This window comes from Syngnathoides biaculeatus, chromosome 14, assembly GCF_019802595.1.
Source record: "Syngnathoides biaculeatus isolate LvHL_M chromosome 14, ASM1980259v1, whole genome shotgun sequence".
Lineage (NCBI taxonomy): Eukaryota > Metazoa > Chordata > Actinopteri > Syngnathiformes > Syngnathidae > Syngnathoides > Syngnathoides biaculeatus.
In genome coordinates, this window is record NC_084653.1 from 8,911,734 (window position 1) to 9,055,912 (window position 144,179).

Here is a 144,179-nt window from a genome sequence, read left to right on the forward strand (position 1 = left end):
ACAGATGAGTAGCCAATATAGTCTATTCCTCTCTGCTTCTTGTCTGATCTATAGGGTTTAATAGTGTTTAATAAGGCTGACATTACATTGGTATAATCCCACTCTGTCATGCACTGCCACGCAACCAATTCCATTTCCATTGGCTCAGCTGTTTTGTCTGCGCTCCAAAAAGCTAATTTCAATGAACAAAACGAAGCTTCAAATATCAATTACAAATGATCTCAGAGAGGAGAGAATGCCGATGAATGTGCCATTCCCTTAAATCCTCTGGTATTTTATCCATTTTTGTTCAATATGATTTTTATTACATATCAATGGAAACCTATGGAGAGGAAAACAATCACAGTGGCTATAAAACTGAATTTTAAACACTGGTTCCTAACCAGTGTGCCATGGTATGTTAGTGTACAATTATCACTCTTCAGGTATGCCTTGGGAAATTTTGAAATTGTACATCTATATGAAATAATGCATCTTTGGTCATCTATTTATGCCTCGCCGGCATAAATAGATGGCATGAAGTACATACTGTAATTAATGTAAACACCTTTTGTGCCATATTTGTTTTTTTGTTGTGCTGTGAGATTTTTACAGTTGTAAAATATGCGCCTAGGCTTCATAAAGATCGGAAATCACTGGTTTCAGTAATATCATCTGTGGCACCGGTTGTGGAACATTTCTTTTCTGTCTCATATTTGCTGGATAAAGCTACACTATCTTCAAGCGGGTGCTGTAATGTACCAAATGAAAACATTTAACAGAGAATAATGAAAACAACACTCAAACAAGCTTTGCTGCTATCAAGGTACAACAGCAAGCCCACTGTACTATGTTCCTGTTTGCATGTGGCCATGTCTGTTACCGCTGGATAAATAAAACAGATAAACAGTGGAAGGGACATGAATATATGCCCAGGTTAAGACCCACTTTTGAAATAATAATAACTTTTGAAATAATAATAATAATAATGTACATCACTGTATAATACAGACTGATTAATTTATTAGATGTATTCCTGCCTGAGGGAGGCACTTTTCAATCATCTACAGTTAGTCAAAGGTAAAATTTAGCATCCTGTATTTATTAGAAGATTAGTTATATTTAGGGGGACATCATTAATTTAATAAATGAATGTACAACTTTACACATTTTTTTCTGCTGTAGAATATTTATATCTTCCCCCAATATTAATAATGCAGGATAGTGTTTAAGTTTTGGTATCAATTTCAACTGATGTGTGCCCAAATTATTTTGGTTTAGGACACTTTAAAAGTCTGGCTTTATTTTGTCCTGTTGGTTGCTGACTGGAGCCCAATGGTGTCTAATTTACAGTGACATCATTCCGCCATCATCCATCTACCAGAAGGTTCCATATTGCAAGTTGTGACTTAAGTAAGACTGACCCCTGTTGTATACATATAATGTTGTAACTATTGTTAATACGTTGGGGGCCACTCCCCTGGTAGTTGTAGGGGACTCCTCCAATCAAAGACCTGTCAGATTATTTACATACAACCCAAGGATTTGGTTCAATTATCATTAAAAGGGATGCAATTCTGTACAGTTGCTGACTATTGATGTGTCTCAATACAATTTGAATCATCCATCCATGTTCTATGCCACCTACACTCACCAGGTAATTTAGGCAATTTAGAATCTTCATTTCACCTTTGAAACATGTTTTTAAAATGCGGGCGGACACTGGAGTCCCCAGGGAAAAGGAACACAAGCACATGGAGAACATACAAACTCTAAACAAACATAGAACGATGAGGCTAACTACTTGGAAAATAGACAATGAACAGGGTTTGAAGGAATTGTTTAACAGCAGGACAACAGTGCTATGAAGTCATCATCACTAGAAACTTTGCTGCAGCTCCTCTGCTCTGTTGTGGCTGGAGTGTTTGTTGTGTTTGTTATGATTTGAGGATTTTGATGTGAATTTGTTAACCTCCAACGACTCCCTTGTCCTTAGCGTCAGCACAGAATGATGTGTTGATGAGTCACTCGAACATGAGGAAAGATAAAGAGTAGCCATGATGTTGGCTATTACTGCAGTGTAGTGTAGCCACAGCCACATCTGCATTGTGGTTGATCATTTTCTTGTCCTGTATGAATTAATGAAAAAATGTGCTGTGCAGTACTAGGTTACGCCAAATAATGTCTGGGTGTTAGTCGACAACCAGCTGTGGCTTTTACAAATCACACTATCGTCCCCAGTTTGTATAATTAGTTTAGTGTTATTGCATTCACGTGGAACGGAGGGTGTAAAACGACTTATTGCATTTTAACTGAACACAGTGGGGAGACAAATGTACGCAACATGATCAATAAATCATATCTGAATACATCAGCATCCCGCCAACTGGAAAATGAACTAGTGACTGGTCCTCTGCTCATAATTGGAATTAAGAATGTATTCATATGTGCAATGTAATTTGCATTCCATAACATGTAATAGAATGTCATATTACATGCAACATTTTATGGAAACAAAAAAACCAAGAATATTTCTAAGAGCAGTTCCTTGAGTGAGCAAAGTAACCATAAATATGAGAGATACAATGATACTGATACCAATACTGGTATTGGTGTCAATACAGTTTGTCTGTAGTTGTACTCAGACTTGTAAAAATACTCCAATAGTACTACACTAATACCATTTACCACTGACATAGACCTCCCGGGGAGGAGCCATGTCAGCCATGTGGAGATACTTGAAGGTGAACACAGATGACAACACTTTTATCCAAATGTAAATTGTGCTTTGCAAAATAGATGATAAACTCCATACAGAAGACAACCCGGTGTGACGGTCTGAGCGCTCCCCCGTGCTGAAAAGTCTCCTTGTGATTAATGCGCTGCGTTACTAACAGGGGAACTCTGGGTGCATAGCAGAGGCTTACTGGGAAATCCCCTGGTCTCATAGTTCCCCTATAACCTAACCCTAACCTAACTTAAAGCAAAAGTTGATAAAAAAAAGATATCCACACATTGTCATGGTCCTGCCGGTCCCAGCCCTGGCAGTGCAGGTCCCCTGCACGCCTGCGTCTGATCAGTGATATGAACCCCAGTATATTGTATATAGGATCCAGCGGACGGTTTGGCTTTGCCAGATCTTTGCCATCCATGCCTCGTTCCCGCACTTCCTCGTTCCTGATCTTGAACCCTTGTGTACCGACCTCTGCCTGTCCTCCGACCAACCCCGTAAGCTTGACACTCTTGATCCTGCTGCTCTCTCTGACTGACTCTCCGGCATACGACATTGTGCATTTGGGTCCGCCCAAGTGTTCTGGTTATGACAAAAATATGTATTTTGGTTTATTATTTTACACCCTGAACTGGTTGCCAGCCAATCGCAGGGCACAATGAGACAAACGGCTGCACTCACACTCACACTCACACCCAGGGGAAATTTAGAGTGTCCAATTATTGTTGCATGTTTTTGGAATGTGGGAGGAAACCGGAGTGCGCAGAGGAAACCCGCGCAGGCACGGGGAGAACATGAAAACTCCACACAGGCGGGTCTGGGATTGAACCGGGGACCTTAGAACTGTGAGGCCAACGCTTTACCAGCTGATCCACCGTGCCCCCCATGACTGAATAAAAAAAAATAAAACTGCAATGGAGTCCAGAGTGAAGAGAACTTTTTTCACAATAATGTAGCACTTCAATTATCCTGCCAATTTTATTTTAAAATTAAAATTCCTTGTGTTACAGGTGTAAAATGTGTGGCAAGACAAAACAAGCAGTTGGAGTTCTGTTTAAATTGTCAGGAGTGACATACTAAAATGTTATATATGAATGGTTGATTTTTTTCTTTTTTAAAATATGATTCAAATCACATTTGTCAGTATTGCAACACCTACAGTATGGGCATCATCACTTGTCAGTACTTTAATGTGTACTCAAATGCAAAGCTTGTATTCCTTTTTGTATTAGTGCATGGATTAAAAAAAACATGGTATCCCTCCCAGTTAAACTGTCCTCTTGTTTAATTGTTCATCTGTTAGTCCTCATCTTCCAAGGCAGTTGATCCACTTAAAAGGCTCCTGCAGTTCTCTAATCATATTGACCACCAGCATTCAAATTAAAGCTGTCACTGCCACGGCTGGATACCAGAGGTCTGAACAGTGGGGCTTTGAGCACGTCGACGTAAGATAACACACATGGAGCTGCATCTGTCTCAGAAAGTAGTCCTATCAAAGAAAGAATTATCAAATGTGAAAAAAGAACAAAAAATGTGACTTCGTCTGAGTGGACAGATCATCTTAATGAATTGTCATGTTCTGTCTGTTATAAAAATGTTAAATGGGACAATACAAATACAACTCGCTGTCAGATGACTGTCATCAAGTTTCTTTTTTTTTTTCTTTTTTGATGCAACAATCCCAAAACATCTCAACGTGTCAGAGGGAAGTGTGTAGAAAGAATAGTACTTGTAAAAAGGAACCATATAGTGCAAATAAATCTAACTATATTCACTCTTCACTCTGCTTTAGATATTTTAGTTTTTCAGGCTAGCTTTGCGCTCACTTTGTAAATTTGTAACAATAATGAGAATAACAATGAGTATAACAAACCACGAGCCTCTTGGCTAAATTCCTCTCAGTTTCTGACAGCTGATAGCAAGATAAAACTATGTTGCCACAAAGCGCATTCAAGTCGCTTATCCTCACAAGGGTCACAGGAAAGATGGAGCCTATCCCAGCTAGCTTCAGACGAAAGGAAGGGTACAGTTGTGACTAGTTGCCGGTCAGTCAGAGGGAAGATATCAACACCATCACTGAGTGGGAATTGATCCCATGCTGCCTTTAACAAAGTCAGGTATGTGTACCACTACACCATCAGCGACTATTCACCGCAAAATGTTACATTATATATCCAATGTTACAACCACTTTATTGAAGAGTGGCAAGAATCTCTTGATTTCACAAGTTTATTAGGCTTTCTAATGGCTAAGGCATTCAGAAGACTTGACAAGTCAAGCTTGAAATCAATCTAAGTGCACAACAAAGACATGGTGTCTTAAATCACACCTCCAATACACTTTTGGATAAGATGGCAAAAACAAAGTCTTGGTACTGGCATGGAATACATTCCGTAGTGTTTTCTGTTGTGAATCTGTGTATGTGTGTCATTGTTTTGACAACGTCGTCATCTGTGCGTGGAACTTTTCCCACCAAAAATAACAAAAAAAGTTCTCTTTTATGACAACCAACCATAAATTCCTACACACCGGAGGGCTGTACGTTTTATTTGAGTTGAGCGCATTTGTCATAATGCAGCTATGATGTTGTTCAAAGCCTGCATAACACATTCGCAAGACTCCCGAGGGTCCACCACTCACACGCAGAGACTATATCAACAAAAAATATATTGAAATCAGTTTAACTTGTTCAGTGTGCTGCTCTCAAATAATTTCACTGAGCCAAAAGCTCCCTTGAGCCATAATGTTTTTTCTATATATAAACATAGGAGAGGAAAAAATATATATAACGTTTTCTGATTCAGAACAGAAGAGTTGTTCTGTAAATCACAGCATCATTAACTGTGTTGCTCCACCTCTAAATAAAATGCAAATAAACCCCAGCAAAGGGATTTAATTAAGTACATATCTTCGTGTTTCCCTTGCAATTAAACCCCAGTGGAGTCCTCCAGCAGTTCAAACATATTAAAAAAATGCCTGATGTGAGTGGATGATGATGCTAAACCCAGTAGCCTATCCACATGCGTTTATGAACAGTGCAGTGCGGAGCCCACATGCTGTTTCAAATAGCATTTAGGCGCCAGTTGTTGTTATGCATGTTTTTGTCATCACACTTAAATAAACGGGAATACATATTTTGCCTCGAGATTTGATTCATGATAATAACATTTAGGCGGCGCGATGAATGACTGTTTAGGACATCTGCTTCACAGTTCAGAGGACCAGGATTTGAATCTCGGCCTTGCTTATGTGGAGTTTGCATGTTCTCCCCGTGCCTCCATGGGTTTTCTCCTGGCACTCCGGGTTCATCCCATATCCCTGTCATGATCCTGCCGCTCCAGCCCGGGCTGTGCGGGTGCCCGCGCGCTCGCGCTAATTGGGAGGCACACACCTCCGCCTCATGCGAGCTGATTATCCCGTGTATATATCGGACCCCGATGACGACTGGTGCTCCGCCAGATCGTTGAGGTTAATGTCCCGTTCCAGCACTTTCGTATCCCTGATCGTCAACCCATGTCTACCGACCTCCGCCTATTCTCCGACCAACCCCGTAAGCCTGACTCCCTTGACACTTCTGCCTTCCTTGATCGAGCTCCCGTGTACCGACTCCTGCCTGACCGCTCACCTGCTCTCTTCGCCCGACGTCCCAACTACCTCTGCTCCACCTGACTGCCTGCCCGATCCCCGACCTTGCATCTGGCGAGTCCTGCATTTGGGTCCTACCTCCGTTCCGATGGGTTGTGACAATCCCCAAAACATGCATTAATTGAAGACTCTAAATTGCTCGTAGGTGTTATTGTGAGTCCAAATGGTTGTTTGTTTCCATGTGCCAAGATTGGGTGGCGACCAATTGAGGGTGTACTCGGCCTTTCGTCTGTTGATAGTTGGGATAGGCCCCATCACGCCCGCGTTCCTAGTGAGGATAAGTGAAAAGGAAGATGAAGGTAGATAAACGTAAAGCATACATTTGCGAATGCATAACTATTTTGATGGAGCTAAAAATATGGTAAGAAGTGCTGAAATCTTTCAACAAAGGAACATAAATGCCAATATTTTTGCAATACATAAAGTGAAACAGACAGAAACGAGTAATGTATGGATGTAGACACACCGAGTGTTCTGATATTGTTTATACTACCGTACAGTTTAATATGTACCATAGGAGTTCAAGTTTCCATGGTGAAACGTGTTTGAATAAATGAAAATAAAAGCCATAATATAAAGGACGATATAGAATTGTTCTACTCATAAATAAACTTGGACTTACAGTCTAATTTTCTAGCTTCCTCTTACAATTTATTGGATAACACACAGACAGTCAGCAAACTGAGCTTCATTAAATGTCTGCAGGGTTTGCTTTGCCCTTTCAGGGGGGATACCGGGACCAAAGCACCAGTGCAATAATGTTAAGTGGGATTACTCAAGCACTAAAAATCATAACTCCACGTATTTTGGTAAAGCTTTTGCAACCTGATCTGAAATGCTTGTTAATGCAACGCTAAGACATATTGTATGTGGAAAGTGCATCATACGCTAAATGATGTCAAGACAGTTTAGTCATTTAACTTTTGCAGTCTTTTAGAAACCTTTACTTTTGTGTTCACAGTTTCAATTTCTCTAGAAAAGCTCTCTGAGAATCATCAGAGTTGATTATCAAGTCCTGTTAAAGGAAAAAAGTTTAAAGTTTAATTTGGGAGATTGCGATAAAGGTGTGTTGGAAGCCAACATAATGCCTCCAATTATAGGAGGAATAATCTGACTGTAATGGTAACTTTAAGCATCTGTCTTAAAGTTTGTTTATTGACAGTATTTTCAAAGAAAGATATCATTCCCAAAAAGAGCAGCTCAATCAAGTATCATGTGAGACAGTGAGGAAAATCCAATATTACGTTGTGGAAAGAAATGTCATCAAATATGGTAAACACGCAGAAGGATGAATTTCCTTCTCATGGTAATCCATTGATATTGCGCAGAAGCCTTACCCAAAGATTTTAACCCACGTGCCTCCTTCAAGACTTTCTGACAGACCTGCCACAGCACACACCACATCTGCAACTGAGAAAAACAACCCAAAATAAGAGCAAAAAGAATGCCTTTCCCAGCTAATTGCATGGCCAGATGGATCGGCTAACAGATTCATTCTCTCGAGCATCTTGTGACACTGACAGCACTCTCAGACAGACACATTTGAACACTGTCTGTGTATTTGTGTGTGTTTCGGTGTTTAGATACACTCTTTTGTGGGCTGCTGAGCATTCAACATGGCACATTCTGAATACTGAGATGTCAATGTGATCGCTTGGAATGAGAAAAGAGGTTTAATATTTTTGGGGAATTACACATTCCAGTTCCTACTTGTTTCTTGGTGGTGTCCTGTTCCAAAAAGAAAAAGAAAATATTTGCCCCTTTCTCAAATTCTCAGATTTTTGCACAACTTCCCCACTTTCTTTTAAACCATCAAACAGATGTAAATACCAGATAAGTCATTAATACATTAATTCCTTTTTTAAATGGAGATTTCATTTTATAAAAAACAAACAAAAAAAAAAAACAGTTACCTGGTCTTGTGTGAAAAAGTACTGACCTCCTGATTGTAACTGGTTGGGCCATCCTCAAAAACATACTGAAATGAAGTGTTTTCTCTCACTGGCAATAAATCTTTCACATTTCTCCAGACTTTCCTAGGCCATGCCAAAACCTTCATACTGTTTTTTATGAGCCATTCAGAAGCTGACTTCTTGGTGTGTTTTGTATCACTTGGCTACTGCAGAACCCACATCGGCTTCAGCTTGAGGTCACACATTGATGGTTGAACCTTCTCAGGATTCTTCAGGTTTTCTGTTTAAAACTAGATTTCATGGATCCATCAATTACAGCAACTTGTCTAGGTCTTGAAGCAGAAAAGCAGCCCAAGACCGTCACACTACCACCGTCATGTTTCACTGTTGGTATGATGCTCTTTTTCTGATATGTATTACTAAGTATACACCAGATAGAAATAGACACACAAAACACACAAAGAATATGTTTCATCTTGTCAGTCATTATAATAGTCTTCCAAACGTCTTGGGACTCATTCAGATGATTTTTTGCAATCGAAAGATGGAGTTTATCTTCTTATTGATCAGCAGTGGTTTGTGCCTAGGAACTCTAACATGGATGCCATTTTTGCCCCGTCTTTTCCTTATTGTTTTGTCATGAACACTAACCTGAGGCAAGGGAGACCTGAAGTTCTTCATAAGTTGTCCCAAGTTCCTTTGCACATTTCTTGAAGCGTCATTACGCTTCCCTTGGGGTATATTGCATAGGCACCCCTCTCCTGGGAAGATTAATCCCTGTTCCATAATTTTTCCATTTGAAGTTAATGGATCACCCAATGGTTTGCTCGAACCCTAAAACTTTAGAAATACATTTTAAACTCTTTCCAGACAGGTAAATGTCAGTTACTTTGTTTCTTGATGGTTCATGAATTCGTTTGGGTTTGGTTATTTTGTTGTAGGCCTTTTTAGATATTTTGGCCTTTCAGGCATGTTCTGTTTAAGTGATTTCTTGATTGAACAGTTCTGGAGGTAAATAAGTTTGAGTATTATGAGTGAAAATTCACCAAAAGTAGTGATGTGTATCCTAAATTGTATAAAATTTATATACTATATTATTTTCATGTATCATTTTCAACATTTTGGGTAGTTTATTCTTTTTTATTTGTACGTGTTCTCTCATAGGTATTTTATTTTGGAGTACAAATGTATTGTACCCCTGCTACAGGATTTGACAAATTATGAGAAAAAAAAATGACAAAAAGAACTTGAAACAGAGTATTGGCACAAACCCTTTATGAAGGTGGTGCATGTGATTTGCTTGTCACTTGCAAGGTCTATACCAGGGGTGACTAACTCGCGGCTCTCCAGCTACATGCACCTCTTTACCTGTTTTCATGTAGCTCTCCTGAAGGCACAGAAGCATGTCGAAGTTCTGTTTTCTCAATGTGCGTGTGCGTGCTATTTGCTTGAATTCATTACGTAGTTGCGACTGCACTTTGCTTGAGTTTATCACGGTTGTTACGGGTATTGTGATTGTAATAACAAGCTCTGTGTGTGTGGGCATGTGCGTCTTTTGAGTGAGATGGGACTGAGCAGGCATGTGCAGTGGGAGGGTGAGAAGGATAAAAAGAGCGTGGGGCAAGTGTGAGTGAAAAGCTTAAAATCTTCACTTTAGCTGCACATCTTTGTTCCCTCCAAGCTGTGCGTGTGCAATTGCATCAGCTGTGCTGATGCGTTCTCCGCGCAGTCATTCTGCGTTGCCCATTAAAAAAAAAGAAATTCAACACGAAATGAAAGTATAACATTCAGTTTGTGGCATTTTGCAATGTGATTCAATGAGTGAGGGGTGGCTGGCTGTGACTTCCGATGGCATAATTCGCATATGTCCTTACGCAGCCCTTCAATGTTGCTCACAATGACAGTGTCCTTCTGCACTGCTAACCACCGGTGTTTAGTTAGCAAAGTAGTCAAGGTCAACGCTCACTGTGTGATAAGACCAAATCAGCAACCAAACCAGTTACCTCCCTGAAAAATAGATTGATATAGGTGATTTTTCTTCCTTGTTCCAATATGACGGATTCATCGGGATTAAAATCACAAATGAGTAATTTAGGAAGTAGGAGACACACTTTCAAAGATGGCTTGGTGAGCTGTCTAACTGCCAACAATGCAACATCTAGATGAAAAAAATAATTAAGCTCTGGGTAAAAATAAATGTTGTTCCATTGCTTACGCTTACTGAACGGACACCCCGGATAAAGCTGTGACTCAATCTGTCGCTGAATGGCAATCAGTGGATCCACAGGTTCATTGTGAATTCTACCATCTAATGGAAGTGCATCCAGTTGTTCTGCCTATTGCCATACATCGCTTGCATGGATAGATGAAGAAGTCAAATTTGGAATGATGTATGATAATTCTTCAACAAATTCAGTAAAATTGGATAATGTTTTGCAGTACCCCATGAAGTTTGGGAATCACTGGTGTGAAGGAAGGAATGCTTGTTTTGTAATATAACAACCTTTTTTTTCATTTCTGTAAAATGTTCCTTTTTAATCCACATAGTAAATAATGTACCACTGCATCTGTGAGACTGAGGCTGTGAATGTTCCATCTGGTGTCAAGCACACTGAAAAGTACAGCAGTAGCACATCATTTCACTCACAGTGCCATTTTTGTTAACACCGGCAAACTGAAAGGAGGCAAAAGAAAAACTCATATTGACCCACAGTGGTCAGTTAAGTGTTCTTTCCATTGAGTCTGTGACTGTGTGTGCGACATGTGTATCAGACACATCAAACAGACAGTGCTCGGCTACAGAGATTTTGGTCTGACACCCTGGGGTCTTCTGCTGACCTGTAGCTCACATAATGTTAATCGTTACCCATGATCCTGTTCTGCTGCTGTTAACACTCAGAAGGAAGGGGCAATGTGACAAGCGTGTTTGAAGCTATGCAGTCATGCAGAACAGTCTGAAGGACTGACACATAAATTTGTGGGGTGGACAGCCTACACTGGGCATGCTAAATGTCATGGGTGTTTTGCATGCGATAAAATGAATGCATTGTGGTAGAGAAGGATAACAAAAAGGGAAGGTGGAATAATATGCTTTAAGTAAAAGCTGATTCAAAATCCTCATAGCCTTAGATTAATATGAGCGAGTAAGAATTAAAAAGTGTGTCCCAACCCCTCATTATTTCATTTAGAAAAATTACCTAGTCTCAATACTATTGACCTTGGAGTTCATGGACATGAAAGAAGGTTATCGATATATCCATTCATCCATTTATGAGCTTCTTATCCTCACAAAGGGTGTGGAAGCACTGGAGTCTATCCCAGCTTTCTTCGAGCAGGAGTACAGCCTGATCTAGTTGCCAGCCAATTGCAGGGCACATAGAGACACACAACAATTCATACTCACATTCACACCTACGGGACAATTTATAGTCTTCAATTAACCTATCCTGTGAATTTTTGGGATGAAGGAGGAAACCATAGTGCCCGGAAAAACCCCACACAGGCACAGAGAGAACATGCAACCTGCTGACAGGGGGCGCCAGGATTTGAAACCCGGTCCTCAAAACTGTGAGGCAGATGCTCTAAGCCAGTGTTTTTCAACTTTTTTGAGCCACGGCACATTTTTTACATTGGAAAAATTTTGTGGCACACCACCAACCAAAAATGTTACAAAAAGACACTCTGTATAGTATATTTAATTACAATATAATTTCTCAATTTATTTATACTCAGTCGGTGTGAAACCTGAGCCTGTTTAGATGAACACAAAGCCGATATCCTGGCAGGAATAGAAGAAAGACACACACGAAGCTCTTCTTCAACAGCTCTGAGTCTCTCTTTAGACTTTAGCTATGTCTTTAACCGCATCAGGGCCGAGCATCTCGTTGACAATGGCTTTACAGGCAGGTAGTATTAATGTCTGCCACAGTGTGCGGCTTTTTTGATTTAGCAACAAGTTCGGCGACTAGGTAACTAGCTTTGAGCGCTTTCTCATTTACCTTTGTGGTTTTTCTCATAAACGTTGCCTGTTTTTCTGTGTTTACACGCAGGCGAACAAAATAGTCTATCGGCTTGTTTTGAAGCGATGGGTGTGTCGTTTGGAGATGGCGTTTAAGCTTGCTTGGCACCATGGCGCTGTTGGATAGCTTCTCGCCACACACCAGGCGTAACGGAATAGGTGTCGTCTCATCCCCGGTGAAAGTAAATCCAAACGAAAGATAGCTTTCACTATATTGCCTTGAGCTCACCGTCTTTGTTTTCTTTTTCCCACCACTCATACTAGGGCCTTCATCCGGGTCAGAATTTTGTCCAGGGCCCAGTTCGGAGTTTGCAGTTGTCCTTTTTAAAAACTTCTCCATGACTGTCACCGCGGCCTCTCAGGTGCATCACTAATTCTCTTGGAGGAACGAGGCAATCAGCTACGTGTTGCCACACGGACAAATATTACATTACTCTGGCAGCCTTTACAGCACGGACACTGGACAATGACATAATATTTGCATAAAATTATTAATAAATGTTAATTTAAAAAAAAAGTGATATTGGCTAATTTCTCACGCCACACCTGACGATCTCTCACGGCACACTAGTGTGCTGCGGCACAGTGGTTGAAAATCACTGCTCTAACCAGTCGCTCACTGTGATGCTGATTGTACATATATGCATAATTCATAATAAATATATTGTTTTAACTTCTCCATTTTATTGTATGTTGTCGCTCTGAATAAAAGAGAGAATGTTGCTGTGATGTAGGCAGAGTCAGATCAATCCCCCATAAAACAAGCTGTATTGCTATATAAATCAGATCTCCAGTCTCTGGCTCTGGCTGCTCAATAAGAATACATCAGCTTTAATCCAAGAAGTGGCAAGAAATACCCAGCAAGCTGCCGATAGTGATAGATAAGGATGCATAAACACGTATCAAGTCTCATATGTGGTTTGCTTCACTTCTACTTTGACACATATTGTAACATATATATGAGTGTTATTTTTGTAGTGACTATTTGTTGATCTGGTGGTAGACTGGTTAGCATGTCTGCCTCACAGTTCTGTGGATTGGGGTTCAAATCCTGGCCTCGCCTGTGTGGAGTTTGCATGTTCTCCGTGTACCTGCGTGGGTTTTCTCCGGGTACTGCAATTTACTCCCACATCCCAAAAACATCCAGGGTAGGTTGGTCCAAGACTCTAAATTGCCCATAAATGTCCCCTTGATTGACTGCCGACCAGTTCAGAGTGTAGTCCGTCTCTCGTCCGAATATAGCTGGGATAGGCTCCAGCACACCTGCGAACCACGTGAGGATAAAGCTGGATGGATGGATGGACTATTGGTAGTTATCTTGTCAAAAAAACGCCACTTGAGCTTTGAAATATTTCCGCTTATTTGACTAAGTTGCTGTGGCATTACAAAGAGTGATGACAGATCTAAATGGCCACCCATTCATGTTCACCCATTTAGCTGATTTGTGACAAACCACCACTTCCTAAAACTTCGTAAAAGCTCTTATAGTGATAACCGAAGGAATTCACATGAATAATTTCACGAGTATTAAGAACATAAACGTACTGTAAATACACTAGCACTGAAAATGTATTTACTGGCTCATGTTTTTAATTACTATGCTGTTCCCTGCTGAACGACTGAACACAATCTGAATCCAGAAGTAGATAGAATTGTTTGTACCAGTGAGATTAGTTCTATCTATATGGCACCATTATTCAACTGCATTGGCAAGAAATACATCCACACAAATGATAAATATTGCTTTGTGTCTTCCTAAATTCAAGACTGAAAGAAAGATGGAATGCATTTGCTTAATGTGTACATGGCTGCAGCCTGATACTTCTTTGCTACAAAGGAGCAGTGAAGCTCTTTATACTTTGGAACCTCAACTCCTAAATGTCTTGAAGCTCAGAACATATTGGGCTGTATTTTGATAGCTGTGTTATAGTGTAAAAACTGATGATAGATGGAAGTGCAAGACTTGTTGTGCGTGTTTGCCAATTTCGCAGAGCACAAGTACGCGCCAAACCGGTACTTCAGCGCATTGAGGGTGTGGCTTTGATGATGCGCTTGGTGGAGTGAGTGTTTAGTGTCAGAAAGGCTGTCCAAGATTATCCCCACTGGGACCATGTTTAATTTTTTGACGCAGGTGATGTAAGATGATTTTGGTGAATTTGATCGGGGCACATGCAGGCAGACAGACACACGAGGTCCTCGGACACATGTGGTGGATGACAGACTTATTTCAACGATGGGCATCCAAATCTCTTAATCATCAAAGAAATAACTTCATCGAACACATTACTATTATTATTATTATCTTTATGATAATATATATATTAATCATCCCGCACAATGGCCAGTATGCACCTACTGTGCAGCTGTCAGGGTGAAAATGAATGATCGTGAAAGGAAGTGTGTGGATATATTAAAGCTGTCAGCGGTTTTCGCCAGCTCAATCTCTATATAAGGGTACCCGTTAAAGTTCAGTCACTCCCGAATCTCTTCGTCCTCTTCTGCATATGGAGATGTCTCCATCCGAGACTATTCTAGAATGAAAGGAACTGCTTTGATTGGATGGGAATGAAGTCGGTTGTGATAACACCCACAACAGCACAGATGTTCCACTTGTAAATGTGCTGCAAGAACGGTGGTCCAGGAAATTACCAATACGCGGTTGAGTTTTGAGAGTTATGCCGAGCACAGTACTGGATGACACCAAAATAGAACCCATGGAGTTCAGGCAACATTTTGGGGCAAATATACAGTAAGCCATAAATAAACGATCAGACGATCGACTGTCACAAATGCACGACATCAGTACAACATACTAAAGGTCAGGACACCTCACTAGACATCATTTCAGGCACCAGCAACATAATAACTACCCGTTTTGTTGTTTCAGTTGGGTCTTTCAGTTTTTCTGACACGACAGAGGTAAGCGTTACGTAAACATTTTTCAATTTTGAAAGCAGTAAACGGACATCAGAACTTGACTATCATCATCTCATTTCCATTAGTAAGTCGAATGTGATCCATGCAGTCACTCAATGTTTTCCAGCTTGTCTTTTAACACCCCTATCTTTTTCTTATGTCTTACACCAACACCGTTACATGATCAAGAAATCTGCCAGCATTAATTCAAACAGATATCATCGCGTAAATTCTGAGCTTCTTTGTGTGTTTCTACTTGTCGGGGTTCAGCCAAAGTTCAGGCCTCAATCCAATCCAAGGGGAACGGATTGCCACCACAGTCTTCTCTAAACCTGACCCACTTTTGCTATCGCTGTTTGCTGCTTTCAATAGCTGGATTAAGTCTATCCACAGTGTGTATGTATGTGTGCATCCGTCTATGTGTGAGTGGGCACCAGCAATTCTACCAGTGTGACTAACAAGCTTGGCAGTTTCATTTCGACAGACTGAGACACCTACTGCTAGTTAAAGCCTTTTGTGCCCTGGGGTCATTTTCTCCATCCCTTCACTGCGGCTGCATATATGGAAGGATAGGGTGAGGACGAGTCCAGTAGCTTCAACTTGTATGTACACCCAAATCCCATTTTCGTTTGCTCAGCTCTTAACAAATGGAATGCATTTAAATAGACTTATTAATATTAAAATAAAACATGGCAAGAAATATTTGCTATGATGTGTTGTGACCTCAACCAACCATCACGTCAGCAATCAAAATTTGCCCGAGCAACACTACTGCCAAATTTCAATTTGCTATTTATTTTATGACGAGACTGGGACATATTGTTCAGCTTTGGGGCATAAAGTAAAAAAGCTTTATTATAGATTATATATGTACAGTAAATGCCACAGTTTTGTAGTCTGCTGGACTGTTGAGGGGGTAGTCAGTCAGCTGACTTTTAACCGTGACTATTTTAAGTGTCTTAAGGCATTAGTCAAAATCTAACAAATTAAGTTGTTTTTTCATGTAACGACAAACCTTTTGGAGTCTTGTCTTGGTTAGTATTTAAACTCATAACTCTCTTCTTGCTTTGCGATGACTAAATAATCCCTGAAAGTGAAATATCTTGTTGAGAGTTGCAATTAATTGTGTTCAAGTGCTGGGTGTAAATGTAACAGAATGGTTATATGTATGGTAAAGTGTTATGGTAGGACAATGTAATTAAACAAGTATGTAGTTTACCTGATATCTAGGCCATGTTATCAATGAAAATGTGTGCTTACAGGTCATTAGCATACATTAGTGGCATTTGGCTAGAATGACAACACTGTCTAATACACAATCGTTAACCTCTTACTAATGAAAGATCCTCATAAATCATTCGTCTCTACATGACAGAGCAAACTTGTTTTTGAACATTTCCATTGCTGAACACAAGTTTACGTTATTTCTGCAAGCTAAGCAAACTACCATGGAGACAAATCCCTGTCATCGGTGATGCTGACCCCCCAATAACCCCTGTTTTTCTCTGTTTTTAATCAGTCTAGCAGCTGTCTCAGCTCCCAAAGCGGGCTTTCATATATGACAACTCTTCTCCTCATTTCAGGCCCATGATATTCTATCTGGGCCACGATGAGATACACATACTTTAATGACTAATTCAGTCGTTTGGCTGATGTTCTGAAATAGAACACACGCACATGCAACAGAGAAGATGGAAATCAGTTGAAATGTTGCAGCATCTGACAGGACTATCCTTGAGGAGAGGGGAAAAAAATGCAAAACATCAGAAGGTGTCACATGCTTTTGTTTCGAGAGTGAGAGAGTATGCCATGTCGAGACAGGCAGAAACTGTATAAATGTATGTATGCAGGGTGCCGCTACGTTGGGGAATATTTTTCCCACTGTCTTTGATCACTTTTGAGCTTTGAAGTAACTCTCACTGAAGGCAAAAATAAGCCAAGCAGAAGTCACGGAAAGTTCACGCCGCAACTAGGCCTCTCAAAATCGGCAATTTACATAATTTATTCTTTAAACAATTAAAATGCAAAAAGATGAAGAGATCTCTAGGTGCCTAACAAACCCGCCTCTCTGCTCGACAAGCCCAATTAAATACTCTTCACATTTGTTCTCAATTACAGCTTGAAGAGCGACAACATGAGAGCTTCTAATGCTTATGAAGTGACTGCTTTAAAGATAAACTGGATGGTAAAGCGCCACAAAGCAGAATTTATGTTCACTAGTCACATTATTTGGTACAATATGCCTTCATGGTGTAAAGATATTGTAGACAATGCTTGCATATATTATAATTCTTAGCATTGATTGACACTGTCAGATATTAATTTAATAGTATAGTATCTACTGGTACATTGTTCTAAGGAAGTAATAAAAAAATCTAGATGTCATTACATTCAGAAAAATGCCAGAAACTACGACTACTCATGATACATACAATTTGTTTAAAATCCTAATTAAAAATCCATGCTCTCATTGAAATGAATTATTTTCTCTCACAAAATATTATAGAATTTTCCTGACCTCAGTTTGAACTTGATGCTGATTAGTTCAAATCTCACATTAGTTCTTCATTTTCTTTTATGCTTTTTGAACTGTGAAACCGCCAGTGGCGCAACACAACATCACAGAAATCCTGCCATTTTACACCTTGAAAAAAACAGGATTGACGGCCACTGGATTTCAGTAAAACAAAATATTTTCTTCCCTCGTATCAAACTTAAACGCCGCTTACAAGAATAAATGCTACTTATGCGGCATGACGGCAACTAGCTAATTTGCATAGGCTTTTAAAGCAGAACAAAGAATACAGGACAGCTGCCCAGGAGAAGATATTTTTTGTGCAGTGGTGTTATAGACTGATGCTTCTTTTGAACATCTTCTACAAATAATGTCTTACCAGAAATTCTTGCAGTGTTTTTTTTTTCACAGTTTAGTGCTTCGATGTCATGGGTACATCACGCTCCATTATACACAATTCATGCATTTATGCGCTTGGTGTCCTGTGAACTCTTTTTACTGGTACATTTGAATTCAAACTTTTTTTCTGAGGCAAAGGTGGTCTTATTTTGCCCTCTTACTTCATTGGTGAATGTTTCATTGATCCAAATGTGGGGTGAAAAAGACCACGACCTTAAAAAATAGCATCTGACTAGGATTTTAATTCCACAGGCTTGTCATAGCCGCAATTGGCATGTATTACTTGATTGTCCTGTGACACGCATTTCTTTTGAGTTTCCACCTACTTGAACAATTTTATCTACAAACTTCATGGCATCAATCCACGATCCGTATAATTGCATGGCCACTCGTTTACATTTATCGTCACACAAATATTGCATTTCAGCATTATCAGTACTCAGCGTACTCTTCAGAACGCTGGGGCTCAGGTGACATAACGATGTCATCTTTTAATGGCAGTGCTCTCTCCTGTCTTTCACAGAGATGCTCCCAACTATTTACATGGGCCATGACTGAAGCCGCATCAGAGCACCCGAGTTGGTACACTGAGCTGAATGACAAGTCAGGGGAAATACAGCATACACAATCAAAGAGCTCTCAATTACGTTCTTTGTCATCACTGCAGAAGCAAATGCTAATGCAGGCACTGCAAAGACAACAAACAAAAACCTTGCATTCAAATTCTGTTGTACTTTATGATTTGCATTCATGAAAGCACGAGGATTATTTCTAAACCTCCACTAAACGACTGGTAATTTACAAATATGCTCATGTGTGATGACAAATATTCTCATTTAATAATGATTGGAAAGCAGTGAATAGACAGGCAGAGAATATCTGAGAGGAAAAAAAATGCATCAGAATAAGGAAAATGTAAAATTGTGAGTGTTGACGCAGCATGAAGAGGGTGGTTTGTCTGCTACCTGATAATATACAATTATCATCTCCTCTCTCTTCCTACCAGCTAATTAAGTCTGAAGAGCAACGGTTGTTCAACTAAAGATGTTCCTTTGGAAAATGTCACAGAGTGTGTGTGTGTGTGTGTGTGTCCCTGCAGTGTGACCTGCAAGTAAACATCTCTTTTGCGCCGCACCACACCCACAAACGTTTTTTTGTTTGCTGGAAAATCCATTATAATACCTAAAAGGTAGTTCTTATTTTATTTACAAGTTTTATGCTCATGTATGTTTGACTCTTTTTGCGTTGATGTTCATTTTGCTGTAGGTTGCTTTCCGACACTCTTTACCTGACTGTGTTCGCGAGTGTACATGTGCACATGCATTTATGATACTTCTTATCAGGAGGTTTGATATGTATATTGGTCCATGTTAGATGTGATTACCTGACTGTCTGCATGCAGCAAATTGAGGGAGGAGAATGGGGGTCCAAAGAGTTTAAACGTTTTGACATATTTTTATACAGGTCGTACGACTGAGAATGTACAGTATGTCCAATCCTTTAAAGGCCACTGTACATACTGATACGGTGGTAACAGTCCTGTTATCTTTTTGCTTGACAAAGCTAATTCTTGAGCATACAATTTAGATCACAGGGCAGGTTTTTTTTTAATGTAAAAATACCTTTTTTAAAACAAACTAGCTAGTTGTAGCCTTCGACTTTTGGACTGTACTTCAGTTGAACAAAGATTGAGTCAATTGGTATTGACATTTCCCAGGATAATTATTTTCACACCAGTGAAAACTTGCTGTGACATCTTCCTTAAGGACCTTTGAAACATCAGTCCAAACGCGGCAATATCAATCACACACACATTACAGTGCTGGGTAGAAATCAATGAACAAAGGTCTAACAGAGGGGAGTAATGGGTCATAATAAATTGCATTATGGTAAATAAAATGTTATCCTTGGCGCTCATTACACGTGTGCAAGTCTAACACTGACATCACTTATTGTAACCTCGATTAGATGAGTGGAGATGAGCTGATAATGACTAAGCTCTTAAGAAGAAAATAATCATCAGACCTTGTCAACCAATTTACTTGCTCCAATAGCATTATACTACATCAAATGGAAACACATTTTGACAAATCTCTGCAAAGATACAACTATGAGAAATATGGTTTTAATAGTCTGTGTAATTGTAAGTATGATACTTACAGTATAATTAAATTTTTGCCTGCTCACAAATAGGAAATACATTAGCAGTTTACCAGAGTAGATCATGCATCTTCATAAACTTCTTTTCCTTTCGGGTTGTCCCGTTAGGGGTCGCCACAGCGTGTCATCTTTTTCCATCCAAGCCCATTTCATCATGCATATCATTATTAATATTAGTTCTTTACTGCCTACTTTTAATTCAGAAACCTGTAATTTTACTTCTGAAGAAGAAATATCACTTAAAGAAGGTTCCATACACAATTTTAAAATATTGACAAATATGGTTTTCTTAGGCGGCACGGTGGAGCAGCTGTAGAGCATTGGCCTCACAGTTCTGAGGACCGGGGTTCAAATACCGTCTCCCCCTGTGTGGAGTTCATATGTTCTCCCCGGACCTGGGTGATTTTTCTCTGGGCACCCCGGTTTCTTCCCACATCCCCAAAACATGCATTAATTGGAGACTCTAAATAGCCCCTGGATATGATTGTGAATGCGACTGTTGTCTGTCTCAATGTGCCCTGCAATTGGCTGGTAACCAGTTCAGGGGGTACCCTGCCTCCTGCCCCATGAGGGCTGGGATAGGCTCCAGACCTCCTGCGAACCTCGTGAGGATGAGCTATTCTGACAAATGATGGATGGATGGTTTTCTTGCTTCTGTCCTGTCAACAATGAACATAGCTTTAAATGGACCTTCTGAGCTTGTGGAAAAAATACCATCAGCTAATTTAGCTTCCCAAATGTGTTGGTCATTGATGCACAGAAGATAGATGGAAGTCATAGTAAATACAGTATATTGTAGTATAGTATAGTATACACCAATTAATGCATTCGCATTGGCTATCTAATCACGTTGCTATTACTCATTTATGTAGTTGTCACAGCATGATGCTTTATTTTTTTCTGCAAACATCCAATTAAAAAAAAGGTATTTGATTTTATTGTACAATGTTGTGTTTACATTTAAAAAAAACAATCCACGCATAGGAATGCATCCGCTTGGGAATAATAATGACCAGATGGTGGAGATACACCACATTATTATCATCTGTAGAATAAACAACATTCTTAAAAAGACAACTCAAACACAAACAGAAGACCATCTGCTTTTTGCTGAATAGAGTCTTCATTTACCAGGATTTAACATTTTTGGACACTTAACTATTGATGTAGGTGCACATTTTCAGATCTAACAGCTTTTTTTTAACCTACAATGTGTTGATTGCAAAGCTGATTTGTAAAAACTGCTACCAGTGCCACATGATTAATTATTAAGAACTGTAGAAGCACATCTGGTTAAACACATTTTACCAATGAGCACAAAGGAGATCTCTATAGGTATTGGCTCGTTATTTATTCTAAATTCAACCCAAGAAATTTGATACTCCTTAATGGCACTTGTAACAATGTAAACAATGGACTGTATAATACAAGCCAGGGTATGGCAAAATTAGTTGCTTTGGCCCAGTCCTAGGATCCATTGATTATCTTGTTGTAGTTATTTGCAATGATATGCAGCTACACAGCATCATAACGTCAGGTCAGGAAATAATAAATTTTGGCAACTGATGAAAAACTCTCAGTAGACCATGATGAATGTGTTTCTTTTGTGCCACTGCATTGTGCCATGGATAATCCAAATATCATAACAGACAACTGGGGATCAAACTGTTACCAAGTCAGTGTGGATAATTTGCAAGCAGCAAAGTAGCCCCTAGTGCAGCAGGTGGCATGCACAGTACCGATGCCTGATCACGCGCAAACATAAAAACAATTAATCTCAAGAGAAAACAAATACATTGCCTATCTGGACATTCCAGAAATCCAGACTCAGATTTTACAGACATCATTTAAAATCCAAGTACACCGGTAATTGACTAGAATACATGGACACAATAAATGGCTCGATCAATAGCTCCAATGATAGATAGATAGATAGATAGACAGACAGACAGACAGACAGACAGACAGACAGACAGATAGATAGATAGATAGATAGATAGATAGATAGATAGATAGATAGATAGATAGATAGATAGATAGATATAGATAGATAGATAGATAGATAGATAGATAGATAGATAGATAGATAGATAGATAGATAGATAGATAGATAGATAGATAGATAGATAGATGGGAAATTTCTGTAGCCCTTACTATCAACCCTGCGCATGGAAAATTACTTTGGATCTCATCTTAATCTTCAGAGGGTAAGCAGCAAGCAATAAGGGGGAGGCGAAGAAATTAAGAAAGGCAAGAGAGAATGTGACAAGAGCTGAAACACAAACAAAATAAATCTGGAGGTAAGGAAAAATTATTGAGCCATATACGAAAATTCGCAAATATCCTATGACGATAACTTTCTTTAAAATGTATTATGTGGATTGATATACATTATAGCGTTTGGTGAGATCATTCATCCAAACTAATTCCTCATATAATAAATTGAGTGCCTGGCCAGGTTATGATACTTTACTGCTTAAATCACCACATCATTCATCCATTTTCTGTACCTTCTTCTTTCTTCTTCTTCATTTCCTTTCAGCTTGTCCCGTTAGGGGTCGCCACAGCGTGTCATCTTTTGCCATCTTAGCCTATCTCCTGCATCTTCCTCTTTAACCCCAACTGCCTCATGTCTTTTCCCTCACCACATCCCCTCACCACATTCCATAAACCTCTCTTTGGTCTTCCTCTCGCTATTTTGCCTGGGAGCTCCATCCTCAGCATCCTTCTACCAATATACTCACTCTCTCGCCTCTGGACATGTCCAAACCATCGAAGTCTGCTCTCTCGAATCTTGTCTCCAAAACATCCAAATTTGGCTGTCCCTCTAATGAGCTCATTTCTAATCCTATCCAACCTGGTCACTCCGAGCGAGAACCTCAACCGGCCTCACCACTGTTTTGTAAACTTTGCCCTTCGTCCTAGCAGAGACTCTTCTGTCACATAACACACCAGACACCTTTCGCCAGCTGTTCCAACCTGCTTGGACCCGTTTCTTCACTTCCTTACCACACTCACCATTGCTCTGAATTGTTGACCCTAAATATTTGAAGTCGTCCACCCTCGCTATCTCTTCTCCCTGGAGCTTCACTCCTCCTCCTCCGCCCCTCTCATTCATGCACATCTATTCTGTTTTACTTCGGCTAATCTTCATTCCTCTCCTTTCCAGTGCATGTCTCCACCTTTCTAATTGTTCCTCTGCATGCTCCCTGCTTTCACTGCATATCACAATATCATCTGCGAACATCATGATCCAAGGGGATTCCAGTCTACCTCATCTGTCAGCATATCCTTACCACTGCAAACAGGAAGGGGCTCAGAGCTGATCCCTGATGCAGTCCCACCTCCACCTTAAATTCCTCTGTCACACCTATGGCACACCTCACCATTGTTCTGCTGCCATCATACATGTCCTGTACTATTTTAACATACTTCTCTGCCACACCAGACCTATGCATGCAGTACCACAGTTCCTCTCTTGGTACTCTGTCATAGGCTTTCTCTAGATCCACAAAGACACAATGTAGCTCTCTGACCTTCTCTGTACTTTCCACTAGCATCCTCAAGGCAATAATGCATCTGTGGTACTCTTTCTAGGCATGAAACCATACTGTTGCTCGCAGATACTTCTGTCCTGAGTCTAGCCTCCACTACTCTTTCCCATAACTTCATTGTGTGGCTCATCAACTTTATTCCTCTATAGTTCCCACAGCTCTGAACATGCCCTTTGTTCTTAAAAATGGGAACTAGAACACTTTTCCTCCATTCTTCAGGCATCTTTTCGCCCGCTAGTATTCTGTTGAATAAGTTGGTCAAAAACTCCACAGCCATCTCTCCAAATTGCTTCCATACCTCTACCGGTATGTCATCAGGACCAACTGCCTTTCCATTTTTCATCCTTTGTAGTGCCTTTCTGACTTCCCCCTTAGTAATCATTTCCACTTCCTGGTCCATCACTCTTGCCTCTTCAACTCTTCCTTCTCTCTCATTTTCTTCATTCATCAACTTCTCAAAGTATTCTTTCCATCTATTTACAACACTACCGGCACCAGTCAACACATTTCCATCTCTATCCTTAATCACCCTAACCTTCTGCACATCCTTCCCATCTCTATCCCTCTGTCTGCCCAACCTGTAGAGATCCTTTTCTCCTTCTTTCGTGTCCAACCTGGTGTACATGTCTTCATATGCCTCTTGTTTAGCCTTTGCCACCTCTACCTTTGCCCTACGTCGCATCTCGATGTACTCCTTTCGCCTCTCCTCAGTCCTCTCAGTATCCCACTTCTTCTTCGCTAATCTCTTTCCTTGTATGACTCCCTGTATTATGGGGTTCCACCACAAAGTCTCCTTCTCCCCTTTCCTACCAGATGACACACCAAGTACTCTCCTGCCTGTCTCTCTGATCACCTTGGCTGTCGTCGTCCAGTCTTCCGGGAGCTTTGGTTGTCCATCGATAGCCTGTCTCACCTCTTTCCGGAAGGCCGCACAACATTCTTCCTTTCTCAGCTTCCACCACATGGTTCTCTGCTCTACCTTTGTCTTCTTAATCTTCCTACCCACCACCAGAGTCATCCTACATACTACCATCCTATGCTGTCGAGCTACACCCCCCCTACCACTACTTTACAGTCAGTAACCTCCTTCAGATTACATCGTCTGCGCAAAATATAATCTACCTGGTTCTACCTCCGCTCTTGTAGGTCACTATATGTTCCTCCCTCTTCTGGAAATAAGTGTTCACTACAGCCATCTCCATCCTTTTTGCAAAGTCCACCACCATCAGCCCTTCAAACTTCCTTTCCTGGATGCCGTACTTACCCATCACTTCTTCATTGCCCCTGTTTCCTTTTCCAATATTTCCATTACAATCTGCACCAATCACAACTCTCTCGCTGTCTGGGATGCTCAGAACTACTTCATCTAGTTCCTTCCAGAATTTCTCTTTCAACTCTAGGTCACATTCTACCTGTGGGGCATAGCCGCTAACCACATTATACATAACACCCTCAATTTCAAATTTTAGTCTCATCACTCGATCTGATACTCTTTTCACCTCCAAGACATTCTTAGCCAGCTCTTCCTTTAAAATAACCCCTACTCCATTTCTCTTCCCATCTACTCCGTGGTAGAATAATTTAAACCCTGCTCCCAAACTTCTAGCCTTACTACCTTTCCACCTGCTCTCTTGGATGCACAGAATATCAACCTTTCTCCTAATCTTCATATCAACCAACTCCTGAGCTTTTCCTGTCATAGTCCCAACATTCAAAGTCCCTACACTCGGTTGTAGGCTCTGTGCATTCCTCTTTTTCTTCTGACGCTGGATCCGGTTTCCTCCTCTTCTTTGTCTTTGACCCACAGTAGCTGAATTTCCACCGACGCCCTGCAGGTTAGCAGTGCCGGGGGCGGGCGTTGTTAACCCGGGCCACGACCGATCCGGTATGGGATTCTTTAGATGAACGCTCATATTTGTTTGGCACAGTTTTTACGCCGGATGCCCTTCCTGACGCAACCCTCTGCATTTATCCGCGCTTGGGACCGGCCTACAGATTGCACTGGTTTGTGCCCCCATAGGGCTGCATTCATCCATTTTCTGTACCGCTAATCCTTATTAGGATCATGGCTCTGTAGCCTATCCCATGAGCCAAAGATATTTACATAAATACTGCCAGGTTTCTTAACCAAATTTTTTTCTTTTTTTTGTACAAAGAAGGTACAAAGAACTTACCAATGCAGGAGCCGTCGACCTCCTCATAACCGACACTGCAGACACATCTTCCCAGGGGGACTAACCAATCACCGTCAGCTCCACAGAAGAGCTTGGGCGTGTCCCTTTCTTCTGCGTGGTCTATACACGCCCCCCTCACCTCCACCAATGAGGATGAGTCCACCCGAGGCACTGTGTCTGGAAATGAGGCCAGGTTCCTCAGAGTGAATGGGCATTTCTTGTAGTAGACTCTCACTGAGACCAGAGCAATGCAGGCCCCAATGTCTTGGAATGCAAGATAGAACCCATTCTTGGTCATGGGGCCCACCTCGCGCAACTCAGTGTTGAGCTTCAGAATCCGGTCTCCGAGATCCATTTGAGTGAAGCTCTCATCTGCGGCGATGGTGTCAACCTTGGTGTACTGAACAGGTTTGAATTTTATACTGTGTGCCTCATCAGTCTCATGATAGAAGAGGTTGAAGGTCTCCTTGCACGTGCCAGATACCCAAGGGATGGAGTTGCAGTCGCGTAAGGTGAAGCGAAGCTCCACATAGATTTTTCGGGCTGCTTGTCGAGAAATCCAGTTGGATCGAAGCCAGTTGTTCTGGTTGGGCTCCATCACGTTGCACACCTGAAAAGTATGAATGGGCCGATTGTGCTCGTCCATCTCCGTGATGGCATCCCACTATGTTGAGGATATGAAAGGGTTGGGGATTGAAGAAAAAAAACACAAGAAAGAAAACAAAAGAAATTTAAATCACTTGAGCTTAAATGAAAACATCCTAATATGGGGATAAAATGTTGCACTATGAGCTGGTGATTTTCGCTGAAGTGTGGAATGGACTAATTTAGATCATTCGGTAATACAATGCCAATGCCACAAAAAACATGCCGTATCTTCAGATTTTGGAATTGTGTGAATTCCAAAAAATGGCGCTGATGTTCAAAATCCCTACGTCAATCATTGAACAAAATGGTAAGCTCAGCTGGCGTTTCCAAAAATTTCCCATGGAATTTCTTATTTGCCAAGTATAGCAAAAATACACAAGGAGTTCGTCTCTTGTTGGAGCCGCCCTAGTACAACAAAAGAATACAACTTAGATTTTGATACAAAATAATTTTGTGACATAAAAGCTAATGAGAGTCAATTAGCAATAAAAGGTTGGTGCCACAATAACAATTACAGTGCAAACGATGCAGAGAAACTGTTGTAACATCTGCATGTTTTAGTTGCACTGATTGATAACGCCTACCTGAAGGAAGGAGCTGGAAGCGGTGGTGACCATGACACAATTTGTCATGAGCAGTCAGTTAATTTGTAAATACATGCTATTGTATGCACTATTAAGTAAAAAATATGTGCAGACAATAAACTGTAGTTTTGTGTCAAGTAGACAAAGGTGGTGCTGTGCAGTTAGGGAACTAAAGTCAAAAGCCTCAACAAACAAAGTTGCCTGCAACAATCTAGTTTGAAATATAGTATGTAGCAAATAAAACACATTTGATAAAGTTATTCCCTTAACATGCTTAGAACAGACATTAAAAAACACAAGGAAGTTGACATGATATATACAGTAAAATACATGGAAGAACGTTCAATGCATGGCAACTTTTACGATTAAAACATGATATCACCATAACGTCGATGGCCTTTAGTGATCCTTTTTCAGTTGTCTTTATGCTTTGTTCAGTCCCTCACCAATTATTCAATTAAAAAAAGAATAAAAGCGTGTCACAAGACAAAATACAAGGCAGATGATCCTCTCGCTCACCTGTGCAACAGTTCACGCCCTCACTTTGTCAAATCTGTTCAAATCAATGCAGGTCCTTGACATGACAATAACAACTATGCTAAGTGTTGACATAAAACTTTATGTTCTCCAGCGGTTGCTGAAGGACAACCGAGGCACCCAGTGACACCCCCCCCCCAAAAAAACCCCAAACAAAATAACCAAAAAGCAATGCAACAATGTCAGACATAGCCCTCAGTGACTTTCTCTTAGAAAAGTTTATTATCGTGCGTCATAGCTGTGTCAGATTGGGATTGAAGATATCATCTACTTTCTTATAAAACTCAAGTCATGCCTATTTTTAGACAGCAGTCTTTAATAAAAAAAGTAATTTGTTAGGCAGTGTGATTTTCTTTCCCCTTCACCCTCTTTTCATCCGACAGTTATTGAACATAAAAGTTCTGGTAAAAAGACAGCTAATGGTTAGGTGCTTGAAAGTGTCACATCATGAATTCACATTCACATACAGTGCAGTATATAGTGAAGTCTAATCATAAGCATGTGTGAAAAAGATTAAAATGTGACTTTCTTATTCCTTGTTAAAGCACTTTCTCGACCAACTATGCTTTGGTTGCTGTGATGCAAGGACTTCGAAATGGTGAGGTGAATGTTAAGCTCTCCTCATATATTTCACACTAAATGCTATAAACTCTGTTGCCAGTGTTCACACAAATGTATGACCTTGAAAAAATATATAACCTTGGATTTCGACAACATTCCACACAAAGGTTTAATGGCATTCCAAGGATATGAGTTAATATACCAATGTTATTTCATTATAGAAGTAAACTTAGCTCGAGTAGCTTTTTTTCCAATCCGTTTTACAATGTGCGACTTGAAGGTCAAGCTCTCTCTTGATTTTTGAATCCATCCTCAGACTGAGCTTGTATATAGTATGAGTACAATCAATTGGGATGATAATAAAATGGAGGGCGCCCTGTATTTTCACCTTGCCATATGGGGAAGGGCGTCCTCGGCTTTTGTTATTGAACCAAATGTAATTTGGGTTTTGTGGGGGTAAGTTTATCCCTGAGTTATGCAAATTTGGTTATACAAGTACAGAATGATATCAGATCAAAGATATATACCTAGCCATATTAAAGTTACCTAATCATACAAAATTAATATAGTAGATATTAGTTACTATAGTATGTAATATAGCTGAAGATCCCCACAGTTCTCTGAAATGCGTTAGTTAACAAATTAGATTATAATCCGAAGGGTCCATGAATGACAGAGGCCCAGGAAAACAGTGCAATATATTCAATTTGTGGCTTTTGCATGGAGGTGGCCCAACGTGAGATTTTTGTCACAGGGTTGCAAATCCCCGCTGCCACTCATGAGTCTGAATAGCGATTGGTTTCTATTTGGTGGATTGATTATCTGTTCTGGGCATATTCGCCTCTCATCAATGTCTGTGGGGACAAGACAGAATCGTTTCCCTGTGACCTTGTACATGACAGGCGGGATACATGAAAACCATTAAAATGTTAAAAAGATGATCCACAATATTTCCTCGTGATAGTCACTATGGATAGTTGGATAGGTGTTCATTTGTGACATTAGGAAGGAAATATTTACTGTCACTTTTTAATTGTAGTTTAGAAATAGTAATATGTTTATATATATATAAAATTAGGCATTTTATTCGTGATAGTAGAATTAAAAATGAGTCATTAACAAATGTTTTTTTTTTTTTCAAAATGTGAAACAGGCGGCACGGTGGATCGGCTGGAAACCATTGGCCTCACAGTTTTGAGGACCAGGGTTAAAATCCCTGGCCCCCCGTGTGGAACTTGCATGTTCTTGCGTGGGTTTTCTCTGGGCACTCCGGTTTCCTCCCACATACCAAAAACATGCAACTTTAATTGGACACTGTGCATTTGTTTGTCTTGATGTGCCTTGCGATTGGCTGGCAACCAGTTCACAGTGCACCTTGCCTCCTGCCCGTTGATATCTGGAATAGGCTCCAGCACTCCCGTGACCGCCGTGAGGATAAGGGGCTAAGAAAATGGATGAATGGATGTCAACACTTCGAGCAAACCTAAATGTTAGCTATTTTAATCTTGTCAATTAGATACAGAACTGTAGATGACTGAAAATTATGTATACTTGCTCTGAGCACAATAACAAGCTTTAATCAACCATATCATAATGCAGCCCTATGGGGGCACAAACCCGTGCAATCTTAGGCCGGTCCCAAGCCTGGATAAATGCAGAGGGTTGCGTCAGGAAGGGCATCCGGCGTAAAAACTGTGCCAAACAAATATGAGCGTTCATCTAAAGAATCCCATACCGGATCGGTCGTGGCACGGGTTAACAACGCCCGCCCCCGGCACTGCTAACCTGCAGGGCGTCGGTGGAAATTCAGCTACTGTGGGTCGAAGACAAAGAAGAGGAGGAAACCGGATCCAGCGTCAGAAGAAAAAGAGGAATGCACAGAGCCTACAACTGAGTGTAGGGACTTTGAATGTTGGGACTATGACAGGAAAAGCTCAGGAGTTGGTTGACATGATGATTAGGAGAAAGGTTGATATTCTGTGCATCCAAGAGAGCAGGTGGAAAGGTAGTAAGGCTAGAAGTTTGGGAGCAGGGTTTAAATTATTCTACCACGGAGTAGATGGGAAGAGAAATGGAGTAGGGGTTATTTTAAAGGAAGAGCTGGCTAAGAATGTCTTGGAGGTGAAAAGAGTATCAGATCGAGTGATGAGACTAAAATTTGAAATTGAGGGTGTTATGTATAATGTGGTTAGCGGCTATGCACCACAGGTAGGATGTGACCTAGAGTTGAAAGAGAAATTCTGGAAGGAACTAGATGAAGTAGTTCTGAGCATCCCAGACAGCGAGAGAGTTGTGATTGGTGCAGATTGTAATGGACATATTGGTAAAGGAAACAGGGGCGATGAAGAAGTGATGGGTAAGTACGGCATCCAGGAAAGGAGCTTTGAAGGGCAGATGGTGGTGGACTTTGCAAAAAGGATGGAGATGGCTGTAGTGAACACTTATTTCCAGAAGAGGGAGGAACATATAGTGACCTACAAGAGCGGAGGTAGAACCACGCAGGTAGATTATATTTTGTGCAGACGATGTAATCTGAAGGAGGTTACTGACTGTAAAGTAGTGGTAGGGGAGAGTGTAGCTCGACAGCATAGGATGGTAGTATGTAGGATGATTCTGGTGGTGGGTAGGAAGATTAAGAAGACAAAGGTAGAGCAGAGAACCATGTGGTGGAAGCTGAGAAAGGAAGAATGTTGTGCGGCCTTCCGGAAAGAGGTGAGACAGGCTATCGATGGACAACCAAAGCTCCCGGAAGACTGGACGACGACAGCCAAGGTGATCAGAGAGACAGGCCGGAGAGTACTTGGTGTGTCATCTGGTAGGAAAGGGGAGAAGGAGACTTTGTGGTGGAACCCCATAATACAGGGAGTCATACAAGGAAAGAGATTAGCGAAGAAGAAGTGGGATACTGAGAGGACTGAGGAGAGGCGAAAGGAGTACATCGAGATGCGACGTAGGGCAAAGGTAGAGGTGGCAAACGCTAAACAAGAGGCATATGAAGACATGTACACCAGGTTGGACACGAAAGAAGGAGAAAAGGATCTCTACAGGTTGGGCAGACAGAGGGATAGAGATGGGAAGGATGTGCAGAAGGTTAGGGTGATTAAGGATAGAGATGGAAATGTGTTGACTGGTGCCAGTAGTGTTCTAAATAGATGGAAAGAATACTTTGAAAAGTTGATGAATGAAGAAAATGAGAGAGAAGGAAGAGTTTTAAGAGGCAAGAGTGATGGACCAGGAAGTGGAAATGATTACTAAGGGGGAAGTCAGAAAGGCACTACAAAGGATGAAAAATGGAAAGGCAGTTGGTCCTGATGACATACCGGTAGAGGTATGGAAGCAATTTGGAGAGATGGCTGTGGAGTTTTTGACCAACTTATTCAACAGAATACTAGCGGGCGAAAAGATGCCTGAAGAATGGAGGAAAAGTGTTCTAGTTCCCATTTTTAAGAACAAAGGGGATGTTCAGAGCTGTGGGAACTATAGAGGAATAAAGTTGATGAGCCACACAATGAAGTTATGGGAAAGAGTAGTGGAGGCTAGACTCAGGACAGAAGTAAGTATCTGCAAGCAACAGTATGGTTTCATGCCTAGAAAGAGTACCACAGATGCATTATTTGCCTTGAGGATGCTCGTGGAAAAGTACAGAGAAGGTCAGAAGGAGCTACATTGTGTCTTTGTGGATCTAGAGAAAGCCTATGACAGAGTACCAAGAGAGGAACTGTGGTACTGCATGCGTAAGTCTGGTGTGGTAGAGAAGTATGTTAAAATAGTACAGGACATGTATGATGGCAGCAGAAAAATGGTGAGGTGTGCCTTAGGTGTGACAGAGGAATTTAAGGTGGACGTGGGACTGCATCAGGGATCAGCTCTGAGCCCCTTCCTGATTGCAGTGGTAATGGTTAGGATGACAGATGAGGTTAGACTGGAATCCCCTTGGACCATGATGTTCACAGATGTTATTGTGATATGCAGTGAAAGCAGGGAGCATGCAGAGGAACAGTTAGAAAGATGGAGACATCCACTGGAAAGGAGAGGAATGAAGATTAGCCGAAGTAAAACAGAATATATGTGCGTGAATGAGAAAAGTGGAGGGGGAAGAGTGAGGCTACAGGGAGAAGAGATAGCGAGGGTGGACGACTTCAAATATTTAGGGTCAACAATCCAGAGCAATGATGAGTGTGGTAAGGAAGTGAAGAAACGGGTCCAAGCAGGTTGGAACAGCTGGCGAAAGGTGTCTGGTGTGTTATGTGACAGAAGAGTCTCTGCTCGGCTGAAGGGCAAAGTTTACAAAACAGTGGTGAGGCCGGCCATGATGTACGGATTAGAGACGGTGGCACTGAAGAAACAACAGGAAGCTGAACTGGAGGTGGCAGAAATGAAGATGTTGAGGTTCTCGCTCGGAGTGACCAGGTTGGATAGGATTAGAAATGAGCTCATTAGAGGGACAGCCAAAGCTGGATGTTTTGGAGACAAGATTCGAGAGAGCAGACTTCGATGGTTTGGACATGTTCAGAGGCGAGATAGTGAGTATATTGGTAGAAGGATGCTGAGGATGGAGCTCCCAGCCAAAAGAGCGAGAGGAAGACCAAAGAGAAGGTTTATGGATGTGGTGAGGGAAGACATGAGGGCAGTTGGTGTTAGAGAGGAAGGTGCAGGAGATAGGCTAAGATGGCAAAAGATGACACGCTGTGGCGACCCCTAACGGGACAAGCCGAAAGGAAAAGAAGAAGAAGAAGAATCAACCATATCATAGTTGAGATTTTTGACGTCCATCCAGCCATTATCTGAGCCACTTATTCTCACAAGGGTCGTGGGAGTGCTGCAGCCAATCCCAGCTGTCATCGGGCAGGAGGCAGGGTACACCCGGAACTGGTTGCCAACCAATCGCAGGGCACATGGAGACAGACATTGTCGAACTCATGATCACACCTAGGAGCAATTTAGAGTGTCCAATTAATGTTGCATGTTTTGGGATGTGGGAGGAAACCGGCGTGCCTTGAGAAAAATGTTTTCAGCATTCTGTGTAACATTTTAAATACCTATGCATCCAATAATAATTGCTGTAAGCTCTTGTATTTAAAAAGAAAATCATTTTTTATTTGGCTGTGGTCAGGTCTTGTGTAAAATCTACCAGGCTTTCTCAAAAAACATGTCAACATGTCTAATCCCTGTAAAATTAAATGCACTACACAAAGAGATAAGAATACAGGTGCACATTAGTCTCTGGTACCATCAAAATGTTATCGAAATACCATCATCACAACATATGACAAACCAAAGAGTCTATCATCTGGGATTCCATAAACTTCTTTGTTTCCTGCATGGTCTGTGACGAAGAAAGAAGTCTCTAATTCACAATTCCAGGAAATTCAACTGATTAGTTAAAATGCTAAAGCTGAGGTTCATTCTCATTTTTTTTTAATGGATTTTATAAAAGCATTGGCCTCACAGTTCTCTTCAGTTTGCATGTTCTCCCCATCCCTCCGTGGGTTTTTTCCTGGCGCTGCAGTTTCCTTCCACATCTCAAAAATATGCATTAATTGGAGACTCTAAATTGTCCCAAGGTATGATAATGAGTGCGAATGTTTTCTGCCTCCATGTGCCCTGCGATTGGCTGGCAACCAATTCAGGGTGTACCACCCCTACTGCTCAAAGATAGCTGGGATAGGCTGCGGCACTTCCACGACCCTTGAAATCGGAGTGCCCGGAAAAACCCATACAGGCATGGGGAGAACATGCAAGTTCCACACAGGGACCCCGGGATTTTAACCCTGGGCCTGAGAACTGTGAGGCCATCGCTCCAACCAGTTGCTCCACCCGTGCCGTCTGAACGGTATTATGCTTTGGACATAAAAAAGGAATAATAGGGGAGTGTACTAGAACTATGTACTGTCTTTTGAACTGACTCCTAAGACATGAACGATTGGGGGTGGCATTCTGCGTGCCCACTTCACGGTGTGAGCTACTACGAAGCCAACTTTACATCATCAGTCTGTGGCAGTCCGCTTGTTTGAGCAAATCAGTGGTTGCTCAAATTTGGTTGCATTTTATGATTTTCAGTTCACAATGGGTACACCAGATTTAAAGGGAATGAGAAGAGCTGCTTTGATAGGCAGCAAATGATTTTAGCTGGAAACACACGCAGCAGTGCAGAAACTAAATATCCACAATGGCAATAGAATGATTGTCTGTTGCAATAAAGGTAATGATGATATGGTACTTAGGGATACTGCTTATCAGTACATCATTTTCTCCGAACAACGCATAAACATACACACAAACACACACATGCATACACAGGTTCCCACATGCAAACACACGCACACACAGGTTCCCACATGCACACACACGCAAGCGGTGTCCTGCTACCTATTACCAGTACACCTCTAAATCAATAATGGCAAGTGAACAGCGGCAAGCAAATGAAATCCAAAGGACCCTGTGCTCCTCTCATTCCTACATCCATCACTGTAAATGGCTAGCCAGCAGGGTGGAGCCAGAGCAGCCATCAGTCATTGCCATGGTAATCTTGAGAGTGTTCCCACAAAAGTGACACCTGGTTGGTCAAGGCCTCAGCCATCCTCTAAAGGCCACTGAAGATAGTGTTCAGCTCATACTGTCTGACCCTTTAATGGTCACTAAGCTCGAGCTTATATTTTGAGCTGATATTAAGTGGTTCTTTTTCGGCGTGCACCAACTATATTCCACACACACATACACACATTTGACAAAGTGATTATTTTTATTTCTATTTTGATCTCGGTGCTAAATCTAAGGAAATGATTTGCAATGGGAACACGAGCATTACATTTATGTCAAGTATTATAGGTGTGAAAAATACATTAGATTAATGACGTAATAAATCGTCCCTCCAAAAGGAAACATTTTAGATGCAGCTCATTTATCATTTTACTTATGTTTTGTAGTTCATGAAGCATTTGCGGTCCCTTGGGTTTATTGATATGTAGTAAAGATAAGCTTATTCTCCTGATACTAAATCAGTGTTTCTGTTCCTCATTCAAAATGGTAATGGGAAATGGAATGCATTTACAGTATATGTTGCTTTATCTACACCATCACGATGCCCTAAGCACTTTACAGAGGCTCTCATTCATCCATTCACACGTACATTCATGCACTAATGGGCGGCTGGTGGACTGCAAGGCCCTGGAAACCTCACTGAGAGCAATTTAGTGTGTGTTGACCCAGGACGCTTCTGCAGTGCATTGTTGGAGGTAGGATTCAAACCACTGACACTTTGTTCATTACCTCTACCAAATGAGTCACATCTGCCCCTAAAGCTCAACTTCGGTTGTAGTAATGCAAATATACAACGGCAAATTGGTTAAAAAAAGATTTAAGAATTCCTTCCCCAAGCAAATAGGCATAGTGCTCAGATAAAAAGATGTCTTTTGAGCTCCAACTGCGATTCTTTTGCCATTTTGGGAGGGGTGAGGATGTTGGGGGTGCGAATTTCTTTTCTCTCACTTTGTTTTGGGTTGGTTCACCCAACAGCCCTCCTGTGCATGACTCTTGAGTAAAGACTGTTATTATTTGAACTGTGTCCCACGGGTGTCTCTTTGTCTGAATCTTGGTTTCATGCAGAGACAATACAGACAAGAAAAGTAACCAGAAGGCCGGACGGTGCTGAGTAAGTGTCACCAGCTGAGGGCAATGAGCAAGACCACCTATCAAGATGTTATTGACTCCTACATCGCAAAACTATTCCACTCAATATTAATTGGCCTTGAAGCTTCACAATAAGTAGTTAAAAGGCGTTGTCGTATGACAGCAAAAGAAGCCACCAAGGTCCCCTTTTAAACTTAACAGTGGCGTAGAGACTTTGCAAGACAGGGAAATGATTTAATTGAGACCTTCTGTCTTTGTTGTGTACTTGATTAGCACACGTTATCACATTAAATAATTATCCCATTTACTGCTATGTTCACAACTACATTATCATCTAGAAAGGATAAAAATATATTTTAGCTCTGGGGTACTGTAGTATGGTTTTAAAACAAGTGATTCTTTCAATCCTGGGCATTTGAACTTTTTTCAAGGGTGGCATGTTGGGTGTCTGGGGCACCCCCAAATAGTAACAGTCTGACTGCATTTTTATTGATTTAAATTTTTTTTAATCTCACTTATGCCACTAAATATTCATTCATTCATTCATTCATTCATTCATTCATTCATTCATTCATTCATTCATCTGTTTGTTTATTTATTTATCTTTGACTTGTGTGTGGATTTTGAGTGGTCCAAGTGGTTTGGTTACCTTATCATTCAGCAAAAATTATTCACGTAGAATCACACAACCGTTTTGCGTGGCTTAATAGCCAGTAAACAGTCCTAGGATAAAGAAAAAAAAATCTCACCCGTAACATTCATTCAACTCATTTCATTTTCCCAGCAAAGTCATAACGATTTAAAATTAGATTTTTGTCACCTTTTTTTTTCTTGAATCTCGTCTGACTCCAACTGAGTGACTCCTCATCCGAACGGATCCAGATCCTCTCCCCCTGCCCACTGTCCGCCCACTTCCATCTTTTAGAAAATATGCGTGGGAAAATGGGAAGGAATAGCTCGTTGTTTTGCATATCTATTTTTGCCAGAGATGCAGAGGCAAGAATGTCAATGTGTGCTCAGAAACCTCTGAGTGAGGTGAGATCAAAGTAATGGCTGCACACAGTGGTGCAACACACACACAGTTTAGGAACGGGTGCAACTATACAGTTTAGATAAGACCGGGCTTCCCAGGTAGAGGAAAGTATGCTGCACAAACACACAGTCAATACAGAACATTAATTAAAAGTTGAGTTGTCCTTTTTTGTGTATTTTCCAAACAAAATGTTATGCATTTATCTTATTTAAAAAAGTCTTTGGGGGCTTTTGTGAATGTTAATGGTGTTGGCATTTGAAAAAAATAAAGAAAAACTGAGATGAGACTACTTTCCGTAGCAACAGTACCCTGCAGCAGACATTTAAAAAAGCATTTATGTACAGTAGATGTTCAAATCAGCACTTCTAGCTCACAAGTGAAGTCAAACAGTAGATTCTATGATGAAGATAACTTCAAGCGCTTCCTCAAGTGTGGAAAAGGTCATTGCTTTCTCATTCGCTCTCATTTCCTCCAAAACCTAAATCATTTCAATTTAATTGGACAAAAAATATTTTTGGTCAAAATTATTCTTTTGATTGTGGCACACGTAAGACCTCTACAACCCAAACGAACACTTGCCGAGCCTGTTAAAATTTTTCTAATAACATCTTTCCCTCTTTCAAATCACACCATATCAGAATTTACCTTTTGATTCGACATCTTTTTCCATCTTTCAAGACACAGTGGGTCGTCTGTATAATTGTTTATGGGCCAGCTCATTATATAGCTGCATTGCACACCTGAATTCAGGAAGCTTTGAAAGGACAACACAAACAAATTCACAGGCTTTGTGTTAGCAGTACTTGCCACTCACTGTTGAGAAGAGACTGTCAGAGAGAAGGCAAGAGATGGGTTGAAAAAGAAAAAAAAGATGACGTGGATGTGGCAGACAAACAAGGACAGAGAGTCAAATATAAATGGGCAACGAAGGAAACCAAACACTCCACTGTCAGTGCATGAAAAGCCCAAGGGGAAAGAATTGCACAAGTAAAAACAAACCCATTTGGAAAATGATTTAATTGTAAAAAACATTGAAAAGCTCTAAGAATGATACAGTTGAAAAACAATGGATACATTCAATAGTACTTCTTGAATTCAATTTATATCGAGCTTAAAAATTGAAACTGAAGCTAAACAAAACCACACGTCAACTAAATTATATAATATTTTATTCTAAAATAGCAAGCAATTTCACATATCTTCTGAGTATTATCTTATTATATTTAGCAGCAGAGGAGTTATGCAGAAGACAAATTGCTTGTTCTCATCATTTCTTTAAAGCTTTTTTGGAAATAACTCCTGGCGGTGCTTTAGTTAGTCAATTAAAACAAGTTGTATGAGATACTTTGACAAATTTTTACCACTGCAGACATTGCTTAAAGCAAATGAGAGTGAATGGGGGAAATTTATTAAAATGAATAACAATACTCTTGGTTGTAGTGACTCAAACTCTTCTTAAATGGCAATAAAACTATAACCGTGTGATATTATCCCACCTGGTGAAAATCCACACGGCGAGTAACCTCTTCCTGAAGTTATTTTCCAGCCTGACTGGATGAAAGTTTAGCCTAAAACTATTATTCTCTTTGGGCCAAAGTCCCAATATAATGCATAGTTTTGTATTAAGATGTCGGACAGATTTGGAATCTGTTGTAACAAATGTTTTCTTCTAACAGAACAGGGTGCTCTGAAGTGGATAAAAGTATCTTCTCGTGGTACCTAAAGTAGCGATGCATCTGCCAATTCAAAGTCTACAATGCACCTGGCTGTCTGTCTTTCTAGTCAAATTATGAAAGAGGTCTCTTCTGTCCAAAGCCACCCGACTCCAGTTTGCGGTGCCTGAACTAGACTGACTGGAAGTGAGTGCAGACAATATGAGATTGTCTGGTCTGTACGATCAATTTGGACAGAGGCAGGAGTGTACACATAGCCAAAGACAAAGTGGTAAAGCATTGCTTCCAGCATATTCCAACTATATAATATGTTAAGTGCGTTTTAGAAAGCTTGCCAGACAAATTGCTCGACCCCAGTGAAATCTTATCGCTCTAATAGGCACCACGCTCTGACCCCAAATACCCAGCCCACTTTTCTTGTGTGGGGCAGGAGCCACAATAACTGTGAAGAAAACGAGATGTTTCTCCATCCCCATCGCTGCACATAAATGATGTGGAAGAACCGAAAATTGAATTCGCTAACAAACTCTAAGAATGATTTTAAAAGTGCACAAATAAGTTTTGATTTTGAAAATAGTATCTGTAAATTATATTCACAGGGTTTTTACACTTCTGTGATTATTTGGAATAAAATAATGCACTGACAATAAATGAACAGAACAATAGTGACTGCAAGTGATGATGAATCTTCCATGTCCCCACAAGCTTGATTTTTATTGATCCCATTGATCAGTAGGTATAAGATGTCAGCATCATATTGTTAAATCTTGCTTTGAAGTATTTCCATTTTTCCTCTCCCATTTAAAAGTGTCAGGTGGGATTTTCATCAAAATTTGTTTTGCTGGGGGCTTGATGTGTGCGTTGAAACAATACAACAGGTGAAGATTGAGCATTTTGTTCTCTTAAGAAATCAAAATACAATAAAAGTCGTGGTGTGCCAATATCTTCTTTTGATTTTCTCTCAGACCACAAGGAGTGAGACAAATAGATGTGTCAGAACTTGATGGAGCACTGCGATTGCTCTACTAGGTCCACGGCTATTACTTGACAATATAGACAGTGGCAGAGGCAAATCCTGTTTGAATGAACCGCACTTAATCTGTGAAACATGACAAGGTGTTTGACGTATCAAAGACAGCAACTGCAAGAAGACTGCGACCTCATTGAGAATTGGGAAATTCGAAAATATACAGTGTTTGATTTCAAATAACTCATTTCTTTGACCTACAGTATATAAGAGGGAAACTTGTTTGTAGGGCTGTCACTATCAAATCTTTCTAGAATCGATTAACCTACAGATATTTTGTCAAGCACTTGAGTAATCCACCCCACTTTTTTTAAAAACTACGTTTAATTTCCCAGTGATAACATGCATTTTATTGCTCATCATGAGGCCTGTACTTTTATTCTTGAGCTTGATATAATCGTACTGAGAGTATGTTATAAACTCTGTACATTTTTTGTGGATTGACAAACAATGCCATCTTGAGTTCATGTGCCTCTGCAATCGTTAGTTAGTTAGTTAGTTAGTTAGTTAAACAAACTTTCATTCAACTCAAGATTGTCATGCCCCTGGCATCCTGCCCAGGCTGGGCGTGGCCAGCCAATTAGTCTGGACACACCTGCACCCTGTTTCGGCTGATTGCACCCAGTACTTATAGGACACGGATGACAACTAGTCCTCCGCCAGATCATTGATTCTCATGCCTCGTTCCCGCACTCCCGTATACCTGACCTACCGTGTACCGACCCTCGCCTGTTTCATGACCATCCGAGTAAGCCGGCCTCTTCTGATACTGCTGCTTTTCCTGACTGACTCGCTGATCATTGACCACGGACCGAATAAAGGCTTTCTGTAAACTACCTGCTTGCCTCTGGAGTCGTGCATTTGACTCCACCCTCGAGCCTCGGCCGTGACAGAACGATCTGGCCAGAACATGGACCCAGCCAACTCCGAAGCCATCCGCCGCTCGTTACACGTCCAAAGCAGACGCCTGACTGAGCAGGAGGCTGCCCTTCCGGTAGGAAATCAACATCTCCATGAGATCTGTGCCCGGCTGGAGCTGTGGCTAGCATCCCAAGCTAGCGCGGCTTCTACGCCGATGATGGTCACTCCGCCTGTTGCTCCGGGTCCACCCGTTCCGCCTGTTACAGAGCCCTCCCGTGCCAGCAAAGCTCCGCTCTCCCGACTGGAACGTTTCTCAGGCGACTCAGGCAACGTCAAGGCCTTCCTTGCGCAGTGCGACCTCCATTTTGAACTGCAGGCGTCTGCTTTCCCCATGGACCGCTCCCGGATCGCCTTCATCATTTCCCACATGACGGGAAGGGCAGAGGCGTGGGGCACAGCAGAATGGAGTTGCAACTCGGAGATCTGCCGTTCATGGACGACGTTCGTCTGTGCGCTCACCCATGTATTCCATACGCGGCTCCGGAATGCAAGGCGGCGGCCTCACTCATGACAATTCGCCAAGGCCGTCGCCGCGTGTCAGACTACGCTATCGAATTCTGGATCCGGGCCGCCGAGAACCGGTGGAACGAGGAGGCTCTCCATGACGCCTTCTACCAGGGACTTTCCCCACAGATCCTTGGTCACCTCATTGCCATGGATCTTCCTCCTTCGCTGGACGCCCTCATCGCACTGGCCCTCAAGGTGGATCAGCGCTTGGCCGTGCAGGGGCAGATGGACGGCATGACCGAGGAGGAGATGGAGAGGCTCAGCCCGGTCACTTCCGCTGTTTACTACGTCGGAACCCATGCAAGTGGAGGGCCTCAGCAGCTCAGTGGAGGAGCGCTTACGCCGGTGACAAGAAGGGCGTTATTTCTACTGTGGTCGTCTTGGACACTTATTCGCCCGCTGCCCGGTTCGACCGAAGCGCTCCGACCTTAGGATCTCTACGCCGGTGAGTTTGCGGTATACTGTCACTGAGTCAGGGCGGTCGCTTTTGGACCTCACTGTAGGAACGGACTCTCACTCATGCGAGTGACTACGTTCATTGACTCCGGTTCAGATGCTAACCTAATTAATCCCCGTGTGGTCGAAGCCTTGCGTGCGGCGACCTTCCCCACACAGCATCTTCGTATTGCTTACGCCGCCAATGGCAAGTTCCTTTGGCAGGTTACACACCGCACACAAACCTTACGTATGGACTTTCCGGACATGCACACGGAGCGCATTAGTTTCCACGTTTTTAACTCAAGCAGCAGTGACATAATCCTGGGGAGCCCGTGACTCAAGAGACACAACCCCCACATTGACTGGGTCACGGGTCGGATAATGGCATGGGGTGATGACTGTCACAAGCAGTGTCTCGCCGCTCGAGAGGATGGAGGGATTCAAGTTGCTGAACTGAGTACCGCTTCTGAATTAGCCACAGTGCCCTCTTGCTACCATGATTTAAAGGAGTTTTTAAAGGAGTCCAAGGCAAAATCTCTTCCGCCGCCTCGGCCTTATGACTGTGCTATCGAACTTCGCCCAGGCACCTCACCTCCCAGAGGGAAACTGTTCTCTTTGACAAGACCGGACCACCAGGCAATGAGGGAGTACATCGAGGAGTCGCGAGCAACCGGACTCATTCACCCGTCGTACTCACCAGCCGGTGCAGGTTTTTTTTTCGTTAAGAAGAAGGTTTCCACTTTACGACCCTGCATCGACTACCGAGGATTGAATGACATCACGGTCAAAAACAGGTACCCCTTGCCCTTAATTGCTACGACATTTGAACTCTTCCAAGTAGCCCGGATCTTCACCAAGCTGGACTTGCGCAGCAGATCCGGGAGGGCGACGAATGGAAGACGGCTTTCAACACTCCCACGGGGCATTACGAGTATCTTGTGATGCCCTTCGGACTGACCAACACCCCGGCCATCTTCCAAAACTTCATTAATGACGTGCTTCGGGAGTTCCTGAACAAAAACATATTTGTATACCTTGACGACATTCTTATCTTTTCAGCAGACCTGACCTCCCATATCCGACACGTCAGAGAGGTGCTCCAGCGTCTCTTGCAGCACCAGCTGTTCGTGAAATGGGAGAAGTGCGAGTTCCACCGAGCATCTGTGTCCTTTCTGGGCTTCATCCTGGCAGAAGGGGAGATAAGGATGGATCCCGGGAAGATGGACGCGGTGCTTCGGTGGCCCATGCCCGCCAGCAGGAGGGACGTGCAGAGGTTCATTGGCTTACAAATTTCTACAGAAAGTTCATTCGGAACATCAGCGCCTTGGCCGCTCTTCTTCATGTCCTCACCTCTACGCACAACGTTTTTGAATGGTCCAGGACCTGCCAGGAGGCCTTCAATAAACTTAAGGCAAGTTTCACCACTGCACCCCTCCTCATTATCCCGGATCCAGATCGCAAGTTCGTGGTGGAGGTGGACAGGTCGGACTCGGAAATCGGAGCCATTTTGTCGCAGAGGAGTCCCAAAGATGGAAGGATCCACCCGTGTGCGTTCCTGTCTACGAAGCTAACCCCGGCAGAGAGAAACTACTACGTGGGGGATCGGGAAATGCTGGCGGTCAAGATGGCTATGGAGGAGTGGCAGCACTGGCTGGAGGGCTCACAAGTACCGTTCGTGGTCCTCACCGACCACAAAAACATAGAGTACCTGAGGACCGCGAAGCGGCTGAACGCCCGCCAGGCTGGGTGGGCTCTCTTCTTCACCCGCTTCCACTTCACTCTGTCCTTCCGCCCAGGTTGTAAGAATGGCAAGACGGACGCCCTCTCATGGTTCCACCAGGGGGAGCGCCCAGAGTTAGTAGCGTCTCCTATCCTGCCAGAGGCGTCCTTTATGTCCGGCTTCACCTGGGCGATCGAGTCGCAGGTGAAGGAGGCCCTGGGAGAGACGACGGCGCCCGCAGATTGTCCGTCTGATCGCCTGTTTGTCGTTCCATCACTTCGGGGAGACGTCGTCAATTGGGCCCATTCGAACAAGACGGTCTGCCACCCGGGTATGGCGAAAACTCGTTTTGTGGTCGACCAGAGATTCTGGTGGCCCAACCTCAGCAAAGACATGAAGGAATTCGTCAATGCCTGCCCGGTGTGTGCGGCCAATAAGACGTCCTGTTTATGACGGGTGGGAGAATTGCGGCCTCTGTCCATCCCTTTCCACCCGTGGTCACACATCGCTTTGGACTTCGTCACCGGCCTACCGCCCTCTCAGGGAAATACAGTTGTGCTGTCTGTTGTGGACCGATTCTCCAAGATGGTTCACTTCGTGCCACTTCAGAAGATCCCGTTGGACAAGCAGACAGCCCGGCTGGTGTTGGACGAGGTCGTTCACTACCACGGGTTCCCCCGGGACATCGTCTCGGACAGAGGCCAGCAATTCAGCGCCCGCTTCTGGAAGGAATTCTGCACCCTCATCGGCGCTGCGGCTAGTCTAACTTCGGGCCATCATCCGGAGTCTAACGGCCAAACAGAGAGAGTAAATCAGGAATTAGAGACCGGACTTCGATGCTTAGCATCTAGGGACCAGAGCACGTGGAGCCAGCATCTCAAATGAGTTGAGTACGCTCACAACTCCCTACCCTCTGCCTCAACAGGTATGGCTTCACTCCACATTATGCACGGCTATCCTCCCTCTCTGTTTCCCTCATTGGCCACAGACTCCGCAGTGCCGTCGGCCCTGGCAGTGGTATGGCGCTGCAAACAGACCTGGGAGGCAGCCCAGAGGACGCTGCTGCGCATGGGCAACATCTACAAGTCCGCAGCGGACCGCAAGAGGAGAGCCGCATCAGAACTCAGGGTGCGGCAGCGATTGTGGCTCTCCAACCAAGGATCTCTCGCTGGGGATGGAATCCCGCAAACTTTCTCCCAGGTTTGCTGGTCCGTTCCCGATCACCAAAATCATTAACCCGGTCGCCGTATCACTTAGACTACCCAGGTCGATGAGGGTGCACCCTACGTTCCACGTCGGCAGACTACGTCCGGATCGTACTTTGCCACTGGCGATGTTGCCCAGCTATAAAAAACAGTATTACACCATTACGATTCTTTTCATTAATCTAGGACAAGCCTCCAAAGTTCTGAGATCAGTTTAGTATTGACAGTTTTGTAGAATTTACAACCCTGCCCTCCCAAAAGGAAAAACAAACAGTCATTTAGTCCTTCCTGTACCTCCTGGACCTCCCAAATGGCGAGGGTTAGCCCAAAAAGCTGTCCGAGTATGTTCTGCTGTCAGTGAGATGCCGAGTGGGAGGACATTAGCTATCGGCCCCAGTGTGTCCCTGGAAAGAAACAAGCCAATTAGGAAATCCCCTGCTATTGCTGAAGTCCAGTTTTGGCAGAGGTCACTGGGATGAATCCTGCCGTGCTAAATCATCATACCTTTCCTAAAGCCTCCCCTGGTGGAACATGAGTGTTTCCAGATTATTCAATGTTTTCCCGTTGATTCCCATCACTCAATATGGTGAAGGAAAACCATGTCAATGTCCTTCTAAGAATTTCACTTTAGCATAGAGGATGCTCTATGCTGTTATTTTCTCTCATGGCTAATCATATAAAGTGTCCAGAAAGAGCTTTGAGATACCACGTACTAGGTTGATTTAACATTGGGGTAAAAAGACTTTCTTGAGAAATGACATTTGCAGAAATAACATACCTACAAACAATTTTTTTACCCTGTTCTTGCTCCAATGAACCTCTTTCACCGCCACTTGTTTGCCTTGCATGCACCAGCTTGCAAAAAATTTCTGAATTAATGTTACTTTCTCACAAAATTGGATAACAAATCTAAGGTAAAGAGGTGCCAGATATTTTCTTAAATGGCATACTAATTTGTCATTAATATGTCTATGCTTGCAAAAAGACCAATTTGTTTTATTAATGGTGACATTTCCAAAATAAAGTGCTCTGGACTTTGTTCCACTCTGGCCTGACCCCTCCCTCCTCCCAATTCAAGCACAGAGCACAGTGGAATTGGGAAATGACTCATGCATATTCCAGCAGAATGTTTGCCTATTTGGACTGGGAGTTAATGTGACTCCATGCATATGCCAGATCAGATTTCTTTACTTTAATTCCTTCATTCACCCTGAGCCTCTTCATTATCCAGCATAGCTCTGAACATAGATAGGAAGTACACGAATTGAGTTTCGTACCCCATTTCCCATAATGTATAAAATTCTACACAAAATTACAAATTTAACAAAAACAACACAAAAAAAAATTACTGGTAACCAGTTCAGGGTGTAGTCTGCCTTTCTCCCGAAGTTAGACGGGATAGGCTTCAGCACTCCTATGACCCTTGTGAGGATAAGCGGCTTAGTAAATGGAAGGATGATTTTAGTGTATAATTTCTTGAAAGACCTGCTGTGGTAGAAAGAACCTAATTGACACTGTGATTTTTGATTGACAGTCTGGCATTCATCTGCATACAGAGAGTAAAATCCATCCATCCCTCCATCCAGCAATCCATCCATCCATTTTCTGAGCCGCTTATCCTCACGATATAAAAAAAATATATGTACAGTATTAATATCCGTTCTGATATTTCCCTATGTGAAATAGACACAGACAATGATGTAGTGAACAAGTTTGACTTTTGAATATTTTCACTAAAAAGAGGTTCTTTCATTTCCTTCTTGATTAAAATTGCTAACTATTTCAGCAGTGATACAAAAATTATCATGTTGGCATGAACACTGCGGGATTTCAAAACAGAATCAATTTTATTGAAGGGTATTTTTGTAGTTTTGTAAAGATACAGTTGGTGGAATTCATATTTACGCCACGACACTTAAGTCACCTACTTCTTTTCCCGTCTGGAAGCAGTAGGGCATGTCCTGCCGGGATACACCAGCCAACCATGTTGCAGCGGCAAGTGTCCTGTTGCCAATCATATTGGAGTAGGGCTTCTCCTGCCGAGAACACGACTGGGATTCCTAAAAACGCATCACTGGCACAGCAGGGATACACCTTCAGCCGTGTGCTGACCTGTTAGCTTGGCTTTTAGGAGGTTGGATGAAAACTATGGCAGAATAACCACCTCTGAACCCAAAAAACAAAAAACCCAAAAAATAGAAATTCCCATCTCACATTTGCCAACAACTGGGCATAAGACAAGCAAACAGAAGTGTCCCAAATGCATCTCAAGCAACTGGGAAAAATCAGACACAATGTGGAATTAATGCTATCTTAGTATTGCTCGTACTGCTATGATGTTGATGCTGAATAGTGTACTCTGTAACTATTCATAACAACTACGCACTTTCACTTTCACTTGTGACTTTGTTGTTCTTTGTTGGGCTGGGTTGGGTGCTGAAGTGAGGCTACATTCAAATCTCCAAACCAGTTTTAAAACCGCAAACACTGAAAAGTTTGCAAAAAAACAACAAAGAGGTTTTAGATATCAGACCTGTAAAAACTGCAAATGTATATATCTTTTTCAACATGCTGGACAAAGATTATAAGAAAACATGTATATAACTTCCGGTCCCAATTTCCACTTTTTTAGAGCTGTGGAAGAATTTTAACCCCCTCGGAATACCCACATTCTTGTTTACTGCTGTCTTAAATAGTTGACACATTTTCAAAAATATAAACTCTAATCCGATGCAAATTTATCAACACATACATTATGTGCTTTGCATGGTTTGGAATATAGATGTAGTGTTAAGCAAATATCAATTTTACTTGACAGGACAATTTAATATACATGCGCAATCATGGCATAAAATAATCACCCAGGACAGTGCATTGCTGGCAGGAGTCCAGTTTAGTGTGTAAACGTGATACAACTTTCCAAAGTTCTGGAGATAAATGTGTCATGATATATGGACCCATGAGAAGTGCACTGATATGAGAAAGACTGAAATTGAAGTTTAGAAAAGTAGTTTATTTCTGCAACTTGGCTGTTTTGTCACTACCTCTAATAAAATTTAGTAAGTTTTAAAATATTATATTGATATAATTTCTTTCCAACATATGAGGAGTAGCGACAGTTTTTGACCTTGCAATGTTGCAGAGGTCTTAATTGTTTAAGACCTTGTGACACATTTTTTTTCCATTATCAATATTATGGACGTCCATCCATTCCAAATTGCCAGTCGCAGCTATATGTCAAGCTCCAACTGGTACACCCCCTGCAGGCAGCTACAAGGTGGCTTACTCAACTGGCCTGATACCAGGCTGTATCTAATGTGGTGGGGATTGACTTACTCTTGCTGGGTCCCAGGAAGAGAAGGGGATTTAAACTATTTTACCTCCCAAGATCTTCCCACCTTCCCACAGGCCCTCTCACCTTGATGCCTTAAATATTAATGCTAAATCCGTGGATAGTGGATGAGTGAGGAGGAGAGAGGGCTGACAGCTTAATCATGGAGGCAGTGGCCTCCCCTTGCCTTTTTTCTTCAATACTCTGGCTAGCTGTCACCACGACCTACATGATGTAATCACCCCTATAACCCTGATATGGGTTGCTGTGGACCTTGCATGAAGAGAGACACAGCACAGAGGAAAAGTGGGGGTGGGGGGAGACCTCAGGGATTCTGCTGAAGAGTATCATTTAAGTAGATACTCAAAATAAAAGAGTGGCTAGTCTTACAGATATGAGAGAAGTGCCCACATGCAGCATTGTGCTCCAAATAAATATATTAATCCATCCATCCATTTTTTGAGCCGCTTATCCTCACGAGGGTCGCGGGAGTGCTGGACCCAATTCAAGCTGTGATTGGGCAGGAGGCGCGGTACGCCCTGAACTGGTTGCTAGCCAATCACAGGGCACATGGAGACAGACAACAGTCGCACTCACAATCACACCTTGTGGCAATTTGGACTCTCCGATTAATGCCTGTTTTTGGGATGTGGGAGAAACCCGGACACAACCCATGCAGGCACGGTTAGAACATACAAACTCCACACAGGTGAGGCAAGGGATTGAACCACCGTACCTCCATGCCACCACAAATAATTATATAGTATTTCAAAACATTGTGTAGCAATTGCTCTCACTGTAGAAACTCTAGGAACGTGTTTAGCATTTTGAAACATCCATTTTTTTTAATGTTGTCAGCACTCATACAGTATATTGTCTTTCCTTTCACGACTTCAAATACACCATTTTTTAGATAATAAATTGTTCTTTTGAGATGACAGTTTACCAAATCAAACGTTCTCACCAAGGTAAGTAGTTGTTTGAAATTTGTTCATATTGGTTAATGAACAAAAAAAAGAAAAAAAATCAGTAGACCTTTTTCAAGGTTTCATGGCAGGATGAAAATTAAATGACAGAATGATCAAAATAAGTAATTTAGGAAGACCTATTGAAAAATCTGGTGGATATATTCTGTATTGTACTTTACTAAGTGCCACTTAACAGTCACATTATTTCCAGACTCGGGGACTGCGCCAGACAGATTTATGCAATATGGAAGTGGAATTAGGACACACAAAGGTAATAAATTGAGTTAGGTCATAATAGTAAATTGTAAACTTGTCAGCAAATGTGAGAGACCGAGCCTGTCATGTACTGTAAAAGGGCTGTTGAACTTATTTCGGCAAGCTTAGCTGAAAAGTAGACCTGAGCATCATCAGAACAAAAGTTAAAATGAATACATTCTTACAATGGCTCAGAGGGTTGGATGCCCGCCGTTCACATTGTTCTAATTTCTGAATGAAATATGTCCAACATCAACCACTCACCCATGGATTTTAGAATCTGGCTGCCTGTCCCGAGATCAAATTTCGTGCACTAGATTTAGACGTCGATCTAGCAGACGTAGGTTTAGACCAACATTTTGCCACCAGATTGTAACTGTACCCTGGCACATGTCAAAGGACGGCAAGCCCAACATGTCACAGACCAGTCTCCGAAACTGGCAAACACAGGCAGTGAGCCTTCCAAAAATAAAAATATGCCAGTTTTTGCATTCCTTCTTGGATCTGCTGTCAGTGAAAATAGAGCCCATAGACTAGGTTATTGTAGGCCCATACAAAAGGAAATATAGCAACACAAACATGACTCCCAAAGTTCAGAAATTTCAAAGAGGAGAGATGATGTGGATGCATTTTAAATGACCACTGAATTAAATGTAAATGCCGTAATAGAGCTTTTCAGAAATGATACATAAACCTGTTATTAAATGATTTATGTCAAATCCATAAAATGTCCAACTCATAGTTATCTTTAGTTGATTCTTTCAGTGGTCAATAGGCATTGCACTCGTGTTCACATTTTCAGTCAGGTAGGAAGGATACTGGTGTTGTGCTGTAGGCACCTTGCCTGAGCAAATTGGAAATATCCTTTTTGAGTAGTAGACTGTCGTAAATACAGTGTTAGCCACAGTTTATGCAATCATTTTTCCCTTGTATTGGAGCACTGGCAACCAAAGGTGAAATGAGGTCCAAATGCACGGTGAAATTTTATTCACTCAGTGTTGCTGTACTCTCCTGTAGATACTGAATGTATTTATAGTGTATTATCTATTTATTTTCAAAATGTGACATTATTATAGCAACTGCTGGAAATTTGGACTGATTGCCATCCCATTTTATTTCCATTGATTCCCATTTAAGGGATAGAAATATTTATGTGGCTCGGTTGTGACGAGAACAGAAAGGAATTGACAAGGAAATATTGAATCACATGATAAAAGCCTCCTAAGAGATCCTATCTCATTATTTGTTTCCAAGTTACCTTATTTCCCATGAGGCCAGAGGCGTCTGACGGAAAACAAAGATGTACAAGTAACCGTCACAATAATCAATCTACTCAGTGCTCAAAGACCACACAAACACAAGGTGGAGAGTAAATACAGAAGCTGTTATAGTTCGGCACAGAGTCCTTACCCCATTTATAGGATACGCCTTCCATCCAAGCTCTCCAAGCACAGACGTCGTATCCAGCAGCACAACTGAAATGAAAAAGAGGAAATCCACCCATTATCCATCTGTCGGCACACAAAAGTTCCATTTTCACACTGGAAATTGAAATATCAGTCATAAACATGTTCATTTAGGCATTTTATCATAACAAAAATGAGTTTTCTTGGATGAATATTTATCAGCATGGCAACACAAACACTAGGAACAACAGTGGCGCCACTTGCCACACAATTTTGGGACTGATAGATTGCCCTCAAATTGCTGTCAACAGTTCATTCCTTTGCCTGCCATCCACCGTTTTTAGTCATTTTCAACCACAATCTGCTTCCCTTAGTGTGCCACTGAGATATGAACACAAATCCAGCTGGAGTCGAACCTTGCAATGGAAATACTGTACGTTTGAAGAAATGAACAAATTTCACAATTTAAAACGGTTCTCATGTGTTGTAATAACGTGACAGTATCTCATCATAATACCCCAAGGATCAAAAATTACAATGCATTTTTCCTTCCTCTTTAGAGAACCAGACCATTTTCACGTTGTTGTTCTGTCTCATGCTGCTCGTCCCACCCCCTTTTACTGTGGGGTGTGCTAGCTCATAACATGACAAGTAGGGAAATTGTTTGGTGTTGGAAAATTGTCATATTTTTGTGAATATTCACCTCTTCTAGCTATCACAAAAAAATATGACAAGCAACAATTCCTGGTGTTGTTGGAAGAGATTTGAAGAATCTTAGAGCGTTAAAACACAAAACTTTCACCCCCTCCATGTCAAAATGAAAGAGAATCACACTTCTGCATATCTCTGCATATCAGAGAGTAAAATCTAGCAATAATATTTTCCCTGCGGGAGGCAGTACTTCATGACGTTAGTCAATTAATGTGCTGATCTGTGTGGCGCCTGCAGCAGACACAAACCCAAATCATAAAGTGAACTGCATTTTAAGGATCCACATCTTTACTAAATCACTACAATTGATTTGTTAATGTTTAGGAGAGATTAAGAAATAGCAGAAATAATGCTTCCCAGTAGACTTGAAGTGTTATTAATCATTTATTTTCATGCTAAAGGCGTATGAGACATCAGTGTTAACTCTAACTAAAGGCAGCAGACCACCTACTTAATAAATCTGTTCTTGAATGACCATTGAGCAAGAATATTACATAGTGAATACCACACTTGGACCTCTAGTCAATCAGAGTATTTTCAGTGTTTTCGAACAATGCCCATTGTCCGCTTAGAGCTGTGAAAGTAGCCCTCAGAGGGGCGGAAGCATATGAATTGATAATACTGACACAAGATTCTGTCAGTGACAATATGTCCTGGATAAATTACCACTAGCGGCATGGTGGAAAAAAAAATTGGTTAGAGCAACTGCCTCACAGTACTGAGGACTAGGGTTCAAATCCTGTCCTCAACTGTGTGGAGTTTGGATGTTTCCTCCATCCCTGCGTGAGTTTCTTTGAGTACTGTACTTTCCTCCCACATACCAAAAACATGCATGATAGGTTAATTGAAGACTCTAAATTGCGTGTAGGTGTGAATGTGAGTGGTTATTTGTTTCTGTGCTCTGTGATTGGCTGGTGACCATTTTGGTGAGTACCCTGCCTCTCATCCGGTCAGCTGGGATAGGCTCCACTATCCATGTAATCATTACACTTAGAGAGTTATAGTGTTACAATTGACGGCACTTCAAATAACGATGAATGCTGAATACGTTATTATAATGTATAAACTGCGGTGTTCCAATAAAGGAAAAGTGGCCTTCCCATCTCTGTGAAAATTTTCTGGTGAGTAACGAGTAAGATGGGGGATTATCTTGTGACAGTTATGAGCTGATCCATCTCGATCGAGCTGGTATGACTTTGTGGTTCTCCCTCTGTTCAGCAAGACTTTCATCGGGTTTGTTTACTCATTGATGTATGCTAACCTTGTCGAGAACTGATACTGTATAAGAAACACTGATATAACACAACGTAGTACCATGTGTATCATTGTACTTGTTACTTTCTAAGCTATTAGTAACCATCTTGATGACATCCTCCCCCAAGTGGAGGAGTTTGAGTATCTTGGGGTCTTGGGGTGCAGTGTCTGCAATGATGCAGTCTTTGGATTGGCTGGGGAAAGGGAAAAGTATCCCTGCTAAAACTCCTGCCCCCGCAAAAAGTGATAGAAGATGGATGGATGGATACTGTATTTACCAATGTTGTACTTTTGCCTTTTGCAAATACGTTTTTTTTCCCTGCCTTTTGGTTTTTGTTTAACCACTTTTTTTGTTTTACAAGAGCGTTTCCTTTGATGTTGGGATAAAGTTAAGACAGTTTCTGGTCCAACTCTAATTCGAAAAGTAATTTTGGAATCAGGCTGATTTCAATTCTGGATTTGTTAGCAAGGCAGTGTAAAGGTGGGGCAGGGGGCAGAGGAGATAGATGAGGGACAACCCGGAGGTCCCGACTGGCCGTAGAATTGTCGGATGAATTTCTGCCAAGTCAGTGTGTTCTAAAATTTCCACTCCACAGGGAGAATGCCTTGTTGATTTTTTTTTACAGTTAGAAGCAGTTTCGAAAGTATGCTTACCAGACTTAAATGGAACAGCAACATTCCAAACATACAGAGTGGCTCCTGGTACTGTGAGCAGTCATTAGCTTTCACTTTGTGTTGCATGGAATTAGTCTATGTAGTGAGGATTTAAAATGTATTCTTTCCAATAATTCAGGTATCCAAAGGTTTTGTCTACCATCATACAGGATGGCTGTTCAGACTCTAAGTTTTGTGCAACCTCAGAGGCATATTTTTCCCCACCCAATGAAGTTGAGTTCAGCAATTTATAACATTGTAAAGCATTCACTTTTAGAGGTTCCACTGAATGGAGAGTTAAATCTCCCACTTCACAGCTTTTTACTGTGCAACGAGAAGACTAGCTGTCAAATCACAACATTTCAATACACCACTTTGAAATTATTTATTTCCTCAGAAGATGTGTTACAGTTGGGGCTTTGACAATGACAGAAAAGGTAACAGGCTTCCAAACAGCAAGCACTGAGCAGTTTTTTTTAAACTTGTCCCATAAATGGCCATTGCTTCATATGAAAACGCAATACACTATAAGATTACAATTTACAATTTAGTAATGTAATGTTAAATTCATTGTACTTTTGTCCTCTCTGTTCTTTGAGACTGGTTGAGTATTTGCTTCATAATGACTGGGTTTGAAGCGGTCCCCATTCTCTGTCTTTCTGTGCCCGCAGACGTCACATCAGGGCCACTGCCAGGCTGAACAGACTAGCTGGCAAAAGCCGCTGGTTTAATTGGGCATCATTAGGCCATTTTGTGCTGCTTACCTGCCCAGTACCTTTCTCCAGGGGATGGCCTGATTACTGAAGGTTGGCCCAGTTGCTTGCACACTGCAGTGGGCACTTCCACACTTTCAATAAAAATCACAAGATGAATATGAGGGGCAGTACTAACGGTTCCAGGGGAGAGCACTTTCACTCATTTGTAAATGTTGAAACCATTGTCTTGGAGAGAATTTATGACATTTTTTTAACTAAAATAATTGGGTTGTGGGCCACTTGAACAGCAGTATTATTATTAAGAATCTCAATCTTTAATAGGTTCAGATTTACATTGATAGAGGTATGTACAGTATTTTATTTTGTGTCCAAATTTGATAATAAACTTGTAGTTCTAAAAAAGTACATTGCTTCAACACCGTGCACTAGATCCCTCCCCAATATACAATACATATCCATCAATCCTTTGCCCTATCCTCTGTAGAGTTATCTTTCACGAGGGCACCCACAGACCCTGCCTGGAGCAGGCTGTCCCCTGGGACTTCAACTGGTTTGATATAAATAGAACATGAGCTGGCCAACTCACAAATAAATGGAGCTCCAGCGGAATGATGACATCGCCTGTCTGTCCTAGAGCCCTCGCATGGCTCACAAACACCCTAAAAATAGAAGCATAACTGTCGGCAGTTTCTTTTAGCTTTTATTTTATTTAAATGTGTCTTATTCAAATAAATGATACTGGCTATGAGTCTGTCTAATGTCCACTAACATTGGTGACCCTACTTTTTGAGTAATGGGTATACAGTGTGTACAGGTTTGTCCTAGATGCTAATAAATGACCAACTTTCATGCACTATTTCTGTCCCTCGTGAACTTTTATTTTAACTTTATAAATATTCCCTCAAGTCCCCAATCCCAAATTGATATAAGACACATTTTCAAAACATTTCACACTGCCTGAGGAGGTTACTGCTCTTAGCGAATAATCACATTTCATGATGTATGGATATTGTAGTTAAGGTCTGATTAGTTTTGATTTATTATCGTTATCATTTGTTTGCAATGCTCATCTAGAAATTCGGTGAATTCTCCCACATAGAAAAGTACTGTTCGTATTGAATCACTTTGCATTTGCATGTTGTGTGTAATATTCATTGCTATCAGATTTTGTTTTGTCTCTCTTGTTTTGATGCTTCACCGATAACCATGGGGAGCTTCAAACCTAACAAGCAACCGGTTGGCACCCCCTCAGCCAAGAATGTATCCTGGAAAAGATATGGAGAGCGATGAGAGCTAGTGACAAAAGCCACAATGGGAGAGGAGATCCAGAGGTTCGTTAAATGGAATGTGAGGTTACTCACCAACAGAGGAACTGACGGCTGTTAGAAAACATTCAGTTGCTGGTGCTGCAGTCTGCGTGTGTGAAGTCACACATGCTGTGCTCGCAAGATTATAATTTCAGCATCCTGCCGTTATTATACTGGTCAGTGGAGACTTTAAACATGTCCGCCTCTCTCGTCTACTGACAACTTAACACAACATCTTGAACTGTGAAACAAGAGGGATAAAAATCTGGACCCGTGTATGCAAAATGCCAATGTGAAGGGAGGCTGACCACAGCGTTATATACTTAGAGAGCACAAACAGGCCACTGGCGGAACAGTAGGTGGACAAAATAACTACGGGTACTGACAGTTTGATCCAAGACACAGAGGAAGTGTGGTGGTGGTGGTTTGTTTTGTAGTTAAACATTAACAATTGGAATTTAACATTGATATATTACAATACAATTACGAGAGAGTCTCATCTATTATGAATCTGTTCTTATTATTCATTGTGTTTTATGTTTGATATTTATTATGTTTCGCAGTGTTATAGTGACAGCATGGTGGTTCAGCATTGGCCTCACCGTTCTGGGGGTTAGGGTTCAAATCCCGGGCCTGCCTCATTGGAGACAGACAATTCTGCCTAGGTTTGATTGTGAGAGGGACTGTTGTTTGTCTCCATGTGCCATGTGATTGGCTGGCAACCAGTTCAGGGCATACCCCGCCTCCTGCCCCATGACATCTGGGATTGGCTACTGCACTCCCGCCCCCTTGAACTTTTCAAGCTTTCACCACATTTCAGGCTTTAAACAAAAATATACAATTACAATTTTTTTGTCAAGAATCAACAACAAGTCAGACACGATCATAAAGTGGAACCCAATTTTTTGAATATTTTATACTTTTTTAACAAATAAAAAACTGAAAAGTGGGGTGTGCAATTTTATTTAGCCCCTTCAGTTTCCGTGCAGAAAAGTCCCTCCAGAAGTTTAGAGGGGATATCTGAATGATCCAATGTTGACTGATGATGATAAATAGAATCCAGCTGTGTGTAATCAAGTCTCCATATAAATGCACCTGCTCTGTGATAGTCTCAGGGTTCTGTTTAAAGTGCAGAGAGCATCATAAAGACCAAAAAACACAACAGGCAGGTCCGAGATACTGTTGTGGAGAAGTTTAAAGCTGGATTTGGATACAAAAAGATTTCCCAAGCTTTAAACATCTCAGGGAGCACTGTGCAAGCAACCATATTGAAATGGAACGAGTATCAGACCACTGCAAATATACCAAGACCTGGCCATCCCTCTCTGATCAGAGATGCAGCCAAGAGGCCCACGATCACTCTGGATCAACTGCAGGGATCTACAGCTGAGGTGGGAGAGTCTGTCCATAGGACAACAATCAGTCGTACACTGCACAAATCTGGCCTTTATGGAAAAGTGGCAAGAAGAAGTCAAAGTCCAGACCTGCATCCAATCGAGAATCTGTGCATGGGCTAAGGTGAAGACTGCTTTTCACAAACACTCTCCATCCAACCTCACTGAGCTCGAGCTGTTTTGTGAGGAAGAATGGGCAAGAATTTCAGTCTCTTGATTTGCAAAACTGATAGAGACAAATGGCAAGCGACTTGCAGCTGTAATTGCAGCAAAAGGTAGCGCTACTAAGTATTAACACAAGGGGGCCGAATAATATTGCACGCCTGCTTCTCAGATTTTTATTTGTTAAAAAAGTATGAAATATCCAATAAATTTTGTTTGTTTGTTTGTTGTAAAAAATGTCACAAGTGAATGATTATGAATCACTTCGGAAAAAGTTTTTTTTAAGTATAATAAACTTTGGAGCAAATTAGGGCCACTGTCAAGCAATGCATTTGTCATTGAATGGTTGAAAGCAAGTTGCCATTCAACATCGGAGAGCATTGTGTGCTTTGAAATAGAAATGTATGCGGCGAATGATTAAATAGAATATTGAATTACTTAATTATATAAATTTATTAGTGACAGCGTAAAGGGAAATCATAAAATCACTAATGGTAATATCTAATGTAGGCTAAAACAGGAGTCACAAAACTTGTGTCCATGGGCACTAGGTCACCCCAAGGTCCATGAGTCACGTGTGGGCTTGTTCTAAAACTAGGTCAACAGCGATATTATTATTTTCTCCAAATTCCGGAGACATGATTAATTGAAAATGTTAACCCTTGCATAGAAAAGTTTTGCATACGGATATTTTTTGTCTGTATTCTACAATTTCAAATCATAGTTGATAATGTAAGAAATGATCAACATGATCGGTCAACTTGTCAGTGTCTTGCATAGTTACAGTATATATCATTATTTATTAATAATAGCATGTTTGTGGGTGGCATGGCTCCATTGGTCGATTTGTCATCGAACCCAAATGTTGTGTGTTCCATTTTGAACACCTGTGATTTTATTGAAGTGTCCTTGAGCAAGGAACTGAATCTCCATTTAGTCCTCGCGGTGGTTCATCATCATACAATTAATGTGCTTTTATTTCCTTGAAGATGGAAAAAAAACTATCTTTGTGAAAATTACCATTTACATAAAGGTAATAAAAAAAAGTTATTTCACAAGTGTGTATCAAACTGGAAGCTCTTCAGATTAATCAGTAGTGAAGAAGTAGCTCTCAGTTTTCAATGGATGATTAAAGACTGGTTCCCAAGATTTTACCTATATACAACAAGGTCAAGGACATATGTAAATGAGAGGAGCAACACGTAAGGAACGGTCTGTACGTATTTTCAGTTCCATAAGCATGGGAGATCATTTCAAAGGCATAAGGCTGCATTGGTGATGTCACAACCTTTTAGTGTTGCATACTATCACTAATAATGGTTGCATACATTTTAAATTACATTTTATCTTGAAATGCATAGGTTTAAAAAAAACAAAGCAAAGCAAGGTCATTCTCCCTCTGTTAAGAATTCAAATACACCCACGAGTGCTGATGGCATGCAAGTCAACATTTTGATACCTTTATTGGCGAATTGATTTTTTCTTACAGGGAAGCTCTGAGTCAAATAGGTGTTGATCTTCTCTGCATATGGCACCACTGAGAGCAAGAGGAATTCTAATAATAGCCACATACATGCACACTTTATGACAAACAGGCTTTTTATTGGTGTTGTATTCATATGGGCCATAGATACAGAATTGCAGAATGTATTCCCAACATGTATTTGTGACTGCCTTTAGACTTTTCTCACCGAGTCTGTTAGACTTTCCCTGTGACTCATATATCGTCTGAAGATGGATTACGTTCCTGATTCGTAATTCCTGAAATTCTGCCTCCCGAAGGGCAATCACAATCTCAGCAATGTCGGAAATGGGGAACAAAGACATCATCTTCAGATTACCTTTTCCCGCGTCTAAAAGGGTCTCAAAGAATTAGGTTAGTGAATTAGATTCATGAATTTTCATGACAGAGACCATTGCTGCTATCGTTTTTGGACAGGGAAAAAAAATGGAGACAAATTAATGACAGACTATACGTGAAGGTGAGGCGATCCAGTTCGGACTTTCAGATAACGTCCACACTCCCACTCGAGTAAATGCGCCGGGGTAAAAAGGTTTTTGTTATGATTGTTCTCTGAACAGCCAGGAATGGGTCCTACATTTTCTTTGAAATCCCATGGCTTTGGAGTTCTTTGTGCCTGATTTCAAAAGCATCAATTTGCACTCGACTGTCCGAGTCGAATAGCGTTAGCCTCTGTTTCCTGCAAGCATATAGGCACTCAAAGTAAAAGTAAACAATGGAAGGAAAACGTCATTTTAGGAAATATTCATTTTCATGATCAAAGGGGAATTGGAGACTATATGGGCTCCGAATGTGGTGTACTACAGCAACTGTGCAACTTCATCATTTTGTGTTGTATGCATTAGTCATCTGCCATTTGTCATCTGTTACATTGCCAAGTGAACTACAATCATCTAAAATGTTAGCAACCTAACCGCAAGGATCAAACTGAATGGATTTCATTTTTCTTTTTTTTTTTACAATGATTATTTAATTTGTAGTGAACTAAGGCTGTCTTGATTTATTAACTGTGTGTTGTCAATGTATTTTTTTGCTTTAATACAATTTTAGAGAACAAGATAATCCCACTTTTGATGTCAGTGTCATAATGAACCAAATAATGCTGGGGAAGTTATTAATTATATAGATCATCAAGAGTGCCATATAAAACTATCCAATTTCTCTGAATGTCTAAAAATCTTTATTTCTTGATTACATCTATACCGTATATTTCTCCAGCTACGCTAGTAACATCTTGTGATACCTTTCCGTGAAATGGCAGAAGGTGCAATAAACCCGTGTATCCATTCACCTGTTTCAATTCATACAACAGAATAAGTTGTGACTTCCCACAAGTACATCAACTGTTTGTTTAATTAAAGAAGCTTTTATCATTTCTGTATTTATACTTTGATTTTGATATTTTTGTTTTCATAATGTAAAATGGTTGCCTTTGCCCAGTAATAGTTGGGAAAACAGTGCCTCATCTCATGTCATGCTGACTAATTGAGACTGAATCAACAGTGCTGACAGTGCACAAAAGCAGTGCACTTGTCACTTTTGCCTCAGAATGCAATTAATCACCAGTTATTTTCATGCAATCAGCAGTATTATTAATGATCAAGTCAACAATTATCAAGCTCCTTGAAAGAAAACCCTATCCATCCAAATATTTTACATATTATTAAATTTAACTCACCAAGAAATCCAGGACAATAAAAAAACACACATCACTGGTAGAGATATTAAGGGATTATTTTCCAACTAGCATGACATTACATAGCATAACCACAGTTTGAATTAAATTGGGCAAAGTAATCACAAAATCGATACTTGGACGAAGTGACCTGCGGTGAGAAATATTTAAACCCGAGGACATAATGAGACTTTTAACAAATCTTCACGCTGAGCCGCACCATTTGGTGGGAGATGACAGCAATTGTAACTGGAGGTCCCGGTGTATGCGGTCAATATGGAAGAGTGAAGGACAGAGAAGCTAGCAGACACTATTCAAATATTCAGTGTGTGTGGAGGTAAAAATAATGAAAAAAAAAAGGCTATTCTGTTGACGCTAGATAGAAATTCAGATCTGAAAGGACAATAGATAAATACTTTAGTTCATGTTGACCCTCACTGATTGATTGTTTGTGTCCATATGAAGACCAAGAAAGAAACAAGCAAGTGACAGTACTTGAAGACATTCTTAAAAAGACAAGCACAGAGGAAACGTGCGTGAGTGTAAACACAATCACAGACACTCACTCTCATTCACACCGTACGTGTGCATCCTCACACTCATACACACTCAAATGTTCCCACAGCCCGAAAAGCATTTAAACATCATGTGCACATCACAGAAAAATAGTCTTAACACAAATGTTGAACGTATTTACCTGTTGATAGCCCTGAACCACTTATTCTGTTTTCACATTTGTAAGGTGAGATACACGCACGCACACACATTCTCACTCTGTCACTCACTTATTCAATCTGCTTGTTTTACTGTTGTGTACTGACATGTAATTAAATCACCGTTCAGCTTGTCACGGTGCAAATGATTTCCATATAGCTTTTATCATGTCATCAAATCAAATCATCTTGGGAGTTATTTGATTGATTTCCAATCAGCACTGCACTGTCATATTTTTGTTCGTTTGCATTTTTTTTTTTACCAACAAAAAGTAAAGCAATTCCAAACACAGTTGGTACTTGATAGCGGTCTGCACTACTAGTTATTTTACATTGCATCTCCTTATTTGAATATAGACTTTGAGCTGCATTGATATTTATGCAAAGTAACACAAGTAAATTGTTATTTCATTGCAGGTGTACCTTATACCAGCTAATGGGCATACACACAGTATATACTTTTAAGTCAGAGTATATACCTTTAAGTCAGTCCTTTCAAATTAATTAATTGTATTTATTGTCTTGTTTACGTCGTAGTTTACAAAATAGGTGTTGCATTTATATCAGGCTTAAAAAGATAGCAGTACTCTCATGGAGTATGCAAACCACAGACACAACCCTAAGCATACAATAACGTGTGATGTTCTTTTGACTCATGTATGTGAGTTATGGATTATGACAGAGAGTTATAATGGAATATTGTGGCTCCAATGAAGATGCACTTTTTGCTGCATGTGTTAAAGTGTCTCACCTTGGTTGCAGTGGCCACAGCGAGCGAGAACAATTCCAAGAAAAAGTGCAACAGGGACAAATCTTGGTCCAACACTCATATCTGCTGAAACATCGGCCCCCGGCTGCAGCGGAGCCGATGGCGGACGTGGCCGGTGAGAAAAGCGCAGCAGGGACGTCCAAGAAGAACCGATCCGCTGGATCGGTTCCTGATTATATTAGGTCCCGTTTGTTGAGCACCACGAGATCCATTCCTTCCCGGCACAGCAGCAATAAAGGTGCTGAGGGGCAAGTAAAAATAAAATGAAATAAAATAAAATAAAAATCACTCTAGGAACACTAAGCTGCCACAAACTTCGCACATTTCCTGTTGTCCCTAAGTTATTGCATCACTTCAAACAACCGCGCAAAAAGATCTTTGCTCTGCGAGGCGACATCGCGCAAGCCATGCTGTCCCTATAGTCGTGTTCCGACGAGTCCAAGCTTTCTGCCACCCGTCCGGACCGCTGCAGCAGCGCGCGGGGTTCTGAAATGAAGAGATGACGATGAAGGAGGAGGGCAGGGGGAGGCGATGAAGCACTCTGTGCGCATCTGTACAGGATGCTTGGCACTAGAGGGGGTTAGCTGACAAGGTAATGTGTGTGCGTGACAATGTGTGGGCGCGTGTCAGTCCAGAGCCCATCACCAAGACACATCTATCCCGTGTATTTCGTTAGGATTACAGTAGCATCGCATACTGTACCTGGGGAACTCAGATAAATATAATGACATACCATGTCATGACTTACCGAGGCAGCACGCTGGACGAATAGTAATTTAGCAAATACACTTCACAATTCTGAGGATGGGGTTCGAGTCCTCTGTGTGTGTGTGTAGGGGAGGGGGGGGGTGGGTGGGTTGTATTTCCCAACCTGTATTTGCATGTACTTGTTTGCTACATTTACTCCTGCTTCTTCAACATACTGAAAACATGCATCGGTTGTTCGAAGGTTTGGGGATCACTTTGAAAGGCAAGTGTTTAATTTGATCCCAGTTCTTTTACACATTATCATGTCTGGACTGTATTTCTGATTAATCAATGTTTTATTAATTACAAACACTGTTTTAGTGCTTCACTGTCAGAAAAAAAGTTAATTTCTATGGGGGGGGGGGGGCACAAAAACAGTGCCTGATGTTCAACAGATACAAGATTTAAGTTTTTTTTTAATATTCTTTTACACTTAGTAGCTCACCATACATGATATCATACAATTTCGTGTGGTGGGTTGCATTATAGAGACTCAAAGTACAACACTCTGGTTTCTCTGCAAATACTGCTGAAATATTGCTGAGTGCTTCCCAACCTTTATTGAGCCAAGGCACCCGTTTCCCATATATAAAAAAAATAATAATCTCACAGCACACTTCCAAAAATGCCACTAAAGGTATGAATACTAAAATGATCTCATCTCAGTTTACTCACCCTGTGAAATCTGGGCTATTTGATTTTGATGGAACACAAAATTGATATAGACTCAGACGAAACCACGACTTATTCTGTTTTATGAATGCGAACAGGCTTACTGTCCTTTCTGCGATCTAATGGAACCGTTTAAATGTTCTGGTTGTCATCACATGTCACTTGCAGAACTACGTACACGAACAAAGATATTGTTAATGAATTAATACATAGTCTCCTCCATGTTTTGCAGTGAGTAGAATGTTCTTTTCTTTGTACAGTATGCTTCATTGTATGTCAATATGCTGCAATTCTTTCTCCCACAAAAAGCTTTGTCTTGTCAATGCGTAATTTGGAAAATTACTGCATTGTCACTTTCAATTAATGTAACCATTCTGTGTTTTTTTTCTCGTTGTTTATCTCTATGTAAGGTTTCCCTGAAGCATTTTCAGACGAAATGCCGACATTTAAAAAATATATATTATTAAATTTGTGTATGATTGTATATATAAAACATATAAGATGCCAAGTCCAATCAATAATACCGAAGCTGAATAGCTTCGGAATTTACAAATCTCGTCTCTGAAGAACTATCTCCATCCAACTGCAGTGCACCAGCGATCTGCTTCAAGTGCCAAACCAACAATGTCAGCCAAGATCAAAGGTCCTCCCCTCATCTTCATGGACGGTTCATGAATGAGTAAGCGAACCATCCGCCATCCACCCGGTTAAACAAAGCTACGCTGGCTGCTGTGACGAGGCTGAGTCAATCAAGGCATATAGGAACAGCTTGCTGTCAGCACACTCAAAGTAAATACATCAACATCGCAATCCCTCTCCCATGCTTAGCTGCTAGTCGCTCACCACACACTGGTCGGAGAATGCCATTTTCTATGCCGCACTTGGAACCACAAAGGAAGACGGTATGATACAATTTATGGAACAGCGGTGAGTTTCTTTGTCATGTTGGAGGAAGGATGCAAGTACACAAATCTACACATTTGTGTTGCTGCATATTTCACAGTATTAAGTAGGGAATAGAGTAAAAACATGTTACATTCATGTGTAAATCCCTATGCTCTAAAACAGTGATTCCCAACCTTTGTTGAGCCAAGGCACATATCTTGTTTTTGGAAACTCTCACGGCACACCAACAAACAAAAATGACACAAAATGTGGATACACGAGTCAATTATATACTTTCTGCCATCAAATAGAAGTACTTACTGGTTCTGTCTGCCATAGATAAGATGAATCTTTTGACAAAATATGTGATATTAGATAATGTATCTCATGGCACACACGTGTCACAGGAGAGTGGTTGGGAATCACTGTCAGAAATATGGCATGCATATTTCAACATTCTGTCAGATAAACCCTTATGTTGTCCTTTTCTCCTCATCGCACTGTCTTCCTAAAGTCAATATTATTTCCTATTGCAGTCTTTCAGGTAGTAAGATCAGACAATGAACTTTTATGTTGTAGTCCACCATTTTTGTTATTCCTCTGCTACTGTAACCACATTTCCCTCACCTAATTCCTCATTGTGTGGTTAAAAAAAAAAAAAAAGAAAACCTGTCAATAAAAGCAAATTATGTCCCTCTGGAAGGGTGAAACTGGTGACAAGACTCCAGTCTCACAAGAATGATGATTGAGGGAGATAACCCACTTACAAGAGGTCCTCTCTTACTGCCCGCTGCAATGATTTGGTTTCCGTCGCTGTAATGGTTTCCAGTGAGGTGTGACTGTTGTGTATAGAGCCTAACTGTGAGCTATTATTCCCCCTGTGCCCAGAGAACAAGCTCCGTCCATTTGTGCTCATCACTGGCAAAAAGATGGAACAAAACCACATCAGCAAAACAGCTACTATGAAACTTTATAACGCTAACAAGTTCACTAATATCCTCTTTATGTCAAGGAACCAGCCTGGACAGATTTTTTTTTTCATTGATTTCATGTTATGAGTTGACTTACTAAAATGCTTTTGATAATTTTAGCCCCTATCCTTAAACCCCAATATAAGAAGAGAGAACTAACCTTGGACCATGGGCGTTCCACATGTGCTGGGTTTGTGGCTACCCACCTCTCCAGCTGTCTAATGGGCAGTAGGCTTTAATCTGGATGGCTGTGGTATTTAGGTGAATGAGCAGAGCAAAGAGTGAGAGGAGCTCATCAGAGATGTAAACTGGAATGAAAGCAACCCCAAATAGTAAAACAATGTCCGGTCATCATTCAGAAACACAGTACTGTGTAATACCCAAGGACTGACAGCATTTAGGTGATCCTAAACCTTTTACAAAACTCCTTTATATTGCGTTGTTTCTCGTTCTTGACTTACCTCCCTCTAGAAGTACAGTACTTTTGGCATCAGGGTTGCTGACCAGAGTTTACAAATTTATTGTTTAATGAATGGGAAAAAATGGTAAAACAGCTTAGCATTGAAATACTTATGTGTCACTAATTTACTCTCCAAAGACTCAATTAAAAAGAAATCAACATCTACAAAATTGCACTTTTATTGGTGGAATCCCCCATAATGTCTAGCCATTCTTTTTATTATGAATTTAAAACTTGCCTGGGAACAAATCCATCTCTATTATCTTTCAACTCTAATGTTCCATGTCATCAACAAAGAACTTGTTAAGAATTGGATGCCCATTAAACAAAATAATGTATGGCACACAGCCCCACCCCTCAAAAAAACAATATAAATCTCCAAGGGAAATGACAATATTGATGATAAGCATGAAGGGTAATAAACATCATTATCAGCCATGGCACTTTTTCTGGAACATTTCAGTTACCTTTCAGACACACTATCATTATAGTCAGCAGCGGTGCAAGGTGGCATACAGCCACCTGACAGCTCCTGAATCCTGCCCTACCATCCTTACCTCCCAAATTTCCATTAGTAATTGACAAATGGATGGATTAATGGTGTATAAAATGAGCCATCTATCATCGAAGCTAAATTTAGCGAGTTAGCACAGTTGAGGCTGACAACCCTTTTTTACCACTTGGCTCTTCTTGGATTTCTTTGCTCTCCTTCTCCTGAATCTCTTTTCAAGTTGATAGTTGACCTCAATGACTCATGGCATACATACAAAAATCAACAAGTTCCCCCACTTAAAAAGCAGACTTGAATGGTGCAGTTATTATGACCAGAGTGTTGGAGGTGATGAAGCCTTGAAGCAATTGTCAATGTTCCAATTTTTGTTCTAAGTAATGTAAAGACCGTACTTAACGCAACACCGTTATTCACTTAAAACACACATAGGCTCACACAGATTCAGCACGATGAGACGGAAAACTTGAAATATGTACAGTAAATATTCAAACACCCGGCGAGCGAACTATGATGAGACAGTCGGAAGTGACGTTGGGATGAAGCGTCCCTCACTGGTTTTATCTATTGCATTCAAAAGAAGCATTTAATGAGGGCCAATGGATAAAACTTTGTGCACCCCCGGAAATATGGCACAAAATTAGACATTGAAGAAATGAATGAAACATCATTACTCTTTTTTTAACGATATATTATTCATCCTCCACAACTAAAACAAGACATGCATATGTTTAAAATATTTGTATTTTATTGATGCATGCCCTGTGATTGGCTGGCGACCAGTTTAGGGTGTACCTTACCTCCTGCCAGTAGCTAACTGGGATAGGGTCCTGTATACAGCGTGCATGTTTATTTACAGGATTGTGTGACACAAGGACGGCACCATAAATCAAGATATTAACCTGAAATATGAATGGCAATTGTTATTTGTTGGTAATTGTTTTCAACTTGTGATTATTGATAGCATAATTATGGAGCTCACTTTAACAAAAGAGCATTTGTGCCATGAAGAAATAATCTGACAATGAATGTGTGATCCATCTAAATGCTTGGAGTTTAAAAATGATACCCTGCCATTTTGTATTTGTGCGACATGAAACCACCAGGATAAAGGAGAGCATTGTGAAATGACAAGCTAGATTGTGAGAGAGTTTTTGTCTTCACAATAATCATGTCCATTCCCATTTTTGGTGCACTACATTCAAATAACCCTGAGGATTAAGGGAACCCGTCCAATTCAATTAAAATCAGTAATATCCTTTTGAAAAACAATACAGAATGACATGGCAATATTGCAATCAGTTGCAGACAGGTGGCCCTGTGTGTTTATGTTGTGTGTGTGTGTTTCTGTAGGTGTGTGTTTATGTTTGTACGTGTGCGTGTCTGTGTTTGTCTGTGTGCCTCCATGCATGTGTGTCTGCGTGTTTCGAACATTAATCTTAAGAAGGACCACTCATGCCGATACACACACTTGTATGCTTGACAATTTATGTGTACATGAAGTTAAAGAAGCCACTTGTGGTGCAGCTATAATAAATAATGTACTTGAAGTTGTGTCTGAATTTAGTCCCACTGCTTGATATCAGGAACCCTAACATCACACTGCGGTTGGGAAACCAATATAATATTGATAATATTGGTTAAATAGTCAAAGATAAAGTAAAAACAGCTTAGTTCAATGTAAAACAATAATGCTTGAGTGGCAAAGTACTTCTTGCAATCTTTTTATCAGTAGTATTTTCATTGTAATTGCATGTATAAATGGAAATATTGTAGAATGCATTGTGATTTATTATACAGTGTGGGCCAAAAGTGGGTTTATTGTTTCTTCAAGTTTAGTTCTATGCATTATGTTTATGCTATAGTTGCGCAACATGCATTGTAATTGGGAGGGTTGGCAGTGAATGAGTTAAAACTACTATTATTATTTCTTAATTGAATTACGATCAGCTTTTGGGAGAAACAACAGCTAACCAGAGAGAGATACATTTTTAAATGTTTTTTTTTTAATGTAAAATCTGTCTAGAAGTGAAATGACTATTAGGTGGAATGTAAAAAAAAGTTTTATTTCAAGTCTTCATGGAAATAACACCTTGACAAACTGAATCCATGTGCTAATTCTGTTTTTCAAAACATTTACACTTCAAAAAGTTTTTCGAGGATTTTTTTCGGCAACAAACAAACAAACAAAGGGAACTCTGAAATTATCAACGGAAAAAACACACCCACTTTCAACACTGCTTTTTGCGGTTGGGGTCAGGGGGTGATAGAGCCTAGCTCAAGCCAGACGACACCCAGAATTGGTCGTCGGTCAGTCGCAGGGAACACATAAACACAGACAACCATTTGCACTCATTATCACCATCGCTGAGTGGAAACTGCATCAAAGTAAGGCGAGTGAACCACTACATCAGCAGTGACACAATAACATGATTATACTTTAAGATCGGATACGTCGATATGACAATGCAGTAATCTGTTCTGTATGTACTTTGAAGCAGATATGCTTTTCTGTTCGGTTTCACATCATGATAGTCAATGAATCGTGTCGTCATAGATGTCAGGCTCAAATGCACATATCTTGCCTTCTTATATTAGCATTATAGAACACTGCAATGGGGAGGTTAAGAGACTGCAGTAGAGCGTCCCATGCAGACTAAAAATAGACATATTTTGATTCACGGTTGATGCCAAAGCACCTGGACCGGTGAGGTGGCCATTCGTTATTATGTCTGTTGTTGGGTCAGGTTCACTCGGTGAGTTGCAGATTTTTGTCTCCCGAGCACACCTCTGAGAACTGAGCATTATCCTAACACTAAGTAGAACTACACAACAATGCAGACTGTGCCAATAATCATCCCCTCATCCATTTTCCAAAACCACTCATCCTCACTCGCGTTGTTCAACAATTCTTAATTTTCATAGAGTCGTATTTTATACTTTATCAAGCAATGCGACTGGCCAACAACCAATATATTTGGCAACATAGAATTTAAACAATCCATCACAGGGTATGCATGTTTGTATTGCTCAAAGCAATATAAGATTCAATGCCGTATTGCATGATAATAACACATTCATATTTGCAGCCGGAATTAATCGAATAATAATGACCACCGATAGCAGTGTTTTTGTCAAGCATCATTATCCCTTTTTGTTAATTTCACAATTTCCTCATCCTTTAGACTGACGGAACAGGTGAGTGAATAATTAGCTTGGTTTGTTTCCTCCAAGTTAGCTTTATAGCAGCTGGCATAGTAATTGCAGCTTTTCACAAGAAAAGAATGTGTGTACGCCGGCCTGGAGTACTCCTGCCATATTTATGACCGCTTTGCGCGCCTTGAGTTGGGCTCACTGTCAGCAGCTGTCACCTCATTATTAGCCTCACACGGTCTCGCACACACACACAGAAACACTTGCACACACGCCACACAACACATGGATGTACGTGCAATTAAATAATTGGGATGGACACATTTTGCTTGACTTCTCTTATGCATCCATGTACAGTAAGCTTAAGTATCTTATTACGCGTCTTTCAGCTACGTCCGTTATCCTTGGCCACAATTTTGACATACACTCCTAACTTGGAAGTTTGTATGCAATTACCAAAGATTTATCAACGTTTGAGGCTACATGGGAATTACTGAGTGCAGGGCTTTCCTGAAAACTGCTGGATCCAAATCCATTTGGAAAATACAGCACTCACACTTTAAATTTGAAAACACCGTTCATCGCAGTAAGATGTGCCCACCACGAAGAGGAAAAAGACCTCACACACGTAAGGTTTGCTGATGCCGATATTTTTCGACAGTTAATATGATATAATTTTGTTAATGTTCGCCCGTCAGAGTAATATCGTAGGGGGCCATTACTGCTGTCGGTCAGTCAGTGAGCGTCGACGAGCGCCATGGGCCAGGCGTGTCAGCCTCGGCCGGCCTATCAGCAGACAGGTTAACTTAATCAAACGCGGATTATGATGTTTTACCTTCACGGGGTGCTGGACTTACTACAGACTCTGTCGTAAAATGCTAAAATCCATGGGAGAATGAGCACAGCATGCACCCAGGGTCAGATTTGACAGGGACAGCCAAATTTTAGGCTTGTTGCAGGCGGAATACGTACCTGGCACGGGGAACCAAAAATGTCAGATTGGGGAAGACTCGTGAATGCACGCCAGAAAAGCACACGGCTGTGCACATAGGAGCATGTGGCCCGTGGTCATTCTTCCCCCTAATGCAAATATGCAAAGTTTTGTATTCCATTTTGATTGACGTAGTCTGGTAAATTTAACAACGGAGATTTTCTTTCCCTTGTTTTTTTTTTACATCTTTTTTCTTTTCTTTTTTTCTTTTTTTTTAGGTTTTTCATCATAAAGGTTAATTGTATTTGGAAAGTGCCTGTAGTAAAGTGACATTCATCTACGGAATGATTTGGAGGTCTACAATGAGGTCGCTCTATTTTTACGGGAAAGAGCGGCATATAAAAGTGATTTGTTCCACAGGGGCATGCTTTTCTTCACAACTACAATTTGAGATTAAACTGTAAGGATGACCTCTTTTATATATACCATCTACATAAATATACATACCTGACCTTTTCTCATAACAATACAGATTAATTTTAGGTATGCATGGCTAGGTCTGATGGTCACAGTGAAATCATTGGATAGACGACAGCGACCGAAACAAAACACACTGAATGGAACTCAAAAACTCCATGAAGGTCCTTATTTGAAAAATCCCTAAAACCCCTCACCAGTTAATGTATATGACATTAATTTTTCACGTATGGTGCATATAAAAAGTCTACACACCGATTGGAATGTCAGGTTTTTTGTACAGTATTTAAAAAAATGACAAGATGAATAAATTCAAAACTTTCCAACCTTTTATAACCATTTATAGCCTATACCACTTCACTGAGAAATAGCTATTTTTGAGAGGGGGAATATAATTAGACAACTGACTACTGAAAACTTTCACAAGTGAGCTCACCCTCCTACAAATGAGGAATGCATCTGTTACACCTTGGTTTTTAAAATTTAGCAAAGCGCTCTTCTTCTCCCAAATGCATGTGGGAAAATGTGTTGTACTCTGATGAAACTCAGATTGAAATCGTAATTAACATGAGTTTCAACATAAATGTACTGGAAATTGAAAAAGTTTTCAAATGGTTTGTCTTGGTCTTGTTTTTTTTAACATCACACAAACTGGAGTTTTTAAACTGGAATGTATGTACTTTTTATAGCCACAATTTGAACTTGAAAAAAAAAAAAAAACGTCATTAGCCTCTGGCAGTTCCTGACTAGAAGAGTCAGGTAAACATTCACGGCAAATAAGTGATGCTGGAACCAAAGAAAATACATCTGTAATTTTCCAAATATGTTTTAATGCTGACTTCAATGTACTGTTGTTGTCTTGGTCAAAGCAAAACTTCCAGACTGAGCTGACATACAGCTAAGAGGGGCCACTAATAAAAAACACATTCACTATTAGCATAGCATAATTATGTTGTTGCATTTTATTTAAAAGGGAGCTATTTTAGTCATGCTATTTGTTGTTTGCGTGTGCACAGTCAATACTCTTACTAACCCACCCACACACACACACACACACACACACCACACACACACACACACACACGGACATAAACGCACTCAGTTCTTGGATCAATGATTTCTTTTTAAGTGGCACCCACATAAAAGTTTTGTGATGAGCCTCCATCCAGCCTGGTTAAGTTGAATTATCTCTCACTCGTCCTCTGCATTAAATGTGCGTGAACTTCAGTGGAATTGTGTGAATCCAAAGGCCAAAATGACAACGTTGGACTCAGCTGACGATCATGCGGCACACTGAAGCAAAGGCGGAAGTTGAGAATGGCCTCGGCCGTCCAAGTGTTAGCAGATCCAATACGAGAGGCAGAGATACCCCGCGTTGCTTTTCAATGCACTCAATGGTAAACTTGGCCTTCTTGGAGAACACAATATATTAATATTGATCCAATTTGCAAACATCATACAAAACAAGATACGTTGTTTCTCACATGAGGACATTTTATCAATTAATTTTTTGGGTTGTTGTTAAAAATGAAAAATGCAGGGCATTAAGCAGAAATATTTATGGTCATAAAATTAATTGACTTAATTATTTTTTCCCCATTAAAATACATAAATGATTAAGGGTTATGGTCAAATCATTATTTGAATTAGTAAGTGCTTTGGCAATATTTTCTACATTGTTGTAGTAAACAATTTGAAGCACAGCAGTTGTCTTGCCACTTTATTCCTCGTTTTAGTATGAATGGAATGTTGTAATTTTAAATACATGTTTGAAAAGTACAAAGGCATATTTGGGACCAACTATCATCTTATATGTGTATTTCAATTGAACATTCTGTTTTTATAGTTCAATTAGCATATTTAGAAAAAAAATTGTAATATTACTCTTAAATTGTATAATTCCCTTTTTTCTCTTAGAAACTTACAAGTTTAAATTCAATTCCAAATTCAAGGACTTTTGTTTGAGGTTCTCTCGGGCTGGACATTCAATTAACACACTTCCCTGTCATGATCACAAGTATAAATGTGAGTGTGAAGAGGTTTTGTCCCTAGGTCCTCTGCGAGGGTGTGGCGACAACTTTCGAGGGACCCTGCCAGTCGGCTAAATAGGCTTCGGTTCCCCCCAACCCAAATGAGGACACACACCTTTTCTCAAAGTTTATGGTATGAGAAAGAGAGCAGAATCACTTTGAATATTACAACCGTACAACGCACAACTATCACAATATTGAGTCGACCAAATTGCATTTTTGCTTTGTAGACTTGACATCACCCAAAAAAAAAGTTATTGGTTGGTAATCCTCATTGGATTGATAACTAAATAAATAAACGTCTCCTCTCTCTTTGTAAAAATTGGATATCAACATTTTAATTTGAGATGTTTTTATATATGGTGTTTAGTCATTGCAAGGTGCCTAAAAGATATCTGGTTCTGCTTCACGGCCATCACATAAAATGGATCCCATTTTATACGGAGCATTTTATCATCACACGGTGAAAACACAAGATTGTTAACTTCCTTGAACACAGCCTGGGTGTGATAGCATGACTGATTTTACCATTAGAGCCCCCCTAATGATGGTTTTATGCTTATAAGACCATGACTATCTGAGGCACCAGCGTTAAATACTTCATTACATCTTAGGTGCTTTCTCGCCTCTCATCCTCTGCTACTCACACTGCCTTCTGAATTCGTGTACGTAATCTTTCCAAAGACATTTCAACTTGTCCTATGTTTCCAAACAAATCCGAACCAAATTGCACTGACCGACAAAGTCTTCTTTAAGTGAACAAAGCAGATTTTTTCTATTGCATAAACTTAGTCAAGTTTAAAAACACAAAGGTTTTCCTTTAAAGTAAATAGGCATGTCCTGATCCAATTTTCACTTTCAATCTGATATCGATATTGTACCCTTGAGTTTCCCCTTGAGATAATCATACATAGTTTACTTATTTTGTAATTTGGATGTTCAAAAAGGCTTGATGAAGTGTTATCAGTCAAAAAGAGAACGGTAATCAGCAACAGTAGAAATGAGAAAAACTGACCCATGTAATTTGAACAAATGCGTTAGATAAAGTAACTTCAAAAATGTATTATAATTGAATAAAATTTAAAAATGCATAAGATAATTCTGAAAAATAACTTCAATAAAATCAATAGAAAATATTTAAATTGTTACATAGCTGCTGTTTAACATAAGCATATTTTGCCTTTGCTTGGATTGAATAAAAAATAAATTAGAAAACTATGAAAAATACAATCAGTAATAATACATACAAATTGTACTTTTAAAGAGACAAATAAGTTTTTTTCAGTTGTTTTTTTTTTATGGTTAGGAACAGTATTTGGTTTCTCCACACGTGTGGTGATAGAGCAGTGGTTTATTTTTGTTCCTTCTTCCTGCTGTGCACGTCTTGGCCTCTCATTCGTGATGTGATGCACGAAATAGGGTTCACATTTGCAGTGACAAAGAAAGTAGAAGAAGCAACAAGGAAAATATATTTATTGTAACTTGTTTTTCACATTTTGAAGAATACATGACAGAGTATTGTTATATTGCTCTTTTGTACGCATTTACACAGCACTTGTGTAGCAATATGTTCTGTTAAGTGGTATACATAAGTGCCGCAAGTTTGACGCTCATTTCTGTTGCTCATCAATGGTGTTTTTCTTTCATAGGGTGTGAGAAAGCGATTTTCCTCAACAAAAATGAAGAAAGTTTGTGGTGTTATTTGAGCATTCAATATGTTTTATTATTTTGTTAAATGTGTTGTTTTACAGTGAACTTCAACTGGAGTGTCAATAAACGACTTAAAGCTAGTAACACTCGTTTATTCATATACTATGTTAGAACTTTAGAAACCAGTTATCGTGGCGATGGCTAAGCATGCTTGACAGAAGTGGTGGCGCGGAGTGGAGCATTGAATGAAGTTTTTGTATGAAGTCTGAGATTTTAGATCGAGTCGAATCTGATGCTATTTTTTTTTTCAGACCAGTATCCATTCTCAAAAATTGGACTGGGTCACTGTTATAAAGGAATAGTATACAAGCTGTAGTTCAGTGAGGTGAATTATCTGGTGTAGGGACAAAAAAAATGTCTTCATAAATGTGTCTATTGCCAATAGTCTTTCAAAAATCTGGAATGGGACAATATTTTGTACTTCAATAACAAGCGTTTACTACAATCTGCAATTATATACTCCTAATTAATAAAGAGCTGTTTCTTTAAGGGGGCATGGTGCATGATGGTTAGCACATCTGGCTCACAGTTCTGAGGACTAGGGTTCAATTCCCAGCCCCGCCTGTGTGGAGTTTGCATGTTCTCCCCATGCCTGCGTGGGCTTTTCTCCACCCACTCTGGTTTCTTCCCACATCTCAAAGACATGAATGGTACGTTAATTGAAGACTCTAAATTGCGCATTGGTGTGAATGTGAGTGCAAATTGTCATTTGTTTGGATGTGCCCTGCGATTGGCTGGTGACCAGTTAAGGGTGTACCCAGCCTCCCTCATGAGTGTGGCCAGGACGGGCTCGGGCACACCCGCAACCCTAATGTAAAGGAAGATGAATGAGTGAATGTTTCGATAATAAGCAACAGGACAGCATCACACTGTGGCATCGCACAGTTACATGAACACATTAAAGTGCATCTTGTTTGCTTTCAATGAAATCATTATTTTGTTGAGACCCGGGGAAGAGAACCGCCTTCTCCTCCTTCACTCTGGTTTCCGTGACTATCACAAGGATTCAAAGCTGACTCTAATTCAACAGGACTGTCATAGCTCATGAAAAAATCATGGCGTATAATCAAATCGGAGTAAAAACCCTGCGCCGGGCCTCACGGGAGACTCCATGCGTCCTGAATATTTCATGTAATGGAGGCTCTCACCACCATGGAAACTCTCAACAGTTGAGGATTGCGTGCAAATATTGACTGTAGTGTGCAGGGCCGAGGGCTGGGTGAAGCCAACAATGCCAGCGAGCCTGAGAGAGTTTTATAAATAATGGTAATAGCACGCGACACTACTCGCAGTGGGGGGGCTCGTGGTCACTCACATCCTCCTACTGGATTCATGTTACTGGGCGCAGTGGCAGGGATAAAACTAGGGGAAGACACAGTCAGGGGCCCAGAAAGCGGGAGTGGGTGTGAGGGAGAGGCAAACTGTGCTCTGATGCATATGAATTGACAAATGTCTGTTTTGGCTGCTTTGAAAAGGACTCAATTGTAGGTCTCTGGAAACATCAAAACACAATTCAAGGCTGGCGTCTGGTGGGTGTATGAAAAGAGAGGGGAGGGGGCTCAAGGAGGGCCCAGCCTACGAGCACTGCACGGGGCAAAGCTCCTGGCTTGGGAAGGCCCGCTACTCAGTAATGAGTGCTTGTGGATGTCCTTGGAAAGCAAAGACAAAGATTTCCAAAGGGGGAGTGGGCAAAAGTCATGTATTCTTAATTTAGATATTTTACATTTAATGTAAGTACAAGTCAAAGATTGTGAAGATATCAGCCCCACATTCGAGTGAATGCATATTTTAATAATTTGTTACCACTTTTGTAAACTTTGCTGTATTTTGCTGCATACGTAATGTACTGGCTCAATAATTGTCCACTTTTCAAGCAATTTCATTTCAGTTTTCAGCTCCTCGTTTTCCCTGTAACTAATTCATCATCACTGTTGCAAATCCATCTTAAAGTTTTCAGATTGGTGGTTAAAATTCAGGCTGTTTGCCATTTTCTGTGGAGCTTGCATTTGCATTACATTTTCTTTTCAGGCACTTCCACATTCCAAAAACAAACATGCTAGGTTTATTAATTACTCCAAAATGTGCTTAGGTGTGAATGTGAGTGTGAATGATTGCTTGTCCAGCCATGCTATTTGGCTGATGACCAGTTCAAATTGTACCTGTGCCTCTCACCCTAAATCAGTTGGGACTGGCTTCAGCTCACCCTCAATACAGCGAGCATAAGTGGGATGGAAAATGGACGGATGATTAATGCTAATACATTCATTTGCTGCATAAGCGGAAGGAAATGTGCCTTGATTGCCATATAATAATGTGATTCTTTAAAAAAGAGTGATTTCCTGTGCTTTACATGAGTTTAATTCAGAAAGAAGATGTAGGAATAATTGTGATCATAATTATCATACATTTGCTTCCAATAAAGAAATGCTTTGCTCTGCCCTAGATAACGTGGCAGCCTCCTAGCAGGAGATAGCAAGAACAAAAACATCTAATCATCAGAACTGTTAGAACTGCTGCCTGTTAAAGAAATGATGACCACACGTGTATTCAGCAATCTTCCACACATCCACACGCACATGAACAAACATGTACACTTTGTTTCAAACTGTTTTGCTTGTCGTCTCCTTTTTGTAACATCCATGTAAATAAGGGGCTTCTTAAAACTAACTAAATAGAGGTGCTGAGGAGAGGATAATCAGAGAGTGCAGTGGTGAATTGTACGAGACAGTTCCTCTCCTCTCTCCTCGCAAGACTTGAAGTGGTGTCTTTGCTTCCTTTTTTGTCCTGTTTAATGAATGTCTGATTGGTGAACCTGACAGAACCCCTGCAGTTTTGTCATACAAATAAAAGCAAGCATTCTGAAGTTCCATGGTGAGATCAAGTGTGTGTCTGTGTGTATGTTACAAAAAAAAAGAAGAAAAAGAAAAGTGCAGCAGCTTTCGACAGACACTGGCCAGAAGGCAATGGCTGAGAGTGGTACCGATTGCTCGTATTATCTACACCTCTCAGACATGGTAATTGAGGTTCGGCGCTGTTATGAGCCTGGCTGAGCGGAGGAGAAATGCATCTCCTCACCGCTAATGTCGAAATCTGATCCTGTCTGCACATATTTACTGTGGGCTGCATGCTGTCTGTGCCAGTAAGCCTGTGCATTACGGCAGATTCATCAATCGCTTGTTCATCACACAAGTGAGCAACGGGATGGGCGGTCTAGAGGTCCTGCACTAAATTCCCATTAACAGCGTTTTAGTTCTAGGAGAGCAATGTGGAAACGTGAAAAACAGTACAGTGACAACAAAGCAGCAGACTGCGGGAGTGTACGTGCACACACGTGCATGCTTGTATGTGTGTACGTTGTTTCACATAATTAGTGGCATCTGTCAGGGATGATGTTTTACACTTTGGCCATAGTCGATTCATTCACGCATGCTGAAGGGTTGAACGATGGCGTGTGTTGAAAACTTTAAGCTAAGTTACAACAAATTGAGTTTTATTAAAGTCCGTGTCTAAGTGAAAATAAATGTCTTCTAAATGTGATGCCACACTTGTGAAATTTGAATGATTAAAAAAAATTAATAAAAAACTGAGGCTTCAAAATTGTAAAATTAGAATTGTATGAATGAGGCCTCCCCACCCCCATATAGTCATTGGTGTCTGAAATATCACAGTGGATTGTTGAGGGATTTTCCACGGCCTGCCAGCGCGAAACACCCTTTCCACATACTAGCTATCAAATCTTATTTTTTTTCAAAATATTTTACGTCACTCTTTCATCCTCTCCCTATGATGTGCACGCACTGATGGCCAACAATGAGGTGCTCTAATATGGCCATGCCCGTACTAATTCCCAGTCCAATCCAGTATCAGTGCTCAGTGGAGACATTTGCCATTGCCTAATCCACATCAAATACTTGGATTTCACGAAAACTATAAATGACTACTGCGCGCTATGTTGTGAACCCTTTCTAGCTGCTGTAAAATGCAATTTCCTTCAAATAATGAAAAAATCATTTGTTTTATATCCATATCACAAAAATGAGTATGGAATGTAAAGATGACAACAAACTAATAATATTAATTTCATAATCCTCCTGGATGAGTCGATGATTTTAAATGAAGTTGAGCCAGAGCAGATGAAGACTCCAGAGGCTGGTTTAAAGCTTGGCGGGGTGATTTCTAATATCTGTGCAGAGTTGTGAAGAAACAAACATTCGGTATTTGCAATCTCTTGTGGGAGTTTGCGGGATAAACGTCTCTCAGCCTCAACGCAGACCCTATACCCAGCAGAGGCCTGAGTTGCTTGCTGTTCCTCTCTAGATTCCCTTCTGTTTTCCTCCAGGGATGCTGCATCTACTATGTGTACTTTAGAATTTCTGTCTTGACAGAATTCTTCACCCCTAAATCTTGCTGGGATATAATGATATTAAGAGGGATTGAATGATGAAAGAGAGTTTAATGGGCAGGACCAATGCTTTGACTTCAAAATGATTTTTTGTTGTTGTTGCAGCACTGGAATGTTTGGGGAAGCCGATGTAATTGAATTTAAAGTTACACAATCTCCTGGCATTTAAAGGCTGTCCCAAGAGATTTCGCTCTCTCTTCCTTGTCGCGCTCCTTTCACTGTCTGTCTCATTCTCTCTATCCTCAGAGTGCCACACAGTGCTTCTGTGGCACTACTTGCTTTCCCCTGATGTCACGTTTGACCTCTTTCGGCTGCCTCTTCTAAAAGGAGGCAAGCACGCGATCCTGCAGGGGCCGGGATGCATCCCGTTATGTCATTTATAATACATGCATTATTGTCTTGAAGTTCAAGAGGTCTGGTGTAATTCAAAAGCATAGTATTAACTCCCAGTGATATTAAAAGATCACACCAAGAAGTTCATGGATTAAAGGGGTGAATATACAAAACCAGATTTGCTCGAAATTACTTTCAAATTAATACTTACTAAATGAACTTGTATTTCACACATTTTTAACATTGTTTACTTTACCTTTTTTCAAAATAGCAGTCTATATTTGTGTGTATATAAAATGAGGTCTGGGAGAGATGCTGTTTAGACAAGGAAAACACACAAACAGCTTCGCTGACACAATTGTGATTGTAATTACTTTTAGAGGTTGCACAAATAACAGATGGAAGGTGACCTTTTCACAATATTTATTTATGCTTGAAATTTAATCTGGCCTTTCTGCAAAAGAATAAGCGGAAATGCTCAAATATCAAAAATAGGCCCGTTTTCCTGCGCGGGGTCTCTTGTCTAAAGATTGGAAAATATATGAAAAAGTCTTCAGTAAGTCCTCAACATGCAAGCAATTGGAAATTTTTACCGGTGACACTAAAACACAGCAATTTGTCACACAACGTCCCCATAGAACTTTGTCGCCGTTGTATCTTTCCCACTGTGAGCGAGGTCTAATTCCGACACACTCATCAGCTTATCTCTCCTCCGCCTTCGACTCCTGTCTCCTCCCATCTCCTCAAGAGCTAAAGCAAAGCTAATTTGCAATTCTCACAGGCAACGTAATGCTTGTCTCATCTTGGTGCAAGGTAACTAAATTATGGGATAAATGGGAAGTAGAACTGGGTAAAAAAGAAGCAGAAAGAATTTCAAGAAACCTACGATCAGTCACCCTTGACTTTATGTGTAAACTTTAGCCTGTATAGTGATTCACATGGCTTATTTTAGATCTGCACTGCTCGGTGTGGAAGAGTGGATGAGTGGTTGTGTGTATTTTATTTTTTAATTTTTTGACATGCATGTTGCCATGAAATAAAATTGGTCCCATCCTATGGGTGTAAAAACAAATGAAGCTAGTTGGATGTGATCCAGGACATCTCCACATGTGTAATTCTGTATTGGATGCTCGTTTCCTGCTGTGTAGTCATCTGTCTACATAACAGCCTTCAGGTAATAGTAGAAAAAGGAAATATGCACACGCAAACACCCAGAGTTGGGATTTTATTGCAGGCAGCACTCACCAACACCTAGCCATGCAAGCCCAAGTGTAAGTTATTCAAACCTAAACGTGTCACAAACTGTAGTACCTTGAATTACAAGTTTGGCAGTTTGGATATGAAAAAAAATCTCTTTTGTGACACTTCGTAAAAGACGAATGATCGAGGGGTAAAACAAAGCAACCCACCAAAATGTTTTTGATCCAATCTTATTTTTGGGATTCTTACTTAATTTTATACCTTTTGCTTTGCATCCAGTAATTATAAGAGGACTTTTGTAGTATCTTCAAGTCGGCCCACTCAAGTAGCATGCAGCCATTTTGTCCCTTTGCTTTACAGTGTATGTCAGCAGCCAATGCACCTTTTTGCTAATATTACACAGTTTTTTATTCAGAATTCAAATCTGGCATTCTTTATGAAGGAAAGTATTTTATTTTTTGATTATCAGCAACAAATGATTGGATATTGCTTGATCCGCCTGAAAAACACGACAAGACAGCGGAATTAGATGACTAGACACGATATGTCACTAAAGGTGACATGGCGACCATTGGAGTACATTGTGAGAATGACAATGAATTTTCCGATATCTCGAGAAAGGAACACTATTCTGAAGAGTCCCATGAAGACGGTGAAGAATGCAAGCTTCATAAAGGCGTTAAAGGTTAGCAATTTGAGTAAGTTAGACAGCATACACGTTCGAATGGAGACAAAATGGCTGGCCACGAAGTAGCAGTCTGAAGAAAGGAGCACCATATCGCTCATACTGGAAACAACGATTGGTAAGCATTTGTGAAGTTCTTGTTTGATTTAGTTAGTCATGAACTGATAAATAATGAAGGCTTCAATGTCCTGAATGTATATACAAAGTTTTCATTCTTCTTTTAAAAATATGCAAACGGCGTATATTTAGCAAATAGTAACACGACTTCCCGGCCGTTCATTGTCCAGCGCGATGGATCTGCCTGTGATTGTATGAGAAACTATCAGCAGTACAATGTGCATCACTGTTTTGCGTGTACAAGGCTCATTTATTGTCACATCAAAACACACAGAAGATGATAACGAAGTCCACAGTCAGTAAAATTGAGTCAAGTTAATTTGAAAGCAATAGCTGGTCTTAACTTGCATGTAATTTCATGTGCTAAACTGATGCCATAACCAGACAGTACCTAAACCCATCCTAACCCCATTTTAGTCACAATTTTTCCAAGATGTCATGAGCAAAACCGCAAAACTTTTAATGAAAACAGTAAACCAGTGTCTTGTGGTTTTGTCTAGGGACTAAATGCTTAAAATTCTAAAGCAAAAGGGGTGGATGGTTCTGGTTACTGGACTGATATGGCTGCTTGAGCATGTAGAAGTTTGTGAATGTGAAGAGATTTTTACCCATTTATTCATTTATTTATTTATTTATTATATCCACAGGTGTGCATGTAAATGGTGCATTCCTTGCAAACAACAGAAGAGAGTTTTTGTTGCCATGAGAGTCAACACATTCACCAGAAAATGGGAGATTATCCAGACCAACTACAGTGCATGATGGAGTACCCAGGATTTATTGCCAATCTGAACCTGTGGGTACTAGAGCTTTGTCTACTTACAATTGCAGGAACAGTATCGGCAACGACTGAATTTTTCACAACACGAATAAGAGCTATTTTTGAAAAAAAGCAATATTTCTCCTAATCAGCTCAGCTTTTTGCCATTTACATTTATCCATCCATTTTCTTCATTGCTTATCCTCACAAGGGTCATGGGAGTGCTGGAACCTATCCCAGCTGTCATCAAGCAGAAGGAAGTGGACATCCCAACTGGACATCCCGGCGAAAATGCACGCAGGCACGGGGAAACATGCAAACTCCTCACAGGTGGGCCGGGATCATAATTGTGAGGCCAGCACTTTACAGCTGCTCCTCCATGTCGCCCAAATCAAAGCAGCATTTGTCCAATCAATGCTTGTTTAAACAAAGTCCAATTCTGGGAAATTGTCATATTTTCTTATTTTCAGGTTAAAACAACATACTGCTTATAGACCGCTTGTGAGATGGTGTTGGGGGATTTTTGGAAGAAATAACCACATGCCACTTCCATCCTGCTGTGTGTCAAAGATTTGTAACGCCGTTCCTGATTCAGGGGGCTAAGAGTACACAGGATTTAAATGGTCTACATCCCACTTTTAGTTTTCTTTGTGTAAATGTTGATGTATATGTTTGTATATGAAGTAAACACACACTACAGAAATAGAATCATAGCATTTTATTGAACTGTATGCTTATATTTTGTATAAATATGTTACGTAACATTACCACAGAATTATTTGGTCTTTCAATAAGTGTACTTTGAGAACACCTGAGGTTGAAATACACGTTGCAGTATTCTCTCTGCTGTCGGAAAGATTTGTTCCATCATGAAAAGTCACTTCGGTCTGGCAACTTTTAGAATGGACCAAAGATGGAGATTCAGCATCTGCTGGTTCGAGGTCAACCTCTTGTGCAGAAGATGTTTCCTGCACCATCTGTAATTAATAGAAAAATAAAGTTAAAAGTTTATAAAAAAAGAAAATAATGTATTGAGAAAACGGTGGCCAATCTGGTAAAGCGTTGGCTCACAGTTCTGAAGACCCAGTTCGATCCCTGCCCAGGCTGTTTGTTGGCACGTTTTTCCAATGCCTACCTGGGTTTTCTCCGAGGACTCCGGTGTGCTGACACATCCCATAAACATGCATTAATTTGTGACTCTAAATTGCCCCTAGGTGTGATTGCGAGTGTGACTGTTGTCTGTCTCCATGTGCCCTGAGATTAACTGGCGACCAATTTAGGGTGTACCCCTGCCTCCTGCCCGTTGACAGCTGGGATAGTCTCCAGCACTCCCCCCGACCCTCATGAGGTTAAGCGGCAAAGAAAATTGATGGATGGATAGATGTATTGACGAAGCAAAGGTTTATTTCATTCTATTTAATGGTTCACAAATTGTTTTTGATAAGTTGCAAACAGGTGTCCTGTGAGTGACTAGTAAGTAAAACTACTTGTTTGAGTGTTATGTAATATTTTATATAAAAAAAAAAAAACCTGGAATAAAATTAATAAATAAAAAAACAAAAGGTTTGTATCTATTATCCATTTTCTTAGCCACTTTTTCTCACGAGGGTCGCGGAGTGCTGGAGCCTATCCCAGCTTTCAACGGGCAAGAGGTAGGGTACACCCGGAGCTAGTTGCCAACCAGGTACAGGGCACATCGAGACAAACAGCTGCACTCACAATCACATATTGGGGCAATTTAGAGTCTCCATCCAGGAAACTCCACACATGGAGGGATGGGATTGAACACGTGTTCTCAGTACTGTGACAGCAACACTTTCCAGCTGCTCCACCATGCCGTTATTTGTACACATTATCCTGTTTTTATATGATCTGAATGATCAAAGTATCTGTGGTAATAAAATATATTTAGCTAAGTACGACATGTGCGTCTATCATTCAACCATGTAGACAGTGTTCAACATTTTCAGGAAATAAAAGATTATCAACATACCTCTGCAACTTGTCTTTTAACAATAAGCTCTTTGCAGTTTTGGTCCTTTGTGTGCTTGTTGAAGTGTGTTCAGGTTCAGGTGAAATGTTCACTGCAAGTGACAGTGTTGACCGGGTTTGGAAAAATTAATGGAAAATAATGCACATTGTGACCAGAATTATTAGAATTGCTACAAAACTGAACCACACACGTGTTCACCATGGTTATGGATTGGTTCTAGCTTACAATCATTGAGGAATTCTCAAAACCAGTCAGTCTCCATGCTCATGTAATTTGCACCACCGGTCCACCTTGAGTGACGTCAGAGGCTCCACCCCCGAAATGAGTTGTTTTTCAGGTGATGGAAACTAGGTGTCATGATCCTGCTGCTCCAGCCCGGGCTGTGCGGGTGCCCACGCGCTCGCGCTAATTGGGAGGCACATACCTGCACCTCATGCGGGCTGATTATCCCGTGTATATATCGGACCCCGATGACGACTGGTCCTCCGCCAGATCGTTGAGGTTCATGTCCCGTTCCAGCACTCTCGTATCCCTGATCGTCAACCCGTGTGTAGCGACCTTTGCCTGTTCTCCGACCGACCCCGTAAGCCTGACTCCTTTGACACTTCTGCCTGCCTTGATCGATATCCCATGTACCGAATCAGGCCTGCCCGCTCACCTGCTCTCTACGCCCGACGTCTCAACTACCGCTGCTGCACCTGACTGCCTGCCCGATCCCCGACCATTTAATAATAAACGTTTTTCCCCGAACCACCTTGCATCTCCCAAATCCTGCATTTGAGTTCTACCTCCATTCCGATGGGTCGTGGAACTAGGTCAAAGTTTGGTGACTTTAATTAAAAAACACATACTTTTGGGGAAAAAAAACATTAACAGGGTAAGTATTATATGGTACAGTTGAACATATATTTTCATCTAAATAATATAATTTGCATTAGAAATTACACATTACACTCTCTTTAATGTGCCGGCATCACAGCCAAGGCAGCTCTCATCGATAATTTAAAAATCGGACACCTTGATTTCCAGAGCAGTTATGATCTTTGCATTTTTTTAACCACTGGGTGAGTGAACAAATACGAGCAAACCACTCTTCATTGTTAAACACACAACCGCAAATTAGGCAAAAGGAGCATTATTGCCACATTGTCGGCAGACATCATTTGCCTTCTAATTTCCACTCGGCAGATGTAAACTGCAACCTCACAGAAAAGTGCAAAGGTGTGAGTGAGTGAACTGTCGGTAACCTGATTAATTTGTGCATCTAAATATAGTTAATCACTAGCACGCCATTTGCATTATGAATTTTACATTTCAAGCAACTAATGTTAACATGCTTCATCAAAATGATTCAGAATTAGCATTTCTGTCAATGCCAATGAGAACAGAACTGCAATAAAAATAATGGGCACAGCACAGGTAAAACTCAGCGGGTGCTGACGAGGACTCAACTTTTCAAGTAGCTTGGATATGATTATTAGTCTAGTGGTGTAGCAACTTGAAATTATCAGTAAATGCGCCCCCTCTTCGCAGTTTGAGTCCTCTGGCTTCAGAGGCCCACTGTGCTGTCAATAATATCCTCAACAGTCCAGCCTGATGCAATAAAAGTCTTAGAGAATATCACATTTCTCTTAACACTTACATGCCTTAATAAGTATAACATTGTGCAGTTGAATTTAAACATAATATAGACAATCAAACAGCCATTTGTAAATCTGTGGATGGTACACTATGATTACCTTTTTTTTTTGGGGGGGGGTAGGTGTTGGAATAGATTTTTCTTTTGTTTTTTAACACATTGCTATGTGGTGCACTATAGTGGAAAAAAGTATTGGAAAGGATGAATTTTATTGAAATCTGATTCCTCCCCTTGCCCTTAGAGGAAAGGTCATGCTGAAAAGCTCTTGGATCACAGCCTCGGGTAGACTACTTTATTCCCCAATGATGGCCTGGGCAAGATTGGGTATTTAGTGTGAATATCATACACCTCAAAGTAACAAAGGCGAACATTCTCATCAGTTTTAAACGAGTCCTTGTAAAGGTTGGGCTTCCAGCACCATGGACAGCTACGACTCCGGCAACACGCAGAAAGCACAATGAGGAACACTGAAAGGAACTATAGTACTGTACTGTATTTACTGTGTAAGTGTGAACTGTATGCAGTCAGTCCTATACTTAATGTGGTACATAATTTATGTATTTGGTGTGAATTTCATCCTAAATTAATTCAGATAATTTATTAAATATTGAAGACTTTTGTCCACACTAACATTAACTGATTCGTAATGTGACTTTGTTTTTCTCACGAGCAAAATGTTGTATAATTCTTTGCATTTACTCACTGATACCTTTTCCAAGAATTCAGTTCAATCTTAATAAATCCTAGCATTGTGCCATTACCTAGCCGGACAAAGTCATTGAAAATATGTAAGAGGAAATGAGATATACAAATATTTATCTGTGAAATCACCAAAATCACACAAAATAAAGAATTATATATATTGAGAGTTTTCTGATCGTCAACATCAGCTTGATTTGTATTTAAAAAAAACGTGTTCTGTTCAAGATTTAGTATTTTCTTATAATTTTTGAGTCTATAGTTTATGTTTTAAAATGATGTTATTATTTTTTCATTCATCAAGCTAGTTCATACTTTCATTATGTTTTGGTTCCACCTGTATGTAAGCAGGCTGACAGATGACAAAAAAACCCATCCTTTGTAACATATTCTCTTCTATCAATACTCTATATGGCCTATTTTTTTAAATATATAATAAATTCTGGCTGTGTAAAAGCAAACATCGTTTTACAGACCTGAGGAGTTCCTAGGCAATGTCCTTTTTGTCCCTGGAAGAAGTCTGGCGTGGGTGTCAGGAAGTGGGAGGGACACTTTGCTTCCAGGCTCATTGAATAAAGCCTTCAAATATAAACAAACTATAAAACATTGTGAGGCTCCACTGCCTTTAATTAAGACACCTTAAACATACAATGATCTGATTAAAGGTAAAAGCTACACAATATATCTCCAAAGACTTAGATTTATTTTAGATGTATCATAGATTATATTTTCAAACAGGTAGTATGTGATTCACCCAAGGAAAGATTAGCGAAGAAGAAGTGGGACACAGAGAGGACTGAGGAGAGGCAGAAGGAATACATTGAGATGCGTCATAGGGCAAAGGTAGAGGTGGCGAAGGCTAAACAAGTGGCATATGACGACATGTACTCCAGGTTGGATATGAAAGAAGGAGAACATGATCTCTACAGGTTGTCCAGACAAAGGGACAGAGATGGGAAGGATGTGCAGCAAGTAAAGGTGAATAAGGATAGCGATGGAAATATGTTGACTGGTGAAAGTAGTGTGCTAAGTAGATGAAATTAGTACTTTGAGAAGTTAATGAATTTAGAAAATGGGACAGAAGGTAGAGTAGAAGAGGCAAGCATGAAAGACTGGGAAGTGGCAATGATTAGTAAGGGAGAAGTTAAAAAGGCACTGAACAGAATGACAAATGGAAAGACAGTTGGTCCTGATGACATGCCAGTGGAGGTATGGAAGCAATTTGGAGAGGTGGCTGTGGAGTTTTTGACCAACTTATTCAATAGAGTACTAGTGGGAGAGAAGTTGCCAGAAAAATCGAGGAAAAGTGTGCTAGTCCCCATTTCTAAGAACAAAAGCGATGTTCAGAGCTGTGGAAACTATAGAAGAATAAAAATGATGAGCCACACAATGAATTTATGGGAAAGACTAGTGGAGGCTAGACTCAGGACAGAAGTAAGTATCTGCGAGCAACAGTATGGTTTCATGCCTAGAAAGAGTACCACAGATGCATTATTTGCCTTGAGGATGCTTGTGGAAAAGTACAGAGAAGGTCAGAAGGCGCTACATTGTATCTATGTAGACCTAGAGAAAGCCTATTGCAAAGTACCAAGAGAAGAACTGTGGTACTGCATGTGCAAGTCTGGTGTGGCGGAGAACTATGTTAGAATAGTAGAGGTCATGTATGAAGACAGCAGAACAGCGATGAGATGTGCCATAGGTGTTTCAGAAGAATTTAAGGTGGAGGTGGGACTGCATCAGTGTTCTGTGCTGAGCCCCTTCCTGTTTGCGTTCGTAATGGATTGCCTGATAGACGAGGTTAGACTGGAATCCCCTTGGACCATAATTTTTGCAGATAATATTGTGATCTGTGGTGAAAGCAGGGGGCAGGCAGAGGAACAATTAGAAAGATTGAGGCACACACTGGAAAGGAAAGGAATGAAAATTAGCCAAAGTAAAACAGAATATATGTGCGTGAATGAGAGGGGCGGAGGATGAAGAGTGAAGCTCCAAGGAGAAGAGATAGCGAGGCTGGACGACTTCAAATACTTGGGGTCAACAATACAGAGCAATGGTGAATGTGGTAAGGAAGTGAAGAAACGGGTCAAAGCAGGATGGAATAGTTGGCGGAAGGTGTCTGGCTTTCTATGCGACAGAAGAGTCTCCACTAGGATGAAGAGCAAAGGTTATAAAACCGTAGTGAAGCCGGCCATGATGTACGGATTAGAGATGGTGGCACTGAAGAAACAACGAGAAGCAGAACTGGAGGTAGCAGAAATGAAGATGTTGAGTTTCTCACTTGGATTGAGCAGGTTGGATAGGATTAGAAATGAGCTCATTAGAGGGACAGCCAAAGTTGTATGTTTTGGAGACAAGATTCGAGAGAGCAGACTTTGATGGTTTGGACATGTTCAGAGGTGAGAGAGTGAGTATATTGGTAGAAGGGTGCAGAGGATGGAGCTGCCAGGCAAAAGACTGAGAGGAAGACCAAAGTAAAGGTTGAAGGATGTTGTGAGGGAGGACATGAGGAATGTGGGTGTTAGAGAGGAAGATGCACGAGATAGGCTTAAATGGAAAACGATGATACGCTGTGTGGACCCCTAACGGGACAAGCCGAAAGGAAAAGAAGAAGAAAACATAGATTCACAAGTATTTTCAGTAGTGAACCAAGAATATACGTCAATGCTTTTAGTTCACACACAAATGCCAGGCTTTTGTGATATTTGAAAAAAAATATATCAAAACACTGCTAAAGTTAGGTTCAAAGGTTTGGACCAAGTTTCTCATTGAATAGCGCAAGAAAGTCTCTAAACGTTTATGTAAATGTAGTAGCACCGACTCACGTTTTGTCTTTGTGTTTGTGTTATTCTTCCTTCGGCCGGTGATTTGTTAATGAAATAAATGAGTTATTCATTTGAAGGCCTCTTCAGCTCTCCCAGCCCTCACAAAAGGCTGATGATTAAATGTTGAATCCCAGAAGTCAGATTGTAAAAAGGCCTTGTAGGTGATGAGGAGCATCTTGAAATAGAATTGGAGTTGAACAGCGAGGTTGTAAAGATTATTGAGGGCTCGAGTGATGGAGTTACGAAACAAGAGCTTTTTGAAACTGAGAGCCACTCCATGGGTGCTGTTTAAAGCAAACTGTTATTAGTTTAATATTGTCAACCACCACATTTACTTTTGTAAACAATAATTCAAGATATTCAGCTTCGTAAATGGCACTGATCATTTGAACATTATCTCACCATAACCATCAACAATGTCAGGAACCAGATATTAGTAAACAACACATTGTTTCTCTAAAGCTGAGAAATGTGTTCATATCATGACTTCTACAGCATTACGAGGAAATGCCAATGTCCCATCCCTGGTGAGCTATTTTTAGAACGGGCCCACTGGTTACTCGTGCGCTCCATGCGGACATATTTGTGAATGGGTTTTCAGCCAATAATATATATAAAGTAACCTAATGGTAGCCTCGTAATTCACAGTTTGAATTTAATTCTAAAAATAATGAAACTGTGTAGCATCTTCAGTTGTTGGTGTTTAAATGATGATTTAATTGAACGAGATTTAAAACAATTTCAAACAATGATTCAAATGCCAAACATGAATGATTATTCACATTATTTTTTATGTTTTCATTTCTAAATGTCGCTATCAATCCCGCATCGGTTACAGTTCCTCTGAAACCAAGTTTAGCTTTCCTTGCATACCTGTGATCGAGCAAGCTGAGGATTCAGCAGCTAACTCTCTCCTCTGCTACTCTGCTGTGTCAGTTGCCCCTCCCTCCAACCCCGCTGTCCCTCCCGCACTACACACCCAAGCGCGTGTATTCAGTGTGTCTGGTGTGTGTTTGTTTGGCGTTGTTTTGATTGCCACTGCTTGTGTGTTTGGGCTGCGCTGGCTGAGCGAGTGTGCCCGGTGCAGAGCTGATGGCGTGCCAAGTGCTCCCTGCGGGCTGGCTGTGCCTTCCACTCTGCTCAGCCACCGTGAACGCCAAGCCGACAGACTGCTGCAGGGGGAGAACCACTTCCTTTCTCCCTCCCATCTTCCCTACATTCACACAGGCTGCATAATCATCCACATCATTTTTTTCTTCACTTACTGACATTCTATTTTATATTTATTTTTTGCCATACATTGTTTGTACTATCCTCTTGACCTACTGCCGCCAATGACGTTGAGCACAGTTTAATCATTCTAAATGTTGGACACAGTATTCACAATGAATGGGCCTCAGAATGCTATTAGTAATTGCAGGAATTACAAGAGCATAAGAATGAAGCGATATATATATATATATATATATATATATATATATATATATATATATAGTGTAAATGCAAGTTGGGTGCATTTCAACACCATTTTCCACCAATTTTCTACTCAGCTCATAACAAAAACAGTTTATTGTGGTAAAGATTTTTAAGAAACGAGGCATTTGTTCACCCATAACATGGTGATGTTACACTTTTTTAATGTTTTGTTTATTTATCTCACAGGATGCAATTATTTAGAATCATTTGTCCTTTAGAATTAGTGAGAAAATCCAGCTCGGACAAGGAATTGCGGTAGCTAGTATTCATTAACATTTAACTCTAATTACCAGGCTCATTAAAGCGTTGAATTCGTTGCAACATTCATTCAGCCTGCTCTCTGTTTTAATCGTGAAGCAAATGGAGCATCACAAGTTTGAAGTGATTACTATTGAGATGGAAGTGCCATGCACGGCCCCATGAAATGTCACTCAGCTGCCCTAAAAAGAGGACGGAAGAAGCTCTGGGAGCAGTTTACTTCCACATGGTAGGAAAACTGTCATGTGTGCACACATACAGAAGAAAAATAGTTTTGGCAAGCTAATGATTCCAAGAGCGATCCAGTTGAGTTTCAAATGGTTCTTAAGATTTTTGTAAATTCAAGTGTTTTGATTAGTTCTTTGGAAAAAGGAAGAAAACGAAACCATCCTCGGTTTTAGTATTTTAATAATTGAATTTCACACGTGAAAACATTTTTTAGGTCCTAAGGTTAATTTATTTTCATACACTTAGAGCACAGCTACACTGATGGTCAAGTGGTACGTACGTCCTACTTTGGTATAGGTGGCGAGGGATACGTTCCCGCTCAGTGATGGTGTTGATATGACTGGCGACCAGTTCAGGGTGTAGTCTGCCTTTTGCCCAAAGTTAGCTCTTATAGATTCCAGTAGTCCCGTAGCCATTGTTAGGATAAGCAGCTTGGAAAATGGGCACGGACATTTAGAGCACCACTGAGCCTAATACAAATTAGACATGTGTTCGTCCAAAACAACAACCCAAAATAGGCAAAAGCTGGGACAAAAATATGATTTATTGGTATAGCATTGCTGTTACTATTGCTGTATCTGGCATATTGATTGGTGACTGGATGAATTATTTTTCAGCATTAACTCCACCCTTGACATAAAGTTAAGTTTTAAAGAAGCAAAATTGGTTGATCCGGGTTCAAATTTGGTTTGTAAAGAATCTTTGTATGCAAACAGTATTCTGTATATAAGTTTAAACATCCCTACATGATATCTCCATTAGGAAACACACTGGAACACAAAGTAATGCTCATTTTTGATAAGGTCAAGATGAAACAACTCTCTCATGGTTTTATCTTCCTGGGTTGTGACCTTGCATTGGAAATTTCTTATCGAGTGATGGATTGGTGAAAACATCTGAGTAAATATTTTAAGTAACTTAACTGGAAACGTATTATGCTGAAGCTCAAACGCTGACTGCACACACAAAGCTTGCATGCGCTAATGATGACCAGAACACTTAAACTTTTTTTTTTTAATTGCATAGACTCATAGAGTCTTCACAAGACCACGGTCTTGTAATTCATGCATTATTGATTCTTAATTTAATCGTTTACTGCAACAGAGGCTACTTTAAGACAATTGCCATCCAGAGCAATAATAGAAGCAATCCACTGGATTAATGTGTCATAACAGAAATTTTCTGTACATCCAGAAGTAATATTCTTGCAGAACATTCATGTTAAATAAAAAAACATTTTTACTTCTTGAATGTAATAAACAAACAAAAAAAAAAAAAATCCTCATGTGTCTGGGTGCCTGGGGTTGAAGTCATCCATTTTTAATTGCCTTTTAAAATGAAGCATAAACAGTATACATATTCATAAAGATAGTTAATCAGCAGACTATAAAATTAAGTGGAAAAATACATTTTTAATTGTGCTGACAAGTTCGGGGAAAGGACATGATTGTTCTCACCGAAGATCAGCTGGAGAGTTAATGAAATGCTGATGTAATAGTCCTCCAAAAACATTCTTCTAAGTCGGAGCTAGCAAACTAGTCCTCATTTTTTTTCTCATCTGCACACATCTCTCGACTGTTCACCTTTCTCCATTTCATGGTTGTTTTCGTCATCTCATTGCTTGACAAGACAATGGATAATAACCCTGCAATATCACAGACACCAGCAAATGAGTGTAATCAAGCTGTCTTGTCCCGGTGCCGTTTAGGTTGACTCATCAAACCCCAATTATCACCCAGGAAACCAATGTTCCGCTTTAATTATTCTGATAAATGAAATAGTACAAAGAGGAGTCGGTCCGCAGCCGAGTGGAATAACAGCTTTTAGTCATAAAACACAGCAGAGTAGGAGGATGAGGAAGAGGAGGAGTAAAGGTGACTCCAGGGTGAGGCCAAGTGAGAGACATGACAAAGGTTAGCCACATTTAGGTTGAAAAAGAAGAAAAAAACAAAAAATCAATTTACTTATAGAAGTAAAAATACTTACATAATATAATAACATAACATAATACACGGCATGATGTAAATATTTGCAGTATTGACCCATGGTCTTGTGCCATCTGCTTTTCTAGTTGAGCTACTTGCATCTGAATTTTAAGTCCTGATCCTGCATTAACAAGATTGTAGGAATTTCCATGATTTTGGGAAAAGCCCTTTACCGTCCGAGCATGACTGTGCCCCAGTGCTGAAACGAGGTCGAAGAAGCCATGCTTTGGGTGCAAGAACTTGTACAAAACCCTGACCTCAACCCCATAAAACATATTTGGGATGATCTACTTTAGAGCAAAGATTGTATGGCAACATCAGTGACATACTGTACCACATCTGGATGAATCAATAATCCATAATCTTGCAGAAACCCCCGTTTTAGCAGAATCCATCCAGGTACTAAATCTTCTTGAAGCCAATAATAAATAATAAATATCTTAGCCGCTTTCCAGAAAAACAAAACACTATTTTATACTATTAGAATTGAGTTAAATTAGTACTGTGTTTTGATTCTGGCTACAGGTGATTTTTTTTTTTTTTTTTTTACTACAGCGAGTAATTTAGAAATTTAAAAAGAGCATAATTTAGGAAAAACATTGAATGGTGAAAAGTTATTTGATGTCATTTCATCATAAAACTAGTTAATTCCAAGGATACAAATATATATATCCAACACAAATATTATTATCACCAAAAAACAAAAACTGAAATGGTAAGTATTATGCTTTGTTGATTAAAAAATAAAACAGGTTCTCCAATGACAGTAGCTCGACCAACCCTTAACGTTAAATGAAAACTTAATCCAAACCCTTTAAGCGGAGTGACAAGTCACATTGATTACAGAGAGTCAGATATCTTGCCCGTGTCTGCTCCTAAAGATTGTGTCGACCCCCTGATTGTGACCAACATCAGTGAAGGCTTCGTTGTAGAATCTGCGCACCCGTTCACTCACACCAGTCTCAATGATAGTTTTCTCTTGGGGACATTCAGGTTTGTGACTGGCCACAATGGAAATGAAGCTAGCTGCCATGACATGATTATCAAACTTGTCAGTTCTTGAAATAAAACCTCTATTTTTGATTTTTTTTTTTTAAGGAGTTTGGCTCTAGGTAAGAAAAATGCAACATCATGTCTGGTTTTACATATGTCTGAATGGCATTTGTCAGCTTTCCCACATAAACTCATCACAGTACCTTTCCCTGTGTTCACATCTAAGGATTGAATTCAACAAGACACGTGATGATCATGTAAATAACAGGGATCGATATCAACAGTTTGAGGGACATAAGACATGTGGGTTTGTTGTGTAATTGACGTGAAGTCTAATACAAAATCACTTCTTCCACCCCATACAGTTTGCCTGCAGCCAGTGGCTGTGGCACCATATTGAGAACAAAGAAGATGACATGACAACGCAGCACAACACACACACAAGGCACTAACACAGAAAATCACAGCATGGCACGAGCAAGCGGGTAGGCATCCATGTATGTGTGGATTGTACACTAAATACAAAAAAAAAAAAAAAAAAAACTGATCTTAAGTAACCTCACTGTCTGCTTGTCTAACATTTGAGAGAAAGCCACCAACAATCCCTGAATAACCATATGACTGAATGAGCCGTAAAACTGTTATTATAGGAGTAATGTAGAAGATAATTTGCATGATATCAACACATTATTAAAATGATTCAATGTTATATTATATCACACAAAATGTTCATGCTTTATTTTTATACATTTCCAAGTAACTCTCTGAGAACAAAATCAAATCATGTAGCAATTATAGTTTGTGAATTTTTGGGAAAAAAATACACCATTAAAAAATAAAATACTTTTTCTTCATCAGGTAAGGTGCAAGAACTTGTACAAAACCCTGACCTTAACCCCATCAAACATATTTGGGATGATCTACTTTAGAGCAAAGATTGTATGCCAACATCACATGCATGAAAAACAAATTCAATTTTATTTTTAGTGGGGCTGGCTTCAACTGAATTTGAATATTTGGTTTGCAAAGTATAGATAGTAAAATACAGACTCTATGAACAACAAAATTGTCTTCACAATATTTTCCTGGAAATATTATCTACTTCGAAATTAGAACAACTTATTGCGTGTTTGTCCGCTTTTTAAAATTATGTATGTTTAGTGAATGCATTCAAGTGCAAAAGAAACAAATCACGCCACCCAATTTTTTATTATATTAAACATTTATAAACTTAATTGGAGCCTTTAGCTGTGATCTTAGAGACATCTCTGATGAAGTTGGGCGACTAAAACCAAGTGTTGACTTTGAATACTTGCCCCATCGCGTGACTCACCTCCCTGAAGCCTCTGCACGGGTTTAAATTATAGATCAGATGTAACCCGTACCACAAAACTATTCTTTGGAGTACATTATACATCAATTATGAATAGGAAATTGACTGGACTATGCAGATGACTATATACAAGACACGCTCACAAATGTAATATCTACTCCTGCACTGTACATGCTGTATGTATAAAGAACAGTTAATTTATCTGTTCATTTAAGGTGAATACATCTACCAGTACCATCTGCAATTTTCAATTTTGTAATGATTAATGATGAACAGTATACTGTTAGCTCATATAAATACCTTTTTTGTGATGCACAAAATTAATTAGGTCAACAAATATTTACACTTTTATCTTCACTTCCTGGGAATATGTCTGAGTCACCCTTCAAGTATACAGAATACTCAAAGCATTGTATTGTATAGTTGTAAGTGGGTAACTTTTAGCATCAACATAATGCTGGCACTGTAGAAAAAAAAAAACAACAACTAAAAAAAAACAAAAAACAAAACTAAAAGTCTTGTTCTGGTCGAGGGCAACAAGTCCTTGCTTCTTATCTGCAGTCCAGCTGAGTTGCTTCATGCTATCGGCAGGCTGTTATCTCGGTGCCCCCTTAAACCTCAGCATGGCGTGAGCTACCTGCGCCCTTTCAGCGACCGTCCTCACAGAGAAACATCCATGGCCTCCGGGCCTTCCGAGGCCCCGCGTTGACCTCTCCTTGGATTCCCTTAGTCGACCTTGTTGGCCTGTTTTAACTCACCTACTGTCATTTTTCTCCTCATCTTTCACGTTCCCCTTGCTGCCAATGCTAAAGGGATGCATACCTATAGTATGATTCAAAACAAGCTTGGCACACAAGCAGAAAAATTATCATTCAAAGAGCTGTTGTAATAAAACGCATCCATCTTTTTGTGGGCAGGTAGTAAATGTGTCAAAGCAGAAATGAGGCTTTTCTTCTTGTTACATCTAACTTAATATAGTTGCTTCCAAAGCTTCATATTTTATACCCTACGTGCACCGTGTGTCTCTTTCCATGCATGTGAATGAGTGCATGTTGTCAGATCCCACATTGGTGATTGCTTTGGGTAGTGTTCACTAAGTGGCCCAGGTGTAGTTTTCAGTGACTACCGCAAATCCAGTTCCCTCTTTTTCCCCAGTTGACACGCATATAACACCCCCTGTGGGTGCTTGCACCTTTGGCGTGAGAAATTTCTTGTCCAGCTGGTTATAATGTGTTCTGTTCTGTTTTCATGTGTGAAGTAAGAATGTACAAAGATCCAACGTAAGCGTGTTAGTAATATGCTATTACTCTTTATACACTTTGGGAAATATAAAAAAATTGCAAGCTGAGTTTAGCATTACACACCAGTCCATAAAGCACATTAGTACAGCGTCTCTCCGACTGCATCTTTTCCCATGCTGCAAATGCCACATTTGTATTCATAGGGGGATGTATTTAGAGCAAACTGCACATCAGGGCCAACCAATTATCTCATAACAATTGAGAACACGCATATTAGAAATGTCAGATTACACAAACTAAGAATGTACATTGCATGCCTTGCAAAACAATAACTGGAGGGGACACCCCCGCCCCCCCAAAAAAAAAGGCCACACAGCTATAGCAAAGTCAAATGCTGCTTCTGTCTTAATAGGATAATATTTGCTATGCAGCCAATTCCAAGTAGAATGGCACATGATAACCCCGTTGAGGAAAACAAAACAAAAAAAAAAAAACATTTAATAGATATTGGGACCATAATATAGCGACTGAGTGAGGGGAGCAAAATTGAGAATATTGAGGTGAGGCAGAAAGTGAGCGAGGCAAAATAGGCATGTCTTCTGATCCTGCCTGTTGTCAATTTTGGGAAAATGCAACTAAACATTCTTTTATGTATATAGCACAGCATTTCCAGCAATTCCATTTCTAACTTCACTGAAACAAAAACTTCTTCCACGCCTTTAGATTTACACAATTCAAGATGAGAACAATACAACTCAAATTTAAGAAAGTGCCTTTCTTTAGGGGTGGAATGGTGGATCGGGTGGTAAACCATTGGCCTCACAGTTCTGAAGTCCTGGGTTTAATCCCGGACCCCCCTGTGTGGAGTTGGCATGTTCTCCCTGTGCCTGTGTGGGTTTTCACCGGGCACTCCGGTTTCCTCCCACATCCCAAAAACATGCAACATTAATTGGACACTCTAAATTGCCCCTAGATGTGATTGTGAGTGCGGCTGTTTGTCTCCATGTGGCCTGCGATTGGCTGGCAACCAGTTCAGGGTCTAACCCACCTTCTGGTCGTTGACAGCTGGGATAAGCTCCAGCACTCCCCGCGACCCTCGTGAGGATAAGCGGCAAAGAAAATGGATGGATGACTTTCTTCACCAATAAATATTCAACAAGACTAAATAGTGCATTTTATCCGGTTTAATGGAATATATTGGTTGGTGTAAATTCCCTTTTTGATTGCCAAAAGGGATTCCCTGAAAAAAACTTTCCTACTGAGCAAGGTATGACACACGCGCACACACAGACACACACACACACACAAACCTGCACACAAAATCGTTACTGGTTGAAACTTCACCATTAATTGAAGTTGACCCCCATAATACCCCCCCCCCCAAATTAAAAAAAATGGATGGGAAATAACTAACGCCCTCCCACCCCCCTGTATTTTCAAAATGCCGGCCACCGAGTGAGACCACCGTTAGAAAAGGACCATTGCGTGCACGTTAATCTGTTGTGACTCACTGTGTCAGACAGGCCCAACTGGCTGCACAGTCGCGGGCTTTTGGTCCCTCAGGTAGCTGCGCAGAATAGAGACGTTGCACCGTTTACGATGGGAGCAATTATTCGAGTGGCGACGGTGACAGCAATGCTAATGAGTGTTGACAGCCACACCCCCATGGCTGTTTGTTCTAATAGACCAAACATCAGGCATTAAATGCGTGTGTCTTTTTGTGTTTTGGTGTGCGTGTGTGTGTGTGTATACGTACTTACAGACACACACAGTACTTGGTCAAATGACAAACACAACAAGACATTTTTGTTTTTGGGTGCTTGGAGAGTAGGACCGAGGGAACACAGAATTGCTTAATAGGCAAACATGCCAAAACCTCCGTACGCTCTCCCAGAGCCATTGGTGAAGGAAAAAACAAACAAACAAACATTGTAGTTCTTATTGTGACAGCAGGATTTACCTTTTAATGTGCAATTTATATTAGCATCAGATTATATTCTTGATTAGTGGCAATGACTAGATGTTTGTCTTAAATGAGCTACTAACAAATGTACTAATAACAGTAAAAAAATCAATTACGCCACTTGATTGGTGTAATGAGGTTTCTCCAGCAGACTGAATTGAGCTCATGCCAATGACACCACATGATCAGCTCATTTTTAAGTGGCAAAACATTGCATTGCGGAAAAAAAAACAACGTCCAAGAGGAAGGAATGAAAGGATAAAACTCAAATATGGCTGCAAGGGCAAGGACATGCTGAGAGGATAATTTGTACTTTCAACTCAGTCACATGTGGTGGCGGAGAGACAGATGTGTGCAGATAGGTGGAAAGAACGTAGTAAAAACTAGAGAGGGAGAAAACTCACTCTGTAACCAAATAATTTGACTTAATTACTATGTGAATGCATTCGGGTGGCTTACTTAGGAATTGTCACGATGCGGGGCTCAAGGGTGGACCCAAATGCACGACTCCAGAGACAGCAGACAGTACAGAGGAAACCTTTATTCGGTCCGAGGTCTGAGATCAGGTAGACAGTCCAAACAATCCGAAGTACCAGTACGGATGGGCTTACGAGGGTGGTCAGTGGACAGGCGTGGGTCGGTGCACAGAGAGCAGAAGTCAGGAAAGCAGGAGTGCGGGAATGAGGCATCAAGAGCAACGATCTAGCGGAGTATTTGTCGTCCCCCGGGTCCTATATGTACTGGGTCTAATCAGTGTTCATGAGGTGCAGGTGTGCAGCTTCTGATTAGCTGGCCACACCCAGCCCGGGCTGGAATCCAGGAGCATGACAGTACCCCCCCCTCAATGGCCGGCTCTAGACGGCCCAGGAGCATCAGGGTGAGCCGCGTGAAAGTCCCTGATGAGGGAGCGGTCCACGACGAAGCGGGAGGGGATCCAAGAGCGCTCCTCCGGGCCTATCCCTCCCAGTCCACCAGGTACTGGACCCCCCTTCCTCTGTGGCGGGAAGACAGCAACCGGCGCACAGTATACACCAACCCACCATCGACCATGCGGGGGGGTGGGGGGGACTTGAGCGGAGGAGCCAGCGATGACGTGCGATTCGGGCAAAGTCTGCTGACGTGGAACGTAGGGTGCACCCTCATCGACCTGGGCAGTTTCAGCGAGACGGCGACCGGGTTAATAACCTTGGAAATCGGGAACGGGCCAACGAACCTGGGAGCAAGTTTGCGGGATTCCGTCCGCAGCGGGAGATCTTTGGTGGAGAGCCACACTCGCTGTCCCACTCTGAGCTCTGGTGCGGCCCTTCTCTTGCGGTCCGCTGCGGCCTTGTAGGCGCTGCTCATGCGCAGCAGTGTCCTCCGAGCTGCTTCCCAGCTCCGTTTGCAGCGTCGCACCACGGCCAGGGCTGACGGGACCGCGGAGTCTGTAACCAGTGGAGGAAACAGGGACGGAGGGTAGCCATGCACGACATGGAGTGGAGCCATACCTGTTGAGGCGGAGGGTGGGGAATTGTGGGCATACTCCACCCACTTGATGTGCTGGCTCCACGTGCTCTGGTCCCTGGATGCCAGACATCGAAGACCGGTGTCTAATTCCTGGTTAATCCTCTCAGTCTGGCCATTAGACTCTGGGTGATGACCCGATGTCCGACTAGCCGAAGCGCCGATGAGGTTGCAGAACTCCTTCCAGAAACGGGCGCTGAATTGCGGACCCCTGTCCGAAACGATGTCCTGGGGTAGGCCGTGGTAACGGACGACCTCGTCTAATACCAACTGGGCTGTCTGCTTGGCCGACGGGATCTTCGGAAGCGGCACGAAGTGGACCATCTTGGAGAAACGGTCCACTACGGACAGCACCACTGTGTTCCCTTGTGAAGGCGGCAGGCCGGTGACGAAGTCCAGCGCGATGTGTGACCATGGACGAAAGGGGATGGACAGGGGTCGCAACTCACCAACAGGCCGTAGGCGGGAAGTCTTATTGGCAGCACACACCGGGCAGGCGTTGACGAACTCCCTTACGTCCTTGCTGAGGATAGGCCACCAGAACCTTTGTTCGACCACTGAACGCGTCTTCGCCATACCCGGGTGGCAGACCGTCTTGTTGGTATGGGCCCAGTTGAGGACGTCTCCCCGAAGAGATGGGATGACGAAAAGGCGGCCCGACGGACAATCGGCGGGTGGCGGCGTCTCTCCCAGGGCCTCCTTCACCCGCAACTCGATCGCCCAGGTGAAACCGGACACGAAGCACACCGCTGGCAGGATAGTAGCGGCATCTGAATCCGTGCGCCCTCCCTCGTCGATCCGCGAGAGTGCATCCGGCTTGCCTGGGCGGAAGGACACCTTAAAGCGGAAGCGGGTGAAAAATAGGGCCCACCTGGCCTGACGGGCATTCAACCTCTTCACAGACTTCAGGTATTCAAGGTTCTTATGGTCCGTGAAGACAACGAACGGTACTTGCGAGCCCTCCAGCCAGTGCCGCCACTCCTCCAACGCGCTCTTGACCGCCAGCAGTTCCCGATCTCCCACGTTGTAGTTCCTCTCTGCCGGGGTCAACTTCCTAGACAGGAACACGCACGGGTGGATCCTTCCATCCCTGGGACTCCTCTGCGACAAGACTGCTCCGATTCCTGAATTCGATGCATCCACCTCCACCACAAACTGGTTATCTGGGTCCGGAACAATGAGAACGGGCGCAGTAGTGAAACTTGCCTTGAGCCTGCTGAAGGCCTCCTGGCAGGTCCCGGACCTGTCGAAGGTGGTATGTGGCGAGGTGAGCGAATGCAGAGGAGTGGCCACGGAACTGAAGTTCCTTATGAATTTCCTATAGAAATTGGCAAATCCCAAAAACCTCTGCACGTCCCTCCTGTTGGTGGGGGTAGGCCACCGCAGCACCGCGTCGACCTTCCCGGGGTCCATCCGTATCTCTCCCTCAGCCAGGACGAAGCCCAGGAAGGACACGGATGCCCGATGGAACTCACACTTATCCATATTCACGTATAATTGGTGCTGCTGCAGACGCCGGAGCACCTCTCTGACTTGTTGAATGTGAGAGGTTAGGTCTGCTGAAAAGATGAGAATGTCATCCAGGTATACAAAGACAGATCTGTTCAGAAACTCCCGAAGCACGTCGTTAATGAAGTTTTGAAAGACGGCCGGGGCGTTTGTTAGTCCAAAAGGCATCACAAGATACTCATAGTGCCCTGTGGGGGTGTTGAATGCCGTCTTCCACTCATCTCCTTCCCGAATCCGCACCAGATGGTAAGCGCTGCGCAAGTCGAGCTTGGTGAAGATCCGGGCTCCCTGGAGGAGTTCGAATGCTGTAGCGATCAGCGGCAAAGGGTACCTGTTCTTGACTGTGATGTCGTTCAGTCCTCGGTAGTCGACGCAGGGTCGCAGCGTGGAGTCTTTCTTCTTGACAAAAAAACCCCCGCACCGGCTGGTGAGGATGAGGGGCGAATGAGTCCAGCTGCCAGCGAGTCCTCAATGTAGTCCCTCATGGCTTGATGCTGTGGTCCTGTTAACGAGAACAGTTTCCCTCTGGGAGGAGAGATGCCTGGCAGGAGTTCAATCGCGCAGTCGTATGACTGATGTGGCGACAGAGACTTTGCCTTAGATTCAGAGAAGACCTCCCGTAGGTCATGGTAGCAGGAGGGCACCGCGGTCAGGTCCGGGGTGGTACTAGGTTCTATTAGCCAAACCGGCGCGACTTGAATACCCCTGTCTTCCCGGACAGCGAAACAGCGACTGAGACAAGTCCCCAAGTCTTGATCTGACCCGTGGTCCAATCTATGTGCGGATTATGTTCTTTGAGCCACGGGCTGCCCAAGATGATGTCGCTACTACGTGCGTTGAAGACATGGAAGCTAATACGCTCCGAGTGAGCATCCGGAAAGCTCATACGTAGCGTCTGAGTGCGATGTGTAACCCGACAAAGGAACTTGCCATTGGCGGCATAGGCGTGACGAAACCGTTGCGTGGGGAAGGTTGCTGCCCCCAGCTCTTCGACCACGCGGGGATTTATCAGGTTTGCTTCCGATCCAGAATCTATGAAAGCCGTTACAGTGCATCAACGGTGAGGTGAAGAAGGGACCTCCCTGACCCCGCCGCGGTGTACTGCACACTCACCGGAGTAGAGATCCTGATGTCAGAGTGCTCTGGTCGAGTCGGGCAGCGGGCGTTCAAGTGTCCCAAACACCCGCAGTAAAAACAGCGTCCCTCTCGTCGCCGACGTAAGCGCTCCTCCGCTGAGCCGCCAAGCCCCTCCACTTGCATGGATTCCGATGAAGCCGACAACACGGGTGGCCGGGAAGCGGAAGCAACCGGACTGAGACTCTCCCTCTCCTCCTCCCTCAGGCCCTCCATCTGCCTCTGCACGGTGAGGCGCTGGTCCACCTTGAGGGCCAATGCAATGAGGGAGTTAAGCGAAGGCGGAAGATCCATGGCAACAAGGTGGCCACGGATCTGTGGGGACAGTCCCTCGTAAAACGCGTCATGGAGGGCTTCCTCATTCCAACGGCTCTCGGCAGCCCGAATCCGGAACTCAATGGCGTAGTTGGACACGCGGCGACGTCCCTGGCGAATTGTCATGAGCGAGGACGCCGCCTGGTGTTCCGGAGCCGCGTACTAGAACACCTGGGTGAGCGCGCAGACGAAGCTCGCCCATGAGCGGCAGGTCTCCGAGTTACGGCGCCACTCGGCGGTGTCCCATGCCTCCGCCCTCCCTGTCATGTGGGAAATGACGAAGGCGATCCGGGAGCGGTCCATGGGAAAAGCGGACGCTTGCAGGTCAAAGTGGAGATCGCACTGCGCCAGGAAGGGCTTGACGTTACCGGAGTCACCTGAGAACCGCTCTGGTCGAGAGAGCGGAGTGATGGCGGCACTGGGAGGCACAGGAGCGGCCGCGCTAGCTTGGGAGGCTAGCCACGGTTCCAGCTGGGCGCAGAGCTCCTGGATCTGGTGAGTCATACCCTGGAGAGCAGCCTCTTGCTCACCCAGGCGTTTGCCCTGCACTTGCAGTGCACGGCGAATGGCTTCAGAGTCGGCTGGGTCCATGTTCTGGCTAGATCGTTCTGTCACGATACGGGGCTCAAGGGTGGACCCAAATGCACGACTCCAGAGACAGCAGACAGTACAGAGGAAACCTTTATTCGGTCCGAGGTCTGAGATCAGGTAGACAGTCCAAACAATCCGAAGTACCAGTACGAGGGTGGTCAGTGGACAGGCGTGGGTCGGTGCACGGAGATCAGAAGTCAGGAAAGCAGGAGTGCGGGAACGAGGCATCAAGAGCAACGATCTAGCGGAGTATTTGTCGTCCCCCGGGTCCTATATGTACTGGGTCTAATCAGTGTTCATGAGGCTGGAATCCAGGAGCATGACAGGAATACAGATATGCCCTAAATAAAGTCAAATGAATACATTTTAAGTTTGGCCCTAAATTAGTGTACATTCAATATTGGACTTTGTCAAGTAAGATGGTGGAGGATGACTTTTCCAAACCTGATTTAAAAACTACACAGCTTTCTAATGGTCATATTCTTAATATAAATGCAAATGGGATGAAGGCAGTCATTTTAACTACAAGTGAAAGCTTTAATCCACATATTCATTTCCTTCAGTTTGTCATTATAGCATATTTTTCAGTGATTGGAAAGGAAATTACTCTTTACAGGTGATTCCTTTCTGACACTTTAGAGCAGGTTTAATGTTACAAAGCATCTAAACAAAATACTATGTACAACCTCAAGTAAGTTAAAGCAAATAGTAGTTTTTCAGATAACCTTATTTTTTTCCAAGTAAATCATAAAATACTTCATAATAATAAGTAAATAATTGTTTTCAAATCTGTTTTCACACATTATAAATACTTTTTTTTTAAAAATGCAAAACATTTTTTCTTGACAATGAGGCAACAACATCTTTTAAATCACTTTTTTTGTAAAAAGTAATTTTAAAGTGCATTAGCCTTGTTCCGAAAAGGACAATTGAAAACTGTTCCTCAGGAAATTCTCTTTAAGAAAATTTTCCTCAGGAGGCTGAGAAATATGTCTCAGTTCCCAAAGAGTCCTTAGGGAATTATGCATACATAATTAATACATTTACCTCAAGCAGTTTTCCCCCCCTGCATTTCTAAGCAGCCTGTGCATGTAACCTATTTGAAATTTAATATATACAACTGACTTAATGAGCTGAGAAATAATGTAATTTATTTGAGTAGCAAAAGTTTTTAAAAAGGACACAGATCTCACTGTACCACACAAAATTCAATAACCATATTTTTAAAGCAAAATATGGGACAGCGGCATTATATTGATGCTTTTTAATGAATAGCATGTGGCCTGAGGCTGCACGATACTTATACTTAATATAAATTGACATATGAAATAATACAGGATCAGTGTTGGGAAAGTTCATATTCTACTCAAACTAGTAAAAAATTCAGTTCACAATTCCAAACAGGAAGTACTGTAGTTTGCTTTGTAGTTCATAACTTTAAATGTTGAAGTTAATTAGTCACCGAATGAACTAGTTCATCGTTCTTTTCATTTTTTTTTTTTTTCAATATTACAAGTTGTATTGTATTGTATTACACAATGTACTGGCATTTTATTTCCCCATTGTTGCCACCCATTCAGTCCACACTTGTGCCCGGGTGCAACATTTACCCTACAATCTCAAAAACATGAGGAAAGACTTTTTTTTTTTAAATGAGGAAATAAAACAGAAACAATCTAGTCTGTAATATGCAAACAAAAACATTGTCATAGTATGACAGGAACGATGATGTAATGGCTAAAAATAATAATTTTGCATTCCTCCAAGGTCTTATTGACTATAATAACTAAATAATCGCTCTATTCTTATATTGCAAAACTCAATAAAGTACATCTATAATGTTTTCACGAGAGCCATCCGATCCAAATAATTTTCTTTGTTATCACTTTTTACAATTATGTAGTGTATCAAAAAAGAAAATATTCACTCTCACGTACCCAGTCTCCCTGAAAGCATCTCGTGAACTTGTCACTGCATCCCTGATTACAGTAGTTTCATTCTAAAGAGTGAAATCTTTATTAGCAAACTGGTCCCTCTGCAGGTCGCTTTTAATATTATTGTCAAGTCATATTTTAGTACACCAATGTCGCAGAAAACCTGATGTGACTATTGGGCACAAGTACATCACGATGATAATGCTCAAATGAAATATTGTGCAGCCCTTCTCTATTTTATGCACTTTTAAATGAGCATAATGCAAATAAATACCAAAATATTCCACAAATTGATCCAAGAGCTACTTCGTAAAGATCAGTAATATCATAAAAACCATAAAGAAGACACAAACAGAAACACAGTGACAAAAAGTAATTTAACAAGGCTTCTTTTCTTGCTCTGAATGCTTTGGAGCTGTGGCCGCACCTTTCCTCCATTGTCACACTTTCTGATGGTGACAGTTTGCTGGTGCCGGCAAAACAACTCTTTTTGGATGTGTGAATTGGGTGGGAATGCACACAGGCTGGAGAAATGGAAGAGTAGCAGTGGAGATCGCTTTTAGTAATAAGCGCTCATATACGCACACGTATACTCTCATGTGCCATTTGCTGATAAGATTTAGATCAGTTCAGCTTAGGTTCTAATCAAAAGGTGTCCTTGGAGGTTATTGGAGGCTTTATTTGTTGCACGCAGCATTTACATGAAATGTATGCATATAACATGATAATATTTTATGATAAAGACAAAATAAAAAGCCATAAAAATGAGAAAATTAGGAAATGGTATATCACTTTGAAAAAACAGTGTGGCTAAAATCACAGTTACATCCTAGACTGGAATACAAAGAAACTGAGGCCTTCACTTTATATCATACATTAAGCATATGGATTATGTTGTTTTTTTTTTTTTTTTGCCAAAGAGTCATGATTTCCTTTTGCTACATTACTGTAGAGTGGAGTAATCGCGATTCCGTGTTTTATTTAGTTGCCACTCTGTCGCATCACAATCATGATTGTCATCTGGAATGAGCCTCCCTGACAGTTTGTCTCTTGCATATTGACTAATGACATGGACTGATGCCATTTTATGACCATGTACAGTTGATACATTCTTGGAGTGGAGGGTGTGGCAGTGCGATTCACATTTTTGAGCACATTGTGTTGGGCTTTGGGGAGCGAGGGGGGTGGGGGACTGGGGGGGGGGCAAGGTTGGAATAGTTGTCTTCCTGAAAACTTTAAAGTTACCTTTGCATTCACTCAAAATATAAATAAATGTGAATGTTATAATAATACAACGTTGTTCAGCTGGCAAACTTTGTTAGCTAACAGTTCAAGAGTCATGCCAGGATGTAAGCAGAACATCAGCACCAGATGATGGAACCTGACACTGACCGTGACTGTGCAATCATGCAAGATACATGTGATATCATTTGTCACCTGCATAGTGGGCGGAAGCCATTCAGTGGACATCAAGTGAGGCTTTACAGACTTAAAGGCAATAGACAGATCTTATCTGCCAAGAAAACAACTGTTTTAAAAGAAAAAAAAAAGCATGAAAGAAGCACCAAGAATACATTTGTTGGTGATGGTGTATTTTGGTGCCATTTTTATAAATTGACAGCAAATGGAAATGGAGGGGCATCATTGAGACCTATTAGTTGAATCTAACACCGAACAATGCGGTTGTGCTACAAAAGGTGCCCTAATTTCATTCAACTGGCAAAGCAATAAAAGCATTGCCATTTTATTCTCGCATGAGGCCTTTAACATATGAACAAGTGATAAATGTTGTTTTTTGTTAGTTTTCTCTCTGGCACTTAGCAGAATAATACTATTGGACTTAGGGGTGCAAATACAGTACATAAGAGCCAGGACACATAGGGGTATATTATGTTTTAATGTACAGTATGGAGGGTTATCAGAATACATAATCTTTGGGGCATTTCAAGAAAATCTTAGTCATTCTATTACTTTAATATTTATGATTTTAAAATACTGCAAAAAAATTGTATGAAACAATTGTAACAAAAACAACAAGCTGGAGTATTTCCAGTAACTCAGTAGTTAAAAGAAAAAAATGTAGTTTGATGATCAGACTTTAGCATTACTGAAAAATGGCAACACATATACACGCACACACACACATTCACGCACGCATACACGCACACGCAGACATTGTTTCCATCCATCCATTCATCCATCCATTTTCTGAGCTGCTTATCCTCACAAGGGTCGCGAGCCTATCCAGCTGTCAACGGGCAGGAGCCAGGCTACACCCTGAACTGGTTGCCAACCAATTGTTGGGCACTTCGAGACAAACAGCCGCACTCACAATCACACTTTTATTTGAATTTATTTAGAGCATCAATTTAGAGTGTCCAATTAATGTTGCATGTTTTGGGGATGTGGGTGGAAACCGGAGTGCACAGAGAAAACCCACGCACGGACGGAAAATGCAAACTCCACACAGGCGGGTCCGGGATTGAACCTCAGAACAGTGAGACCAATGCTTTCCAGCTGCTCCACCGTTCCACCTGTTTATAATGATGTATTTTCTTTAAATACTTTTCCTGTCCATTTGCATTGGATCGGTTATCGTTTTTTTTAAACTCCTAGATCAGTGATCGGCCACAAAAATCCTGCTCATGTAAAGCCTAGTATTAATCAGTGTTATCGTTCACACATAATGCCGTGTTATGGCTTAATGATAGCAGTTCTTAGCATTTACATGGAATTTAAGGAAATGCATGGTTGGAAAAGAGATTGATTTAAAACTTTTGTGGTAAATGGTAAATAAGATCTAACAGAACAAGCAAGAAATACAGGATTATATCTAGCCTGTTTAAAGCAACCGTACCAAATCCAATTAAGGAGTTGCACCGTTTTGTCCAATTACATAGTGTGTATAAAAATGTCTTCCAGAAAAGCACATTTGTGTAAAAAAAAAAAAAAAACAGTGGTCCGAAGCAGCAAGCAGCAGTTGGCCATCCTGTCCACACCAAGGTGGCGATCAAAGGGAACGGTTCCCCTTCAGTGCCTGGGAACATAAGCTTTGATCCTCTTTTGGCTTGACCTGTTTTCGACCTCATGGGTTGAAACAAAGGCCTTTGGTCTCTTCTCAGTCTTTAGGAAGATGTCAGATTGCTGCAAACGGTAATGTTTGAAGTGAAGGGAGGATGGGAAGAGACCAATTAATGAAAACAGTCATTATATAACCAGATGTTTTGAGATTATTGGCCGGCGGTGGTGTTGTTAGATATGAGTGACCCGATATAGGACTTTTTCAAGATATGAGCCATCATTCTGCCAAACTATTGGTTTGAGTTGAGCTACACTGCAGTGAACTGAGTTCAACTCACTTTACAATAAGTAGCAGTTTGGCAAATATTGGACAATTCCTCCAAAAAGAGACTGAGCTGTTTATGCCACTCCTAGTTAAGGTTTACTGTCAAACAAATGGTAAAACAAAGACAATTACGCATTCTGTCTTTAATCATGTGATACAAAGCTGTCTTTTGCTCCTGTAGGCCACTGGATTGGACACGTCTCTAACATTATGAAAAAAAAATATCAGATTTTGAAAAAAATGTAAAAAATTCTTTTTATGTCTTTAGTAGAATTAAAAACAGTTCAGAAAAAAATGTTGACCAAGGACAGCAGCACAGGGTTATTATAGCACTTAGCTTCCGTTTAGCAAAGTTTGGTGATTCAGTCACTGCAATTTGACGGGCGTGTATGCGCCCGCTCGCCAATGCACTTGTAAATCTGCACAGTCGAATTGATGTGATGAAAAATCACGTGCTTAAAATCTGTTACGAGCAGAAATACATAGATATCAAAAGACGTCGCTTATTTTGTGTAGTCTTGACCAATGATCCCTCTAAGCGGCGCCACTGCGCAATTGCACACTTGTCGCACACTCTCAGTGCACATGAAAACCGATCCAGCACAGTGAACCACAGCCTGACGTCTTTTTTTTTTTAACACGGAAGCACACAGTCTCTAACAATGTGCTGCTGCTTAGCCTACTTCTATTTCCTAGTTTACCTGACACCGCCCCCCTCCGCTCTTTAAGGGGTACACTCATAATTACAAACAGAACACACACCTGCAACTTCATATCTGCGGGCATGGCTGACCACCGTACATTTTTCAAATGTGAGTGACTGCTCATTTTAATGCTAACCAACAATGCAAAAAGCCATGCTTTTGGTTAGCATCGATGAGAATTGGCTCTCAACTGACCCACCTGTTTAAATCAAGGGAAAATAAAACATTTAATAAAATGCAGATAATTATTACTGCATCTAACAGATATATAAGTAGCAGAAAAAGCATTAGTCTTCTTCGTTTATGTCTGCATGGCCAAGCAGGACACACCAGAAGAAGAAGCACAATCACAAGGATCACAGCAATAGATCACAATGCACAGTTTAATGCTTAAAATATTCTTGAATAATGTTATCACATATTTTTTTTCTAAAGTCATGAACAATATCCATCCATTCATTTTCTTTGCCGCTTTTCCTCACGGGGGTTGTGGGGAGTGCTGGAACTTATGCCAGCTGTCAATGGGCAGGAAGCAGGGTACAACCTGAACTGGTTGCCAGCCAATCGCACGGCACATAGAGACAAGCAGCCACTCTCACAATCACACCTCGGACCAATTTAGAGTGTCCAATTAATGCATGTTTTTGGGATGTGGGAGGAAACCGGAGTCCCCAGAGGAAACCCAGAGGCTCGGAGAGAAGATGCAAACTCCACACAGGCGGGACTGGTATTGAAGCCAGGTCCTTAGAACTGTGAGGCCAATGCTTAACCAGCTGAGTCAGCGTGCCGCCGAACAATATCGTGGAGTGCTATTTTTCATAGTGTTAGTATCATTGTACATTTAAAGCTTTCAAACTGATTTTTGTGGAATTCTGACAGTAGAAGTAACAGGTTTAGATACAATTTGTCTTCTAAAATAACATCAAGAATTTTTGTAATGGTTTCCATGAATGGAAAAACTCTGTGAACAGTGGAAAAAAAAACAGTCTTGCAAAACATTTCAGTCATGCATGGTTAACTTTTTGCATGGAAAAAAATGTAATTAAAAAGGTGAAGAAATGAGGAAACATGACCTCACTTCATGTGCTTAGAAATGAGTTTGAAAGTTGATGAAGTTAGAATGAATTCACATTGCTGTGCCGAATGCAAACAAACTAATAAAAGGCTGTCATGCTGAAGAGCAGTCATAAGTTCATTTTGCAAAAGCCACCTCTAAACACAACCACTGATGCACACACACGTACACACGCAGAGTCTATCCTTCCTCTGCAGTCGGACATCATTCTGCGTACCTAATAGGAAACCGACTGCGCTTCGCCTCATATCCCATTACCCTGCCAATCATCATTCCCACCGATGTCAAACTGTGTTGGGACTCTGTGGAAGGACTGTGACCTTGTATCACAATGCTTCAGTCAAAATGGAACAGAAATATTTATACCTGCCAGACAGATAGACTGATGTATAATTCATGGCTCTAAGACTGGCTGTGGTGACCCTGGACTCTGGAAGATGGAGGCTTCTCAGGGTTTTTGACCCCTCATTAATACTCAGTGGAGACACTCCCCTGAAACAGGCCCATTTGTGTCCGTTGTGCATCTGTATGTCCAAATAATATAGGTCTCTTTGGTTTGTGCAAGAATACGAGCAGACTTTTATGCTAATGTATACAGCACTGAGCATCGGGTTGCTTTATTCACATCTGGCTGCTTTAAATATCTGTATAGCTGTCAGTTCATTGACTTAATATGTATGAGAATGCCTCCCGTACTATTATATTTAAACTAAAAAAATCATGGTTACAGCTCTTAAGCGAACTGCTTTAGCCATCCATGTGCTTTTACATTGTCACTGTTCAGTTTAACTCAATGATGCAATAGGTGAAGCTTTTTGTTAAATGACCTAATCTTGTGAAAACTGGCAACGGATGATAAAATTCCCCCAAAATAGACTCAGTTTTATTTATTTTTTATTTTAACCATAGAAATACGTTCTTGCGGTAAGAACACAACTATGTCATCCCGCATAAGGTACACTAAGTGCTTGCAGATTGCAGGTTTTGTCTGCTGAATTTAGCATTGATTTCACCACAAATGCCTTTAAACTGTTTGAAAAGAGTTCTGATGGATTACACCCAGTCATTTCTGTAGGGTGTATGATAGTGTTGAGCGGCACAGGCAGACTTTGATGTCCAAAGCTCACCATCATGGCACTGTGATCATGCTATTTTCTCATTCTTGATACTTGGATAAAATACTTTTGGACGATGATGTCAAACAGGTGTTACGATTTTGCGTCACATAAATGGTTGTTGAGAAAGATTGTAACTTTGTGGGGCTCAGCTAACCATGGCCTTTTTGGGGCACGGGTGACGTCAAAACGTCGGACACATCATGAGAATGTCCTTGTCAAAAACACGTTTCTTAATATCATCATCAAATATTAAGTTTATATGCCCAATGACACATCTGAAGTACTGTATACAATATCATCAAAAATGCCAAATATCAGAAGAATCAGCCCGTTATTTCTTTATTTTATGGACATTTAAATGTTTTCCTCTCAATGCTCATATGAGAAAATGGAAGGTTAGACCAAAAATGTGTGTTACTGTACATTACAACAATGTAAGGCTGGGATTAACAATATGTTTCGGAAGTACCAAGTTAAGTTCTTGTAGGCTGAAAGCACATGACATATCCACACTTGGGTCATATGTGGGCTGGGGCCTTTCTTTGAAGTAATTTTAGATTTCTTCTCAGTTTTCCTGTGAATAAATAACTTTGACAACTTGACTTATGTGTGGAGCCCCACTGCAACAAAGACTGCGGTCATGCAGATATATTGATTGGTGAAATAGTTTAAAACATCACCTAGTGGATATGTTGGATGGGTGAAAGAACATCATGTAACACATAAAGTATTAAGTACTTTGAAGGTTAAAAAAAGTCAAAAGCCAATTCAAAAGCCAAAAGATTTTGTAAACCTCATGTTTTTGTTCTTTGTACCTATCATTTTAATGTTCAGTAAAGGTAACAAAGGGGGATTTTTATTTTTTTATAAATTTTATAGACAAAGTAAAACAGTAATTATACTCTCAGAGGTTCATCTTAGGTCTCCTCCTCCAGAAACCCACAAGTCACATTTAGATGTAATCTAGCAACAAAATCAAATCATAGCAACGACAGTCCATGCATTGCTGATTATTATTTCCATGTAACCTGTGTATGCCTGATGAAAAAAAAAAAAAAGAAAAATGGAGACTGAAAATAGCTTGGTGACATTGTCGTGCATTTGCAACAAAATGGATGTCGATACATCTCACAAAGACTGAGTGTATGTCATCAAAAATAATGTAAGCAGGAGAAAACAGATGGGGTAGTGGGGATTGTTATTCAGTCAGAGCGGCCATAGTGTGCCATCTGTTGACAATAAGATGGCAGCTTTACACTGCACACGATACACAAGGGGGCTACTTTTTGGCTGCAATCATCCTTGTTAGAGCAGATAGTTATTTTCGGAAAGTGGCTCATAAGTGCAGATGTGAGGATGCTTGTTGTTTAATCAGCCGGAGATCAGATAGAACTGGAAAGTAGTGATGGAATTTCAACAAAAACAAAAGCTAGTAAAGTATCGTAGCATATGTCCAGGGCAGAAGAAATATGGCCTACATAAGCACCCAGCAATATGCAAAGGTTTTCATTTATTCTGTATTTTTTTTAATTGATCAAATAGTTGTATTACTGAAACTGTAAATTGAATTAATAGCTGTATAATGCATCTTGATTTAGGCCCCGTAGCTCAGTGGTTAGAGCACTGGTCTTGTAAACCAGGGGTTGTGGGTTCGTATCCCACTGGGGCCTCCACTCCCTGAGAAGGGTTGTGTCAGGAAGGGCATCCAGCCAGGAAGGGCATCTGGTGTAAAAATTGTGCCAAACATATATGTGCGTTCATCTGAGATGACACGCTGTGGCGACCCCGAAAGGGACAAGCCGAAAGAAGCTTACTATAATATATCTTGATTGTTGCACACAATATAAATATAAGCAAGGAGAGAATGTCTTTCAGGTTAGTGATACTTAAAGGAATGTGATAGGAGTCAGGATCAGACTCTCATTTCTTTTGTCCACATAGATGGGCCCAAAAGTTATTACTGATGATTATGCTCCCGCCAAACAGAATTTGCCTTGCAGGTTGGTCCTGGGTTTCTGCTTTTGCTTTTATACTGCTGGTATACTTCCAAAGTAAGCCTTGAGGAGGTTCCCGTAAGCAATTGATCAAACATGCCTGGGGATCACATTTGTGTGCAGGCCAGTCAGTCTAAAAATCTCTCTCATAGTGCCAAAGGTGAATTTTCCTTATGCATCCCTCGAAGAGCAATATTTTCTCAATGTTCGAACACGCATTGCTCAGAAACCGGAAATTGTACTTTTTTTGTATTTACATTAAGATCAGTGTATGATCTGCACACAATCAGATGTCATTGTAAATGAAACTTTAGTTTCAGTTATCTGCGAAAAAAATAAAAATTCCCTAAAATGTCCCTCATTGTGTGTTGCTAAGAATTAGTTTGTCAAAGCAAAGTGAACTAAACTGTTCACTTACACAAAACCTCATAAATCCAGCCATGCACTCAGAAGGACATTTGAAAGAATACTGTGTGTCGCGCAGACGCAAATTCAGCAAGACAGATGCATGGGTTCATCCCTGGTACCACTGTCTAATTTGCATTAGCTGCTGCTTGGTTGTCAGTCACCCGAACGTGCTCAGACTTGCAGCATTCTAGATGCTGAAACAGTTGGTCGTAGTTGTAGTAGAGATAAACGTTATTAATTCCATGAGGTAAATCAAGCAAAGTGTTAGAGCAAAAATTTGTGTGCCATTTCACTATTGTCAAATCAATCAGATAAGGCTGGAATTAACAAGCTTGGCGTTGTGCAAAACAAGAAACAGCTTCAAGCTCAGAAGCCGTTCAAGTGGGCGTTTTCATTTTCTTTTAAAAAAGATCGGCAAGTTCATTTATGCTTTGAGAGTGAGCCACTGATTTGTGCACATAAAGAAGCCAAATGGACATTTCTTGAAATCCATCCGTGCATATTCCCTGCTCATTTCAACATTTTACTGGTCTCTGGATGGATAAGCAAAGATGATAACTGCTGACAAAATAATGAGTTAAAAATTGTCATTTACTCCATTTATTTCCATCAGTTATCTGAGCTGCTTATTCTCACAGGGGGGGCTGGAGTTCTAGACCCAATCCCAGCTATGTTCGGGGAGGAGGCGGGGTACGCCCTGAATTGGTTGCCAGCCAATTGCAGAGCACAATGAGACAAACAACAGCCGCACTCACAATCACAAACAGGGTCACCAATTAATCCATGTTTTTTTTCAGGATGTAGGAGGAAACCAGAGTTCCTGGAGCAAACCCATTTAGACATGTCCAAACTCCACACAGGCGGGTCCAGGATTTGAAAACAGGTCCTCAAAACTGTGATGCTGACACTTTAACTTGTTGCTCATTGTGCTACCTCTACTTTTACTTTCATTAATTAAATATAATTAAGAATTAAGTACAAATCTACAGACTGAATCTACAGTTAGGCTTGGAAACAGTTGGGCGTACTGTAACTATCCTATTCATTTTCAGTGATAGCTGAGATAGCCAGGAAAAAAAAATGAAGACAAAGTTTGGATGTCTCAATCTTATCTGCACTCAGCGGGCCCCATTTTTTAATCTATCTACACTTTTCAGGTACTTGACTCATGAGCAGGAATTGATGATGCTCACATCCAGATTCGAGAAGTAGCTGTGTTCAGAGATAATAACATGCACAATTTGTTGGCATCGTATTTGCTCAATGCTTGTGGTCACTTCACTGGAACTACTCGACAGACTCTTCTCTGCATCTATTTCAACTTTGTTATGGTTGTAGTTGTGAAACCAGTTACCACACCTGTTACAGTGAAGCACATTTTGGGTGTTTGTATTAGTCAAACATCTGTCTTTGTTTTTCTTTTTCTGCCTGCCCCTCTTTCAACAAACAGAAAAATGTTGAAAACATAAAAAAAAACAAAAAAAAAAAACAGTGACGGGCCAGTGCGGGTGGAGAGTGTTTGAGATTGTGGTGCCAGGGATGATGGGATGCAAATGGATATGTGAAGTGTTTACATGTGCCTAATTCCCACTTGTCAATCAACTTGAATGCTCAGGAGAGTTTAAAATCAATTCAATTTGATGGGAAGAATGAGTAAAAAGACGGGCTTAAAGGGAGAGTGTGTGTGTTGTTCGGGGGAAGAAAAAGGAAAATTAAGTTTTTGTGGGTCACATAGTTGAAAGATGATACGCGTAGTTGTAGTTTCAGACTGTTCTTCTAAAATGTATCCAATTTAGTTATGCATCCTCGGGGATGGTTCACATTTACATTTAACGATCCAGCTACTGTTATAGTTTATGGATAGAACAAGTCTCGTCATGATAGCAGAGGATACTGTGCTGTGTTCCAATCTGCCCCCAAAATATTTACACATTTATCAGGTCCTGCAGAAGATCTGGCAAAGTGAGCAAAAAAAACATCGAAATCACAATGACCTGCTTAACCTCATTGGAATGAAGGCAATCAATTCACTTTCAAATTATTTTTTTTATACTATATTCACTGCGTACAGTGATTCAACATCACAACTCTCTGTGAGGTTTGGGGACGACGACCTGGTTACCAATTCCTTGTTTAAATGTCAAAAAGATAATAAAGTTGAATGTTTTCTTTCCTAAAACTGTATCCATAAACATCATATAAACCCTTGCAAAAGGCCTCCTTTTTTTAATTTATTTGTACCCTTTGTGTAGGTGTTGGGTCACCGTTTTAGTTACCTCTCGCTTGCAGAGCAGGTTATATAAGCCAGTCAGTATTACAAAATGTCCCTTGATTGTTGCTGGACTGAACTAATGCGCGACAAATCTGAAGTGAACCCAACAAAGCTGAGTAAAAAAGAGATTCTGCACAAAGCCAAGAAACACACACACATTTCATTGCAATAGAAGATAAACTATATCATCTGGCGTTTTAGTTCCAAAGATGCGAGGGTGCGACAAAGCAGTTTGTTCACTGGTTTGATTTATCATTAATTGTTTCATATCACTGGATTAATAACATACTTTGCTGGTAGGCTTTTGACACCAAGGGGAAAAACAAAGTGCCACATATGGATGAGTGAAGCAAAAAGTCCTGGCCTCTCATCCCTCATCCTCGCCTCTCATTTTAAAGAGCAGGAGAGTAACGAGAGAATGCAAAAGTAGTTTTGGTTGTTGGGTTGCATCGTGTATAATAATTGCCTGTTGATTTACATATCCACAAAATGTAAACAACTGTCCAAAAACAATTTACAGTTAGTGTTGCAGGCTATAATCATGGATCTGTCCACACAGAGAGTTGACCATTTTCAATGGCTAAAGATAATTTGAAAACGTGTGTGTGTGCATGTAAAATAAATTCTTTCAAGCAGTGGGATTTCAGCTTTCTTTGTCAGCGAATGATTCTGAAGACTAGATTCAGTGTAGGACACCACATGAAAATAGATTTCCTAAAATTAGTCTTCTGTGTGACAATCAACCACACTTAAAACCTCAAATAAATACCTCCTACCTGGATGAGGGCAGCCACCACAGCCATTACACTCCCCCTCTCCGAGGGCAGAGACAGTGTAAGAGAATCGGGGGCAGCAGGGAGACAACAGCAAAGACCGCGTGTGGGAGACATTGTAGGATGGAAATTGGGGGCTCACAAAGCTGGCGCGCTGATGAGCTGTCATCCATATTATGCAAATGAAAAGCAGCTGGTTCATACAAGGGTCAACCTGAAAGCAAGTCAATGCGCTGGCAGCCAATCACAAAGGCCACTGGCTGTCAAGGGCCCATCTGCGATAAGATGGAGACGACACTGCAACATCAATCAACTCCAAACATCTGCAAAGTACAAACTACGATTTGCTAAAACAATTGAAGCATTGTTTGCCTTCCCCTTCCACATTTCTTGAGCATAAAAAGGCCGGCGAAATTATTCATTTGAAGAAGTGAATGCCGAAAAAAATGCTGTCACAAACAGAGCATCACAAAGAAATACATTTATGGAAGCCTATTGTGGAGGTGTACTTCATTGATTTGGGAAGAAACATTTCTTTGGACTAGAAATAAATTTTGATATTTTTTGGGGGGGGAGTCAGGGGGGCATGAAATCATTTTAAAATTGAAACAATTAAAAACTAAATGTTAATAAAATTAACACAATCTCAGTGTGACTAAAATAAGGTAGACCTTAAATTAAAAGCTTTCCCACACCACTCTAAAAGATAATTGCAATGTCCCTATTCTATTAAAAGACATCATTTATTCATATTTGTAAAATTCACTTTTTCTTGTGTATATGCCATGATGTATGGGAAAGCTACTTCATCGAAACAACAACGTTGGTAGCACTTTAAGGGTGAATAGGAGAAGTTTTGTCTTCCATCCTACAAAATGTCCCTTGTAAAATCAGTTGATGAGGTTCCAGGGTGGCTTGAAAAACTCATGGCAAATGCTAGCTCCCATCTAAAATTAAAATTAAAAATGAATAAAACACACACAAAAAACCAACAACTTCATACTATGGACTTTCTTATCATACTCATAAAAAAACGAAATATAGTTCAGAAACCAATTTCAAATACTTAGACACTTTTTCTCAGCAGTTGGAGGTTAGTTTTAACTCAACCTGTATATCTTTAAAAATCGTAAAACGTCTCGGAGGAGTCTCCTTTTTAATCCTAGATATTCACCGATGTCTTTTAAAAAATGTCGTCTGTGTGGGCGACCCATCCACCTTAATTTTGAGGTCACTCCCCAAGGCCAAACTGCGGGGTCCTGAGAATGATGAAGGCCTTTTTGATGTGGCTAATTGATCCATTTAAAAAGTTGAGGCCGGCAGAAGATCTTGAAAAAGACTCTGAAGCGCAAAGTTGGGGATTAGCGAAGCTAACAAAGTGCAGGGGCAGACTTTCTCTTCTTTCGAAATTTGTATATCAAGGTACAGGACCACAAATTGCTGCATAGGCTGGGTCTTAACTAATTATTCTCAAAAGGATGGGGGAAATGCCAGAATTTCTACCACAGACACATATTTCCCCAATGTATTTTTCAAATGATAACTTCCTATGGATAATTTGAAATTCAAAACATTTCAACCATGTCGCAATTAACTTTTCAAAATGTCATAAATACTTTTCTACCTTATTGTCTCTAATGAATTTAGTGTAATACACTAACGGCAAAAAGGATATGCAGATCAACATGAACACTGCTGCTATACTATAGGCGTATTTAAAATTGTATGACAGGGCTCCAGAGGATTTCAAAAGAATTTAAATGCAGGGTTCAGACAGAGGTTAAATTGGAATACTGCAGTATTGGGGGGTTCAGAAGAGACAATGGTGAAAAGCAAGGACAAGTCGCTCTCATTTCTTTCATCACCTAAATGCAGAATTTCTCATAATATATTTGTACCGAGCCCTTCTGGTTTTTATTATCACCATTATTTCACTCATCGACACATTTAAGTAATTGTATAATATATAAACCACATTTATTACTACACTCTCAAGATTTCCTATTACAAACGTCCAGGCAATATTCATCGCAAAAATCAATGAATGATTTGGTCACAGTAAATGGATTTAGGTTTGAAAATGTGTAATATTGACCAGCTGTTTATTTGAGAATGTTCCGTTATTACCTCAACTAGCAAAATGAGTTACAACACACATCTGGTGGCTGACATTAACATACAAGGCATTTCGTAGCAGACAGGTAAAAAGCCATGGGCCAATATGAGGTACAGCTGCACAAAATAATGTTATCCAGCATACAGCGAATATTTGCAGCAGTGACACTGTCAGAGGGGATATTTATCTACCAGTATGATGTCCAGAAATATTTCAGCCTATTTGGACTAATTAAGGAAAAGTAATCCGCGTGTCTGTATGATGCATTGTAGTTCTGCATTGTGCGAATTTTGAATTCTACAGAGTAATGTAACAGTCTGTTAAATTATTCTTATACAATGTAACTCATCCGTGACAGAATTCTCAATATACATCAATTGTCGTCTCTTAATAAATTGTGTCACGGTACCTATTAAACTGTCTAAAATAATGTGGTTAAACAAAGAGAGTAATAAAAACAGGAAGTGATTGAACTTATGAGAGGGGAATAGCACACCTCCATTCACGCATTGATTAACCCTGCTAATGTGCGAATTTCGCCTGGTAAATTTTCTCTCTGCAACACCGGTCTCATCAAGGTCCAATTAGCTCCTCCACAGCCCACAAACATCCATCATAAAGAGACACACACTCTCATTGTTTCTCTTTAATGCTCCAGCTTGCATCAGCAACCGCACAGTCAACAGCTTTCCACATGCGGATGGGCCAGAAATGTCGGTGAACGATGTGCATCGACTTATTTATTTATTCATTTTTAACAGAGTGCAATACCTATCATATTCTCTTTTCGAGGAGAAAATTTGAGATTTTCTCTGTGATGCTCTGCTCACCCGCAAATGTAATGAGGACCAACAATATTGAAAAAGAAGGGATCAATCAAACTTCTGTGTGCTTGAGGTTTTAAGAAAAACCCAAAACCATTGACGGGTTTAGAATTCAAATATCCATGTTAACTGGGAAGGCTGGCCGTGAATGAGTTTTAAGAAATTAACTGCAATACTAATCTGCTTAAAATGGCTCTAGGAAGTGAACCAAATATTACAATCCACCATGTTATCCTCACAAAACGCAGGCAGAGCAATGTGTTAAACGATTCCCCTGACCGACATCAGGACTTTCTATCGATTTCTCCACTGTGTCAACAATGTTGTGCTGACCACTGTAATCTGTTAAAAGCAGAGGTCAAACTCTATGCATGTAAATAAATGTATCACTATCAAAAACCAGGGTGGTGGGAGTGATTAAATCTTTCAGTCCGTGCAGATTGCACATATGAGGATTTGTCCTAAGGAATCTGCAAGGATGCCTCAAAATTCATCCCACTTTATTGAAAATAACGTTCAATTTCCGGAAAGTGAGTCAACCTCCTTTGAAAATAAAATGACACGCTTTAATCATAACACTTTGGTTTCAACACATGTTTGATGCTGACAGCTGACCATTGTGCATCTCCAAAGAAGAGGAACATGGATGTAGAATATAAAGTACTCTATATTTATGCACACCACAATCACTGCTGAAAATACAGCAGTATGTGATGTTTGTATTAGAATATAAACATTTTCTAAAGGCCATTTTTTTAGGTTGTTGCTACATCAGTTCCTGATTTAGGTTGACAATTGCTGACACTCAAAAAGTCTTAGAGCAAGCTCTACACTTTGTATGTTATTGTATGATTTAACACGTTCACATCCAGTGCAGCATCCCCCCCCATACTCTATCATGGATTCACACATTTAACACACCATCTGTCACTCTGCTGATTCCAAAACAATAAGCGAAAATTTCCCTCCTCCTCCCGCTTTCCCAGTGAAGATAATATTTCAGCTCGTTTGCGGTTTTCGTGCAATCGTAGATCATGTCAATTTGTAAGGAGGCCTCATTTATCTCATCATGTTCACACTTGGTGCATGTAAAGGCAGACTTTAGAGGATACAGGTTGCTAGTTTATGACTTGTGTAATACAAATGATTCACAATCGCATTCCCTCCTGTGGAGAATATCTAATTAACCCAAGCCGCATGCCCTCGTACTGCGAGAACAAATATACAGAGACGCAGCGGGGGTGCACGGGGGTCTGGGGCTAGGGGTATATGCATGTTCCAAATGAAGCAGCTGTGGGAGTGGTTCAAGAAACTTCTTGCTGGGAAACAGCACTGCCAACAACTGAGCCATTAGGTCAGAACCATTCAGTGTAAAATTACCCAAAATAAACCATTCAAAAATTCTCTCAGTGGGTGATTTTGATGATTCAACCACAGAAGAGCAGTTAAGTACATGCAAACTGGTTGAAGTATTCCGAATGTCAAACTTGAGATTGGTGTGTCGGGGCACTTGAATATAATTTCTCATCAGTCTGACTCTCAAACGGGCTGATAAAATTGTGCAGGTGTACTCTTGAACATATACTGTATTTTCATGAGTAAAATGAAAGGTGATAAAATGAGTTCTATCAGTTTGTTCTCATTATACTTGATGATGATGTTTTTCTTTCCCTGTTTACCAAGAAAAACCTTCACAAAAGTGTTCATGTCAGGTTCTCTCATGAGAACGCACGGCATGAATGACTTGTTCAGGACTTCACCGTAGTCATGAGCTTATCCATAGTCTACGTAGGTTAGGAAGCCGGCAACAGCCACAGCTCATTAAAAAAATGAGGTATTAACACATTTAGTGAGCGACTGCAGTCCCATTCATGAACACAGATGCATCAACATCTAGCCACACATAGATTCATTCACCCTTAAAAAAGTAGCTGCTGACAACTTTGCTCTGGCTGCCATCTTGAAAATCAGGTAAACAGCATTTTGATTGGCCGCCTGAATATCTAGTACCAGCATGCGTTGTACCTAAAGTAGGTTTTTCGCCTTGCCAAGCGAAACCTACCCAACAAATTGGGTGTTCCTTTCAACGCCTCGTGAGCTTGAAAATTCACTGGAAATTACACATACACAATGAGGTATGTTGCTGGCACCTTTCTTGCTTCCTCTTCAAGTCACCTTTGGGCAACTGTCTCCTCCTCTTGTTTTTGTTTTCTTTGGTTTTAAATGCTTTTTAATCATGTAAAGCACATGGAGTTACCTTGCGTATGAAATGCAGTATATAAATAAATTGCTTTACTTTGTGCTTTTGTCTGCTTTCACCTTGCACCGTACTTTGCGGTTAGTTGGGTCTTTCTGACCACTTTGTCCATGTTATTTTATTTTTTTTCTGTTGTGTGTTTAACGGTTTTATTTTATTTTGTTGGTGTTGTTTCATTTATCCCAAGAAAATACTGTTCCTGCTTTGGTATCCATTCATCCTTAACCAGTAAATACACACAAATCAAGTCAAAGAGACAAACAGTATTTCTACTGAGTTTTATTTATATGCAAACTATGTTTGGCAAATACATGGACATACTATTATATATAATTAGAATTTTGTAATAAAATATGCATGCACAGATGCAGAAATCATACCTTAAATAATTTTTAATAGGCCTATTAAGGGTTATAGATTAACACAATCCATATTTGAACTGAGTCTTGAAGCTGCAGCCAGAGCCAGCACGCGGGTAATTAGCCAGCGCTGACATATTCATCAGGAGATATATTTTTATATCTGGAAACTCAAGGTAGGATGATATACAGAGGAATCTTGCAGGACAAATTATTTCTCACTTTCTGGTGATCAATGAGAGCTGCAGTACAGGACCAGCTGTGTTATCATTACTTTTTTCTCCCCATCTGCTGATACTACAGCTGAACTGACACTCTTTCAATTCACTGGCTGTTACTTCTCAAAGAAAAAAAAAAAAAGAAACAACATACACAGACACAAATGCACGCACACACAAACACATTTGAATATGATGATGGCAGCTGTGTTTGTGCTTCATATTTTTTGGATGTTAGCATTTTTTTAAGAACGTTCTCAACCTCTCAACCCATTTTCGTTGCAAAAGGTATTTTGTTGTCATTGCTGTTAGGGAATTGAATGTTTCTTCCATTTGTATTTGATAGAATATAGACCATAAAAAGACTGGATTTGTCTTGCAATGGGGAAATAGCTACAGTGTGTAGAGATTGCTTACATCAGACAATGAAAATGAGCAGCAGCAGTGTGTCATTTCAGATTTACTCAACACTTTCATCACTCGAGAAGGGAGTCAATAGGACAAAAACCCTTCCCTTTAAAACGATTCACTAAAATACATACATTTTAAAAATCTGGGTTGAATTTAAGTTGAGTTGATTCAAAATTAATTGTCAGTCAAGAAAATGAAACTGTCAGCACAAAAAAAAAAACAACAACACTGTGCAGTGATATGACCCCAGCAACCTCAAGCTTCTTTTGTTAGATAATCCATAGAGCGCTTGCTTTGACAAGAATGAATAATCCCTTGCATGTTCAAGATCAGGTGAGATTGTTTTTTTTACCAAGGATGTAAAGAAAAAATGCCACGTTATTTCACAGAACAGCATTTCTTCTATCGAGACTTTCTACAGGATTCTAGATGGTGTCTCTGGAATTTTGTTTGTCCATTCATCAAGGAAATTTGTGACTTGTGAAGTCGAATTTCATATCTCTTCGAGTCCTTCCCAAAGTTGTTTCAAAATGTTTTGTCAGGGGTCTCCATTTATTTGACATCAAATTCATCCACCCATGCCTTTATGAACTTTGTTTTGAGCAATCATACTAAAATCGAAAAAGGCCTTTGCAACACCATCCCAACAAAGATGAAAACAAAGCAATGATTAAAATGTCTTCATACGAAAAAAGAAATGGAATGTCAAGAAATATGTCTTGTTGTATACTCCTGATTAATTGAGATGTGGTTTCATTATAAGGGCTCTCACATCTTATGTGTCTATCTATTAAAAAAAAAAAAAAAACTGCTATATACTGTGACAGCCTCCATAATAGAGTTGATGGCTATTGTAAATAAAAAAATAAAATAAATAAGTATGTATTCAGCATCTAACCCTCATTATCTGGTTCTGGGTGATGTTTGTATCCAACTCTTTGTAATCTTGGGCAATGTGTGGTTTGTGTATTATAAATCCCAAAAATGAATGATTTCTCTTCTGCTCTTTATCTTTTTTTTTCTCAAATGTTTTGCTTAAATGGTCATCTTGCATTTGAGATTGTCCTTGTTTTGACCCCCACCCTATCCCCAAGCCAACTTACTTTTCATTTAGTGCCACAAAAAAGAAAACAACCCAAGGCGTCCCTCAAGCAAGAATGCTGAATTAACATGTTTTGCAACCGATGGCAAACAGTTGTTTACCTGACATTATCTCATGGGCGAATGTCAACTTTGATCACACAGTTCATCCATGTCACTTGTCTTTTAGTCCAAGTTGGCTTGGTCAAAAAGAGCTTTGCTCAAGTGTAAATGGAAAAAAAAGGAATATTAAAGAAATCAAATTATATATAAAACGTTTATGACTAAAAATAATTTAATCAACTTTTAACTAACTTAGTGGGCTGTATTTTCATTGATGGCGTAACACCTGACGCCTGACACCTGGTCTAATGTGATTTTGGTGAATTTTATCTGGGCTCAAGCAGAGAGATGCGCGAGCTCCACGGACATGTATCGTAAACATACAGTATTTCATGTATAAATATGTGAACAGTGAACATCAACCCTCTGAATCATTGTGGAAATTAATTCATCAACACATTATCATTATTATTATCAGTATTGTTGTAATTTAAAAAAAAAATAATCGCACTGCCCACTGTGCAGCTATGCAGGGGGTTGAGTGGGGCAGAAGAACGACTGTACATGTTAGATACATTAAATGCCACTATGTTTAAGTCACCCAGAAGTTATCACCAACTCATACCGTGTTTAATAACATTTTCTTTTGCTACACCGACCAAGAGCAGCGCCAACACTCCAGTCATGCACAGATTTCTCCTCAGCCCAGGGACATCTCTAATAATGAAAACTCGGTCGAATGCGCTTCTGTGCAGACTTGCTCCGCTGGTCACTCGAGATTTACGTTGTTCATGAAAACAGAGCCCATTAAATCAATTATCAGCCTGTCCAAGATGTGATTTTCTTTTCTTGAATCCTTTCTACAGAGACAAACATGTACAGTATTCGTTTTCAGCACATTGCAATCTACCTTGTAAACGCTTATTGATGTTGTCTGGTTGTCTTCAGTTTTACATTGGCATTTTAAATCAGCAGAGTAAAGCCTGCATCGTAAAGACAGGTGCATTAAATCAAAACCAAAAGCCCAGTCTACTGGGTTGAATTATATTTTGCCATTTTTACCAGCTAAGCCACAACAATGTTGCTAGTAAGATAATGATGTTGTGGTTCATCTGAGTTTTCAAAGAAATGCTTTCCACAATTACAAATTCCCAAACAATGAAACCTAGCAACATGCTCAGAAAAATTCTGGTTCACACAAAGGACAACAAGAAGGGCTGGAACTTCTCTACTGAGAGAGAGAGAGAGAGAGAAACTTATAAATATGGTATCCACAACAACTTTTTTGAGTCACTGACCCATTTTGGAACAGTGGACTGAAGGTGCCACTCTCAACTGAGATTGAAACTCAACCTTCAATTCAGACAGTGCAAGACATTTTGGATAAAAGGCAAAACATTTTCCCCACCTGAGAAGTCCAGTGGTATTCTATTCAACCTTTGTGAACTAGCACAACCGGGATTCGTAGGAGCGAACAAATTTCAGAAACTTATCCTCAAGATAAATGCAGGTTTTACGCCTTCACTAAGTATCAGCTTGACTGGAAGCAGAAGAGTTCACTGCAGGGGGACTGCAGTCCTCACTGTCCTCTGTCATCCCTGCTGGAGAGAGCGAATCAGAGAGAACAAGAGTTTGATGGACAGACTGTGGAAGTGGCTCAGTCAGGGGTCTATAATGGAGATGTGCATCTGTTGCGTTATGCAAAGCACTCACACAGAGAGGATCCACAAGAGACGATGTGAATTGGATGATCAAAAAGCATTCAAGGTACGGAACTGCAAGTTTTAGAATTTGAAACATCAACTTGCTATTATATTATTTTCAGTAGGTTCATAATGTTGTAGTTTAGAACTTAATGTGGAAAACATATATATACCGCATGTGACTCTTGAGTTTCTATTTATTCTGAGTAATTATTGGGATAGCAGGCATTCTGCAATAGAAAATATCCTGAATGGAAATCTTTAAGTGATATATGACTCACAGTTATGCATGAAAGATGAGAATGACGTGACGTATAAAAAGGCCAGCCCCTATATAGCCACCATGACTGCATATAAATAAAGTTAACCAGGTCTATGAATCACTTTGGTATAAAACCTGGAGCCCTGTCACGTTTATTTGCTGCAGCCTTGACGAACAACAATAACAGCTGCAAGACAGTGATCAATCTGCATTACTTATACAAACTACTAAAACAATACTCACCTTTTCTCCTTGTCGCATAGCACAAAGCATCGTGGCTCAGTCCTGGACCTGGATACAGAAAGCATTAAACTAAAAGGTCATTGCTCAGTTATTAGGCATGGCACTGTTTGCTAATAGCTCTGCTCAGAGAGGCAGCTATTGATCAGGACCTGTCCCCACTCCAACAGGGAGGATTACGTACATTTCATTTGTTCTATCTAATTGAGCAGCGTTCACCTTGTGGGGAGTCCTCGTGCTTGTACACATGCAAAAAGAACCCACATGCTTGATTTAATCAAAACATGCATACATCTGGATGTTTACATGCACAAACAAACCTACACATCCAATATACATGGTGGAAGCAACAAACAACAGAAGCAAATATCATCTTTCGGTAATATCTGATTATGGGACTGCAGAAAATTTATGGAATTGTGATTCAGCACTTATGTGTGGCATATGAAATATTTAATCATTTGACTTTCTCAATGAATAGTGGAAAAATATTTATGAAGACATTTTGAAATAAATGAGATCAGTGGGTTTCAATTTTGACAAGAACCTGACCCACATCTGTTAGATGTCTGCTGGCACTATCATATCTGATTCAAAGGATTACCGGGAATATGATTATTAAAATCTGCTGAGGTATGGTAACTGTCAAGTGATTTGAAGGAGCCACGTTGTTGTGGTGAGGTAGCTCAGCATTTTATTGCATAACGCAATGATTCCCAACCCTTATTGAACTAAAGAACATATTTTTTATTTGAAAAATCTCACAGCACACAATCAAACAAGAACGTCATGATAAGTTTTCTTGCACATGTCAATCATGTACTTTCGGCCATCTAATAGAGGCACATTTATTTGTTTCCGTCAAGGGCAGAGCAAGAGACTGCCATCTTATTTTGAGTCAAGGACAAGGAACAAGGAACGCTGGACCCTGCCGTGTTTTTGGACCTTGCCTTTTTAACTCACGATTTAGATACTGTTCTCTTATTGGACTACACGTTTATCAACCTCTGCCTGAAATTAAAGTTCCAATCTTTAACTGCCCCTTGTGGGGGAGTCATGCATTTGGGTCTTATCCTGTGCTCTGCACTTGACAGAACGAACTGGCCAGAACATGGACCCAGTAGACTCAGACATGGTGCGTAAACCCTTTAAGTGCACTGATGACGCATCGCATAGCAGGAGGAACAACTTGCTGTGCTCCACCACCTTCTGAAGGAACTATCGGACCAGCAGGACACTATTATGAGACAGGTGGCTTCACAATTTGATAATCTTATCAATATGATTCATGAGAAGGAAATAGTTGGTTCAGTCACCATTCCAACACCTGCCACCTCTGCAGCTGTCTGTCCACTGCTCTCTCGCCCAAAGAGGTTCTCAGGAGACTTTGGGAATATCAAGCCATTGATCATGCAATGCGAACTTCATTTTGAGCTGCAGGGAGCTGCCTTCTCCACCGAGCGGACGAAGATCGCTTTCATCATTTCCCACCAAATCTGCCAAATCGGTCCGCAACTCGGTCACAAGTCATTCATGGACATTGTTAAGACTATGGGGTAGGTTTTTTTCAGTATTCCATACAAGAGTGTGAAGCAGTTAGCTCCTTGATCACGTTAGAGCAAGGCAAGTTCAGGGTTTCAAATAACGCCATTGAATCGCATGCTAGCAGCCAAGAGTCAGTGGAACAACAGGGGACCACTCATTGCATTTTTTTCAAGGACTATCGCTTGCTGTCAAAGATCATTTTGTCCCATTAGACTTTCTGACCCATTTGGACACACTCATTGCTCTTGCTATCAAGATAGACAAAGGACTCACAGATCACGAGCTGAACAGAGATCGGCTGATGTGGGCGTCACAATGCGCTGGGAGAACGAGACTTGTTGACCAACTGAACTACGGCAAAATACCTGATGAGTAACTGTAATGTCAAAGCTGTGGGTGCCTTCAACATAGGCACCGGAATGGTGAGTCTGAATCCAAGTAAGAAAGAGCCTACCCACGGGCTTCTTCTAGTTGCGTTTTGCCCTCTGGATCAAAAAATTCAAACCACAGTTTTCATTGACTCAGGTTCTGACACTAACTTGCTAAACACTTTCTTTGTTAGGTGATTGCGTCTTAGAACCTTTGAGATCAAACTGGGCTGACCTCCTGACCTGCCCAGCAAAGCAGCTTGCATCTGAAAGACTGACGGACTGACACCGGTGGGTGTCTCTGTGCCCTCCTCCCAGCCCAGCCCTCTTCTGCCAAACCTGGGTTGGTGGCCTTGGGCAGGGGATCTACTGTGATGGGTGTGGTCAGTCTGTTGCCTCGCACACGCCTGCTCCCGGGAGCACCCTCCCTACCTGTGCCTTGTCTGTGCTAATTACATCTTACGTCTAATTGCATCTCATTCTGTCTGTTCCCAGTTCGTTCTACCTTGTCGGTGTGTTCCAGTGTTCCTTCTTAGTCTAAAGCCTACCTTGTTTTTTAACCTTGCCTTTATAACTCATGATTTGGATTGTTGCCTTCTTGGACTGTCTGCCTGTGTGCTGACCTCTGCTTGTTATTAAACTCCTCTTCTCAAACTGCCCCTTTTCTCTGGAGTCGTGGATTTTGGGTTCTATCCCGTGTTCTGTTCTTGACAGTTTTGTCCATCACTATACATTGCTGGCTTAGATAGATGAAAAAAAATACATTATTTGTTAATACTATAAATATGATAAATGATGTATTTATTAAATAATAGTTTGACACATCAAGTAAAATTTGAGCATACCCTGCAGCACACCTGAAAAATCCTCACTGCATACTAATGTGGCATAGCACACTGGTAGGGAATTACTGTTATTAGGAAGACTATTTGGTCGCTTAAGTGGTTGGTAAAATTGACTCTGTATGACTTATTGAGATGGACTCTGATTCCGACAGCCAATCGATGCAAAACCCTACTAAAAAGTATAATAGTATGACATTCCAAGTGTTCTGGGGAGTGCATTATACAGGAAAAGTCATGATTGAGCTTTTCATGATGTTAAGTCAAAAGATGGACTCAAGCCCAGGCAAGCAGAGGGACTAGCCAGATCTATATATATATATATCTATATATATATATATATATATATATATATATATATATATATATAATATATATATATATAAATATATGAGTGTGTGTGTGTATGCATATAGTAAGTTTCTTTCGGCTTGTCCCATTAGGGGTCGCCATGGAGTGACATCTTGAGATGAACGCTCATATTTGTTTGGCACAGTTTTTTATGCCAGATGTCCTTCCTGACGCAATCCCTCTTGGGGAGTAGAGGCCCCAGTGAAATATTAACTCACTGGGGCCTCTACACCCCAAGACAGGTTGTGTGAGGAAGGCATATAAAAATAAATATTAAGTAAAGACGGTTCCCAAACTGCTCCTAAGCCTCGTGAGTTGTGCATTTGGGTTCAGCACTAAGTTCTGGTCATGACGCATATACTGTATATACATATTTTTTTTTTCTAAAAGAGAAATACTAAATTGACATCATCTAAAAATCTCAATTCAAAGTAATAAACACAAGGAAACAAAACACACATAAAAAATATGACTGGCCCAAGGAAACCTAACATCTGACAACAATGTGTCAACGTGGAATGGAGACAAATACAATAAAATAAATAAACATAAAAAATGGATGAGACAAGAAGGACGACCTGGAATAAAAACAAGAGCCAAAAGAGAGATGATTGGTCAACATAAGGTACAGAATTGATGAGGACAGCTGTAAACAAAGCCCTTACGAGCCAGACAAAACGAAAGTGGACTGCAAGAAAACAAAGACTGTGTATTAAACAACACCAAAAATGTCATCTTAACCACTAAAAAAAAGACCAGTACAAGGAAAAAATATATTTCCCTGACTTGATATTAGTCATTGTTACTGTGAAATAAAGTGTCATCTTAAAGTGGGACTTTCATCCCTATAAAACATTCTAAAATAGATATTGTAAGGAAAAATACATGTAACAGTATTTACTTGAATGTCTATACGAAAAAAGAAAGTGAGCAGAGAGCACGTCATCCATGCACAAAGTTCCGCTGTTGAAAACCCACAGTGCCTGCGACTATGGAAGCCAAACAACAGAGACATTTGGATTTTTCCGACGCCCCTTCTGAAGCTCTTTTCGAAAAGGACAACACCACACAACCGAGTGAAGTAACCGGGGCAATATTACACTATTGTTTCGAGCCATATTCAGATGATATGCGATCACGGCCAAACAGCATCCCCGTCCGATCCACTTCCGCGTCGGAGATGAGCCATCGCAGCTCATCGCAGCCGGCCGGTATGGTTTATGACAGAGCCGAGCGGTGCTGCTTAATGGGGGGTGCTCACAGACGCTGCAGTACTGAGCAACACAGTCGAGCCGGGGTGCTTTATACGCGCACACGAATGAGTAACACATTCTTGGCTGGGTTCATCAGAACCGCCCCCGTCGCAAAGCCCGACGCACAGGCTTCGCAGAAGCTGTGACCGCTGAACCTGGCGCCGGTGTGGCTGATTTTCGAGCCAGGATATATAAGGAGGAGGTGTGGCCAAGCCATGCTGCTTTTAGGGGTATGTTCAAAGCCGCCGCAGTACACGTTGAACACTATCGAAACGAGGCTAAGTGAGACATTGTTGGCTGGGTGACGCGCACATCGACACATTTCATACGCGGATCTTTTGTTACGTTATGAGAGAGACCGATTACGCTGTCCGCACCAAACTATATATTTTTTTAGTAGCTGTTTGCGCACATCAACACATTTCATACGCGGATCTTTAGCTACGTTATGAGAGAGACCGATTACGTGGTCCACCCCAAACTATTATTTTTTTCTAGTAGCTGTATACGTACCTACCTGTTATTTGGAACCCATGATGCTCTCATCCTCTGCACCCCTGCACTCCATTTTTTCACAACGAACAGGGTCTCTTTCAAACTTATGAAGGGTAATTCCATTCTCCATGTCCAGCAATGCAATGAGCAACAACGAGCTACCTTCCCTAAAACTAATGGAAACAAACGAGTCCACGAGGGGGTGCCGCTCACCTTTACGTCACTTCCTGCTTCTTCTCGAAAACAAATCCCTCAGAGGATTTCCATGTGGGGAGTTACAAAAAGCTGTATATGTCAAAATCATGTTTTGTGGTGAAAAAACACATGGGACCATATTGGCTGTGGGTTTTTCATTAATTATATACCAAAAAATTCATGACAGGCCCACTTTAACGAGTAATACACTGTAACAATACAAATAATAGTATAAATGTAGTCAGTCATGTACCAAGTACCATAACGTTCAAGCCATATAACTTGATTACATGGAATTACATTTGAATTTCTCCAATAATAAATATGCTAATAAAATAAAGTAAAAATCAATAAAATGCATTTTTTATTTGTTTGGTCATTGCTGTTTTCATTAAAATCAATTAAACCATGTAGACAACAAGATTTATTGAGTTTTCATGAAGTTAGTCATGTAATATAACGAGCCCCAGTCTTCTATTTGCCAGAAGCTGTTACACGTAAAGCAATGGACTCGACTAAAAACTATAGTAATTATTAAAAATGGGATTTACCAGCAAGCTGAGAGGAGATGTTTTTAATCGGCTGGGTGCTCTTCAATGACCCGCTTTAACACATGTTCAGTCTCGGCAGTGGTAATGTTGTACTTCACAAAGATAGGATGATGGAAATGGAAAGAAGGTATTCGGTTTGACCTGTACTTTAATTTGACTATGTGTTTATTGTATTTTTTTTTCTTGTGTCATGAAATAGTTATATTTTGTGTATCCTATTCACATCCATCCTTCCATAGAGTTGCAGGTGTGCTCAAGACTTTGCCAGCATACTTTGGGTAAGATGTGGGGCACACCCTAGACCGGTGGCCATCCAGTTTCAATTCAACATTACACAGATTATGAGGGATTGGATGTATGGTTGCATTTTGACTTGAAAGAACAAGGTGAGATTTGCAAAAGCAAAATTGAAGCTTCACTTTTGTTTCATTCATCAAAGTCCTGCAAGATTTTTATCATTGTTCATGGAGCATATGATGAATTGCCGCAGTCGCTCTGAAGCCTTTGTTTTGTGGGAGGTCAATAACTCATCTCTGACCACGCACTGTGACCGTTGTGATGGACTCTTATCGGGGGAGTATGACTCTTTTGGTGATCAACAGCAAATCTGTCACTGCTATACAGAGTGATAGAACCTTAGGAAGCATCTTCAACAGCCCGGTAACTTGCAGAGTATTTTATCACAGCAAGCAAGGTTCTATAGGGCACTTGCTGAACACATTAATCATTTTATAATTATGCATTGTATGCAAAGCCTTGGCATGTTGACAAATTAAGCAATCTGGAAAGGCACAACGATGCGGAGGGCTTAAACGAACTATTATCCGATAACTTTGGACCACAGTGTGCTGCGCATTACTGCCAAAGGCTTGGGTTTATAGTACTGTAAGAGGATTCTGATGGTGAAGATACAATGACAACATCAACTTTTAGTATTGATAAAATCTGAGACCTCCAGATGAACTATTTTGGGACGCTTTAGTGAGACAGACAGACGTTCTCTCATCTGGCTCAACTACACAATTCCAGCCGTATAACAATAAAAATAAACAAGTGTTGAAGGTTTGCCAAACCAACTTTTTCTAGTAATTGGGATGTAATATTGAAATATGAGCTACAACGGTACACATATTCCTGATTTCTAGATTTTTTTTCTGGTTCATCTCGATTTCTCGATCTTATTTACATCACTAGTGTAGATCTCCGCCAACCTCTTTGCACCTAAGATAGCGCTGCCAACATAAACGTGTGGTCTTACAAGTGTGTCGTCAGCTGAAAAGTCACAGGTCCTTAGGTTATTAGAGGAGTGTTTTTAACGTGTATGTCTGCATGTGTGTCCCTGCAGAATAAGCGGTGGAGTGGTTAGTATTAATTCACATAAACCACTATGTGTTGCATTTTGTGGAAAGCACTGTATAAATAACATTTGGTCAATTGATAGAACGTACAAGTGAAAAAAAGTCCATGTTGCCGAAGTTGGCCCAAAATAAGACTTCCTAATCAGTTGCATCTAAAAAATTATGCATTCCAGTTAGGAAATATAGGACAGTAAAATTTACCAGAAATACAATGATGTAAAGTACAGATGTGTGAAAATTCTACTTGCCTAGAGTAAAAAGTATTAGTAGTGTTTTTCTTGATATTATGCAACAGTGTACCTTGGGACGGTTTCAATTTCATAGCCAGTTTCCATTATGCAGACGACAGATTAAGGGTCTTGTGCAGCCTAATCGCAGAGAGAGTCCGATTGCCCTCAGCGTGGCTTTCCTGTCTGTTAATGAGGCCATTTTCCTGCAGCAAGGACCACTCAGGGGGAACTAATCTCTGGTGTGAAGTCCGGGTTGCAAAATGGGGGCAAAGAGTATGAAAACGGCTGTAAGACTTCTTTTTTTTTTTCCAGATTTTTGTCTGCTTTCAGGTTATGGAAGGACTCCACAAACCAATGTTTTTTTCACACGAATTATTGAGAAATTGTATAGTACTAAGCACAGTATAGGCATTGCTGCATGGGACGCTTTTTACTGCCACCATTGTAAATCTTTTAAATTAGCAATTATTTTATTTTGGTTTATGAGAATATATGTCATGCTTATCGTTAATGAAACAATAATGCAAATGCACCAACACCAAATACTTCTCGCTAGGCTTAATCATCAATTATCAATGAATGAATAGCTCCAATCTTGAATGTTGTTTCCTAAAAGGAGTAGACATTTCATACATATTGAGGGGAAAATCCAAAAACAATCGAACTAAACTTTAAAAGGAAAAAAATCTGGATTGGTCATGACCGTACAGCTCCTGAATTCTGACAGCCACATATTTTGTACCGAGAACAATAAGCAAATTTGAAGATTTAAGGAAAGTACCCTAATAGCCTCATCAATTCCAGGTCTAATGACTTTCTCAATAATTTAAAAATATATGATTAAAGCGCACTACCTCTAACTCATTTCCATTGTCAACAACAACAACAACACAACTTATAATTATATTTGTACTCTTTAATTAAACCTATTGGAAAATCGGAAAAGTTTATTGATTTAATTATTTCATAAATAATACATCAAAATGCAGATATAGTTAATATTTTGGCCAATGACTTCACATTAAGTATTTTTTTTTTCTGATTATGACTGCAGTATGTAAGACTAATCTGGATACAAACAAAAACAATTACCGTATTTTCAGCAATATAAAGCGCACCAAAAAGCCTTTAATTTTCTCAAAAGCTGTTAGTGCGCCTTATAATCCGGTGCACCTTATATATGGATCAATATTGAGCCTTTAGTGCAGCTCCATCTAATGGATGCATAACGAAACCCCAGCCTCTACTTTAGTGTCTATTCTATCCGCCTTATATAGATGGGGACGTTAGAAAATGTTAAATTGTCATTTTGTCAAAGCATGAAACAATATTTGGTCGTATTTAATAACATTACCTTTACTTAGTTATTAAATAGGCCTTATATATGAAAACAAGTTTTGAAATAGGCCATTCATTGAAGGTGCGCCTTATAATGCGGTGCACCTTTTAGTGTGGAAAATACGGTAACTTAGTAAAGTCTCTCAGCACATTTCTGGGGATTCGGGAGCTTTGCAATACTGAAGAAAATTAAAGTTTCTACAATGACGTGCGGCTGCACACTTGTAAATTATATTTGATTTGAGATACAATCAGCTTACTGACTGAAATGCTTGATGAATTTTAGACATGCTTCAATTTCAAATCACAGATATCCTAATCGGTCTGACCTCAATTTTTGTTCCTCATTTTGAGTGAAACGAGCATAGTTAAAAGTAATCACTAGAGTTGTCGATGAATGTTATATCACAAGATTGGAATATTTGGCAAAATAAAGACTGTGAATTAATATCATTGAGTAATAGTTATACAAATGTTATTTGTTCTAGAGTAAAACATTTGCATTGCTTACCCCTTGAAAAGTATCCAGTTACAAAGTATGGCTTGAGCTATCAAGCGAGGATATTTATTCACGAGTGCGGGGCTGTTTTATGCACATAGGCAGTTTGTTCCTCTTCCCTGTCAAAATAGATGCTGACACATTCATTTGAACGATGCTATTTTGACCTCTGACATTCAAAGGGCGCTGCAAAGTCTCATTATAGTCACAAAATGCAAAGCAACCATTGTGGAAAAACCTTGCTAATAGTGAAATGTAAGGGCATAAATAGTTGCTCTAAGTGGGATGTAATGATTACTAACTGTAAGTGTGCAGCCATATATTCCAGAAACAAAAACTGAATTAAATGTTTATCAAGGAGGGAGGACTATTAGCAGCTGCGGGGTCCACATTGAGAGGGATGATAATAGCGCCAGAGTAAAATGATGTAATGATGGCTGACAAAAGCCTTGCCAAGACCGTCTGCCTGTGATGGATTACAATTTGGACACTTAACAGCTAGGCACTTGCTTCCACTGACCTGTTTCAATGGTATATTTTCAGACATTTCATTTTCTGACAGCTTCAAAAGGTTATGATTTACATAAATGAAATGTGATTTTGATTAAGCCTTTAATAAAGGAAGGAGGAGCCAGGCCCAAAAACAAGAAATAAGGGTTTAGAGACCGCAAACGGGGACAAGTCTGTGCCGAGTGTCATGGAGACAGTTCATAATGTGCTCATAATTGTATTGTAAAAGTGTTGGGTATTCATATAAAAACACTGCAAAAAGAGTCCAACTGTGAGCAAAGAGGTCTTAAATTAATGGTCTTCACTTTCATAAATCAATTTCGAAGATATCACTCACACACAATCTTGACATGGACTGTGGAGTTAAGCAAGCAATATCAGTAAAATGTTTCACATGAAATACAAATGAATGAATACTTATTCCAGTTAAACATTTTTTGGTATGGCCTCTGTCTATGGTGTATTATGCAAATTGAGATGGCTCCGCAATTAACCGGAACTTTATTTCATGAATTATGAACTATGTACAGCATTGACTGCATTTGAAACGAAGTCTTCAACCGCTAAAAAAAACAAGTCACTACATTAAAAAGACTGCAATACACAAATGTAGATACTTGGCCAGCAGGTGGCATTGCCACTTCGTAAAAAGAAATCCGAGGAGTGAAGCATGTCGGACATTTTGAATATCCTTTGTCGGCGTATACATTACTTGTGTTTGGGTTTGCTGTATTTAAGTCATATATCGCTGCTGCTCATAATCTCCTTGCAGTAAATATTATGTATATCTGTATATATATTAAGATGGACACATCTATGGACTGTAATCTAACTGAAAGACGACAGTTTTCAGAGTTTACACAATGTCAAGATCAGCATCTCTTCAAAAAATTACAATTTGACACGAAACCTTTGTATTTTAATTTAGTGATGAAAGAATAATACTGATGAAGATATTTCAGTGGGGGTTTCAAAGCCCAGCCTCACCTGTGTAGAATTTCAATGTTCTCCCTGTGCTGTTTTCTCCGAGCACTCTGGTTTCCTCCCACATCCCCAAAACATGCATTAAGTGAAGACTCTAAATTGCCCCTAGAAAGATTGTATGACTGTTGTCTATCTGACCCTCGTGAGGATAATCGGCTCAGAAAATGGCATTATATCGTATACTTGCGTGAGGCACTGTGATTTGGCCTTCAGGTGAGCGAACGCACCCGCGCTGAGACAATCCGTTCCAAAGTGGTGGCATGTCTCAAATGAGGCAGTGCATGAGCAGGTGCGAGTGAGTCAATTAAAAGTTTTAATGACAGGGAGGCTCTGATGACGGAAAGGGGAGGTAGGAGTGGATCTGCATAACTAAGTGCAGGACTTTGTTCTTCAGAGGCTCTCATGTGCGTCGGATCTCTGCCAAGCTCCAACTTAAGGCTGACTAACCTTCTATCAGTCTCTGCCAGTTTGCACTTGCTTCGTGTGTGGGATCCCCTTTCACAACTTCTTTGAGGGGACGTTAGAAAGTGAAAGAAGTTACTTTGAATTGTCCCTTTGTCAAAGCATGAATCAATATTTTGTCGTATTTAATAACATCACCTTTACTTAGTTATTAAATAAGACCAACTGGCAGGTATTAGTTGGCTTGTTTGAAGCGTTTTTTAAGTTTGCATTTGGGTCCTTATATTCTAAACATCCCACATTGTGTGGCTCACTATGGCATCACGGATTCAGATGAAAAAGTGTTTTGCACCATGCAGGTGTCTGTGGTTTCTTCCAAGAGTGGATTGAGCTGTTAAAAATAGCGACCTAGTTCTGTTAAAAGCTATTTTTCATTTTGTACAGATGCCGGATTGGCCTTATATCTGTTTCATTTTCATTTGTGACCAACTTCTTTCTACTGCTCACTGAGTGGGCCCTGTCCCCAGGCCAGAAGGGATAATTAGATTTGGGAATGCAGGGAAAAAGTCAGCACTCTTGCCAATACAGTAGCACATGCCCAAAACGGTCTAGATTATGCAAATCAGCAGCGCTTGCTTCCTTTGAAATGTACAGAGATAAACAGGGGGTTCAGACAGAGGACACCAGAACGAGTCGCACCATTTTGCTGAAATAGAGGCTGCATCACTGTCATTAGCTTTATTGGTTGTAAGAGCTATGCTGTATTCTGTTTTTAGGAACGTATTAATAAGTCGAGTTCTAACAGCACGATAATATCAACAACAATTACAACAAGGAATCGTATACTCATTATTAGAGATTGCAGCTAGAATTAAAATTTCATTTATAATGATTGAATGGATCTTAGGAAAATTGATGATGATAAGACAAAGAAACAAAGACAAAATCCTTTTCTTCCTTTTTTTCTCTTAAAAATATCTACATCTTTATCTCACTTTTGGCTGGCATGACGCTTTTGCAAAATTTTTCACGTGTCGACGTGTGTTAAACCACAAAACTAATGACAAGGACAAGAATTAGCAATAAACTGTCCTCAGAGTATATATTATGTAACAGTTTAACATATTTTCTCCTCCTTCTAATCTTTTGAACTTCCAAGCAGCATGGATGTCTTGTGCCCCATTGTTGCCTCTCTCAAGTCAGTCTTGGTACAATGTCAGAATTCTGGATTGGAGGACAAGATTCTCGGTTGTTGGTGTGTGGATCTGTAAGTGTGTTGTGTCCCGTGCAGCTGTGATCAACAAACTACAAGAGCATTGAGCCTTCATGCCAATGTTTTCATTGCTATGTGAAAATGTGCATATGAAAAATGGTTGTGGTATTCAACAGCTTCATGTGGATAACATACTTAAACCAATCAGCTATATGACAGGTTTTTCTCAGCTGTGTCTGTGCAATACTTCAGATGTACTGACTTGATTCAGGAAGACTGTAGCAAAACAAACTTGTTGGCTCAGTTTTGAGGAAAAAAAAAAGTCAGAGCTGCGGCTATCAGAGCTTAAAATTTTGATCAAAATGAAAGGCAACCGTTAAAGATATTTCTAGCATTAAAAAAAGCCCATTCTGAAAACCAGTATTAAATGAAACATGATCTACTTAAAAAAATAAAGTAAGACTGACCCCAGTTTACTTCTTCTTAATATCAGGTTGCTAATTTAATGGCAAATATGCCACTCTGGCTCAATTTGTAAATCTGACTCTCAGTATGTCAGGGCCTCACCAGCCATGAATCTCACAGCACATCTCTATGTTTGCATTGTGTCATGTTGCCTTCAAAGTATTGGAGTTTGTAATGCTATTTTATTTTTTAACTTTTAACTTTTACCTGCCTGCACTTCTAACTTTGGGTCACCCTGTCTCCAGAATCCCAGTGCTGCCCAGACAAATGACAAAAGATAAAGCACAGGCCTGGAAATGTAGGTGTCACTGTTGCCATGAAATGCCCCATAGTAAAAATCACAACAGTTTAAGTATGCATGAGTTGTAAAGAACAGCAATAGGGGGGGGAATGAAAATTAATCTGTGCAGCATGTAATTATTACTCATAGGAATGGAGGCAGTTGATATGAATTCAATTAAGAGAAAAAAGCATTGGGGAGTGACTAGGGAGTTGTTGTGGAGTCTGCATTTTAATTTAATAAAAAAAAAAAAAACAGACCTACAGTTGAAGCCAGAGGTTTATATACAATATGCAAAAACACACATCATTTTTTTCGTCTCATTGTCAAATCAGACTAAACCTCTCCTGGTTCTAAATATTGCACCCAAGAAAGAGCCAGACTTGTGGAGCTCCAAGATTCATTCTCTGATCTCTTGGCTGATTTATTTTGGGTTTCTCATGATTTCAAACAAGGAAGTAGTTTGATGTTCGGTTTTAAATACATCCCCAGATTCGTCTTCAATTATCTCACATGTTGTCAGTTAACATATCAGGAGCTTCCAAAGCCATAACCTCATCTTCCGGGCTTCCCCGTGATCGTTAAAGACTAGTACTTTTTGTGTATGCAAACTTTTGACCTTGAAACAAACAATGTACCATTCATCCATCCATTCATTTAGCAAGCCACTTATCCTCACAAGGGTTGCGTGAGTGCTGGATCTTATCCCGGCCATCTTCAAGCAGGAAGCAAGGTACACCCTGAATTTGTAGGCAGCCCATTGCATTTGAACCCACGATCATAGCCTCAGTGCTGTGAAAAAGTATTAAATCCACAACTGAGTTCTGCTTTTTTTTTTTTTTTTTTGCAGTTCACGCAAAAAGGTTTCAAATTGTAAAACTAATTTTAATATCACTCAGAGACAACCCAAGAGGGAAAAATGCAGTTGTCAAAAACAATTTAATCAGATAAGGCACACAAAAAAATCCAAACCTTTCTGACCCTCTGTGAAAAAAGTAATTGCCCCCTGAACCCAATAACAAGTTGTGTCACCCTTGGTAGCAATAACTGAAATCAAGCATTTGGTAATGGGTGTTTCACATCGCTCTGGAGAAATTTTGTCCACTCTTTGTTTCAGAATTCCTTCCACTCTGACATATTGGAGAGATTTATAGCATGAACTGCCCATTTAAGGTCACACCACAATTGCATTTAAAGCCACTCCAAAACTTCAATTTTGTTTTTGGTGAACTTGCTGCTTTGTTTCAGATCTTTATCCTACTGCATGATCCAAGAACACTTGAGTTTGAGGACACAAACTGATGGCTGGATGCCATCCTTCAGGATTTTCTGGTACACAGCAGAAGTCATTACTCTATCAATCACAGCAAGTTCTCCTGGTCATGAGGTAGCAAAGCAGCTCCAGGCCATCACACTGCCACCACCATACTTCACTGTTGGCATAATGTTCTTTTTATCAAATGCTGTGCCATTTTTAGACCAAATATGACAGGCTGCATACCTTCATAAAAGTTCAATTTTTGACTCGTCAGTTCACAGAATGTTTCTTCAAAATTATTGAGGATCATCAAGATGTTTTTTTTGTCAAATGTGAGACGAGCCTTTGTATTCTTTACTGACAGCAAGAGTTTTTGCCTGGGAACTCTCCCTTGGATGCCATTTTTGGTCAGTGTCTTTTTTTATGTTAGAGTCATGAACACTGACCTTAACTGAGGCCAGCGAGACCTGCAGGTCTTTAGATGTTGTTCAAGGTTCAGACGACTCATTCAGGAAGTAAAATCCAGGATATTTTTAGTTGGTCGTCATCTCCTGGGAAGTTTTGCCACTGTTCCCACTTTTCTCCATTTGTGAATCATGGCTCTGACATTGGTTTGCTGGAACCCCAAAGCCTTGGAAATGGCTTTGCAGACTTTTTCAGACTCACCTTTCCCAAATTTTTGGTTAGTCACAGTGACTTTGCGATTTAACGAGTGCTGCGGGGGTGGGGGGCGGGGTACTTTTTCACAAAGGGTCAGAAAGGTTTATGTTTTTTTCCCGACTTAATCCTTATTAAATGTAACCCATTTAAAAACTGCTTTTTACATTTGATTAGGGGGTTGTGTCTGAGTGAAATTAAAATTGATTTGATGATTCGAAACCTTTGTGCGTGATAGATATGCAAAAAAATAAAAAATAAAACTGAAATCAGCAGGGGACAAATATTTTTCACAGCACTGCAAGGGTAATTTAGAGTTAAAATACATTTTTGGGATGTGGAAGGAAACCAGAGTGCTGTGAAAACCCACGCAGGCACAGAGAGAACATGCAAACCCCACACAGGTAGGGCTGGGATTTGAAGCCCAGTTCTCAGCACCGTGAGTCTAATGCTCCAACCAGACACGTCACCATGCTGCCTGACATTAAACAAAATTAAATAATGTTGGTGATACTGACTGACTAGAAATGAGAGATTTCGTCTGATTTTACTTAGACAGGAAGACTTTTTGAAATGTTAAAATGTTTGTTGAAAATGAAGCGTTTGTTTTTTCCAGTGTTCTTCTGGCATCAACTGTATCTATTCTCAGCTCTTGTAGAGTGTAAACCTGGTCAGCTAGAAAAGTCAAGAGAGTCAATCATCAATGATACAAAAGCAATAACTTTGCAGACATCACCCCTGTCACCTGAACCATTGTACCCCTGAGGGCATAACAATGTTGTTCTTTCTGATTTTCTCTGTTCTCTCTCTCTCTCTCCCTCTCCCTCTCTCTCTCTCTCTCTCTTTCACACACATACACACACACACACACACACACACACACACATGCTCACCACTTCATATAGCACCTAGGGAAACTGCGGTAAACATAATTCACATTGCAATGCCCAGCCTTTGTAATCAGACAGTAAATCTTTGACCTGGCTCTTATGCTAGCGGGAGATGATTGGAAATGTCTTGCGGTTCCTTAGTAGCCTAGTGGGCAATAGCCTGGCCTCTGTCATCTATTAAGCAATCCTATTAACTGAAACTCAAACACCATGCTTCATCATTAGGCTATTACAACTCTGATGTAATCTTGTCTGTTTTATGAATTAAATTACCTGTGTCCTACATGAATTTAATAGACTGTTCGCAGGAATTTATGACAGCAGCGGGCCGATCATTGAAAGGAAATGAATAATTCCTCTGAGATTGAAAATGAAACTCCCTTGTTTAAACTCAGGACGGGCAATCAGGAGGCATTTCACAGGATTCTAGCCTCCAGCAAAACACATTTATTTACAGCACATTTTGGGGGAAAAACAAGCCTTATAATTGCACAGGTTTTTATTTTTTACTTACATCAGTGTCCACATTAAAGAGATTTATAATCAAAATGAATTTTAGTAATGAGGTGTACCCTAAACTTTACATACAAACTAAAAATGTATTTCCAGTTTACAGATAATGTGGTAGTATTCTATAGGCTATGGAAAACCACAAGAAAGACAAAACAAAAACTATGGACCACGATTGTTTTCAATGGTCCTATCTTTTACAGGGGTTCACATGCAGGTTATGACAACTTACTTATATAAAAAAAAAAGTATCACAATACTGTAAACAATGAACTACATACATACTGCCAAGCTCAGAAGAAGCACAAATGGCCGTGAGGCATAACCTTATGAGTATTTCTACCAGGGTTATACAAGACCTGGTACACATTTGTATTTCACCTGTTGTTTTTGCAAACAGAGATGAATCCGTTTGTGTTTTTTTGTTTTTGTTCGTTTGTTTGGTCAGGAAAGCAAAGCAGGGTTTAAAAATTAATGCAGCATTTTCTGAAAAAAGTCAGTAACTGGAATAAGTGATAATGGTACTAAACTTGGGGTTAGGTTACCCCAGCCATCTTCGAGCAGAAGGCAAGATACACCCTGAACCGGATATATATATATCTATATATATACACAGATCACTGATTTTTCCATTCATTCATTTTCCAAGCCCCTTAGCCTCACAAGTGTCGCAGGAGCCTATCCCAGTTAACATTGGCCAAAAGACAGACTGGACCCTGAACTGCTCGCCAGTCAGCCACAGAACACATATTGACACCATCACTGAGTGGGAGTCAATCTCACGCTGCCCAAACCAAAGTCAGGCGTGGGTACCACTACACCATCAGTGACACAGAGCAAAAAAATATATTGTACAATTGTTTGAAAGGAACGGAGAAAAGGCATTAGCATTAGCAGATTCAAAAGGCCATAGAGAATACACTCTGAGGTATTTCTGGGCCAGATTTGAAAGGATGCTAGTTTTACACTTTAATAGCGATAGAAATGGATGAATGATTATTCAACCAATTTTAGGCACAGTGGTGAAAACAAACATGTTTTAAGAGATTTAGCATAATCAGTCAAATATATCGCTAAAACCTCAACTTGCAGATGCAATCTTTAAATCAGAAATGGGCAATATACTTTATAACTCATATTGCATGGTTGGATAAACTTTCTGTACTTAAAAAAAAACAACAAAAAAAAACATATGCTCCTCTATATCTTTCCACTAATGGCTGTGTATTCAAAACAAAGTCCACCATGCAAGTCGAAAGTCCCAAAATGGATCACTTAAATTGCCTTGCAATTCAAAGCTATGGCTGAAACATGAAAAAAACCCCCAAAGTGACGAGCGACATTGGGCCAACACGTGTTTTCAGTGTGCAACAGTGATGCGCCGACGCCTATTTATCAAGCATCTGCACGATGCTCATGCCATCATTCTGCTGTATATGTTTACTCTGCTTACAGTGATTCACAATCCATGACTGGTGTACTTGCATTATGTGTAATTCAGTGGTTGCTCTTTTCAGTCTGCACCTGACAGACAGAAATATCCATTATAGGAAAAGACAACTGATTATTTTTTACAGTGTAAAAAAAAAAACTTAATTTATAAAAAAGTACATATTATCGATGATTATTTATTTCATTACCATTACTCCACATCAAATTCTAAATTATATTCCATCACTTTGTTATTGGCTATGTTTAATTCCAACTCATCGTTCCACTGCAAGAAAAAAAAATACACTCATTCAATGACAATAGAACAGTTGTGGTATTCCTTGTTGCTA

General features: G+C 40.6%; 1 protein-coding gene and 1 non-coding gene across 2 annotated transcripts; one reads left to right on the forward strand and one right to left on the reverse strand.

Annotated features, from left to right (window-relative positions):
- Nucleotides 1-21,944: 21,944 nt before the first annotated feature.
- LOC133512505 (ephrin type-A receptor 6-like) lies at nt 21,945-61,391 on the reverse strand. The gene is made up of 4 exons (XM_061842220.1): nt 61,307-61,391; nt 50,452-50,516; nt 26,005-26,668; nt 21,945-22,021 (listed from the first exon to the last, which is right to left on the reverse strand). Exons 1-4 carry the CDS (start codon nt 61,383-61,385, stop codon nt 21,945-21,947), a joined length of 885 nt encoding a protein of 294 aa, XP_061698204.1. The 5' UTR covers nt 61,386-61,391.
- Nucleotides 61,392-112,821: 51,430 nt separating this feature from the next.
- Nucleotides 112,822-112,894, forward strand: trnat-ugu (transfer RNA threonine (anticodon UGU)). The gene has a single exon. It is a non-coding gene; the product is annotated as a tRNA-Thr (tRNA).
- Nucleotides 112,895-144,179: the final 31,285 nt, after the last annotated feature.

What these genes read in the sequence shown, in the direction of transcription:
- LOC133512505 (XM_061842220.1), bottom strand. Translation starts at nt 61,385, where the DNA reads ATGAGTGTTGGACCAAGATTTGTCCCTGTTGCACTTTTTCTTGGAATT. An exon ending in AGGCGTATCCTATAAATGGG is followed by an intron (nt 26,669 to 50,451) that starts GTAAGGACTCTG and finishes TCCTCAACATAG; the next exon opens with TGGGATGCCATCACGGAGAT. An exon ending in GGTCGACGGCTCCTGCATTG is followed by an intron (nt 22,022 to 26,004) that starts GTAAGTTCTTTG and finishes GCGCGTGATCAG; the next exon opens with GCATCGGTACTGTGCATGCC.